The sequence below is a fragment of the Haemaphysalis longicornis genome, unplaced genomic scaffold (assembly GCF_048455015.1).
Source record: "Haemaphysalis longicornis isolate Haplotype H1 unplaced genomic scaffold, Haemaphysalis longicornis Haplotype H1 scaffold_14, whole genome shotgun sequence".
In the NCBI taxonomy this organism is placed as follows: Eukaryota; Metazoa; Arthropoda; class Arachnida; order Ixodida; family Ixodidae; genus Haemaphysalis; species Haemaphysalis longicornis.
This window is the reverse complement of record NW_027526245.1, coordinates 47,173,911-47,296,107: the sequence shown is the minus strand read 5'-3', so window position 1 is coordinate 47,296,107 and position 122,197 is coordinate 47,173,911. Positions and strand designations below refer to the sequence as shown.

Below are 122,197 nucleotides of genomic sequence, written 5' to 3'. Positions count from 1 at the left end.
TGTGTTCCTACTCGAAGAGGCCCCAAAGCCGCATTCATTGTTGTTGTACCCTATCACCGGTGGTTCTCGGTTTAGATGCACAATTGTTTCCTTGTATCTTTTTGGCAACGCCGCCGGACTAAACTCAAGCGTAAACCGTTCCAGTGAAAAAAATAAACTCGAATAAAGAAAACAAGCCACATGCAATTGAAGTTGCGCACCTAAACCAAAATTTGATGGCGTTTGAGCCACACAATGACCCAAAAAAAGCTACTCATTGCGAAAGTAATTGTTTTCCGAAAAACATTCGCGTTAGGAATTACCATGAACGTACTTCCCACACCATCATAACAAGTTTTCAGCCCATTCATGAACAATTATGGGGTTTAATGCTTACTTGTTTTCCAAATGACAGGTTACGGAAACTTATAGTCAAATAAGAGGTTAATGTCAAGTAAATTACGGCAACCAGCCACAAGCTTCGATAGGATAGATCTCTTGAATATTTCCACTAAAACACAGAATACCTGAACAAATTGTTACAAACAAAGAGCAATTATAAAAACTAGTCCTGTGATAACCCGTAGAAAATGAAGGTAGAAAGTATCTCCAGAAGTAAAACTTGAAGCGTGCAGTATAACCAAAATAGTATCTTCATGGCAACGACTTTTTACGAAAGCGAAAAAATTGCACTCGATGGTCTGGCACAGGCGGAGTGGTGTCGCAGCCTTCTGGGGTGCTTTTCGTTTGAGACATCCAGATATGTCCTTACCACAAACATTAGCTCTAATCTAAAGAGCACTTATGAACAGTTGAAAGAATTAATTGAAAATTTACACCATCTTCCCGCGTAAGGTACCATGGGGTAGATGCGACGCATCGGGGGTTTCCGTTGCGTTTCCGTTATGTTAGCTTGTCCATTGTTGTTGTGCGTTCATATTTTACACAGCATGGTCCCCCGATGTGTCGCATGTACCCCATAATTCAACTCGTGGGAAGATGGTGTAAATTTTATCGGGGCGGTCGGTGCTTGTTACGGTTGCGCCGACCACCGCTATTGCAGGCCTTTTAGTCTCCATTTAAATCATCGGTGGTCATCGGAGGTTGTCATCGGTGGAGCGGCGGCGGAACGACTGAGCAGAACGGCGCAGTTACCGCGCTTATATGCAGCGGAATGAGAGAGAGCAGCGCAAAGCAGCGCACGCGCATGTGTTAACTGAGCGCAAGCTGCGCGCTAACCCGCACCCACGCACAGCTGGCCCGGCGATGGAGCGAGCGCCGGCGAGCGCTAACACGCAGATGGCGCTGCGATGACAGCGGCGCTAGCGCGCAGCTGGCGTGGCGAGGAGAAGGGGGGAGGGATGCGGACTACGACGGACGACGCCGGAGGGACAAGGCGACTGAAAGAGATTAGTCGCATCTAATAGACGTCTGGTGGGCGGGAATTGGGGCACGAATAAGGCTGTGCAGTCAGTGCATATTATGGCACCGCACCGCTGCCCAACCGAGAGGGTCGAACGACTAACGCTGACGCTCCTCGGAATCCGGTGCGCGTACAAAGTGGACCTCTCTTGCACGTCTGCTGAGCTCGTCTATGGTACATATCTGCGTACGCCAGTGAACTTGTTCGAAGAGTCTTCTTGGGCTGTCCCTGCGTCAATCATCTACTAGGGGCTTTTTCGGCAGCTTCGATGTCAACCCACACGCCTTGCGAAGCACCCCGCGACTTACACGCACCCTGGACTCAAAACTGCCACGCATGTTTTTGTGCGCTACTGACCCCTCCGAGCACCATTGCAGCCTCTTAAACTTGGTCCCTAATCAGGTCTTTAGTTAACCATCACCCGACTACTTTTGTCGTGGGCATCAATGGAAACCAATACGCCATGGCCATTGAACGACTGAAGCCCGAGCTCCTCGAGCCTCCCACCGAAGGCACTTCGTTCGAGCTTGCTGTGCTTCTACAGCAAGACCACCTCAGCGTTTCCACTGGAAGGTCGCTTGACTTTTTCGATCGCCGCTCCCATTCCTCTCTTTGGGAGGAACACTGCAGCAGCAGCTCAGTCGACATCACTGGGTCGAGCGCCACTCCTCGTGTGGTAACCAAGAGACATGGCGCGCAGGCTGAGCGGCCAGGCGAGGGCACCTGGACACAGGGTCTCGCTGAGTTCTGAAAAAGTGGAATGTATTTTGCCTTGCGACGAGCGGTCACTCTGCTTCAGGCTCCTTTCTCCCGCCCCGACATAGCACCCAACAAATTGATTACAAACATGTCTTGATATCATTCCTCTCCTCGTAAACCCCACCTCGTCCAGACCTCGACTTTGGCATAGCCAAAGGAGTGATGCTTTCACTATCAACAAGGGTTACCCAGGCTAAACCACAGCAATTTTTCTCGCGGCATCACTCAGGCCTGACCACACTCACCGGCCTCCTCTCTCTCACTCACGGTCACACCGGGAGCGTCTTTCTGCAAAAATGAAGTTACTGATTTTGTAGTGCAAGCTACACTACCCTACCTCGGGCTGTCCTCGCGGGATGACCAGGTTTCCCCTTGAGCGCTAATGCTCAAGCCGTACCCCTTTCTGCAAGCGTCCAGCACGGAGCAGCGGCTCGATGACGGGGAGAGATAGGTGGCAGGGGAGGAGATAGGCGGGGTGGGGAATAAGACGTACGTGGTACCCCTGGGTGGGACATGACGGAGGCTAGCGAGCAGGACGCCGCGGTCGCGAGAAGCGCGCGGCACGACTGAAGCCTACGAGGCCATGGGAGGCGCAGAACCGTGTGCAATAGAGGAAGACGAACCTGCAGCTAGTACAGCGGCAAGGCTGAAACAACACCGTGAGGTGAAGAAGAAGAAAACCCTACTGTTGCGTACAGCTTTCCTACCTTCAAGCCTTGCGGAATAGCGTGAGCTTCATTCGTTTTATATGCAGAGCATTTCAGTAACTCACGATGTCACCCGCGTTGGCATCCGTAGTCCGCACCACACCCCTCCCTACTATATATAAAACAAATTACTATCTGGCGCCCGGTTTCGATCCCTCGACACTGCGGGCGGAACGCAATGTACATGGTGCTCTATCCACTGCGCCACAAAGCCGACACAGAATGATACGCTAAGAACGCGCCTTATATCGTTGACTCATTCAAATTCAAATTCATACAAGTGCAACAACATTAACGTAACGCAAACTACTTAACGTCGTGCGCCCCCGGAAATGCTCTGCATTTGGTCGTGCCCCTCGCGAGGGGGATGTTTCACTGCGTCTTCTCTCGGTCGCAGGACCCGTGGTGCCATCTGGCGGAGGCGCGGCACAACTCGTAGCACTTTCTTTAAAAAGCGTCTCGAAAGCGCGGCAAATATGAAATAGGGATGACGCGCTTTCGAGGTAATCCGCCGACGCGGCTGCTTTGTGTACAGACTCGGCGGCGAGGGTCCCGGGATTCTGGTGCCGACCGAACCCAATTTTTTTTTCTCACGCTTTTGACGTTTTTGAGCATTGCGATTGGCAGAGCAAGCAGTGTAGCATTAGTAAACGTATACACAGCCCATTCTTAGGTGCGCAGCGTCCTTTAAATTTCTGTTTTTTTGTCAGGAATATTTCCGCATTGCCTATATGTATTCAGCGCGCGCCCGCATAGGTGTAGCAGGACTCCGGTATCTGTAGAGTGATGCTGGCACAAAAGAGTTTTTAGGTGCGGAGCATCTTTTGCTCGGGGGGATGTCACTGGTCGGTGCCCCGTCCGCAGCGCCTCTGATGATTATTGTGGCAGGATGCCCCTTGGATTGGCCAACCAAAAAATTCATCACGAGATAGCTTTGTATTCAACCACCGTCGTCATCTTCCCGAAGGGGAACCGCTGAAAAAGAAGAAAGAGAAGAAGAAAACACTGCGAAGTGGAGGGCGTGTACAATGCCCTCAGCCGCTGCAGCAACGTCAACAACCTTTACCTCACCAACGCTGACGGAGACTACCGATTCTACCACAGAGACGACAACATCGACAAGAACATGATGGACGCGAGTATAGGAGCATGGAGAACCACCGCCTACTCACCGTCACACAACAGTACTCTCGTGCTTTTGCCACCGGTGTGGACCCGGACGCTGAGTTTCCTCTGGCGGTACTTAACACCAGGTTACTCAACATCACAGCAACACAACGGAACCACACGGAACCCCCATGATGCTTCGCATCCTCATCAGAGTTCTCGACGGAAACATGGTGCAAGTTTTTTGTGGGTTAACGCGGTAAGACCTTGCCTTCCTACGGGCTCTGCGAGAGATGACGATAGGTTGCTGCTTCCCATAGCTTCTTTTTGGTAGCCAGCAGGAAGGTAAGGGCCGTTTTTTCCACGGAACAGCAGATGTCCTTCACAATTTTTTGTGGTCTGGCGGTGTGTTTCCTCTTAGGCGGAATAGTGCTGGTGTTAGTTCCTAAATTGTAAACGGTCGGGATGCCTATTGAGATTCTTTTGAGATTAAGTTTACAGTTGAAAAACCCCAGGTACCTCGAAAGTGCAGAAGTGGTTTTGAAGCTGGCGCGAAACGTTTTTTTAGACTTGCTGTAAGTGATGCGAGTGAATTGTTTAGGTGCAGATGATTTGTGGATCATGTTACTGCAGACCATCTGCGAACGGCTCTAGGCCAGGACAGTACAATGAATATTTGAAGTTGGCTCCGTGCTTATAGCACACCTCATAGGTGGTTGTAACAATATCAGTTTTTTCATTGGGAGGGTGTGCGTCTGGTTGGCTACTTTTTGGCGATTTCAGTAATTCGGTGCCTGAGAGAACAGAACGCCATGGTCTAGGTCTGGTCTACCAACTGACGATCAGGCTGCGTCTAACAAGAGAATGGTCAGATAGATTTAGATTGAATGTCTTGGGTGGTAGGACCGACAAGGGCATTCATTGGGCGGTAACGCCTTTTCGTCCGAATATAGAGTGCTGTGTAGAATATGCCAGTTTCACGCCTGAATATAGTTACCGCGTTTGGGTGTTTACATACTTCACGCGGAAGTCTTTTTAGAGTCTGCATGAGAAATAGTATAATATTACGAATCATCCATGTCATACTGATCGAAAAACTCGGTGTACGCCTCAGCGTTATGAGCCTTTGAAAACTTTTATTAGCCAGCGTTTTAAATGGGACACTTTAAAATGAAGTGGGCTTAAACTTCGCAAAGGGAGAAGAGAAAGAACACGACTGGAAAATTCATTATTCTGTTACTCCCATTGTGCAGCAGCGAACAAAGCAGCAGAGCAAAACATAAGTGAAATATGGAAGCTGTCGAAAGCGCTTTTACGGATACCGACGCCAAACGTATGGCATCGACATGAAGAACTGACATTGCGACGAGGTCGCAATCAGATGCTAATCAATATTGACACATTTACAACATCAAAAAAGTGTTCCTGTCGTTTCAGAGCGTTTTCCTTGATTACTTTTCCTAAAAGATTGTCAAAAAACTTCATCTGTACAAAACCGATGAAACTTTTACCAGTGTACTGCATAGACCACAATTTGCACAAGCATGTTTTTACAGTGCTCTTGACCGCTTTTAGAAACGCGGCCAAAAATGCCGCCAATGTCTGGAAAAAGATATCATGCTCCCAAAATAAAATACAAAGTGGTTCCTCCTTTAAAATTTGCCAGCCGAAATATTTTCGCGGCGACATTCCAGACTAAATATCACGTTCAGTAATTGTGTCTAAGAGATGCTGAACGATGAGGGCTAAGTTGCTGCAGCGGTTTTAGGCGCAGCATTGATCATCTGGGCATGGTCTGCTGATCAACTTGGCTCACAGATGACGAATCTAGGCGGGAATACGTTACAGTCAGTGGTTTGCACAGTTTGAAAGATTTACTTGATGCTGCGGAGCAGATTGACCGTAAAATATGCCTTCCCACCACCTTACAAGCTGTCACGTAATTATGAGAGACCAAATATGTTTTAACATATAGTGATAATATAATGAAAGTTGTGCTACTCAAGAATATTCAAGGAACAAATTCAGGGAAACTTCTTCTCTAGCGCAAGACTTCAATGGCAAAGCTGTTGTTGGGATCATCGACGGACAAAAAGATGAGTTTTAGAATCGTCGTGGTTTGATTGTTGACGCCGATGGAGTGACATTTCAGTGACCTTATGTTGAGCAAGAACGGAGTGAGCTCTTCGTTTTCGTTGAAGCGTTCACCCACCCCTTTTCAGGCGCGACTTTTTGCTCTAGCGGAGCCTCTCGAAGTGATGCCTCGTCCTTGACCATGTCAACTTTTCACCACCGGGCTGGAGCTAAAGATCATCAACAGCAGCTTCGACATTCAAGCCGCCGGTATTCTACGGTACAGGCCGCATCCGCACGAAGACGCGACGACAATCGAACGATGGCGTACGCTATGGCTTGTCTTTCTCTTTTCGAGCAAGTGTTGCCACGTTTCAGCGAACGCTGAAGCGTTTCGTGGCCAATGTTCATGAATATTTTATGCGGGTATGCTTAGATATACAAACGTGCCCTCGATGCACACGTGCACGAGCACTCGATATTTTCTTGGAATTTTTAACTGCGGACACCCTAGACATGCGGTTTGCTGGACAGCTTCGCTGTGGAACATCTACACCAAAGCGGCGATAAAAAGTAACGTGACAGTTAAAAGTCGACATATGGAGTGCTCCCTACGTTCGGCATGTATTTTATTATTGGCGCACATCACTGCTTACAATCTTTGAAACGGTCAGGATAAAACAAAAAGGTGTAGGCCGATAGGTCACACGTGGTTTTGTTAAAGTGAATAATATTATTACTAATAGTCTTTATTTCCATCAATACCAGAAATGAAGAAGGTGAGAGTAAAAGCGAAAATCACCGAATGGAGCTAGAGCTGGCAGCGATAGCTGGCAGCTGCCCTTGCAGCAACCCTTGCAGCTGGCAGAGACAGCAAACCGCTATAGAGGGCATAGTTTGACATTATACTGCGGTGTGCGTAGTGAAAATATAAAAAGGAGAAGAAAAGTGACCTTCTACTACGAAATGCGAATTGAAACAGAAATACAAAACATGACATTCTACGGCACTGGGCGTAGTGAAGAAAAAGAGAAAAAAAGCAGGAATCAAACCAACAAAAAGCATACGCACAAATAATTCGACTACTCAGTAACAAATCGATGAAACAAGTCAAGCTTTTTTATTAAAATGACAATAAAAATTTTATAGCACTGATCTCAACATTAACAAAACACCTTAGATTCTTATATGAAACGTGAGTTTTTGTCAAGATAGCTGCCGAAAAATGACAGTGAAAAATTATGAATATTGATACCATCATCAGTGAGTGTGTTGAATATTGTGGGTAGTTAATATGATAAGACTTGATGACCATAGTTTTTACGGGTGTGGGGCAATGCCCAATTGTTTTACTGGCACTGTGGATACGGATTCTCTTACAATGTAAGGTTGCTTTACTGGAAACCAAATTTAGATTTTTTTCTTTTTTTCGCGTTCGTAGCTCCGCGTAAAGGGTATTTGTATACGTGAATATGTTTACTATGTTGGTTTCGAGACCCTTATATCAAGCAAGTTAGCGTATGACCAGTTTGCTAGATTTCCCATATTGTGTTCGCACGGGGCCATAAATCTGTGGGTTCTCCCGATGGAAAAATACTGCTATCATCCGCGTATATTACGGAACGAGCGTTGGGCTCATGGTTTACTATGTGGATAGTATAAAGGTGCAGTAACAATAATGGGCCTAAAGTATTTCCCTATGGAGCATCGCAAACTGTAGGTCTTTTAGTAGAATTGAAGTTATTCAATTTAACGTAGTGCTTTATGATAAATAGCATTTAATGAAAATAAAGCTGTGCCTCTTTTACAACACTGTCCCAAATTATAAAACAAATTTCACGATTTACACGGTTGAATGGTTTACTTAAATCAATAAACATTCCGGTTCAGATATTTCTCTGGTCGAAATTGTTTAGCACGCCTTCATCTTGGTTCAGGGCGAGCTCCATGCACCTGCCCTCCGTAAATCCGTATTGACACTGAGTAGTCACAATGTGGTAGTACAGAAATGCATCGAATCTCTCAAGTATAAACATTTAAAAACATTCGAAAATACTGGTACAATGCTAATGTGCTCATAATTTCAGAAATTTCGATATTAATTTTTTTTTAAAGAACCATTCCGTTTGCTATCTCATAGAAGGAAGGACTGGTGCCGGTGTCGCTATCTAACTTGAATATATAAGTAAGCAGAATCACCATTGTATCAATAACGTGATTACCAGACCAAAATTGACTGTTGTGGCCAGAACGACCGCAACTAATATTGATATCTGATAGTATTAATTTTATTTCGCTTTCGCAAACAGGGTTTTGAAAAAGAGTGCCAGGGAAACTCTGTAACAAACAATAAAACTGGCTTGGTGGCTTTTCTAAGCGCCGCCGCCTGGTAGCTTCCAGCAGCCTACAGAGCTGTTCGACCGATAAAAATTTGGTATATAAGCGTATGGCTGCGTCCGCTTATCGGCCTAGGGCGTCGGAGCTGTAAGCATCTTTTTTAGTAAGTGGGGTTACATCGTTATTTGCCAAATCAGGGTGTTGACAGCGATGTTTGTTTCTTTGTGGGTGGGGTGTAAGTTTACGAGCGATTGGTGGTGAGGTCTCGCAGCCTATTTTTGATATCGGCTAACGGGCGATATTCTGTGTGGCTCACCACTGGTTTATATATTTGCAAGCACGTAGGCATTTTAGACACCGAGATGTAAAACAAAACTTAGACACATCATTTATTCATTTTGTGCTTGCTCGAATTTTCTTTCGTTTACGCCTGTTTCTCAAAGACGTATCTATTTTCGCTGGTCCAGATAGTAAATTAGCGTCTATGGCTCATCAGCCACTTTTTCTGTCAATTCTTGGGTTTGTATCCTCCTCTGCGTAGCGCTGGTAACCGTTTTAATATGCATCACCAACTAGCCCACCAAGCCATTCTTTTGAACTGAATTTCCACTTCTTTCGCCTCTTAGAACTGTTCAACTGATAAACCACCCTCAGAAATCGGAGCTTTCTCCTGTCGTTTCTCCGTTTGTGTCCTCGTATGTGAATCGGTTTTTTACTTGGGCATATTATGCAGACACCAGGACCAAGTAGACGTTTGTTAACAGTGGTTGCAATGGGTGCTCACTCAACCACTTTGCGCCAATGGTTTACAAGTCTAAATACGCTGCAAACGCTTCTGTTTCACCGGTTGTACGACCAATAATGCTGAGGAAAAACTGTAATTCAGTGCGAAGCCTGCTAGTATATAACCAAGTCGTGTTGCAAAAATTTCTCTCTGCTCCTGTACTGTCGTCAAACACCCTGGCTTCGCATAGCAGCGACTTGAATACTCGTATTTTCTGCAACCAGCTCTATGGCCCGCAATCGTAGGTGTTTCGTGTGGCCATACGTATTACTACAGGTGTGTCGCAGAAAGAATGTTGAGATTTTGTTTTCAAAAGGTTCTTTTGATAGTCGATATGTTTTATGCAAAATTCCCATCGATGTCCGTGTGCAATGCTGAAAATTCACCACATGCTGCCTTCACCTCAACGAATCATGCTTGCGACCACGTGTTAATCGGCTGCCCAGCAAACAGCAAAATTGGTTGAACCAACCGCACCCCAGTGTACAGGTAAGCAAATTGAAGCATGAGAAACCCTGCAGTCCAACATCCCGCTTTCATTCAGCCTCACTGAATCTTGATTCCTATACCGACAGCACGCCCACCAACAGCGACGTACATCCCACCACTAAGGCATTGTAAATACTCCCATTTGTTTGTTAACCACGAACAGTTTTTTACAACACAATGCCGGAATGCCGGAACGTAGTCAACGCGGGCACAAACATGCCAAAGAGTACATTTCCGTACCCCTTTTCGGTCACTGTTAATGCAATCTGTTTGGCAATGCAATCTAATTTTAACACAATTCATGCGTTGGGAGATAGCGAAGCGAACATCAACAACAGAAATGGTGTTGTATCCCACCAAGCTTCCAAGATACCGTCATTTGGGACATTTCAATACATTTGATTTGAGAAATGTAAGCCCATCGCATCACTTATTTTCACAGGTGTGGTTACAAACATGGGCAAAATAAAATAATGTTCAAATGATGTTCGCGAATACATGCGAATAAATGCGAAATGAATGCGAATAAATAAAATAATGTTCAAGAATCGATGAATTTGCTTTACCGCACAAGAAAATTCTCTGCACGTCGGCTACAATTGTCTTAAAATCTATAACAAGGTAGGTCACGGTCCTGATCTGTCTGCAAGCAAAACATACTGAAGTAGTTTCTTGGTGGTACAGGTACGAGTGGTGAAAAATACCTGCACAAGCGAAGCTAATATATAATACCTCCTCTGATATATTATATATCATATTATATATAATATATTATTATATATATATTTATATAATAATATATATAACCTCTATTCAGATAATAATTTTTTTATGAAATTGCTATAAACTCGAAAGGCGTAATCAAGGATTTGACCGTGTTGAAGAGAGGTTTCTTGACAATGACAGTACTTTGACCTTTAAGGTACTTGTACAGTCAATTCAACACCTCGTGCAACTCTCGAGGAATGCGACTAGCCGGTTTGTATCTAAAAAGAGTATAACAAACTATGAAATCTGTTTACTTTGCAGTCGAGTGTCTAAAATATTCCAAATACCTCTGTTGGGCATTTTTCAAGAGAAAAATTACTTATAACAAAAACTGCAATTGGCATGCTGCAGCAATGCAAAAAGCCGAATATCTGAGAAATACAGTCCCGAAAAGGCTTTCCGTGGGATGGGGGAACACTTCTAAGTACTGGCTCGTCCACAATGGGGAAACAAAAAATGTCTCATAGGTTGTGCAATATGAATAAAAAGTGTGTTTTGGTGATACCGCTGCAATAAAAAAATGTATAATGAAATCCTTCACTGGCAAGTTGAGCTCACTTCGTAATTATCAAACACGTGGTTACTACTACAGTTTGTGTTTGTCTTTGTGTATCTTTTGCGAGGTTGCTCCGGCAGGGTACCCGCAAATTAGACGTCCAAATAGGGCAATATTGCTTTGAAGGCATAGCCCCACCGATCATAAAATGCATCTGTACTACTAAAAGGTATATGCCTCTCTATCTTCTCATTTCTGCCGAATTACTCTGGCAGGCAAGCAGGCTGGCAGAAATTGACCAGGCACTTTCTCTAGAACCAGTGAATTGTCCGCATCCAGCTATTCTACTCACGTCACTTCCCATTCACCTCCCATGCTGCATTCGCTAGCTATTTATCGTTCCTGTTGTTGCTGAGGGCCACCCAGGCAGCACAGGACTCTTCGGCCTAAAACAGGCCAGTGTACTTTGGCCGGTGATTTTCTGTGCGGCCGTTTTCCGGCAGCCATGTGCGGCCCATGTCCAAATGTGGGCCTTTTGACCGTATACGGCAGTACTCCCATGGCTGTCCAGCGGCCAGTGTCCGTCGGCCAGTCGACAGGCTTACGGTCATACGGCCAGATTCCAGCCGTAGGGCTCCGGCCATTCCAAAGCCACCCGTGTACGGCCGAAGTACGGCCGCCGGAGGACAGCCGAGATGCGGTCGTCGGACTCCAGCCGGACTAAAGCTGCCGGAAATAAGGCCGAGCTACGGGCATTAGAGTTCAGCCACAGCACGTTCACTGTACTGAGGCCGGTCACTGCATGTCGCGCAAGCAGATGACTCATTCGCGCAGTGCAGAAGCAGCACAAACCCAGCGTTTTGGGTCCAATGCAGCCACATCAAAGTAAGCTCGCGCGCAACCACCAGCCGTCAAGCTTTCATCGCAGCCTTGCTTAATTACCAGCCTCAGTTAACAGCAAAATTAATTTATTAAACAGTGCTCACTAATTGTCGTTCCTTTAATTGCTGTGCCTCTTTTACTGCCGAACAGAGAAAATATTCAGTTCTTTGTAGAGCTTGAATAGATGTATTGTCCAGGTCCTGATATCCTCTGTGGGGCGGCTTACCTGTAATAAACGGGGAAAGACGAGGGGGGGGGGGGGTGGGGGGGGGGGGGCGGCGGAGGGCGCATAGTTTAGTGGGTTGAATTTCAGAGAGATAAATTGCGCCTCTTTTAGCCAATTTCTTGTAGGTCAATATTCCGGAACACTTTCAAGCTATGACTACATAAACTATTTTTATAACAGTTGCTTGACCAATTTTGATGTATATAAAACCGGCGTGAATGCCTTTACAAAGCGTTTTGGTTCTCAGCAATACACTCAGGAGCATTTGATATAACTCCTTTACAAAAAAGTATATCCATTTTTTGCCCATTTTTCTTGCAAAGACATTTTCTACTCGATCAACTTTTCTGATGATCTTGCGCAGGGCTGATCCTAAGAAGGAGGGAACAGGTACTTTCATTTTCAATCTATTTTATTGTTGTTTTTATGAGTTACGTCCAGATCACTTAATTGTACAAAAGAACTTAATTTTCTTTTAATGTCATACTACGTTCCAAAAATTCTAGACGCGTTGCGAATGACGCCCTGCTTCAGGCGGCTGCAGTTGTATCCCTCTGTGTTCACGCAAGGAAAGGCGTAAAATTAGAGTTACCTAATTTGTTTCAAACCAATAACATAGCAATGGTAGCATACACACAGGAAACCTTGCATACTGCAACAAATAGGGCAATAAATATTTTATTGGTCAAGGTTGAATGCGTAGGGTTCTCAACCCGTCGGAGGCAAACCTGCGCCTCTGGAAGTTTATTTATTTATTTATTCGTTTATTTATTTTTATTCATTTATTTGTTCATTGTTTTATTTATTTATTTAATTATTTATTAATTTATTTATTTATTATTTATTTATTTATTTATTTATTTGATGCCTGCTTGCCTTTGCATGCATAACACTAAGCAAATATGAGACAAAATAACAAAATTCTACAAAGCGCGCTGAAAATCGTCAATATGCACAGTTAATGCAATCATACGTGGAAGATAATTACACTGCAGTATTGATGTCAAATAAAATGAATCGCGCAAGGCGTCACCTTTAAAAGATAGTTAATTTGCTTTAAGCTAGCGGTCCCACTTTGCGATATGTAGCATGGTGCTTGGACATACTTCTCCCCTCCTACTCCAGTTTTCGAATGATAGATATTACGAAAAAAAGTTCAACCTGTGGTTTCGTCTGTGATCTTTCAAGTCCTGCCATTTCTGCTTACTTTTACTTTCTCATGCAAAGTTGAGCGTGCCAATTACCCAATACGAATCACACTGACATATTCTGTATGTTTTCAAGCGTATCAACCAGCTCTTTGGTGTAGAAATCCACGAAAACACATGCGTACTCCAAGATTGAGCGCACATGAGTGAAATACGGTTGTTCTATTCAGTTAGATGGAGGTTCACTGAAATTTCGTCTCAGAAAGCCAAAAACATACGCAGCCGTAACTTTCATGGTGTGAACGTGCCTATTTAACTTCTAACCACTCCCTAAATAAACTCCTATGTGTTTATATTCCTCGGCCGTTGTCACAGCAGCATAATTTACGGTATACGTATTCAATTGGAATGAAGGTTTTCTTGTAAAGGTGCCGATAACACACTGTTTAACTTCCAAAAACTTTTCTGAATCAGCACACCAGAATGTTATTAAATTCGAATAAAGCTGCAGGTATACGGAATCACGTTCATTCGCTATAGTACAGTAAACTACACAGTACTTTTGGACAAAGGTATAGGGCCAATAGTAATAACAATGCAAAAACTGATTCATTCAGTTCATAGGATGAAATGTACTTCGCAGAAGGTGATATGGAACACCATCATTTGTTTTTTTGCAGTCCAAGAATGTACAGTCAACCACTTTAAGCTTATCTATTGCAAGAGCCAAATCGTGCGTGAACTCAACAATCTGCGTTGAGCAAGAAAATTCTGACAAAATTCGTATTTGCTAGGATGCTGGCGATTATGTTTAACCAAATAAGTCATACCCCAAGAGTAGCTAAGCTCACCTTCAAACATCGGAACTAAATTAACAGCTATATAGGCTTCGTCAGTGACAAATCCGCCGCGGTGGCTCAGTGGCTAAGCCGTTGCGCTGCTGAGCACAAGGTCGCGGGTTCGATTCCCGGCCGCGGCGGCCGCTTTTCTGATGGAGGTGAAATGCAAAAACGCCCGTGTGTACGAGATTTCGGCGCACGATAAAGATCCCCAGGTGGTGAAAATTATTCCGCAGCCCTCCACTACGGCGCGCTTCATCGCCTGCGTTGCGTCGGCGCGTTAAAACCCCACAATCAATCAATCCGTCAGTGACAAGGCTCTGTTGTTATCGCAAATTTAAATTTTTTTTTCTTAACAGGCAGTCGTAAAATCCCATGAACTAACATAGTGCAGCGCATGAAGTTGATCCTACCAATGTACGAGCGAGTCTCTTCTACATTTATCACAAACAACATAGTGCAACATTACTTGTCGCGGTTTAATTGTAAGCAGAATAACTTGCGCTTTTGCTGGCACTTGCCTTTCTTTGGTGTGGAGTCCTTCACACGGTGGCGGTTTATCTCCTGCGTGGTGGCCGCTTGCTCGACGCCCTTGAAGGCCAGTTATTTTGGTGAACCATCTCCATCTCGGATCGGACATCTCTGCCGGGTCGATATCTCCAATGCTCTTCGTTTCTTGAGGGGGCGAATAGCCTCGAGCTGATGCGTCGACGAAGCCGGCGGCAGAGGCGTGGTATCGGCGATGACTGGCGAGGCTTGGCTCACCCGTCGGTGCGGCACAGTCTTCTTGTGGCAATAAATGAAATTTCGATGGCCTAAAAGGTTCCCTGCTAATGTCCAGTGAGTCCTTGCACCTTGCCCGTTCACAGAGAACACTCATTACTGTTTGACAAACGATGTTCGTTCATTCAAAACGTAGAAACACGCAGCGGATTAAAAACGCGTCGCCGTCGTTCGGCTCCCTAACGAATTTTTCTGCACCCAGTAAAAAACCGGTCGGTCTGCTTCCAAACACGTCTGTGCATGAATTCTCGGCGCCCAGGCGCGTGCCGTTCTTCGGCTGTATGCCGTTTGGCGAAAAAATGACGTATAACCAGATACCTTACGTAGGCCGGTCTTTTCTTGAACACCGGTTGCAAATATTCTGTGGCCATTCGCTTGCCGTAATTCGGCCCAAGACAGCTAACCGAATGAAAAACGTATATTCTGGGGCCGTACGTCGGCCGGTATCCTTCATAACACTGGTTGCCCGAAGAAAACGAATATTCTACCTCCGGACGCGCTGTTCACCGTTGAAACAACGATTGCACGGGAGCCGCGCTCCGGCAGGTCTCCTTTCGAACACCAACTGCCGCAAGAATACGCATATTCTGTGGCCGGTCGCTTGCCGTGCTTCGGCCGATTACCGCTTTCCGAAGAAAAAGCGGATGCCCTAAGGCCGTACTTCGGCCGTTTTCTTCCTCAACATCGGCAGCCGTAAGAGAACTGAATATCTGGCAGCCGGTTAGCTGCCGTTGTGCGTCCGGACACGGGAGGACGGAAAAATACCGAAGCGCTGGTTGCCGAATGTTGGCCGTTCAACCCATGATCAGTGGCTGCCAGAACCTGGATGCTGGCCGGACATGCCAGAAAGCGGCCATAGACGGGCCGGTCTTGGGGCACACTTTCCGTGCCGCCTGGGTATGCGAAACCAGTAGGAGCGCACCTGGCATCTTTTCTAGCAAGCCCAGGTCTTAGCACCCAGGTCTCGCGCTTAGGTATAGCTAGCACCGGTCCTGAAGTGCGCAAGAACCCAAATGTGTGTTCTAATCTATTCTGTGTACACCGTCGCCTGCTTTTCAAATATTATTTTTGATGGCGAAAATGCTACCCCTGCTATGACCCAGTACTGCCCGATAGGGGGAACGAGAGTTACCCATCTGCATGCATCATGAGAGGCCCACGTGGCGGCACGTGAGTAGTACTGGTGCGTGCGTCGGGGAGCTCTTATTGTGCTCAAGCTACTGTTCGAATGGCAGCTAATCTCTTCCCGAGTAATTTCCCCCATAAGACTATCAAAAAAAAGAAAAAAGAGGTAAAGACGTAGTTGCGCGGCAGAGAAGATTTATATTTGCTAGGCTTTCTTCCTCGAGGCACGTAATCAGACAATATAAGCCAAAAAGCTTTTCCTCATAAGCTCTCTTGCCTTTTAGCTATTCCTCTTCGTGGACGACGATGGCGGACACTTTTCGCATTTAATAGGACATTCAAGGTTTTCCTGAATAAAACACTCGTCATATAGATTGGGAAGGAAAAGTAAGAGAAAAATACCAATATTTTGTGCACAAAAGCAGCAATTACGTGAGAACCAATACAATTGTTATTCTTTGTTATATCATAGAAACATTCCTGATAGTGTTAAAAGTGCAGCAGGGTTTGTAGTTGGGCAAGTTGGTACATAACTTTAACAAAACAGCGCGAAGCACTTATGTTGTCTTCATCTTCCCTTTGTCCCGTGCTTCGCGCTGTTTTGTTAGTGTTAAAAGTCATAAGTGTATAATTTCAAAAGCAGTACAATTATGACGGAACATTTAAACATTAAAACAACGCAAAATATTGGCCACGGCAAAAGCGATCCACAGCAAAAAAAGCAGCTCAAACCTCTCTAATTCTCCTCTTAGAAACGCAACGTTTAGATTATACTACACAATGAGAGGGTTTACTGCCTGTCTGGGAAAAAAGGAGAAGCGGCCGTTTTAATTTCTTGGAACATACTGCTTGCGTGTGCTATTAAAAATATCTCTGCTGTCTTATGTGTGAGCATATAACTGTAATGTATACTCAAGGCTTTTATAGGCGTGTATTTAAACTACAAAGACAGTTGACGTCCGCACAGAAAACTCAGATGCACTGTAGGCGACTTGGAACAATGCGATCCAGAATAAAGGCAAAGCTGGTGAAATCCATGCAACAAACAAACCCGCATGTGGTGTTGAGCGATAGCCTCATTGAAACCGAATTTCGATCCGACACATATATCGGTGGTAATCTAAACACGGTCATTTTATAAGAGTCAAGCCTTACCGTCTGGAAACTGACGAGCGAGATAGGGATGCGGTCAGTAGTTAACAAAGTACAACTTTTATGAGCAGTTGGTCTTTGTGCTTCAGATCGAAAGAAGGTTAAATGTCCCAGGCAGCACAGGACTGTTCGGCCTAAAACAGGCCGGTGTACTTTGGCCGGTGATTTTCTGTCCGGCCGTTTTCCGGCAGCCATGTTCGGCCCATGTCTAAATGTGGGCCTTTTGGCCGTATACGGCCGTACTCCCATGGCTGTCCAACGGCCAGTATCCGTCGGCCAGTCGACCGGCTTACGGTCATACGGCCAGATTCCAGCCGTAGGGCTCCGGCCATTCCAAAGATACCCGTGTACGGCCGAAGTACGGCCGCCGGAGGACAGCCGAGATGCGGTCGTCGGACTCCGGCCGGACTAAAGCAACCGAAAATACGGCCGTGCTACGGGCATTGGAGTTCAGCCACAGTACGTTAACTGTACTGAGGCCGGTCACTGCATGTCGCGCAAGCAGATGACTCATTCGCGCAGTGCAGAAGCAGCACAAACCCAGCATTGTGGGTCCAATGCAGCCACATTAAAGTTAGCTCGCGCGCAACCACCAGCCGTCAAGCGTTCAGCGCAGCCTTGCATAATTACCAGCCTCAGTTGACAGGAAAATTCATTTATTAAACAGTGCTCACAAATTGTCGTTCCTTTAATTGCTGTGCCTCTTTTACTGCCGAACACAGAAAATATTCAGTTCTTTGTAGAGTTTGAATAGATGTATTGTCCAGGTCCTGATATCCTCTGTGGGCGGCTTACCTGTAATAAACGGGGAAAGAGGGGGGGGGGGCAGAGGGCGCATATTTTAGTGGGTTGAATTTCAGAGAGATAAATTGCGCCGCTTTTAGACAATTTCTTTTAGGGCAATATTCCGGAACACTTTCATGCTATGACTACGTAAACTATTTTTATAACAGTTGCTTGACCAATTTTGCTGTATATAAAACCGGCGTGAATGCCTTTACGATGCGTTTTGGTTCTCAACTAAACCCTCAGGAGCATTTAATATAACTCCTTCACAAAAAAGTATGTCCAGTTTTTGCCCATTTTTCTTGCAAAGACATTTTCTACTCGATCAACTTTTCTGATGATCTTGCGCAGTGCTGATCCTAAGAAGGGGCGAACAGGTACTTTCATTTTCAATCTATTTTAATGTTGTTTTCATGAGTATACGTCCACACCACTTAATAGTCCAAAAGAACTTAATTTTCTTCTTATGTCATACTACGTTCAAAAAATTCCAGACGCGTTGCGAATGACGCTCTGCTTCAGGTGGCTGCAGTTGTATCCCTCTGTGTTCACGCAAGGAAAGGCGTACAATTAGAGTTACATAATTTGTTTCAAACCAATAACATAGCAATTGTAGCATGCATACAGGAAACCTTGCATACTGCAACGAATAGGGCAATATATATTTTATTCGTCAAGGTTGAATGCGTAGGGTTCTCAACCCGTCGGAGGCAAACTTGCGCCTCTGGAAGTTTATTTATTTATTTATTTATTTATTTATTTATTTATTTATTTTTTTATTTTTTTTATTGTTTTTAAATTAATAATTTATTAATTAATTTATTTATTTATTTATTTTTATTTATTTATTTATTTATTTATTTATTTATTTATTTATTTATTTATTTTTTTATTTATTTATTTATTTGTGTATTTATTTATTTATTATTTTGATGCCTGCTTGCCTTTGCATGCATTACAGAAGGGAGATACATAACACTAAGCAATAAATATGAGACAAAATAACAAAATATTTCTACAAAGCGCGCTGAAAATCGTCAATATAAACACTTAAGGCAATCATACGTGGAAGATACTTACACTGCAGTATTGATGTAAAATAAACTGAATCGCGCAAGGCGTCACCTTTAAAAGAAAGTAATAATTTGCTCTAAGCTAGCGGTCCCACTTTGCGATATGTAGAATGGCGCTTGGACATACTTCTCCCCTTCTACTCCAGTTTTAGAATGATAGAATATTACGAAAAAAGTTCAACCTGTGGTTTCGTCTGTGATCTTTCACATCCTGCCATTTCAGTTTGCTTTTACTTTCTCTCATACTAAGTTGAGCGTGCCAATTACCTAATACGAATCGCACTGACATATTCTGTATGTTTTCGAGCGTATCAACCAGCTCTTTGGTGTAGGGATCCACGAAAACACATGCGTACTCCAAGATTGAGCGCACATGAGTGAAATACGGTTGTTTTTTTAGTTAGATGGCGGTTCACTGAAACTTCGTCTCAGAAAACCAAAAACCAAAAACTCCTAGGTATTTATATTCCTCGGCCGTTGTCACAGCAGCATAATTAACGGTACAAGTATTCAATTGGAATGTAGGTTTTCTTGTAAAGGTGCCGTTAACATACTGTTTAACATCCAAAAACTTTTCTGAATCAGCACACCAGGATGTTATTAAATTCGAATAAAGCTGCAGGTATACGGAATCACTTTCATTCGCTATAGTCCGGTAAACTACACATTACTTTTGAACAAAGCTATAAGGCCAATAGTAATAACAATGCAAAAACCGATTCATTCAGTTCATAGGATGACATGTACTTCGCAGAAAGTGACATGGAACACCATCATTTGCTTTTTTGCAGTCCAAGAATATACAGTCAACCACTTTAAGCTTATATACTGCAAAAGCCAAATCGTGCGTGAACTCAACAATCTGCGTTGAGCAAGGAAATCCTGACAAAATCCGTGTTTGCAAGGATGCTGGCGATTATGTTTAACCAAATGAGTCTTATCCCAAGAGTAGCTAAGCTCACCTTCAAACATAGGAACAAAATTAACAGCTAGGCTTAGTCAGTGTCAAGGCTCTGTTGTTATCGCAAATTTAAAATAATTTTTTTTCTAAATAGGCAGTCGTAAAATCCCATGAAGTAACATAGTGCAGGGCATGAAGTTGATCCTACCAATGCACGAGCGATTCTCTTCTACGTTTATCACCAACAACATAGTGCAACATTGCTTGTCGCAGTTTAATTGTAAGCAGAATAACTTGCGCTTTTGCTCGCACTTGCCTTTCTTTGGTGGGGAGTCCTTGACATGGTGGCGGTTTAGCTCCTGCGTGGCGGCCGCTTGCTCGACGCCCTTGAAGCCAGTTATCCTGGTGAACCATCTCCATCTCGGATCGGACATCTCGGCCGAGTCGATGTCTCCAATGCTCTCCATTTCTTGAGGGGGCGAATAGCCTCGAGCTGATGCGTCGACGAAGCCGGCGGCAGAGGCGTGGTAGCGGCGATGACTGGCGAGGCTTAGCTCACCCGTCGGTGTGTCACAGTCTTCTTGTGGCAATAAATGACATTTCGATGGCCTAAAAGGTTCCCGGCTAATGTCCAGTGAGTCCTTGCACCTTGCCCGTTCACCGAGAACACTCATTACTGTTTGAAAAACGATGTTCGTTCATTTAAAACGTAGAAACACGGAGCGGATGAAAAACGCGTCCCCGTCGTTCGGCTCCCTAACGGCGTTTTCTCCGCCCAGGAAAAAAAACGGTCGGTCTCCTTCCAAACACGTCTGTGCATGGATTCTCGGCGCCCAGGCGCGTGCCGTTGTTCGGCTGTACGCCGTTTGCCGAAAAAATGACGTATAACCAGATACCTTACGTAGGCCGGTCTCCTCTTGAACACCGGTCGCCAAATATTCTGTGGCCATTCGCTTGCCTTAATTCGGCCGAGGACAGCTAACCGAATGAAAAACGTATATTCTGGGGCCGTACGTCGGCCGGTATCCTTCATAACACTGGTTGCCCGAAGAAAACGAATATTCTACCGCCGGACGCGCGGTTCACCGTTGAAACAACGAATGCACGGCAGCCGCGCTCCGGCCGGTCTCCTTTCGAACACCAACTGCCGCAAGAATACGCACATTCTGTGGCCGGTCGCTTGCCGTGCTTCGGCCGATTACCGCTTCCCGAAAACAAAGCGGATGCCCTAAGGCCATACTTCGGCCGTTCTCTTTCTCAACATCGGCAGCCGTAAGAGAACTGAGTATCTGGCAGCCGGTTAGCTGCCGTTCTGCGTCCGTACACGGGCGGACGGAAAAATACCGAAGCGCTGGTTGCCGAATGCTGGCCGTTCAACGCATGATCAGTGGCTGCCAGAACCTGGATGCTGGCCGGACATGCCAGAAAACGGCCATAGACGGGCCGGTCTTGGGGCACACTTTCTGTGCTGCCTGGGGTATTCCTCTTCTGCTAGAGGACCTTTACTGCTGTTCTGAAGAGAGTCAACGGCAAATATAAAACCAGGCTTCTTATATTTGAGGCAATCTCTCTAAATAGCCGGTTCACTGGGAAACCGACTTGCGGATATCGCGCCCTTGACACGGTTCGCTGCTCCTTTCGCTGCAGCGAACCGTGTGTTCGCTAAATGATTCGGTGACAGCCCGTTTGGTTTCGTACGCACAGACGGTTTGCGAGCGCTCGTGGTTTCAGTCAGATTTAGGCAATGCTCCGGCTCGTGCAATCAACTGTCTAACGTTGATGCGTATAACAGTGTCATACCGACGAAATATAAATACCGACATGCACATTGATCTCGATGCACCATCAACATTCAACTGCTAATTTAAAAAAAACATATTACACTTTCGTGTTTTATCCGTTCTTATGGAAGAGGGAAAAACCACATTTTTTAATAATGCTTTGCGCTCTGTGTGTCTCGGTGGCCGGGTTCTCTCGCTTTACCAGCGGCATCGTCTGCCTGTTACTCCTGAACACCCTTTTTTGGTCACTAACCAATTTAATTCCCATATGTCCCCTTAGGTGTATACGCCTGTGGCACACAGTTTTAAACGAACAGAAGTTGTCTGTAGAGGAGTTACGAGGCTGTTTAGGGTTTGGAACTCGGAAACTCCTCTTTCACTTTTGGCTGCTTCATCAGTGCTTCGAAAGCTTTCTACATGTTTCTCCACTTTATCGTTATCCGCTTCTTTATCCCTCCGCCGTTTTACAAGGCGACGCCAAATTTAGCATAGTGCCGCGATAATGTGGCTGAAAGGCCCCATCTAGCTCAATAACAAGATAAAAATACCGAGCACAATAAAATGCCAGTTTACATTTTACCTGTAAACGCTGTGGAGAGTTTTTTTTTATTGCAGGTATTGAACGCTGGCCATCACGTATACCAACAGCGTTTACAACTGTCGTTATTAGTATTTTTGTGGCAACAACTGGCACTGCTGCACGCGATAAGTGTGCTTAAAATCCTAAAAACTGTTAAAAATCACTCGGCTAAACATATTGAATAAAAAAACTAAAACCTAGTTGACGCCCTCGCTATGACTGTATGTGGTTTTGTGACGTAGTCTTAGTTGGAATTACCAGGCGCTCCGCTGTGTCGTTTCTTTGTCAACCATTCCTAGAATTTTAGCTTTACACGTTCCTAAGCTAACTACGAGTTCCTCCAATACTCCGCCTCCATTACCAAACCTTACCTCCTGAAGCTCCTTAATTGCAATGCTGCTGGTCTTAATGATCATTTAGGCGAAAGTGTGGCATCCGGAACAGCGTGGTGTTAGTATAGTCCAAACAAAGAAGAATTGCCCAAAAAATTATTGTAAACAGCGGAGGGTCTCCAATTAGAACTCAGGTACAACCGAATATGGTTCAGGTGTAACACTGACAATCTTTCTTATCCCTAGCGAAACCACAAAATACGCATATCTTCTTTCGTCAACGTTTGCTTTTCATGATATCAATCGAAAGACGTCTATCTCTAATTACTGAACGAATGGACTCAGCATTTAGGCTGGGCTGAAGGGCATGAAAAGGCAGCCTAGTCGCCGGGCCATTTATAGTAAGACTATGGGTGGACTGATGCTCTTCAGCTGATGCATACTCACAGAGGGGCCAGGTGGTGCTGCACGGCTCAACATATGTTTCACCCTTGCTAAGTCAGGTGTTTTTTAGGGGTGAACCTCAGACGAAGCGAAGCTCCAAGTAAAAGGCGGAGCTTCCGCGCCAGCGGCTTAAGTTCACTTGCGTTGCCATGTTTCACCTTCAAATCTTCGGGAAAGCAAAACCTACTGTAGTGAAGGGCATGGTGCAGCGTCTTGTGGCTAAGCCGCTGAAGAGATGGCAGAGTGCTTGCGGAAGAGAAAGCCATTCGGGGAAAGCGGTAGTAAGACGGTGTCCTCGCGGTGTAGCCCCGAAGTCCGGCGCCGGCACTGCCTTTCAAGTCACCATCCCTTGTGGTGTAGACCCAGTGAAGGCCGTGAACGCCGCCGGATTCAGCCGCTATCTGGTCTACAAGGAAATGGTGCACCGGTGTCGCAGCGCGCGGGCAGCGATGCGTCGTTTCGGGCCTAGTAAGCTCTCCCCTCCCGCCGCTTGTCATCGGCACCGCCACGTTCTTCGCCGTGGGACCATTACACCGGTTTGGAGGTTCTCGGCACACACAGCTCATCAGCTCTTCGGACGAACTTCATTTGCCTTCGATTCACCAAACCCACCAGCCCATCTCCGCTTGATCCACCGTGCCAGCCCCAGTGGACTCAAGTGGACCAGTTCCTGGTAACTGATCTACGATTCTTTTAAATATTGATATCTTGCTTTTCGTTCCTGACCGCTGTATGGTTGTTTGAATAGAATGCGTGTGCTTGTTTGAAAACATTAGCGCGGCTCATGGATTTGCAAGCGATCCTGCCCATTCCTTCATAACAAAAAGTGGCGAGCCTCGCAGGATTCATGTGTTTTTACTTGAAGAGAAGAGTCCGGCTGCTTTTAACCTTACAGCCACGCAAATGTTCATAAATGTATCTGGCGGGTCTGGAAAGAATAATGAAAGCTGGTCAAGGCTTGGGACTGATAGGTGCAATTCTTCGCAACTACTTCGATGCGGAGAAGCTGAAGCTGAAAGAGTAACTTTGCTTGAGTAGGGAGACGACGCGACTTGGTGTCGATGCTGTTGTATTGAAACAAGGTGGTTAGCACAAATGAGCGATCCTAAGGCAATATCAGTAAAAGAATAATAAAAAGGAAAGGGAGGTGCTCAGGGAGTATGAGAAGAGGAAGGATGCAGAGGAACGAAGGATAGCCACCTTGAAAATGCAAACGGCCCTTATAGAATCACGCATATGCATCATTCGTCCTGAAGGCGTATCTGTTACAGGCGTACATATTCCTAAATCCAAACATAGCCTCTTAGCTAACGGTTCAGCACCTGCTCAAAGCGAGCTTGATTTACAAGCACATGAGATAAATTTCGAGATCGCATTAGTTCCTGAGGCAGATGAGCCACAGGGTTTGCGTAGTCTTAAAGCGTGTTCAAATTACGGCTCCGGAAATCATTATTCCAAAAGAACTGTCAGCGAGATGTTTTCGCGCTCACTAAAGCGACCAGAGAAACCAACGAGCCACAAAACGATGGCGCTGCGTTCTGCCACGAAAACATCTGTCTCCGCCTGGCATTGTCCCACATTTCAGCATCGACAGTGTTATTTGATTTTTAACCATTTCGATACTCGATGTTCTCGTAAGTTCAGCCGAAAAAACAAATACCACGTAAACGTGAAAATAAAAGTTTGGAAGGGCTCATTACTCTGTAGAAATGTTAGGCTGTGCACTTTTACGCAGGACCTACCAGTGTTTCCCATATTACCCCGCGAAGTGTACGCAGCGTAAAGAACCTCCTTCAAAGCATTCGCGCCAAGCCGTTAAAAGCAGACGCCAACCGAGGCAAAAGTCACAAAGGTGCAAGAACACGACATGGTCACCGCATTTGATACCGCCATTTTCTTGCCGGATTGTATGAACGCACGCACTCTGCTGGAGGCGCAGGAAAGGAAACCATAGCGTCTTCAACCGCAGAGATTCACGCTGCGCGAAGCGGAAGAGGCGGCGAATATTCTAGGCAACCGTAGGCTTTTTCGGAAAATAAGCACGCATGGAAATGCAAATGTAAGTTGTAGTAACAATTTCCCGCTGTATAGAGCTTCAAACGTTTTCTTTTGTTCTTGCTCTGTAATTAGGCAGACTACGTGGTTGACTTTACCGTTTGTTAGTTGCATCATTTTAATGTTATTGCGTTACAGGGATTTCGAAACAGCTTGAGTGAACTCCTTGCACTGTTCTTATGCGTGAGCAGTTTTCGTAGTGGCTTGCATGCATTTGTGATGTGTGAACTTTTATGTTCTACGAATGCGCACATGGGGACTGTGCTCTGTGACTTTGCGAGAATGATTAGTGTTAGGTCCTCTCTTCGGCACTGATTGGCGTGCTCCATCACCAAGCTCTGGAGAATATTTCACCGGAGATCTTTCTGACGAGGGGGTAGGGTAGTGAAGGGCCTGGTGCATTGTCTTGGCCAATCCGCTAAAGAGATGGCAGAGCGCTTGCGGAAGAGAAAGTTCCAGCAAGAAAGACGAAGAGCAGCAAAGAAGCAGTTCGGGGAAAACGGTAGTGAGATGGTGTCCTCGCGGTGTAGCCCCGAAGTCGGCGCCGGCACTGCCTTCCACGTCACCATCCGCTGCGGCGTAGGCCCGACGACAGCCGTGGACGCCGCCGGAAGCAGCCGGTGTCAGGCCCACAACTGAGTGGTGCGCCGGTGACGCAGAGCGCGGGCAGCGAGTCCTCGTTTCTGGACTAAGCTCTCCACTTTTTTGCCGCTAGTCATCGGCGCCGCCACGTTCTTCGCCGTGGGAGCTTTCTCGGCGTATACAGGTCATCAGCTCTTTGGACAGACCATCACTTGCCTTCGCCTCGCCAAATCCACCACCCCGTCTCCGCTCGATCCGCGGTGCCATCCCCAGCGGACTGAAGTAGACCAGTTCCTGGTCAGTCCTCTAGGAGTCTTGTAAATATGGTTTTCTTGCTTTCCGTTGCTGACAGGTGGATTGTTGTGTGAACAGAATGTGTGTACTTTTTTTAGAAACATAAGCCCGGGGCATGGCTCTCCGCGCGATCCTGCCAATTCTTTCATTACACTTACGTTCGATTAGCGGTACAACACAATTACCCTGCAGAAACACCAAGCCTTGGCATTTCATACAAAGGAATACATTTGAACATTGTAAAGACTTGCTAGCCTGAGGCATATGATCTTCTAAAACAAGAACGAGTCCTATAGAAATAGCGTAAAGTGGGCAATTGCAAACGCAAGCACGCTAGATTATACAAATATCAAATATGAAAATAAAATGACTTAATCCCTACCTTTTATGCTCTCAGCGATTTAACGTGGTTTCCTGAGCTACAGATCACTTTCAGTGGAGTTCATAACCTCTTATTAAGCATAGATACAGCGAAGAGTGGCGGGCCTGAGAGAATTCCCAGCCTTTTTTTAAAAGGTACTCTGAATGGTCCTCCCACTGTTTCACCATTATTGTCAGAAGATCGCTTGAGTCTGCATCTGTCCCTGTGGTGTGAAAAACAGCCAACGGGGTACCGGTGTTTAAAGTTGGCAACAAGCAATTTTTTCCAAATTACAGGCCAATTTTATTATTATCTGCATGCTGCAAGCTATTAGAGCATATTATCCACAATCACATTGTCCAGTACCTCAGTGAAAACCGTGTGCTAACACGGCATGAGCACGGGTTCAGCGCAGGACACTCTACCGTCATGCAGCTACTCGAGTTCACACACGGCATTGCTTCAGAACATGAAAACAGGGGTCAACTTGATGCGATATTCATTGACTACTCTAAAGCGTTCGATAAGTTCTGTCACAGAAAACTTCTGCAGAAATTACTAACACTTCATGGAAACAGCCCATTGCTGTCATAGAAGAATATTTGCACTCAAGGTCACAGTTCATTACATTTAACAACAGGCGGTCATCAAGAGTGCAAGTTCCATCAGGGGTGCCACAAGGCTGGTTACTTGGGCCGTTATTACTTATTTTTTACATAATTGACGTCGTTGAAATTACTTGCGGCACGCTTGTTAACTTGAGGTTGTATGGGGATGACTGTGTTTTGTATTGCAATGCCAGAAGCGTTGAAGATCAGCTCTGTCTGAATAATGTTTTTTTCAAGTTTTGCGCAGTGAGCAGGGACTGGGAATTGGAGATTAATTTTAACAAAACAGTGGCGATGGCTTTCACTAAAAAAAACACCCTTGTCGTTTCACTTACCATTACGGAAGACAACAATCAACTAACGTCGATGAGTTTAAATATCTCGGTTTCACTTTCACACCAACCCTACAATGGAGCAAACACATCGATCTTATCTGTGTGAAGGCGATACGGAAGCTTGCCTACATAAAATTCAACCTCAAAATTTCTAGTACACCTTGTAAAATAACTGCTTACCAAGCCATTATCCGTCCAGTACTTGAGTACGCTTCAGTTGCAAGGTCGCCTTACTTAAAATGTGATGTTGCCAAGATTAAATGTGTTCAAAAGAAGGCTTATGTTCCAAAAAGGTTTATATTCCGTCGCTACGATCGCAACTTTTCTCCTACATTTCACGCTGAGCAACTGTCACTTCGGCCCTTATCTCACTGGCGTGAGTGTTACAGGATTGCTTTGATGCACAGGATTGTACATGGTTCCACTTGTTTAGCCACACCAATTTTTTTCGTAGACTGCTCGCGGCGTGCAACAAGACGCACTGTTCCCTTGAATATTGTCCCCTTCAGAGCGCACATGGAATATTTTAGGTATTCTTTTTTTCCGCAAACAATTGAACGATGGACCAATCTAGAGCCAGCCCTCCGATGTTTGCCCACTGAACTCTTTCGGAAAGACTTGCCTGAACATGTTCCATGACACTATAAATTTTAGGTGGTTTTTTATGTGTAGATGTGCGATGCAACATTTATTGTTTGACGTGTACGTTTTAGTATTTATTACTTGTATCTGTCATGTGCATGTATTTCATGTAACTTTACCACTCCTGCTATGTCTCTCGTTAAAACAGCAGTATTTGTAAATAAATAAACAAAAATAAAATATGCAGTGCCCAAAGGACCAATTAGAAAAAATTTTTGAGAACAAAGAAGCAATACTTCTCCGTGGGTACACGCATATGTCGTAAAAGAACAAGAGCGGTTTTTCGCACAATATTGTACGCCCATTAAAGTGATTCCGAATAGTGGGTGAGCAGTAACGCTTATCCCGGTAGAGCTAAAATCAACAAAGAATACTCTCATTGAATTCTAAGAGCAGTTTGTATGGGTCTTTATATGACCGCTCTGGAAGTTATTGCTCACAAACTTACCCTAATCGCTGTAATATGGGTACAATAAAGTGCGAACAACCTCCCCCCAAAGCAAAGGAGAAACAATACCAAAAGACAACGTTAAAGACACAAGAGGAAAGGCTGATTATGGTAGTAAGAAGGGTATGCCATCGCACTACTGCAGACCTATAGCATGGCAATTCTGAAAGATGTAGAGCCTGTTTGCACTAGTAGAGCATCCCTAGGACTTACAAGGACGATGATGATGGTTGGATGTTTATGGCGCAAGGCCAACTGGGGCAAAGAGCGACAAGGACGAATGCTAACCTCTAATTCTGATTACAAGGCATTACGAGAGGAAGAAAAAAAAGGACGTGGAGGCGGCAAAAACTTTTTCGAGCAAAAAAAATACGGTGGGTCTTCTGCTCAGTTCACAAGGCCGCCCGCCACCCTTGGTCGTTTGGCCCGCTTGATCAGGCTTCGCATCTGCTGCAGGTACGAGCTCCTCAACGCGGAATCCTACTGCTCGGAAGTTGGCGTACAGAGAGAAAGGAATAGTTGAGGACCCAGGAAGACGAAGTCGCAAGTGGTGGCACAAACGTTACTTTTTAAACAGTTGTAGACGAAGCGTCATGGGGAGAGTTTGTAGATGGTGGCGCGATATGTGCCTGTTTGTAATCACCGCCATTTTCACGATTCTCCTGTAGAGAAAGTATGGTGGGCGGGATAGACCTCCGGCGAGTGTGACGGTATAGCAAATGAATGTCAGTGATGCAGGGGCGTAGCCACCGGCTTTCTAAGGAACGTGCAGAGATGAAGCTCCCGGGCCGCAGCCAATGCCCCATCAGACCCAGGGAGTGTGGAATGTTCAGGGGTCCATACGATGGTGATTGCAGCAGGTAGGTCGGGAATGGCTTTGAGGATTATGAGAGCCGCTGGGGCTACTCTTTCTAGAAGGTAATATCGGCAGTTTTTTGGGTGTCGGTGATTTCGGCTAAGTGGCTAGGTGGTGTGTGTAAGTGGCCAGCACGGGCGATGGCAGTGGCTTTATCAGCGGCTAAAGAGAGATAAAGAAACATAGCTACGTTAAGGATGGTGCCCTTGTGTCAAAGACGCCTATGGTTGTGATATGTGTTGTTTTGCTGATGTCGGTGAAGTGAGAAACCGGTGCCGAGAAGTACGTTCGTTGAAGGCGCTGCACTCTGGCTTTCAGTCTGCGGGGATTGTGACGAAATGCATGTGATGTGGTGTTGTTGGCACCTTGATATTGGTCCTCAATTGGGAAGTCAGTGGATGAAGCGGGTTATGGAAGTTGCGTGTGGGGTGGCTTACTACCCCGGGTACATCTGGGTGGGTACAGGTGGGAACACTGAAAGAATACTTAGGTGAGTGTACGACGCCGCCAGCTATGCCACAGCAACGCTCCGTTTTCAAAGAGCGCGACACGTGGGGCGCCTTCAATGCTGCGGGTTCTCCGATATCGCGCCTGAGTTTAAACGGCGGGCGAGCGATTTCAAAATACGCTGGCTCTTGTTCTGTCAATTTTCAAAGTCTTTTGTCGGCCATGGTATGCGCGTGTTAGGGGGGTTCGCTAAACGGCTCTTGTAGTTCAACTTTGAAGAACGCGGTGCCAGGAGAAATAATTGCGTGCTTCGTTGTCGGTTGAACCGGCGTCAAAGAACTTAGACGCCACAATAAAAATTTTGAGGGACCCCGTTTTACGAAAGCTGTTTATTGTTGCTTCGCAGTTACACCGCGTCACGTAACGTGGCTGCAGGCAGGTAGAGCATGGGACTCCCATTATACCCTGACACATTTCAGGTGACTGGATTGCTGATCACTTGCAACGTGAAATATTCTGAGCGGAATAGCTCGTAGCTTTATTGGGCTCTTTAGTTTTTTTTACATAGCATGTTATATGCTATCACGTCTAATCACCGAAAAAGCCTGATATTTCCTGTGTCTTTAAAGTGCCAACAAAGCATGCATGGTAATATTGTGATGGCATCGTATTACGGGGCTAAAGCCAATTTAACGAGGCGTATCACCATTTATATCTGCACTATGTCCTCCCTATTGAACCTAATTGCGGGAATAATCTCAAGCAGTGTAGTGGCTACACGTAGAATTATAGAGATAATGATGTCCCAGCTTTCTAAAGCAAAGCTTTCTACCTATATCAGCCAATACCTATATCAGTTTGTTGGCGTCGGGCCGCACAGTAGACTCCAAACGCGGCAGAGGCGTCGGCATTTGGGCTTCGGGTTTCACTCACAGAGCACACGGTAGATGGCGCGGCGAATTTCCCCAGCATTCCAAGCGTGGAACCGTATATTCACCTAGGGGCGCGTCGGCGGTACGGTTTGGTCATCTGCTTTAGTGACAGTTGTTTTGGGCCTGTTTAGGCGCAGCTTCGCGTCCATTTGGCTATTTCTTCGAGAGGCTTGACTCGTTCTTCGACAGCACCTCCTGGTTAACCCAGGCCCGACGGAATTTGGTGGCCGTACGGCAAAGATACATTATGAAAGTGTTTTAAGGGCGGGAAAAGAACATGTAGAGACCCCATACAGGCATCTGGCCACTAGAGAAACGTAACTTTTGCACACTGCTTGCAAGAATGAGACTCCGCTTTCTAAATTGATAAATACCAATTCCGTTGAGGTATGAGAGGAATTACGAACGGCGGAAGGAGCAAATGGTCCTGATAAATGGCGGTTTTAAAAGTTCCCTCAGCTTTCTCCCAATTCTCAAACTTGCTAAACTAACTAGTTTATATCGGTCAAAATGGGAATCACTAAACTCACATGCCGAATAGTTTCGGTGTCTACGCTTGTGTCGCACGGTGATGTAGCCTCGAGCTAGCACATCAGGATTGCTAGGTTCCACTGCCTCACCCTTCGAAAGACACCTTTCTCCGTTTTATCTCTCCCGACTCATTGCCAGTCTACAGCGGCAGCATCCACCGCTCTAGTCCTGCCGTGGCCGACACTGCTGCTGCGTTCGGGACGCCGCTCAAGCGAATTCCACATAACGGCTGGCAGAATTTATGGTTTCACTTTTTGTAGAACCCCGTGTGTGAATTCAAGTGACGTCGAATAAAAAATATTTTGCTTTCCAACCAAAGGTTTGCTTTCCAACCATCTTCACAGCGTGGATTGGAGCTAATTTTTGTGTAACCACCAAAACGTATGTATAACCTCGGGAAAAACAACTTGGTTAGGCCATGTTTTCCATGTCTCCGGTAAGCACAAGGCTGGAAGTCTATATTTGACCCCAGATTACCCACCAATAATATTATAATTATAAGATTCTCTATTTCTTCAATTCAACCGTAGGGGGAGGAGAGAGTAAAGCGAAGTCCCTCGATGGAGCTCCTGCCACCTTTACAGCTGGGGCAACCGCACAACACACTGGAGGGCAGATTTTGAAAGTCTACTGTGCTCGATTTAGTGAAAAACCAAAGCAAGCAAAAAAACACATAGGCACACACAAATCAAGACCACTCATCACAAATTAAACAAAAGAAGTTTTTTTAATAGACAATCACAATCATATCCGGACTCATCCCAATATAATTAACAAATCGAAAATTGTTGGGGAGAAATTATTTGTCAACAAAAAAGCAGCGTAAAAAGAAAACTGACCACTAATCAATATCGCTGCCCTCATGAGTGAGTGTGTCGCAATTTTTTGTAGAGCTGATATGATACAAGGCGATAGCCATAGTTTGTACGAACGGCGGACAATAGCCATTGGGAATTATGGCGCTGTGGATATGACGTCTCGAACAATTGTATGCTTGCAAGAACAGAAATTCGCTTTACGGCACCTATTTTTTGCGCCCGTAGTTCCGGATTAAGGGGTATTTGTGCAGAATAAATATAGTTACTTTGTCAGGTTGCCTAAACAAATGTTGTGTTGTATGCCTCTATGGAAAGTCAAAAACCATTCGAAGTACTCGTTCTTCAAGAATCGAAGTTTTGTCTAGATTTCAGGCTGGTGTTGCACATACAAGTGTGTGATATCATAACAGAGAAACAAGAAACAAGATCTTAAAGAAACAAGACATACGACTGAAAACGAACGGGACGGCCACTACGTCGACTGATTTATTTCCAAGCTACATCTCCGCATATACAGCACAAAAAACTGAGCATGCACAGCGTGAACCATTCAATACACACCTCCCCAACAATCATTGCAACAAATACATAGATAACACCAGCCTGTGCACTAAGTCATACTAGATAAGAAGAGTACCTCACAGGAAAAGAGAGCAACGGAAGTATCACTGACGCAGTCATTGCCACAATTCTTGATATAAAAAGCTTCCAATATTTCACGCGGTTTTGCCTTGTGGCTTGTTCCCCACATCTTGGTTTCACATATCCGTGAAACACAATACTTACAGTTCCCGCAATGTGCAAGCAAGTGCGCAGTCCCCCCATTCCTTGATCCCCATTGATGTTCCTCTCAGCTAGACATTTTATATAGTGTAACTTTATGTACAGGCTGGTGTTATCTATGTATTTGTTCCGATGATTGTTTGGGAGGTATGTATTGGATGGTTCACGCCGTGCATGCTTGGTGTTTTTGTGCTATATACGCAAAGGTGTAGCTTAGAAATAAATCATTGAAGTAGCGCTAATCCCGTTCGTTTTCTGTCGTGTGTCTTTTTAGGTGCGCAGTACCTTAGGGGGGCACAATGTCCGTCCGCGTCTGTGCACATAGCATTTACCACCGCACAAAATCACCCAGGCACTGGCAGGATTCGAGAATGTGCCTGGTAGACCAGACAGAGCTTGTGCCAGTCGTCTTACCCATTCGGCTAATACCGTGAGTTACTATCCGAGAGTCAAACGGCTTACTCCCTCGCCCTAATGGTGCGGTGTACCTTAGGACCTCCCAATGTCCTTCCACGTCTATGCGTGCGCACACCACCATCAAGCAAAAATCAAGCGATATTGGTTTTGAGCCGTGAGTGGCAGTTTCTGTTTTGGAATAATGAAGATTCAACTCACGGTTACAATGGCATGACGGTCGGGACGCAAATCGGATGTCACTTGGGACGCAACTTGGATGTCATATCGAGTCTGCGTACTCGGAACCGTCGCCATAATCCACGGAGTGGAGATGCTGCCATTTTTTTTTGCAGCGCTAACGTCCGCTACGATGACCGTGAGCCAACTAGCCCAGCAGCAGAGCAAGTTTTATTAGGTGTGTAATATTGGAAGTAGGAACATAAAGCAGCTTCACTTTTCACTGCATGGTTGGCTGCATGAAATCCGCAGGTCTACCAGGTGCCACGTACTCAAATGCGACCCAGGTTTCTTCAGGAAACGGTTTTTGAAGTGAACTTGCGCTCTGCTAAGAATTGAAAGAACACACATACGCCGGGGAAGCACTCACCAGACTAAGCGTCGGGAAATTAAGTGCAGCCGTGTTTGCCCTACGCGCCCTTGCATTTCCCTGTAAATATTTCTTGAACAGTGAAATAAAACCCAGGACACTGGTGAACAAAGGACAACACTCTGGTTTAGTAAGAACCACGACAGACACTCTTCTTGTGAAATTAGATAGCCTGTACAGCGTCCAAAAGAAATAAAGAAAAAGAAACACGCGCTTTTGCATTGAAAACAGAGAAGACAGCAAGGCACGACTTGGGGCTGGCAAAACAAAACGAATGTACACAATACAAGAGATGGTTTGCACAATTATCACTGTAGTGTCATTCATTCCACCGCTGGTGGGAATGCAAAAAAATACATACTGCCGGTAGAAAATAAATGTAACGCAGGAACAAGAAAAAAGCATATAAAACACAAGAAACACGTGCACATATAAACCGAAGAGAAATAAAACCCAACGCTTGTAGGGTACACAATACGCACACGCAAAAACAAGAATAGGTAATGACGTCCTCTTCGAGATGAGGGCACCGGTGTCGTCGACTTGCTAGAGCAGCGGAGGAGCAGCGTCGCGGAAGCGGCGCTGTGATGCCGTAGGAGCAGCCATAGCATACATGTAGAAGTTGATGATGATTGTTGGGTTTTATTGGCGCAAGGCCGACTATGGGCAAAGAGCGCCAAAGAAGAAGTTACTGAATTATGATGAGACGTACATACTAAAATATCTGACTAAAAGTAAAGGTGATGCAAAACAAAAGACAATGGAGATGGCTGGTGTATAGGGCCAGGGTGATTACAGATGATATGACAAGAGCTGCAGAAAGTTTACCTCAGCTAAAAACTTAAAAACACGTTGACTAGAAAACATGGGTTCGTCGGCTAAAAAGTATGATGGGTGCAAAGGAATGTGTCGTCTGTATAATTCAGGGAAATGTTTGTGTCGTGTTGTGTCAAGTGCCTTGCATGTGATTAGTATGTGGACTACGGATAGGCCCTTTCCACACCTGCTACACGTGGGTCCCGAAGTTCCAGTGAGCAGGTGGGAGTGCGTCGCATGTGTGTGACCTATCCGCAGCCTAGCCAGGGCAACTTCAGTGTATCTGTTGTGTGAGTCAGTTATGTAGCGTCCCAGTTGCGGTTTTGTTACGTGTAGTTTGTTGTCTGTTTGTTGACTCCAGTGTAGTTGCCATGTGTTACGAAGCTGTCGTCTGATGTGTGTCTTTAGGTCGGTGTAAGGTACTGTTGTTATGTCAACTGTGGTCATGAGAGCAGCAGCACTAGCCATTTGATCAGCGGTCTCATTGCCAGGGATCCCACAGTGACCTGGTACCCAGCATATGGTTATTTCTAAATCTGAAGCATATGCAGTCATTATGACCTTTAAAAGAACATTGATTACATAGTTTTTTGACGACCTTCCTGATGACAATGCCTGCACAACGCTTAGAGAATCTGTGTAGACGATGGACTTTGGAATCTTATGTTCGAGGATGTGGTTTGAAACGAGTAATATGCCATAGGCTTCTGCCGTGAAAATACTGGTATGAAAATTCATTGTCTTAGTTACGGTAAAATTTGGTCCGTGTGCTGCACAAGATACAGTAAAACCAGTTTTTGACGCGTCGCTATAGAATTCTGCGCGCCTGTTCTTGTCCTGCAGGAACAGGAAGTGCTGCAGAATTGCACTTCTTGGTACCCTATTTTTTTCTACTAATGTGAAGGATAGGTCGCATGATATAGGATGTAGATGCCATGGTGGAATTAAATTATGGATGGGTGTCTTGTGCGTATCTGAAAGAGGGACCGTGAGTGCAGAAGCCTCCTCCCTAACTCTGAGAGAGAAAGGTAAGGAAATAGATGGCCTATTTAAAAAGAGTTGCAAGTTTGATGTATTGTTCATGATGGGATTAAAGGATGGTTAGTAAGGGACACCATCTTAGATGCATAAAGCAGGTCAACATACTCCCGCTGATGCCCTAGACACCACTTGTCGCACTCGACATAAAGGCTTTCGACAGGGCTAGTGCGGAAAGCGCCGCATGAGAGGCGAAGGCCAAGATGCAGCACTGGGTCGAGCATTCTTAGTCCGGTCTTTGTCGCCGACCCATACACGACACTGCCGTAGTCGAGCCGGGACCCCACCAACGCTGTGTACAGGCGCAGCAGGAGTTGTTGGTCGGCCCCATAAGATTGATGTGAGAGAACCTTAAGAATATTCATTGCCTTTAGGCATTTACATTTGAGCTGTTTGACATGAGGAATGAATGTAAGTTTTTCATCGAATAAAATGCCTAAAAACTTGTGCTCCTTGTTCACAGGAATTGGCACATTCGCAAGAGTGATGTATGGGTCCGGGTGGACCCCACGCTTCCTGGAGAATACAACACAAGAGCTCTTTCCGGGATTAATTTTAAAACCATTCTTGTCTGCCCAGCCGGCAAGCTTCTTGACGCCGAGCTGGACTTGACGTTCGCAGATGGACATATTACATGATTTAAAAGATATCTGCACGTCATCTACATACATGGAGTAAGAAATTGTAGGCGGCAGCGACTTCCCAAGGGAGTTCATTTTTACTATGAAGAGAGTGCAGCTTAGAACTCCGCCTTGCGGCACGCCATTTTCTTGCACGTGTACCTTTGACAGTGCAGAACCAACTCTGACGCGAAAGGTTCTCTCCGACAAATAGCTAGCAAGGGTGTTAAACATATTACCAGAAACACCGAATGACTTCAGGTCAGTAAGGATCCCATAACGCCAAGCGGTGTCATAGGCCTTTTCAAGGTCGAAAAACACAGTTAAACAGAACTGTTTATGCACGAAGGCATCCTTAATATACGACTCTAGTGCCACAAGTTGATCATTCGTGGATCGCCCCGCCCTGACGCCTGCCTGGCAGCTCTCGAGAAGGCCGTTATACTCCAAAAAGTACACGAGCCTCCGGTTTATGATCTTCTCGAGAAGCTTGCACAGGCAGCTGGTCAGGGCAATGGGTCGATAGCTAGCGGGAGCAGAAGGGTCCTTCCCTTCTTTCAAGAATGCTACAACTATGGCATCCCTTCAAGACTTTGGAATGTGCCCCGAAAGCCATATCTTGTTGAAAAGGTGAAGAAGTGTTACAAGAGTGTCTGTGTGTAAGTTCTGTATCATTGTATATGTAATGTTGTCTGGGCCTGGAGCTGAGGGTTTACACGTGCTCAGAGCAGCCCTCAGCTCATGTAGTGAAAACAGGGAGTTGTACGAAGTCTGTGATTTGTTGTTGTCGTGTAGGGACTTCTTTTCACAAGAGGCTTTATGTTTCAAGAAAGTGTTCGTGTAGTGTGCTGAACTTGACACGTGTTGGAAGTGTTGTGCGAGTGTGTCAGCCTGGTCTTCCAGAGTGTCCCCTGTTGTACTGACCAGGGGCAAGCTGTGTGTCTGTTGTCCTTTGAGTTTGCGTATACGTGTCCATACTTTCCGTGTGTCTGTGTAGGAGTTTATTGATGTTATGAATGTACGCCAACTCTCTCGTTTTGCCTCACGGCGCACACGTTTTCCTAATACCTTGGCCCGTTTGAACAAGAGGAGGTTTCCCGACGTGGGGTACCGACGAAGGATACCCCACGCCTTGTTCTGGGCCTCTCGCGCCCGCCTACAGTCCTCATTCCACCACGGCCTCCGCTGGTTGCGCGGGGCACCAGAGACGTGGGGAATGGACTTTTCGGCGGCGTCGAGGATGTGCGCCGTGAGGAGTTGGGTAGCTTCTTCAACGTGTAGGTGTCCTATGGATGTGTGGTGTAGTTTGGATGTCTTTGTAAATGTATTCCAGTTAGCTCGTGCTTCATTGAACCTTTTATGGGAAGAGGAACTGCTTGGGCCTTTACCTATATATGTAAGTGAGGTGGGGAAGTAAACTGGGTGCAGCATGTAGGTGTGAAAATTGTGGGAGAGCAAGCAAATGTCTGAGGTTTCGTAGGCTTTAATTCGACTGCACGAACGTCAGTTGGGCTGGTGTCGGCTAGAGCAGATGGAGCCGTGAAGATAATTATTGTGTGGTCAGCGCATGTAGCACAGAACACCTCAACAATCATTCAAACATTGAGCTGCCTACGAGACCACACGTTTGTCGTTACCAGTGCGTCGTTGCACAACCCCTATTCGTAGGTGGTGAAAATTATTCTGGAGCCCTGCAATGCAGAGCGCGTCATAGGCCAGGTGTAGCTTCTGCGCGTTTTACGCCGCGACCAATCAACGTCTGCACATCCCTTATTATGATTCACTTTCTAAATTTTTGGTGTTCTGTATGAGCTAGGGTCAGCTGTTTATTACTGCCAAGAACACATTGAAGAGCGCCAGCTTCATTTCGCGCCGGTTTGTTTGCTGCGTATTGTAGAATTCTTTCCGCACTTGTCTGGCGCATTGTCTCAGTATCGCCAAATTTAAGGGTTTATTAAAATAATATAGAAGTGTTTTAAGTACCAGGCATCACGTTTTTTTGTTGCAACCAAGTTACAGTATTATTGTCTTCTTTCACAATGATATTTAAAGCGCCGCCATGAACAGCCTCTCAAAAAGACCATACGGAAAACAAAGAATAATGCTTAAACCGATAACAGAAATTGGAGTCCTTGCTTAATCCCTTTGCCTTCTTTTACAACTCACGAACACCATTCGAACCAACCAATCATCGGTTCTTGCAAAACTCTAAAACCCAATTCTCTCAGGCATAAACAGGTCCCATATTATGCTACAAAAATTCATTATACAATTACAGTGATGTGTACATGACGGAGCCGGAATACTACTAGCAAACAAGTGACCGCTTGTTCAGGTTTTTGCTACATAGCATTTCAAAAATAAAACTCGGGCATTCTAGGTGCTTAGCTCTCGCCCGAGGAGGAAACAGTGTAGCGAATTTCGGGGAAAAAGACGTTCAATAAAATATTGGTCCAATATCTTCGTGTATTGTTTTACAAACTTTCTGACAGGCCTTGGCTTTTCTTCCCGGAATGAGAAACTTTGTGTGTGTTTGGCTGCTTCGGCATTTAACCATAGAAAGCATACAATGTCTTAATACATGAACGACATCGCTTTAGAAAGAAAACTATAGGAAACTCTGGAGTTAAGCGCCGTCATTGCAAAACCTAACCAGGCATCTCTAAAGCTAATCAGTATGGTTAAAGGAAAGAATATGTACATCATGAAAAAATACCTGTGGCTTACATGTTGTTTTTCAAGGATTTAGCTCACTTTTCAGACCTTTTATTCCATTCGGAGACCCTACAAGTATAATGAGTTAACGCAAATCTCTTCTGCTGTTGTAGACTTCAAGGGGAGAACTATGAAAACAGGCCAATTTTTGTTAACTATTTCAATAATGACAGCAGTGTTGTAAGTATTTTTCATGTACCTTAATAGTCACCGTGAGAAATTTGTGGCGCAGAAACCCTTTTTACAGCTATGGATACTGTGTGGATTTGTTCTACCGAACCATTACCCGAATGTTTAATTGATTACCGGTCGGCTACGCAATATTTCTGGACTGAATGCCAGAAAAGAGGCATTTTGCCACTCCATCACAACCCACCTTACCCATACGCTTCTCTTATTAGCTTCGTTGGCGATCTTTATTTTTAAAGAAAGCTTTCTACCGTTACCAGCAAAAGGTTCTTTTGCGGCGTGCGTGGCAACAAACTCTTAACGCGTCGGAGGTGGCGGTGGGTTTCAGGGAGGACGGAGGAAGGTTTCATTCACCCAGCACACTAGAGATGGTGCCGTCAATTTATCCATCATTCCCCGCGCGAGATTGCCTCCTGGCTGGCGGCGGCGTAGGAGGTATGACTTTGTCGTCCGCTTCAGCGGCGATTGTTTTGCTTCTGTTTTGTTGCAGCTTCGCGTCCATTGCGTGGTGCGTTCACACGGTTTAATTAATTTGTTCGACAGCACCTCAAGGGTGAGCCGCACCCGAAGAAATTAAGTGGTCATGCGGCAAACATACTTTAGGATTGGTTTGCAAAGCGGGCAAACAAAATGAACATACCCCATACAGACATCTGGCCGCTAGAGAAACACTATCTTTTGCGCCCTGTTTGCCACGACTGATACTCCGTTTTCTAAATTGGTGATTACCAATTCGGTTGTGTTTTAAGAGGTAATACAAAAAACAAAAGTAGCAACAGGTTCTGATAAATAGGAATTACAAACGTTCCCTCAGCTTTCACGCAATTCTTGAACTTACTAAACAAACTAGTTCAAATCGGTATAAATGGGAATCACAAAGCTCACATGCCGAATTGTTTCGGTGTCTGCGCTTCTGTCTCACGGTGGTGTAGCCCATACGGGAGCGCCCGCCAGATGGCGCCGAGCACGGATGCGTGCTCCCTGTGCTCGAAGAGTTTTTACTGGAAACAAAAGTTCTTTCGATGTGCCGACTGTGAAAGTCGAGTGCAAGTAAAGTGTGTGACCTGGCCAGATGAAGAGCTGGCCATGCTGGAGTCTGGAGAGCGGCGTTTTACCTGCCACAAGTGTGAGTGTGCCGCTGCTTCCCTAAAGCGTACCAACCACATCGGCTCGACCGACGGAGCCGACGGAGCCTCGCCGCATTCCACAACCCCACCGGGCACGGCGACGGCGGTGCCCACTTCATCCCCTCCGTCAGGGTCAGTGACGCAACCGGTCGAGCAGGCTCCCTCGCGCGGCCTTCCAGTCCGCGCGCTCGGGGGAGCTTCCTCCGACGCCCAGCGCCCTGCGGGACATGGAAACTGAGCACGGAAAGTCTGATCCTCAAATTTTATCCGATGACCCCGCTGGTATTGAAGATCGGCCCGCACGTATAGCTCCCACGTGGACCGAAGTCGTCAGCCGTAACAGCCAGAGGCGCCTCCCACAACAGCAGTCCCATCTTGTTGGTCAACCCTCCTACCAGCAATACGGATCCTTACCGAATCGCACCACTCCGCAGCGTCATTCCCAAACGGACAAGCGCCTACCCCACCAACCGCGACTGCCACCGCTCCCGCTTGAGGATTACAAAGTGGTCATTCGGCCCCGTACCGGCCTCATCCTTGCCCAGTGGCTCATTCAGTGTGTCACCAATGCAATAAGTGCCGCAGCGCAGATATCCGACGCAAAACAAGACCGCGCCCTTTTCGCTTTCGAAGGGACCAAAACCTGGTCGTAGTTAGTACCCGAGACCTAGACATCGCTAAGAAAATCTAGCAAATCACTACCCTGGTAGTGATACCATACCAGGGTATAATCACGGGAATTGCAGCCAACACCACTTCCGACGAACTTGTAGTGCATCTGCGGTCACCAAACGCTGAAATAATCCACGCCAGCATGATGGGCAAATCTACCACCGCCCTTCTCACCTTCGCGGGTCTTCGTGTGTCTCATTACGTCAACTATTACGGGGGAGAATACAGTTGCCGCGTATTTTAACCTCACCACCAAGTATGCCGGATATGCCTTAAGCTCGCCCACCGAGCTGACGTCTGCCCGAGTCCGGACACGCATAGGTGCAGCGCTTGTGGACGGTGAACCCAGTGCCAGATCACGTGGGCGTTCCCCGCTGCGCCAAATGCCATGCAGACCATCCGGCCACGGATCCCCGCTGCTCGGTCCGCCAATGACGCCCTTACAAGAAGATGCATGTTCTTCGATCCTTGGCATCGACATAACGCTCGCCACCATTTTTCTCTCCCGCCACTACCCAACAATGTAACACCACCGACTGTACTGGGGAAACTGTTGCCCATCAAACCAAGGGATCCCTGCAGTCTTGTGCAACCACCGAGCGCCCGCTTGCCGATTCGGAGCTACCGTCCACGGAGTCCCGTTCGTGCGGCCGCAGCAACAGCCATGACTGGAGACGCGGGGACCGATGCCGGTCAGCGACCCACGGCCAATCCAGGGCACCAGGGTGCAGCCGGGAGGCCAGCAACAGCCGCGCAAACCAAGCTCCACCTAACTCCCAGGCGCAGAGCACCAACCTAAAGGTGAGCTGGACAGAGAAGTTTTCTCCGCTCCCTTCTAACAACACCTCCTCGTCCCACTCCATCACAACACAGTGCCCCACACCCACACACGCACCCACAACACCCGATGCGGTCCAGGCGATGCGAACCGATCTCCAAGCCCAATTCACGACCACCATACAAAAACTGCAGACAGACGTCGACGAGCTCCATCAACGACGCACATGAACCTTACAGCACTACACCGCCACAATTGATGAAGTCCGGCGACAGATGCGGACACATCACGAGTCCCTTCAGAACAAACTCCGAACCCTCGTAACTGATGCCATCCGCGAGGTGCTCAAAGAAGCTCAACCCCAGCCGATTCTCCCACTTACTCTGCCCGTAGACACGCATGAAGGAGACAGAGATCACCGAGACATACGCCGCGTCCACCCCTACCTCGCACCCACAACGGATCGCCCCGGCCATGCTCTAAACTACGCCCAGCCACTCCCTAAACACGGCTAGCAAGTCGAGACCACCAAAACTACACACACGTCGTACGCCCGAACCCCTGCGCATTTGGCAATGGAATTGTAGAGGCTACGCAAGAAAGGGGCACTGTTGCAATATATAGCCACGCACTCAAATTCGCCGGACGTAATTGCTCTTCAAGAAGTCAGATGCGATCCCACCCTACCAGGCTACTCTCCGTACTCCAACTCCAGAAATGACTGCCAGGCGCCTCAGGTGACGACATTTGTAGACAAGAGGATTGCAGCCATTGATCACTCTCCAAGCAGTCCCCATCCCATCCCGCACGTATTACTAGAAATCATCCCGAATACCTCCAAGCAAACAAGTGTATACGTCCTCAACATATACAGTACGCCCCAGGCCAGAGGAGGCACATTTGACCACCTCTTCGACAGCACCCTCTGCTTAGCAAAACGGACCAACAGCCCCGTACGCATAGTGGGCGACTTCAACGCGGCACACCCTACTTGGGGCTACATGACAGAAACTCCCAAGGAAAGAAAGGTAGCCCTGACAATTGCCAGATGCCATTTTACGGTTATTACAGAACCTGGCCAGCCCACTCGCATGGGTAACAGCGTTACACAGGATACATGTCCGGACCTGACTCTAACCTATGGCCTCAGCAACCACAGGTGGTGAAACCTTGGAGAGACACTCGGCAGTGATCACTGCATCCTCTTCACAGAGATAGCGGACTTCGGCACCAAGGTTTCCAACCGAACGGTCGCAATCACCGACTGGGTCGCCTTCCGCAAGCGTCGTGCTCAACCGAGTGGCGATAGCTCACCCGACACTGACCCTGCGTCCACTGCTGGAGACCCCCAGCAATCGCCTCTTCCGTCCCTCCCAGAGTTGAATAAACAAATTCAAAGCGATCTGGCAGACACTACTAGAACCGTACAAACAACCGCTCACATGCCAGACGTGGACAGCCACCTTCGTCATGTTTTGGATGCCCGCCGTAGCCTCAGCAAACGATGGCGAAAGCAAAGGCACAATCGGAATCTTCTTAAACGGATCGCCTTGCTCACCGCCGAAGCCGAACGCTACACAGCAGAGTTGGCACGGGCCAACTGGCAAAATTTTTGCAACCACCTACAAGGAACACTTGGAACAGCAAAGACATGGTCGCTGCTGCGCAGTCTCCTCTACCCCAAGCAGACCAAAACAGAAACCACGAAAGCCATCCGTCAATTACTCCACACTGAAAACCTTGAGAAAGATACCCTCCGCGCTACACTGAAACAGCGCTATATCAGCGTCGGTCCCCGCCCCCAGTATCGGCCTCACCCAGAGACCTCTGAGACGAATGTCCTGCTCGATGCTGACATCACAGAGCCAGAAGTGAGAGCGGCCCTTCAACACCTCACAAAAATAACTGCACCGGGAGCGGACGGCATCCAATATCAGTTACTTCGCTACCTGGAAGCAGGGCCGGATTAAGGTGGAGGATACGGGCACTGCAGCCACGGGCCCCCAGCTGTGAGGGGGGGGGGGGGCCTGACAGCTCCTTTTCAGCAGCTCAATCATATGAAAAAAAATTATATCTTGAGTGTGCTCGCTGCCCGCATTGAAAGTTGAAGCTAGGAGCTTCAACCTCACCTTCACACCGAAGCTGACTAACTCGGGATAGGTGGGAAGGAGTGGGGGGCCCGTCACGTTATGGTTGACAACCTTCAAGCCCATTTCAATTTAATTTAGTTATTCCTACTCCTCTTTCTTGTTTTACCGGGGTTTATAAGAAAATGTCTTGTACCAAAAGTCGTGGGTACACAGCTTTACCCGGCCTAAGAAGCCACATAAAAAGCCCCTAGCTCGGCTCCGGTCTTTTTCGGCACATGTAGATTCGGTAGTCCTTTCAGTACACGAACACGGAAGTACGTGGACGTTTCGGCGCGCATAAGTTTCGGTATGAGAAAGGGTCACGCATGTGAATAATGAAATATTGTCTGAAGAACATTATTTTAAATTGTTTACATTAAATTGTTTAGGCCTGAGGGAAGTTACATAAATATTGACAACTTAATCACTGCCCTATATATAAGCTCAGGCGCAGTTTATGGCAGATATTTCAATGTATAGCGCTTGACAAGGAAGTTGATGATGATGATGGTCTGAGTTTTTATGGCGCAAGGCCGACTAAGGGCAAAGAGTGCCAGAGAAAAAGTAATTAATTGAAGTAAAGTGGTTACCACAAAAAGGTAGGTAAAGAAACGTGTAAACCGAACATAGTAAAATCAGTTAAAGATAATGGTGATGGATGGTGTATGGGCCAAGTTTTGATTATAGCGATAGGAATTGACGTTTGAAAAGTTAACGTCTGACAAATACTCAAACACACGTTTCACGGAAATTATGGCATCGTCACCCAGAAACAGCGATGGATGTAGGGGATAATGTTGTCTGTAGAGTTTTCTGAAGTGTTTGTGTCGTGTTGTGTGAAGTGCCTTGCATGTGATTAGTATGTGCACTACGGATAGGGCCTCTACGCACCTGCTGCACTGGGGTCTAGAAGATAACGTCAGCAGATACGAGTGCGTTGCATGGGTGTGTCCTATCCGCAGCCTACTCAAGGCGACTTCCGTGTGTCTGTTGTGTGAGTCAGCAGTGTACAGTCCCCAGTGTGGCTTTATTGCATGTAGTTTGTTGTCGGTACGTTCCAGTGTGTTTGCCATGTTTTCCGCAAGTGTTGTCTGATGTGTGGCTTGAGGTCTGTATAAGGTACGGTTGTTATGTTTACAGTGTTCCTGAGTGCAGCAGCAGCGGTCCTCTCGTCTGCCAACTCGTTTCCAGCCATTCCAGCGTGTCCTAGGACCCAGAAGAGGAGTAGCTGATGCTTCTGCGCATACACAGACATGATGGTGTTGAATACAAGATTAACTATGTGGTTTTTGGGGGGCGTATGCGATGATAATGCGCGAACAATACTCAAGGAATCTGTGTAGATGATAGACTGCGGATTTTGATTTTAAAGTATGTGCCGTACAATCAGTAAAATTCCATACGCTTTTGCTGAAACAATTGTTGTGTGCGCGCTCATGGTTCTGGCTGCATTGAAAGTCGGACAATGAGCAGCGCAGAAGACCATAGTGGATGTTTTAGAAGCGTCACTGTAAAATGCTGCAAGTGGGTATTTCAACTACAGAGACAGAACGTGCTGCAGTATTGCAGCTCGCGGTACCAGCTTTTTGTTACGTTTTATAGAAGAAAGGTCACAGGACACAGAGCGAACTTGCCAAGGCGGTAAAATGTTTGAAAAGGGTGACCTCTACACATCTAAAAACGAAGCGCTGAGATCCCAGGCTCACTCTGTCACTCTAAGTTATAATGGCAGAGGAACGGATGGGCGATTTACAAAGAGCACAGACGTGGATGTGTTGTTAAAGACAGGATAAAAAGGATGGTTATTCAGCGATGAAATTTTAAAAGCATAAAGTAAGACCATGTACGTCCGTTGGTTCGCAAGGCTCCACTTATTACACTCGACATACAGTCTCTCGACAGGGCTAGTGCGAAAAGCACCCGAAGCAAGCCGTATCCCCAAGTGCACCACTTGGTCAAGCATTCGCAACGCTGTTTTCGTCGCCAACTTATATACCACACTGCCATAGTCTAAACGAGAACGAACCAAAGCAGTATAGAGCCGTAGTAGTAGTTGTTTGTCAGCCCTATAGGATTGTTCGGAGACAACCTTAAGAATATTCATTATTTTCGGACATTTACGCCTAAGTTTCTTGATTTGGGGGATGTATGTGAGTTTGTGGTTAAACACCGCACCTAAAAACGTGTGCTCCTTGTTCACAAAAAGCGACATGCCATTAATAGTAATCTATGAATCCATATGGACCCCGCGCTTCCTGGAGAACACAACGCAGGAGCTTTTTACAAGATTCAATTTAAAACCATTCTTGTCTGCCCAGCCGGCAAGTTTCTTGACGCCGAGCTGGACTTGAAGTTCGCATACTGACATATTACATGATTTAAAAGATATCTGGACGTCATCTACATATATGGAATAAGAGATTGTTGGTGTCAGTGCTTTTCCAAGAGAGTTTATCTTTACAATGACGAGAGTGCAACTCCACACGCCACCTTGGGGCAAGCCATTTTCTTGGACGTGAACCTTTGAGAGGGCACAGCCAACTCTTACTCGAAACGCTCTCTCTGACAAGTAACTAACAAGGGTGTTCAAAATGTTACCCAAAATATCGAATGACGTGAGGTCACTAAGGATCCCATAATGACAAGCGGTGTCGTAGGCCTTCTCGAGGTCGAAAAAGACAGTTAAACAGTACTGCTTATTCACGAAAGCATCCTTGATGTGAGTCAAATGCTACCAGTTGATCGTTCGTCGATCGCCCCACCAAGAAGCCTACCTGGCAGCTCTCGAGAAGACCGTTGTACTCAAGGAAGTACACGAGCCTGCGATTGATCATCTTCTCAAAGAGCTTGTACAGGCAGCTCGTCAAGGCTATTGGACGGTAGCTTGAGGGGGATGACGGGTCCTTTCCCTCCTTCAAGAAAGCCACTACTATGGCCTCCCTCTAAGAGTGTGGAATGTGCCCCTAAAGCCATATTTTCTTTTATAGATTTAGAAGTGCTTCAGGTGTGTCGGCGTGTAGGTATTGTATCATTGTATATGTGATGTCTGGGCCTGGAGCTGGGGGTTTACACGTGCTCAAAGAAGCCCTCAGCTCATGCAGTGAAAACTCTGAGTTAAAAGATTATGGTCACCTATTGTTATCTAGTATAGCCTTCTTTTCAGCCGTGTGTTTGTGTTTCATGAAAGTTTTTGTGTAGTGTGCTGAACTGGACACGTCTTGGAAGTGTTGTGCGAGTGCGTCAGCCTGTTCTTCGAGTGTGTCCCCTGTTGTGCTGACCAGAGGCAGCCTGTGTGTTTGTTGTCCTTTGAGTTTGCGTATTCTTGTCCATACTTTCCGTGTGTCTGTGTAGGAGTTTTGGATGTTATGAAGGAACGCCAACTCCCTCGTTTTGCCTCACGGCGCACACGTTTTCCTAACGCCTTCGCCCGTTTGAACAAAATGACGTTACCCAACGTGGGGTACCGACGGAGGATACCCCACGCCTTGTTCTGGGCCTCTCGCGCCCGCCTACAGTCCTCATTCCACCACGGCCTCCTCTGGTAGCGCGGGGTACCAGAGGCGTGGGGAATAGACTTTTCGGCGGCGTCGAGGATGTGCGCCGTGAGCAGTTGGGTAGCTTCTTCAACGTGTAGGTGTCCTATGGATGTGTGGTGTAGTTTGGATGTCTCAGTAAATGTGTTCCAGTTAGCTGTTGCTTCGTTGAACCTGTTGTGGGAAGATGGACTGCATGGGCCTTTACCTTTATATGTTAGTGAGGTGGGGAAGTGGTCACTGCCATATGGGTGAGTGCCCACACCCCACTCAAGACACGGAAAGAGAATTGCCGAACCAATAGCCAAGTCAAGATTTGAGTATGTATTGTGTCCTATGTTATGGTATGTAGGCTGTTTCTTGTTGAAAAGGCATGCTCTTGAGGATGTAAAAACGTCTCTATCAGGCGACCTCGGGCATCCGTGCGAGAAGAGCGCCAAAGAGAATTGTGTGCATTGAAGTCGGCTGTTAGGATGTATGGTTCAGGAAGCTGGTCGACGAGCGCCTCAGTCAGAGCTCAGAAGTGCAAGATCAGGAGAGATGTAGATGGAACATACCGTTATCAACCTGTTAAATAGTACTGTGCGGACGGCCACAGCCCCAAGGACGGTGTTCAAGGTGACAGGGTGGCATGCTAAGGATTTGGAGGCAATTATGGCCACACCGCCAGAAGAGTGTGTGCAGCCATCCCTGTCTTTCCTGTATACCAGGTAACTATTCCAGAAATTTGTGTGTTTGGAATTAAGATTTGCTTCCTGGACACACATTAAACTTGGCTGGTTGGAATGGAGAATCTCATGCACGTCGTCAAGTTTATTTCGAAAGCCTCTGCAGTTTCATTGAACTGTGTTTTCTCTTCCCATTATGATGTGTTAGAGCTACTGGAGTGTGATTATTTATGTAGGGTCTTTCGGGGCTTGCACTCTTGGGAGGGGCTTTTAAGCCTTCTCTACTGACCTGGACGTCGCAGCCCGTTCCTTTCGCTGCGATGAAAGCCGCAAGGGCTCGACGTCCATGTCGTCATCTGAAGGCAAGGGGGCTCCCAGCGGACTGGGCCCCCTTGACGTGGTACCCTTTCGGGTGCTCTTTGCCTGCGCTGCCAGTGCCGAAGGCGTGGGGAGCACCACAGGTGGCACAGGCAGTGAGGCGGCGGAGGGGGTCGCTGCGACTGCCTCCGTCTCCATCTCCGTGCCCTTACGTGTGGTTTGGGCCGGTGGAGAGGAAGCAGTGGATGCAGCGGTATCCCTAACAAACGTTGCCGCCACAGCCGCTGCTGGGTGAGCGAGCGGTGCGGAGGCGGGTTTGGCTGCCATAGGCAACCCAGGGGGGGGGGGGCGGTGGCGGGACCAAGTCTGACTCGCGGTACTGGGTCCCCGCCGAAACCAAACGCCGCTCCAGCCCCCGGCGGGCTGCGTCAGCGTACCTGCCCAGAGGGAAGGAGGCGAACCTCCTTCGCGCCTCTGGGAAGGTGATGTTTTTGGTTATCTTAAGGTTAATGATTTTTTTTCAAGATGAAACTTTTTGCAAGCGCGAGAGTATGCTGCGTGTGGACCCTGGCAATTCGGGCAGGTGAAGTTGGTTGCAGTGTAGTTGTCGGAGAGATGATCGTGCTGGGCGCATTTGGCACATGTTGTTCTGCCTCGACAGGAGTTGGTACCATGCCCGAACATCTGGCACTTGAAACAGCGCCGCGGGTTCGGGATGTACGGGCGGACAGAACAATGGATGAAACCTGCGTTGACATGCTCGGGCAGTGTGCAGCGGTCGAGAGTCCGGATCAGATGTTTGGGGGCCATTTTTTTGTTGTCTCTCCTGATGACGATGCGCCTTACTGCTGTCACGCCTTGGTATTTTAGACCTTCGAGCAGATCAGTCTCTGTCTCGGTTAGAAGATCTGCCTCAGAGATCACACCTTGACAACTGTTAAGGTTGCGGTGGGGTGTGACCTTTATCTCCACAGCTGCCATGCGGGTTTGTTTGAGGAGGATTGTGGATTGCTGCTGAATTTTAACTTCAACTAGCACTTCACCAGTTCTGAGCTTTTTGGCGTCATATGTTTTGCCGATGATACCTTCAAGGTATTTGGAAACAAGAAATACAGATTGAGAGTTAACCGGCTTCGATTTGTCCACAGATTAAATGATGGAAAAACGAGGGTAGTTATCTGGCTTTCGGAGCGAGATAGAAGGCAAAGAAGGAAAGATACTTCGGTCCGGCCCCTTTTAGGGGGCCGATCACGGTTGGGGGGGATTTGAAGATACCATATCTCATAGTATAAAAGCATGGAGACGGGGGTACTTTCTCCTTTGACCTTACCCTGGTAGTTAAAGAGGTCCCGGAGATCCCTGCCTGGTAGACAGGCAGGGAGCCCATCGGCCGGAGCTTGGCCAAGGCTTCGACGGCCACCGTTACGGCTTCTAACCCTTCACCTTTCAACTTCTAGCCACGGTATGTGACAGCCTATGTATGGTGGGGCTCGGGGTACGCGGTGGCGCCACTCACCGTCACCAAGATTACTCAAGGTGCCCCGTGCGGGGTGCAGCAGATGTAGCTCTGAACAATGCCTCTCTGGGGGGCCTGTCTTGCGCAGCGGATAAGTTCGGGCTTTTTGTGTTGCCTCCCCGCATGCGACCAGTAACCAAGCCAGAAATATCTGTTTACCTTACCAGTAATTTGATCTCGTGCATCACCCGAGTCCGAGTCCTAGGACTCTATTTACAGTCTAAAGGCCGCGCAACCCACACAGTTCACCTCCTCAAAACCCAAATCACGCAAATCACGCACATGATCCGTGGCATCTCCAACAGACGCACCGGCCCTAGGAAGCAGACAGCTTCCGCATAGTTCATTCCCTATTCCTCAGCCGCCTTGCGTACCACGTCCCCTTCCACAATTTGCTGTGCTGCGAACTCCAGCGCCTCAACACTGCCTTACGGACGGGAATCAAAGTAGCCCTGGGACTTCCCCCCTACACTTCTACACAACGTCTCCTTCAACTGTGTGTCCACAACACGACAAAGGAAATTATTGAGGCACAACCAGCTGGTCAGCTTATCCGCCTTAGCACCACCGGCACCGGTTGTCACATGCTCGCCAACCTTGGACACCCCGAGCCGTCGTTACCTCTCCCACCAAACCCTCTCGCTCTCGACCCTGTCCTTCGAGCACGCTTACAAGTTTCCCCGCTCCCCGAAAAGATGCACGCGGAAACCAACAAGGGCCGACGCCACGCCCGAGCCGAAGCGCTAGCCCACCGGTACGGCCAGGACCCACATGTGATTTACACCGACGCAGCAAGTTATCCAGCCAACGCCATCGCTAAAGTGACAGTGGCATCTGCAGTTGCTGGCAAAGCCCAAACAACTTGATCTGTACGCACCGATTCCATCAGGGTGGCCGAGGAAACAGCCATAGCATTGGCTGTGTCCCACATCATCACCGCCCGACCCGCGGAAGCTGACGACCACGATATATACCTGGGCAAATATAACAGACTCGCAAGCCGCCTGCCGGGCATATTCTTGTGGAATCCTCTCCATCCAAGCAAACAACATTCTTCGATACTCCGATGCATCCAAGCTTCCCTTCATTCGTATCGCCTGGACCCCTGGCCATGCCTCTCTTCCTGGAAATGAGCACGCACACGCGCTGGCCCGAGAAACGACCCACCGGGCGTCAGAGGACGCGGACAGACAAATCCAGGGTGGCTCCAAGATATCAGCTTCCATCATCCCATTACACAAACCTGTCAACTATACACTCACACTCGCCTACTACCGCACACCAAAAAAACACAACCTCCACCCCACCACTCCCTATCCCGTGCCGGCGCCATGTCATGGCGGCAGCTAGAGACACACACTTTCCCAAACGTACACCACAAGCACGTCTGCTACCCCACCCAATACGCTGACGACTGTCCGGCTTGCCAGAGCCCCACTCCCACCCTCTACCACTCTGTAAGGAAGTGTCCGCGTCCACCAGACGGGCTCACTACTACACACATCGGCACCCTCTCCTCTTGGGAGGCTGCTCTGTCCAGCACTGCCCCGAAAGACCAACAACGGCTGATCGAGCAGGCCCGCCGGATAGCGTCCGCCATTGGAGTCCTGAACTGAGGACCCCACTCACAGAGGCTTCTCTTCAGCTAACAAATGTTCAATAAAGGTTTTCACCACCCCCTAGCCCCAACCTAGCACATCAGGATGGCTAAGTTACGCTGTCTCAGCTTTCGAAAGACGCCTCTCTTCGTTTTATCTCTCCCGATTCACGGCCAGGCTACAGCGGCGCATCCACCGCCCTAGTCCTGCCATGGCCGACGCTGTTGCTGCGTTCGGGACGCCTTTCTAGCGAATTCCAGGTAACGGCTGGCCGAAGTTCTGGTTTCACCCGTTATAAAGCCTCGTGTATGAATTCAAGTGACGTCGCATTGGGCATTGTTGTGGGTGCCGTTTATAGCTTTGCTTTCCAACCACCTTCACAGCGTAGATTGGAGCCAATTTGTGCTGACGATTTCTTTTCCTAGAGTTCCAAATTGAGTACGGGGGCATTACTTTTGGGATATTCTGCCCAATTGCGCATAACAATATCGAAACCCCTTTAAAACATTTGCGTAGAATTTGGTCTATACAAAATTCCTGCCGTTTCAGCACAAGTTACAGAGCACTGCTCAACCATCCGTTACCTCGAACTGACGACCTATCCCGGAAACATTACATCTTTGTCCTTCCCCCTAGGTCATTCAAACTGTGCATTCACGCTACAACTTTAATCAAATATATTAAAAAAAAAACATTCCTGTATATTTCTTACACTTCATCTTATCAAACTACGGTGCGATAACGATTGACTGTCGCATTTCTACAATTTCCACCATTTCCGCTCGGCGAAGTGAAGAGGGCGAAAATGGTAGGTTTATAAGTGTGAGGGAAGGGGGCCAGGAGGTGCGGAGGCCACGAGCAGGTGTTGGCATGCGCGCCTAAAAAAAAAACCCTCCCGTGGTAGGAATCAAAACTCGGTTGCTCGAATTTTGAAAAAGGCATCTATTCACTTAAGCTATCATCGCAATCGGGGCGCACAACTTTTAGCGTGTGTTCCGAGCGCGTATGTTCCCTTTGAAATTTGGCTGAATACTAGTGGACTTTGGCTTCAGGTTTTAGAAGTTGGGAATTTGGAGCATAGGAGGCTGAATTGTTGACGTTGACTTAACTTCGTTTGAATAAATAACACTTCGCCTTTTAACTATTTTCTTGTAAGGAAGGAATAGACCTAAGTAAAGCCAAGCTGAAGCTGCCCAAGAGCACCAGCTCTGTTGTTTTCTAAATCATGGCAATCCAATTGTGAAGGTGGCCGAATTGGTTCAACTTTTTCAACAGTAAAATGCCTATATTCATCAACACGTGTACTACTCTTCCCACAACTACTAAACGGCCAACACTACCTTGGTTCGATACACCTACAAAAAGAATGAATAGAGGAAAAGCGTTTCAATTGTACGTCTTAACAGTAAAATATTAGATGGTGCCTTAAGAAACATCGCGATAAGGCAAAATTATTCAATTCATTTAGCAGAACCGCTAAACGTTCTGCTTTCTTACACTATACCCATGATTTACCCGATCATTCGTAACACATTGTGGAAAGCCATTTGTCCTGACCCTCTAACGGCTCCATTGTTGCTTTTTTTAGTATAGTGTTTTTATTCCGAAAGCTTCTGTCCAGCAAGCGATGAATTTTTTTGTGCCGTGTTGCGACTGTACATCCGAATAATGAGCTTTTAAACTGCCTTGTTTTGATTGTTTGTTTTTGCTAGAAATTACTTTCGACTCTTACCATTTTGCAAAACTAATGAATGCTTTTAGGTGAAACTCGTAATCTGGTATGCATGACGTCAATTTGAAAATACTGAAAACTACTAGGGCATTGCGGAACGCTATTTTTTTCACATATTCTATATTCACTTTAATGCAGAGTTGTACCGGAGGACTAGAAGGTCGGCAGGTCTATCCGGGTCTTGAAAGAACGTTTATCGTCTACACTGAAGACATATTTAGCCATTTCCATCACATCTGTATCCGTAAAAAACGCCACAACTGCGTTTTTTATGACAAAAAGGTTTCGATTAGGTTATCTAATCCTATCTTTAGCTTTCTTTCTGTAAACCTAAAACACCGGGGTTGGGAGACTTGTCAGTTTTCACAAACCGCTTAATTGTTTGTTTAGAATAAATGCAGCCTTGTTAGCCCTGCCCCCCCCCCCACGACTCTACCGACTCTTTGGGCACTACTCAGTCACAACGGAGAAGTTATATCTCGAACCATCGCGTTCACGGCACATGACAGTACAGTAGGAGCTCGTTAATTCGAACTCCAAGGGTGCGCCCCCTTGGCTCGGAATGATGAAAGTTCAAGTAACGATCGTACAAGGCGATGGTGGAGAAGTATAAAATGTCAGCAACTGATTGCTTGAACCAGCCTGAGATTGAATCGTGCCAAATATGCTCGAAGGCGACAGCTATTATATTTTTTTTCTACCCAGCGAATGCAGCGAAAGGCCTCCTTTTCGCGATTCCAGATATAAAGAAGCGGCGCGTAGAATTTTATCCGGTCATTCCTCCCAAGCGATTGCTGCACTGGTGCTTCCTGAGTCACACCCTCGTGGTCACTGACAGCGACAGGTTCCTCTCTTCTCAACACAGAAATGATGCCAGCTGTCAGCACGCCCCACACCCCGCACTTGTGTCCCCATCTACGTAGGTCTCAAAGAAACTGCTTCCAAAGTTTCTGCTATATAGATTTAAGAATGATTTTAGCCGAAGCAAGCACTCTCTCTGTTTTTCTGTCCTTTCCGGAGCCTAAGGAGTCTCATGTATAGGGAGCGCAGCCATTTATTTGGCCGTGTGACAGGTCATAAGATTCTGTTGCGGTGGTGCATAGTTCTATCCGTGGCAGAGTCCCCTCACATTTATTTAACGGGCTTTCAAAAACGCAGGCTCCTATAGAGACTTAGAAGTACTAAATCATCAGTTTAAATTACCGAGCTTTCAATATATTACCTTCGGTGGCGTAGACACAGCCTGAATAGTACTTCTTTCTCGGCTCGTTGACGACTGAATGAATAATTGAACCGTATCGTTATCCTTGCCGGGCAGAAATTTTCCAATTTATTAGTGAGTGTGCGCGTTGTACTGTGTCAGAGACTCTATCTGCTTTTGCTGCAAATACCAACTGAGAGCTTTCCCATGTGTCTGGACCTCTCAACATACTGTATTCGAACAGATCGTTTTCTTCGCCCCTTCACTCTGCCCATTATAACTGTCCTGTGCGCCTTCAAACTGGGGATCCTACCCGACATCTTAGTTCTGGGGCAGGGTTGCCTCTGCCGGTGGTTTGTCTTGCTCACTTGCCTTTCCGTACTGGTTGTGTTGAAAAAAACCTGCGCCAGTGAAGTGTTTAGATTAGTTAAGGGACTGGTAGCCTCGAAAAAGTTTCATAAGGACGTATCTAGAAACTGACAGGCCTCAAGCTCAATGTGACAAAAATGTTGAGACGCCTTTCGAACAAGAGAAGCATTATCATGCTTCACAAACTGCCGTAGACATGTTAGCAGCGGCAGCTCCGTGCAAAGATAATCACGCAGTCAGAATAAAAACACTAAATCACAGCCAAATCATCAATGTAGCCTTGCTGCCAAAAGCCTAAACAACCGCATGCGATTCAATATATTTAGTTTTAGGACCGTTTTGTATGGCACACAGAAAAAATAGACACAAAATTCGGACGCACACATTGGAAAGACCGGGCGGGCACACGTAATATGTTAATAAAAGCGATAAGTGTGCGTCCTACCACTCTCACAGTTTTAAATTTCAAAAGACAAACCTGACATGTTAAGGAATGTATGAACGCTGAAATACGTAGAGCCTTGATCGAGGTAGACCTTCTGCCAACAATGCAAATAATCAGAAAAAATCTAAAGGACTGTGCCCGCACAAGGAATCTTCCCGGTAATAAACAAAAGATTCTTTTTGATAACCGTCTCTTGAATGACGAACTTCACATCCTCAACCACGAAAATATTGTTGTTATGTTCTTGCGAAGGCACAGAAGCCCTGGAATAAAATGAAGTGAGCGACTTCTAGAGGAGCCAAGCGCCATGGCTGCTGTAGGCAGTGACTAAAACATCATGCGTCTTCAAACATGCGAAACCTCCTGGCAAATTTTTGCGGCTTCTTTATAAACAGCAACGTCTTTTCTAGTTGACTAAAGCATGTTCGGTGGATTATATGCTTGGAAATAAAACGTGGCTTTCCTCTCAGGTTAGTGACTTAGAGTTATAAATGTGCAACAATCAGGAAAGATAGAACGGTTTCTCCTGCTTTGGGATCATTACAGCGTTAAAAAAAATATGCAAGCCCAATTAATCAACACAATTTTATGTGTAGATATATTGGTGATACAGCACTTATTTTACTCTCTTAGCTGTGATGTCAATGTCTGCTACCGACCGCCAGATTCTTCCTCGGAATTTATTCAGTAATTCAACCAGTATAAAAACAAGTACACAAACTACTCAATAATCCTTGCCGGGTACTTCAATACCCCGGGGACTTACTGGCGCTCAGGCAGAATACATGGAAACACAAAAGGCCACGAACATTAAGAATTTCTTGATGCGTAATCTTCGTTTAGTTTGAGTCAAAAGGTCTGCCTGCCCACACGTGTATACAGAAATTTAGACCATTTGCTCTCTATAGAACAAAGCAATATGTCCTACATATTTTAGATAACATCAGCGACCCCAACAGAGTACACTGTGAAGTAACACCACATAACTAGAAAACAGAACTAAAAGAATTTTTTTGATTGGGCCGCGCAGTGCCCGGTATGATAGAACGAAATTTTTATCATGACCGCTCAGTTATTCACTACCTTTGCGCTTCAACAAGTAAATAAAAACTGGAAAATTGTTCCATCTAACCTTCTACAGCCGAGAGAAAATACATTTAAAGAATCAATATCACAACATCGATGCATACGCGTGGATCACGACCGGCGTTAAACGCTCAAAAACCAGAAAAAGCAAATTTATATAAAAGCCAGACCATCTGATTCAGCCAGTGACTGTGGAAGCTGTACATAATTGTCAACTGTGCAAAGCAGAAATCTAGGGGTACAGGAAACAAGTATTAACAATGATCCATCAAACGTACAGCTACCACCACAATACAATATGGGAAATTAATATGTCAAAACTACGTAGGCTCATTGAAAGTATCATTATCCAAAAATGTGTAAGGCTTTCCTCGTGAGTTCTTTTGATTATAACATTTAACCTGCCGACACTACACAGGCGATAAGGCGAGCCATAGTGAAGGGCTCCGGAATAATTTTGCTAACATGGGGATCTTTAACACGCGCCAAAATCTTGAACACATGGCCCCTCAGGCTTTTCGCCTTCATCAGAGAAGCAGCCGCCGTCGTCCAGAAAGAAACCCGCGTTCTTCTTCTGAGCAGGACAACTCTATTGCCATGCGCCACCGCAGTGGTTGGACAGCAGGGCGGGCCGCAGACGAATTGAATTGTGCTTTTTTCTGCGTTTACAAGTGAAAGGTCCTTACCAACGAATGTTACACCAGTTCAGAAAGTTAGCAATGAATTATCATCTTAGAACTCAGGAGGGCATGCCAGAGCCTTTGATAGATTCCCAGCCAACTCGGCCCCGTGCCCAGACAAATGTGTGAGTGAACTACTCAAAATAACTAAATTACACTGAGGCTCAATGTTCCGGGGAATGGAGAGAAAGCTGCATGGGTTGGGGTGGCGCCATGGGCGGCAGAACCACAGTGTTTCGCTGCGCTGTTGGGAGTAGTTATGCAAAATTCTTTTAGTAAGAACACCCTAAGCATTTCGAAAAAAATATATTTCTTGTTTTTTAGTCACGGATTCACAATATCCCATAAATTTCCAGAATGTGTGACACAGGGTGCTTAATTTTTTTTACTTTCGCTTCTTTTAGGTTGCGAAAATTGCCGTTTGTCTCGCAAATGTGCTCTTCTGGAAAAAAAAACGCGTCTTCGTCAACGGAAGCTTCTTTCTCGTCCGATTGCCCACCACTTCATTTGCCGCGTAGGTCTTAAAAGATGATTCACCACTTAAAGCTGTCAAACAAAACCGAGCAAGGTGTCTGCTACGCGCACGCCCAGGTGAGACTGACGCAACCACGACCCTCCGTTGTTTCCGCATTTCGTTTGGTTAGCCAGCTTACCTCGCAAGCGAGTGTACTCTTGCATGGCTCAAGGCGGAGGTTTTCCTTGGCACCGTCTAGTCTCACCAAAGTGCAAAAGGCTTGGTTTGGCGACTGGAATACCACTTAAGGAAGAGAAGACTTCAGAGGTACGAAACCTTCACCTTCGGAGCTTTCCAATAAAAGTTTATCAGTGGTCCTTCGCAACGAGGTGCAAACTGCGGACAACATATTCATTGATGTAACCGGCAGCCCCAACACAAGGCTGCTGAAGGTGAGCGTCCGAACGAGGTGTAGGTTTCTTAATAACATTAGATTTGCTTTTCGAAAGCAAAAAGGATACTCTGCGCTCCTTGAAAGGGAGGAGATCATCTTGTATGGCGAAAATACCTGTGAAACATTAGACAAATACTGTATCAAAAACGGTGGGGCAATTACGGTTTCGCTTTTGTGGAGCGATAGATGAATGTCAATTGATGTGATTAAAAAACGAAATTTCGTATGTAAGAGTATTTCACAGTTCACATGTAAAAAGAGGAAATAACGATAGAAGTTTCTCGTACGGCCAAATACTTTATTGTTAAGAGTTACTTATAACACCGCCCATCATACATGCTGGCGGTCATTTGAGTTTATTTTTTCCCTGGAATTTATCTCAAACCGTGCCCCTCGTTCGTATTTTGCAAGCTATTCTGGTTCTGAAAGAGAACGGACAAATATGCCTCGACATCGAGCTTCGGGCCACCAAAATTTTTTGGGCCCTGCGTAACTCAACGCCATCTAAAGGTTACAGAACTTCGCGCCGTAGAGTGCTTGTGCTGGCCTAACGCTATAGCGCACCTACACTAATTAGGGATGCTACACATGTCTTTGGTGCCGCCCAATTTTCAGCTCAAGAATGCTTTACATGTCACTGCCTGCCCTCAAAACTGCAACGCTGACAAAATTGATTTCATTTCTGGACGGTTGAGTGTTTACGGAATCGTCCATGGTGTAATGTGTTTGGTCCGTGCGAGTTCTCCAGCGAAAGTGTTGAAAGTTTTGAATGAAACGTAGAGAAGGGTATGCCAGTATGGATGCATGATCGGTGATTCTGGGTCAGCGCACTCAACAACGAAGCTCATTCAAAGAAACGAACTGTGGCAACTGCGTATTCGTCACGCCGAAACCTGAACTAGTTTATTGAGGCACAAACAGCGGAGGAACGAGACGATAGGAAGATCACACAAACACGGCGTGAAGACCCACAAGCCTGAATGCCCATTCAGGGTCATTGTTTCTGAGCGTGGTACCTGGCAGCACTCTGTTGGGCTGTTTTTGCAGCGGTCTTTAGCTATGCTGCCGATTGGTGACCCTTTTCGGGTAATGAAGGCACAGGACGTATCTACCTTCCTAGAACTGGAGCAGACACAAGCGGTGAGCGCATTTTCAATCGATCTGAACGATCTCTGCTACTCGCTGCCGCACACCTCCATTTGCCAAGCAGTTGAGGAGGGCATAGACTGTGTAGGTGCTGTCCGATCCCAGAATGAGTGTGTCATTAGCGTAGGTAGTATTATTAAGCTGCTCTCATTTTATCGGAGCTCCACATTCGTAGTGTTTGATTGTAACCTGTGCACCCAGAAGAAGGGCGTCTGCATCGGATCCGTTATAGCCACAGCACTGAGCGACCTTGTCCTCGCCCGGCATGACAGGACGTTAGATGCCGCCCTAAAGAACAGTGCCGTGGTCAAAGTGTGTCGCTTTGTCGATGACTACCTCCTTATTTTCAAGGTTTCTGAGAAAGGGCAGTCGCAGAAGGTTGATGACTTGGTGATATTGTTTGCACAGAGCCTGGGCGAATTCGTGGTAACGAAGGTGGTGCCCGCAAAAAAACAACTACAGTTCTTGGATCTGAGGCTATATTTGAGTACTGAGCACCTGTGTTGGAGCTATGCCCCGCGATCCTAAAAAGGCTTCATGCTTTTCACCTCTGCGCATTTAAAACTGGTCAAGCGAGGAGTAGCTACCTCTGCCTTGAAGAACTCGCATTCCAGATCCTGCCACCGTCACGTCCAGAGCAGCTTTGAAACGCAAACAAGCCGTTTGCGGAAGGCTGGTTTTCCGAATTCGTTGCTTTGCAGTGTGAGCTACAAACTTTTGAGAGACCTACGGAAACCACAAGAACAGGAGCCTCCACCAAGAGAGAAAAGGAAGGTAGCCGTAATTACCTACATCCATGGTGTGAGGCACAAGCTCAAGAAAATAGTAGGGCGGTCGGGTGTAAACCGTGTTTTCTCTGCTCCTGACAAATTGAGCAGCCTTTGTCGCAAAGTAAACAGCGATTGCCCAGCGGTCAACAGGTTCACGAAGAAACATGCAAAGCCCTTCATTCAGTGCCGGCAAGAAGTTATCTATGAGATACCATCGCCATGTAAAAGGTCGTACGTGGGTCAAACGGGGCGCTGACTAAATGATCGGCTTCGAGAGCACGCGTGCCATGTAAAAAAAGCAAAAAATGCAAAACATGCAGCAGGGAGCACGCTCACTGCACAATGTGAACTGCTCAGATTACTCGCTTTCGTTTGAGCAGTGCCATGTGGTGGCCAGCTATCAGGACAGGCTACGGTGGGAGGTCAGAGAAAAATGGGAAATATACAATCGTAAGCAGGATTGCATCAGCACACCCTCCGTCGCCCATACTGGGAAAGAAATAGAATTTGTTGGTAGCTACGAGAGATTGTGTTGAAGCTGCGATTTAAATTTTGCTGGTTGCTGCAAGTATAGCAGTAGTAAAGATCACTGCACCATAGCAGATATATTTTTTGTATTTTTTGTTTCTTTTTTGTTTTTTGTATTTGTCATTCCTAGATTTGTATATTACGTGTTTTCTCTCTTTTCCTATTTATTTCCCTTACGCGACAATAAACTTCAGTTGTTAGTCAACGCCGTGTTTGTGTGATCTTCCTATCGTCTCGTTCCTGCGCTGTTTGTGGCTCAGTTATTTACCAACTGGCCCGCCTACGATCTGTGTTGTAGTTTATTGAGTACTAATTTGCAGCAGTAACACAAAGCGGTTTGGCCCCCTCTCCCGTAGCTTTTTCTCCGTTGCCACAGAAAGGTCTCCCAAGTATGATCATATCCCAGTCTCTACTATGTTTATTTCAGCAATTCTTAGATACAGGATACGTACTATCTGCCCCAAAAACTGCTCGTGTCATTCTCTAGTCAGGCGACCTATGTGTTCCTCTTTCTCACAAGCGGGTTTTCTTAGCCAACATAGTTTGCAACCTTCTTAAACGGACATTATAATCCTCAAGACTGGGCTACTTAAAAGCAAAGCTAATTTTAATAAACATGGTTTTGTAAAAGTTCAATATAAAAATCTAAATATTCCAATTAACTACTGATCTTTATATGCACTACATACGTTGTCACGAATAGATGTAACAGTCATCGATTACGCTAAGGCTTTCGGCAGGTGCCTCACATCCGTATATAAAAAGCATTACTGCTCCTCACATCACGACTGTTGTGGCGAAGACTACAGGACATTCCCTTACAACGCCATTGCCTTGTACCATAGCGAATCATCATCACTGCCATGCTTTTAGCACCCTTCGTATATGATTATCAGAAGGAGCTTCTGAAGAAGAGATTCCGCTCGCTCGGCATCACCCCTTGGCTTTCTGAGTGCTTTCTCGCTGTTCCTGAGTACCAATATACCCCTTTACAATTTGCTTGAGAGTGTGGAGTCTTTGTACCGACCCTGGAACTTCGCCATCAGACCATCCCTATGACCATGCCTGACCCTCCCGTGGTTCCTCTGGCCCCAACCATCATCTGTTCTGGCGCGACTCAGCAGCGGGATCCTGCCGAGTTCAGCGGAACGGAAGAACAGGATGTCGAGGACTGGTTGTCGTCGTACGAACGCGTGAGCATACACAACAAGTGGGATGATGTGAGTAAATTCACAAACGTGGGCTTTTATTTAACTTTACTCGCCGAGACGTGGTTCAAGAACAATGCCGACGGCATCGACACCGGGTCCGAGTTCAATGCGCGCTTCTTGGGAGGTTGTGGCCGTCCTGCCACGGGCAAACTGCGCGCAGAGCAACGCTTGCGCACATGTGCGCAGAAAACTGGTGAAACTTTTACCAGTTACATTGAGGGCGTTCTGGCCCTATGCAGGTGTGTCGGTCCATCGATGGCCGAAGCTGATAAAATTAAGCACGTCATGAAAGGTATAGACGAGGATGCCTATCAGATGCTCTTGGCGATGAACCCGCGTTCAGGTGCCGACGTAGAAAAGCTCTGCCTGAATTTCGACGAGCCTCGGAGGCAGCGAAGCCTCACGCGGCGGCCTTCAGCTCCTGACGACATTATTGGGGAGTTTGATAGGTGACCCTTAAAGCCCTTCTTGTCGCACATAAAGGAACTTGTCCGTGAGGAAGACTCTCGTCACCTTTCTCTACTGCCTTGCATTGGCGAGACTCCGTCCCCTGTTGTGCGGACACTTTGGACGGGTGATTCAGGAGCAAGTAGCGGAAGCCCTGCCCCGTACTGCCATTGTGGATCCTCGTCACGTGACTGCAATAACCACGCCGATAACGTATGCATAAACTGTCGCCCGGTCGCCCCCGGCGCCGATTGTGACGTGTGCTGACACCTTGGGAGTCTCTCCGTGTTAGGCCGCACCATCTTATCAGCGCCCGGTACCACCGATGACTCCAGTTCCTCCAGTTCGGCCTCCTCCCCAGTTTAACAATGGCTTGCGAACGTGGGAAAACCGTCCAATTTGTTTCTTTTGCCGTTATGCCGGACACGTCATGAAACATTGCCGCCGCCGCACACCGCCAGCTACTGCTGTTCTCCAACCGCCGAGTTATGGTTTGTCCAACCGTCCGCCTGTCCCACACGATGTCTCCGACGGATATCCCTTCAGCCCCTCACCTTCTGACCACGGCATTTCTGGGAATCATCGCTCGTCGTCTCCGCTTCGCCGCTCCATTTCTCCGATGCGTCGACGACAACCCAATTCCGAAGACGAAAACTACCAACCACAGTTTCCGAGCCAAGAACTGCGTTACGATCGAACTGTTGAAGGCCTCGTTTTTCTCTCGTGAATGTTATTGACGTATTAGTCGAAGGCAGACGTACACAGGTGTCAGTGGATACAGGCGCTGCCATGTAAGAGAGTTGGGAAGACTTTTGTCGGATGATCAGAAAAGTGATGACGCCATTGGGTGGCTTCTCGCTGGGTACTGCGAGCGCGCAACACATTCAAGCCTTGGCGGCGTGCAAGGGTCGCGTCACAATCCAAGGCCTCTTGTTAATATTCGAACTTATCGTGCTTCCTTCGTGTCCCCATGACGCTATTCTGGGCTGGGACTTCCTCGCTCACCACAATGCCGTCATTAACTGTGCGCATGCGGAGGCTGAATTGACTTCACCCTATGACGCGGACAGGGACAATGCTACCACCGCTAAATTTGTGATCAGCGAAGACGCTACCAATTCGCCGCAGTGCTCTGTTTCCGTGCTTCTGGGCTTTGCTTCGCATACTGACGCCACTGTGCTCTTTACGGCATCTGTGCTCGTTAGCCGCCGTAGGCGTCTTGTACTGCCGTCCGCTCTCTTATCGACCCACGCTGGTGCTAGCCGCATGCTGGTTACAAAGTTGTACTCACATCTATTATCTTTGCTTCAAGGTGAAACGCTCGGCTGTATTTAATATATTGATCAGGATGCCGCAGTTTATGTGCCCGATGATGCACCTCACATTGATATTCTGCAGTTGAACCCAGTCAGTAGAAGACGTATCCTACTTGGACGTATTTAGTAAAACCATTGACTACGACCTCGCTCCAACCAAACGAGCTAAACCACTGGCACTTTTCAACGATTTTGATAGTCTCTTGACTGCATCATATCTAGCTTTCTCGCTCAAAATACAACCTCTCGGACACCTAGCAAAACCACTGTAGGAAAATGATATTAGACATAAAGCTAGAAGCGAACGTGAAGAATAAAGCGCTAAAAGAAGATTTCAGGTTTCTGACTACTTGTTTGTGTAATTTGCTGTCAAATATAACTCCCCACGCATTTCTATGGGATAGTTTTTATGGCTCAGGAACCCAGTCGTGCAACGTGGGCGACTTGAAACTGCGCACAAAGCAAGTATTCACCCCACATATTAGCTGTGCAAAATAACATTTTATTTCGCAAAAATTGCAGAGTAATCACTGTTGAAAGGACTGCCATGAGCGGGAAAGCTGCACATGTGAAAGCCTCGCTCAGCCGAACAGTAGCAGTGGAACGCCACATAGACACTGGCTCGCACACACCACTACGACAACCACCCTACCGTGTTTCACCGAAAGAACATCGCAATATTGATGTCCATGTGGGTGACATGCTCCAACGTGACGTTACGCGGCCCTCAAGCAGTCCCTGGGCGTCCCCAGCCGTTCTAGTGACGAAACAAGACTGATCTATACGCTTTTCCGTCGACTATCGCCGCCTCAACAAGATCACAAGAAAGGACGTCTACCCTATACCGATTATTGACGACGCACTTTACTGCCTACAGGGAGCTCAGTAGTTCTTGTCGCTCGACTTGCTTTCGGGATACTGGCAGGTGCCTATGGCAGAGGCTGATCGTGCAAACACGGCATTTATAACACCCGACGGACCCTACGAGTCTAACGTCGTTCCGTTCAGCCTTTGAAATGCAACTGCCACTTTTGAGCGCACGATGGACGACATTTTGCGCGGGCTAAAATAGAAGATATGCCTCGGCTATTTGGGTAATGTCGTATTTTTTTCTCCAGATTTCGACACCCATTTACGGCGCCTGGAGCAAGTTCTTAGCTGTCTTGCTGGTGCGAAGCTGCAACTAAACTTCAAGAAATGCCACTTTGCCGCGCGGAAGTTAGCCATACTGGGTCACGTTGTCTCGAAGGATGATGTACTCCCCGACCGGTCTAAGCTCAAAGCTGTTGCTGCGTTCCCCAAGCCGACCTCTGTGAAGGCGCTTCAAAGATTCCTATGCCTTTGCTCCTACTTTCGACGCTTCGTCCGCAACTTTGCCACCGTTCTTGCGCCATGGGCGCAGCTTCTCAGTACTGCTTCCAGAGATCTCTCTGCGTGGATCCCTGAGTGTGAAAATGCATTCTTGACGTTTCAGCGACTTCATACGTCACCTCCTATTCTCCGACATTTGGATCCTGACGCAACTACGGAGGTCCACACTGATGCCATCGGGGTCGCCCTTGGCGCTGTACTGGCCCAGCAAAGAGCAGGTTTTGATGAATACGTCGTTGCCTACGCCAACCGCACCCTTACCCGAGCCGAATCTGACTATTCTGTTAGAGAGAAGGAGTGGTTCGGCATTGTTTGGGCGCTGGACAAGTTCAAGCCCTATTTGTATCATCGTGCATTCGACGTGGAAACAGACCACCACGCAATTTGTTAGCTGTCCACACCTAAAGGTCTGGCAGGGCGGCTCGCCCGGTGGGCTCTTCGGCCCTAGGAGTGCGACATAAGGGTTGTATATCGATCAGGCCGCAAACAATCCGATGCGGATTCCCTCTGCCATTCTCCAATATCAGTGTTCCAGGACTCGGCATGCCTCTGCAGTGATCACGCTGACATGTCACCGCTTTCTTTCTCCGACATGCCAACACAGCAGCGCAAAGATCCGTTGATTGTTTCCTTCACCTCTTTGCTTTCTCGCACTTCAACTCGTCACGAATCTCGGGCTCTGCACAGGCAAGCTTCGAACTTCACGATTCGCGACGAGTTGCTGTATCGCTGAAACTACAACAACGAAGGACAGAAATGGCTGCTTGTCATTCCTCATCATCTGCGTATCCATATTTGTTTTACTCTTTATGCCGATATGACATGTGGTTATGCAGGGTGCTAAAAACATACCAGCGTATCCGCCTATTCTAATATTGGTGAGGCATGTATAACTTTGGGCGAAAGTTCATCCGATCATGTACGACCTGCCAACGCCGTTAGTCACCGCCGTCCCGTTCGATTGGCCCGCTGCAGCCCATTCCTTGCCCAGCGAAACCATTTGACCGTGTGGGCATTGACCTGTATAAAATTTTGCCCTACACAGCCGCCGGGAAACGATGGGTCATGGTTGCGGTAGACCATCTCACGCGCTACGCTGAAACCGCTGTGCTGCCTACCGCCACAGCACGAGACGTCGCCTCCTTTTAATTACGTCGCTTCATATTGCGCCAAGGACCTCCTCGAGAGCTCCTCAGTAACCAAGGCATCATCGTCTTATCCGATGTTGTGGCACAGCTCCTCACTGAGTGCCGTATTATCCACAGCCCAACAACTGCGTACCACCCGCAGGCTAATGACCTCATTGAGCTTTTTAACCGAACTCTTGGAGACATGCTGTCTATATACGTCTCCTCCCACCAGGATGACTGGGACCTTGTACTCCCCTATGTGACTTACGCATATAATACGCCATTCAGGCCACAACGGGCTTCTCTCCCTTCTGCCTACTCTACGGACGAGAACCATCATGCCACTTTCGACACCGTACTTCCTTATCGTCTGGACGTCTCGGAGTGCACCCTATCATCAGATGCCGCCAAACACGCGGAAGAGTGGCGAAAACTCGCGAGAGCCTTCGCAGCTGGAGTCCAGTGGCGTCAAAAATCTCGTCACGACGACACAGCTGTAGCACCGACTTATTCGCCAGAGTCAAAGGTTTGGCATTTCAATCTTTTGACGACCTAAGGATTGTCTACAAAGTTTCTCGCCAAGAATAGCCCCTACCGCGTCTTGGAGCGTACGTCACCGGTCAACTACACCGTTGAACCTATGGCCGTCTACAAAGTTTCTCGCCAAGAATGGCCCCTACCGCGTCTTGGAGCATACGTCACCGGTCAACTACACCGTTGAACCTATGGCCCTCTGTACGGATCTTCGCCGCCGTGGGCGTGAGACTGTTCACGTGCAGCGCTTAAAACCCTATCATGAGCCTCTGGTTTTATCTGCTCCGTAATTCACAAGGATGGCGTCCTCTTCCACGGGGGAAACTGTAGCGAAGACCAAGGGACATTCCCTAACCACGCCATTGCCGTGCCCCATCGCGGATCATCCTCACTGCCATGCTTTTGGCACCCCTCTTTTATTATCTTCAGAAAAAGCTTCTGAAGAAGAGGTTCAGCTGGCTCAGCATCATCCCTTGGCTTTCTGAGTGCTTCCTCGCTGTTCCTGAACACGAATAAGCCCTAATACGCTGTTAATAAATAGATTAGTAACTTCCTAACCAATCTGTGTCATTCAATAAACAGTAACGACCATTACTCTCAGTTTGTCAACTTCCGCAAACCCGCACAGGTCTGTCCTGGATCCTATCTTATAGTGTATATAAATTACTTGAACAGTATTATGTGTTTACTACTCGACTATTTGCGGATGACAGCGTTATTGTGCTGTTATCACCCGCCGGTGTTCGATGTGTTCCGCCACAGCAGATAGCGGGCGCAAGCTGCGTCCGCCAAGCTGTTTGTCGCGTGATGTGTGAGAGTGTATATTATCAGCCATCGGAATAAACGGGGGGGGGGGTCTTTTGTTCGTAACCTTCAGCGCGGCTGTACGATTCCCTTCTGGCTTGCGCCGACGCTTCGCGCATGCGGGCTGTGTCTCGACGTGGTGTCAGAAGTGGGCGGTAGTCAACTATCTCTCGTAGGCCGGATATAGCAGCATTCCCAAGAAATGCAAAACAAGCCTGCGACGGTGATCCCGGCCCTTCAGCAGCCGCCACCGCTGGACTTTGAGAAAACGACAGAGTGGTCGGGGTGGATCGACCGCTTCGATGACTACCGCTTTGCCACAGCCCTCAACAAATGCTCCGGAGAAGCCCAGGTGCGCACCCTACTTTATACAATAGGGCGCCAAGCACGCGAACTCTTCTCTACGTTTGGGCTGACTGAAGAAGAAGCAAGAAGTTACGACGTAGTGAAGCAGAAGTTCGACAGTCACTTCATCAAAGAGCGCAACATTGTTTATGAAAGCGCCTGTTTTCACAGACGTCAGCAACAGCATAATAAATCGGTGGACCAGTTCGCGATGGCACTTCACGTTCTTGCGGACTGTTGCGATTTCGGAGATATGAAGAAAAGGCTCATCCGGGACAAGTTCGTCGTCGGTCTTCATGACGTGCAACTGTCCTAGGCCCTACAGATGGACCCGCAGCTGACATTGGCATCGGCGCTGGCCAAGGCTCGTCTCAAGGAAACCTTGCGACAGCAGCAGCAGTGTCTCCGGCCGGAAGGTGTTCACTCCGGTAGTCCACCGGAACTTCAGGAACAATGCACAAGTGTGGACGCCGTGATGCACCAGAAACGACCGCAACAAAACCAGGGACGGTGCTTCTACTGCGACGGCAACGCCCACCCGAGATCTGCGCGCCCGGCAGACTTTCATTCGGAATAATGTCCGCTCCTGAATATTTTCAGAAAAGAATGTCTGAAATTCTATGTGGCCTGCCAGGCGTTGTCAACGTCATGGATGATGTCTCAGTGTTCGGCGAAACGAAAGCCCAGCATGATGAACGTTTAGCTCAGGTTCTGTCGCGCTTAGCTAGTTCCAACGTGACCCTGAACAAAAAAATGCGTGTTTGGTGTTAATGAAGTGCGATTTCTTAGACATATTTTGAAGGGGAACGGAATGGAGCCTGATCCGGCTAAGGTCAGTGCTATCAAGAATCTCAGCGCACCGAAAAGTGTCCCCGAAGTAAGAAGCTTACTCGGCATGGCCAATCACTTGGGACGCCTTCTTCCTCATTTGGCACACATTACGGCCCCGATGCGTGCTCTTTTACGCAAAGATAGTCAGTGGGTATGGCTGTGCGACCAAGAAAAATCCCTAAATGACCTGAAAGAGCTAATTTGTTCGGCGAAGTGTATGGCCATGTATGCCGCAACGCTTCCAACAGTTCTGTCGGCGGACGCATCCTCTTTCGGATTGGGAGCGGTTCTTTTTCAAACGAAGAAAACGGGTCCCTGTAGGCCAATAGCTTTCGCGTCTCGCTCCCTTACAAACACCGAGCGACGATACTCTCAGATAGAAAAAGAAGCGCTGGCACTGACATGGGCTGCCGAAAAATTTGACGAGTACATACGTGGCCTCAATGTCGTCTTTGAAACGGATCACAAGCCTTTGGTGTCTCTATTGGGCCAGATGGCCATAGACGACATGCCGCCGCGAATTCAACGATTCCGGCTGCGCCTGATGCGATATCTGTTCAGTGTGCAGTACGTGCCGGGTAAATCGCTTATCACAGCCGACACACTATCACGGTCACCGGTGGCACTCGGCGATGGCGAAAAAACGTCGAGTGTATCAGACGTCACGGCGTATTGTAAGGCGTGTTTGCTGGGTTTGGAAACGGGGGACAATTTTTTGGTCAGAGTGAAAGAGTGTCAAATGAAAGACGACATCTGTAAATGGTTGCACAGGCTGTGCCAAACCGGTTGGCCTAGAAAACCCACCGTTCCTTCGTTCCTGATTCCATACTGGCAAGATCGAGCGTGCCTCAACATAATTGATGGTCTCTTGTTGAAAGGAACGAGGCTGGTAATCCCGCAACCTTTAAGGGAAGAAGTGCTGCGCAAACTGCATGATGGGCATCAGGGCATCGGTCGATGTCGCAGCGTAGCTAAAAGTTCAGTTTGGTGGCCTCGATTAAGCACCGAACTGGCCCAGTTCGTGAACCAGAGTGATGTTTGTGCACAACATGCGCCGCAACGAACTGAGCCCATGATAGCGACTGCGACCCCTTCATTCCCTTAGGAGAGGGTTGGGGTGGACTTATGCGTGATCAAAGGTCAGGCCTACCTTGTCGTGGTTGATTACCTTTCGCGCTACCCGGAGGTTGCTATTCTTCCTTCCACACAATCTGGCGTGGTAATTGAAAGACTGAAAAGCATTTTTGCACGGCACAGAATCCCTGAGTGCGTGGTTACCGATAACGGTCCTCAGTTTGTAGCGACTGGCTTTGAACAGTTCGCTAGGGCTTATGGGTTCCGCCATGTCACCGTCAGTCCGAGGCACCCGCAGGGCAACGGGGAAGTTGAACGAATGGTTAAGACGATTAAGCACCTCATTTTAAAGTCCAAGGACCCTTACCTCGCACTTTTGGCTTAGAGGGCAACTCCCGGAGTACTTGGAGTGAGTCCTGCGGAAATACTTATGGGTAGGCGACTCAAGACAAGAGTCCCAATGCTACCCCGCCTCCGAAACCCAGGACAAAGCAGCCCGACAGTAGCAGTGGCCACTGATCCAGAGGTCAGGAGGCGGCAGTGCTGTTATTACAACCAGCGCCACCGCGCCAGGCCACTTCCTAAGTTGGAAGTAGGGGACCGGGTGTGGATGACCGACTTGAAACGCAAGGCCACAGTCCCTGCACCAACGCCGCAACCCCGTTCATACGTGGTGCGGACAGACGACGGGGTTGACCTCCGCAGGAACAGGAGAAGGCTTAACCGCCTACCGAGAGGACGTGCAAGCACAGAAACCTTTGAGTTTCCAGAGAATGAAGAGCAGCCGGGCGTTGCACAGTTGGTCAACGGCACGGATCTTCACAGTAACCGGGGGTCGCTTAACCGTCGTCCAAATGAAAGGGGAAACGCGGACATTTCCGCGCAGGTGAGTACTGCCCAATTGGATGGTAGCACAGGCGACTTAAATGCAACAGACGCGGTGCCTCGAACTGGCGATGTGGCCCATGGTGACTCTGCACGCACAGTAACGAGATACTGTAGAGTGGTGAAGAAGCCCATAAGGCTAGGTATTGATGAGTAGATCTCTGCGGAGTTGTTGTTTTGGTGGAATTGTTTTTGTTTGTATAATGTATATTCTTTACCTCGATGGTGCACGGGGATGTGTAGCTGTTGTCTTTGAAAGGGGGATGTGCTGTTATCACCCGCCGGTGTTCGATGTGTTCCGCCACAACAGATAGCGGGCGCAAGCTGCGTCCGCCAAGCTGTATGTCACGTGATGTGTGACAGTGTATATTATCAGCCATCGGAATAAACGGGGGGGCTATCGTTCGTAACGTTCAGCGCGGGTGTACGATTCCCTTCTGGCTTGCGCCGACGCTTCGCGCATGCGGGCTGTGTCTCGACAGTTATTGCTAGACAAATTACAAACCCCGAATATTCCTTATTTTCTCAAGCACACTCTAATCTACTGAAACAATGGTGTCCAGTAGCGAAATATACCGAATGTGTCCAAAAACTAACACGACAACATTGACTAAAACTTGCTTTTCAGAGCCCCGTCACTGTTTTCGCAAGAGTGTGCGAACGGAAACCGTAACTGTGATGAAATACTTGTGTGCCCGCAAGACCTGTGAGTCTGATCTGACGTGGAATATTCATATCGATAAAATATTCAGCAAAACATTTAGGTCCGTCCGATTCATTTTGCACAACCTGCATTCAGCTAACACGTACACAAAGCTTCTGTACAGCCAACCACGAGTTCCATCAAAGGTAGAACATGCAGCAGTAATCTAGAACCCCCATCACTCGCACCTTGGAAGCACACTCGACCCGACTTCAAAATGTAGCTTCTCGATTCATTCTCAGGGACTCCTCACAAACACCATGAAATAAAGAAATGAAACAAAAGAATGCCAAACGTACCACCTCTACAACAACGCTGGCTTCATAGTCATCAGTTTTTCTTCAGTACGAAAACCATTCGTCTTTCTCTTTATCACGCATAACACCCGCTAATCGCGTTTTTACGTCTACATCAAGCATTGTCTGTAGAGTTACAAATCGCGAGTAGTAAGTTATTGTATTCTAGCCACTCTTGTTATTCGTGAATCGAACCAGTTCCCAGGGGCGTTCGTCACTACCATTCTAGAAGTCATTCCTCAAACCGGTACAATTATTATGCAGTGCGCAAATGGTATAAATCGTTTTTGAATGTTTCCGCCATTTTCTATTTTGTGCATTGGCATGTTGGTGTTGGATAACTAGTCCCCCCTTTGTGTGCACCCGTACTGAGCCGCCATTTATTTTATCATGATTACGTTGGCCTTTGTATTCCCGGTATTGTTTCGGTTTTGTACATTATAATTCCGCCACTTCTACTTAGGGCCCGTAGGTGCCTTTAGAGTAAATGCAATGGAATTTGAACAATCGTTTATTTTTAGTGCGAGAATGTGTCTTTCGTATGAGTTGGTCATACCCCATGTGAATTCATCATTCCTATATTTCCATATACACGCGCATGTGCGGAATGTTTCACTAGGGAAAAAGGTTCGCCCTCAAAAATTAAACACAAGAGAAAGAGTACTAAGGGCACAGCACAAAGTTTAAAATAAATTTAGTGATTGTCGCAGGGTTCCTTTCCTGAACTTGCATCTACACGAAATAACAAAACAAAATAACGGTTACGAATGGTCGAAATGTCCAGTGAAAAACAGCACCCTTATGGTCGCCATTCACGAGTAAAATTATTAGAGGCGCAAAGCTGTCATGTAATGCGTCAAACATAATTAAATATAATATAAATATTATTAGCAGGACGAACTTTCAGCCATTGCTTTTTAGCTCTGACGTGACTATGACAATACACCAAATTTGCAGTATATCTGCAAATGCCGTCAAAAGACGATAGTCTTCTTCCACCTCTGCCCTGCCTTTCTTCTCTGCCCCGCGAACCTATCCCGCTCTTTCTGTGCCATTCCACTTTATCACTATAAAAACAAAGTAAGTTGCGAAAGTTCATTTATTTTTCACCTGATAGTGTGCGAGTGCTTAGATGTGTATCCGGCAAAGAAGTAACTCTGAAAGCCATATAAGCTGAACACAAATTATTGACTCATGTCGACATTGATTGCAGGAAACATGCTCTTTATTTGGGAGGGACTATGAGCCACTCGGCGACGTGGTAATAAAGGCGGCAATAGGGCCGGCCGTACGTTTTGCGGCGGTGGCGTTCCATTGTTTTCTCACCTTCTGGCGCTTGCTTGCACGCCGACAATTCCCGCTCTCCTTCCTTCAAGTAAAAACAGGCGTCGCTCGAAATCTTAGTTGAAAACGCAACTGGTAATACTGGCTTCAGCGTCGTTATCAGCTGATTGCTAAACTACAGAAAGAGGCATTGGCAGTGGTAATAGCTATAAAACTTGTGAAAGAGGCATCGGTGAAGGCAAGGAGGAGTAAGAAGCGGTTCCTTGTAAGGCGGGTTCACCGGAGTAAAAACTCGGAGATAGAATTTGGCCGCTTTTCTTAAAGATATCAAATTGTGGTTTTAAATTGTCTCTCGACCGCCGACCGTAATTACAAGACAGACCCGTACTCACTACCACAGGTCGATCACGGCATCCAGCACCTCTGCCATGCAAAGTATTTCTTTTTATATGGCCTTAGAAAGGGTATATACCTGAAGTGAACAATACAGAACTTTTAAAGATGAAGTTTTCAATGCAAGATGGAGCGTGAGAGTTCAAAGCGACACCGTCTGGTATTGCTGCCGCCCCAGCAGCCTCCATGACACATCTGTTGGGCATAAATTAGCACATCTTGTATGAACACGCAGAGGAAGACAATTATTGTCAAAACAAGCAGGTTCAAACATTTGGACGATGGCTTAAAGGGGCAATCACGCACTAGACTACCATCTTCCGCCTCTGAAAAACGCCTCGCGCTTTTGAGCTTCATGGCGGGGACCGACAAACTGGCGCAACACCATGGTCGGACTGACTAGCATATATAATCTACTGACCACAACACAACAATGTCACACCAAAGTCTTTCAAGCTCAAAGCACATGCCATCTGCTTTAAACATTGCGTCTTTTGCAAGGAAAATTTATTCCACACAAGCCTGCCGACAAACTGAAGGTAACGTGGGACGACGAGTTGTCTTCTGGACACCTAATCACAGCACAAACATTAAAAAAATTAAGGCAATGTGCTACTAGTATCGCCTTAAATTGCTGGTGTGCCAATACATCCGAAGGCCCAATAGTATACGTTAGAGTATATTTTCGTCCATTTTCGAAGCTGATCGCCACATTATCAAAAAATTCTATAGATATCGTGATGTACTCCTGGTACATTTTCCAATGTCACCAAATTAAAATTGATGAACTTCTGTATCTGCAAAATAGATTTTCGGTACCAAAAACTTCCCCAGTAAAAAAAAAACAACTGCACACAAAAAGTTGTCCTGATCATCGTACGTCTAGTTTCACAATGAGATTAGGCGCTAATAAAAAGAAAGGAAAGGCTTTCATTCTAGCACTCATGACATACGCTGGAGCACCACCCATAAACAAACACACAAAACAAACCTTCCGGCAAAACACCTCGCGGATTCTCGGACAATGCTCCGCGAAGTTAATAAGTGGTGCAATTATATTGTTTCTTATGCATAGTAGCGCATCGGGCAACTATCCAGAAAACTGCGCATTCCAGCTATCCTATAGAACACAGCCGCCAATGACCCTTGACAAAGGGTCATGCTACACTTAGCCGTCCATGACGACAACTCTGACGTCAAAAAATACGTTACACTTGTACAGGATGTCGCCGGCTCGCATCCGTACTACCAAACAGCGGCTAGTGGGTGCCACACGCTAAAAACTCAAACGCCTGAACTACGAGTTTGATGTACGATGTCTAGCGGGGATTTGGAATAGAATTCCATTATGCGACCTCTAGAAAATGCTTCTGGTACAACATTTCCGTTCAACGTACTAGGGAACTTCTTTGTGAGCAAATTAATGGCCTGTCGACTTTTTCGCCAGGACTGTGTTAACTCCGATGACTTACAAACACAACCTACGCATCCTTCCTCATGTTATCAGTATGGTTTGGCTGAAATCGCATATGAGCTGAATATGAGATTTTACATTGGATTGAGAACCCCTTTAAAATATAACAACATAGATCACTTTAGTGTGGGTTGTTCCGCAAGAAAGCCTCATATTTATCTTTAAATATTTATAAAAGCCCATAGCCCCACCGCGGTGGCTAGAACTGCCCTTCCACCCATGTTACGGCTCTTGTGTTTGTATTGTGCGGCCTCCCGGCAGCCTTGTTTCATTGGGCAATGGTGCTTTACTTGTGTCTATAGGGCACACTGATGTATAATATTCCACAACGTTCCCTACCTTATCAGTGTCTTCGGAAGGAAAATCCGATCGCGATAAATGGTTGCAAAGCAAATAATGCAGAACTCGACTGGCTGATTATTGAATGTGCATGTCACCTTGCTGAGCGTTTCTTCAAGTTTGCAGTTTTCATACACTGTTTTCAGGGCATACATTTGCTCCCATGAGTATTATCCGTTCAAGAACGGAACCACTTTCCCGAGTACAAAAAGATATTTTAGCAAAACCTTCGTTCACAAAGAAAGCCGCAAAACGTATGCTCGTGTACTTTATGTGAAAACTCCAAAAATGAAGCCTCATCACAGTAACTTTATTCACAACATTTATACACTTGGCGTGTCGGTGCTGCGGTGAAACTATGCTTGTCGAAATGACGTCATGACACATAGGATGGAGCCCCAAGACACCAGAACCTTATCCGTACATTTCGCATTTATACGGTTTTTAGAGTAAAGAAATTCTACGTAAAATTATAATTAGAACACCTTAGAACAAAACACAACTTCTGAAAACCTGTTCCTCCATAGGACTTTCTAAGCTGCTGGGGCTGATCTAAGCTGTTCGGGCGAAAGAGCCGCCTATAGGCAAAGTTTCATCATGCACGCTTCAGCAGCACAGCTAGAGTGCACATATATTGCTCCTAAGAAGCCCTCGAAGTGTCTTTAAACATGCAGTAATGCCGTATAAGTTTGTGATTTTGTTGGGAAATTTATGGAAACCGACTGCGAGTATTTCGCGTTTGCCTTACGACACGGACCCTGTGACACAGATGTATTTATTTGCACAGAATTGCCATCTTGTCGGTTACAAATATGGTATTACGAACTTCGGCGAATCTGGAAAACCTAGAAGGATATCGCTAAAAAATTTCCAAATGTTGGAGCCGTAGGAAGAGCTAATATATATTTCTAACAACATTTTATAATAAATAAAATATTAATTTTATAATAACTATTAGGAAATACTTTCATGAAAGCTCATCTTCAGTTTTCTTTTTTGTTCAACTTGTAGCAAAAGAGAATAGCTCGGCGGCTAAAGATATATTACAAATAAATAAATGCACTCGCGTTTGGCCGTTTTTTCTAATGCACGGATAAGCTTGCTGTAAGACAAACGTAACCTGCTACAGCACCTTAAACAACCTCCTTTCAGTCCTCGTTGATGCATTCGTGTATTTGTGGACTTGACAACACTACTACACTTGTGTGACTGCCGTTAAACCTGCGGGCGTGCATTTTTTCATTTTTACATAATGTATGGTGACGTAACCCAAACTGAAAAGTTTGTTTTGCGTTACGCAATGGTGACCAGACAAGCGGGTTTAGAGCAGTTTACATTGTGGATTGCCGATGATGGCATTTTATCAACGAAGCAATTTTTTTTGCCGCAGTTAAAAATACCAAGAAATTGCCGAGCGCACATTCCCCTGGGCGACCACCCGGCAGTTATAAAAATGAAGAAAATGCTTAGCGCTTGTGTATGCGTGCCTCGTCGCCACCACACCGCAGCCCCGGCGCCCGCTTGTCAATGGAGATTGGCCAAGTTTGGGCAAACAAAAAAGAAAACACCAGCGTTCGTCATATTCGTGCACCACTTCCAAAGTAAATTTATCTGGTAACGAAGCTTCCATAGAAGACCATGCATTCAGAAAATGGCGTCTCTTAAGCTACTCATGGGGCTTAGCGCCATCTGTGTAAGGAGGGGACATTTCCTGTGGAGCAAAAACTAAGCCGGATTAGATGCAAGATTCAGTGAAGACGTGATGTAACTTTGGTGGCACTAGCGCAAAAATGTCACTTCAATATAGCTTTAGCATTCCCCGGATCGCTCGGGGCTGATGTCATTGCCATCTGACGCAAGTTTGCGAGCCTTTAGTGAGTGTGCTTCAAGTGAAGTACAGACTCGTGACTAGAGAAACGTATTTAAGCATACGGTCGTATGATTCGTCTCGGTGTTGTTAAAACATCTTGCATTTTCTCTGAAACTTTCTTCTGTATTCATGTCTTCTACTGCGGCAAAAAAAGAAAGCAATTGTTGACCTTTATTGCATTGGGTGGCAAGCCGGGAACTGGGCACGTACGGTCCCCCGCCACTTCCTTACCCCCTAATTTTTTTTCTGCCATGCAAAAGATCACAAAATGACACTCGACAACACTCTCCTGTTGCCCGGCACCTTCTTCACATCAAGAACATGCCGTGTTCTTAATAAAAATTTCTGCCTACGGCGCTGCTTGGTAGTTTAATTGCGTTGCACAAGCGCAGGTTGCGTGCGTGCCTTAAATTGGCATCACGGTTATATATAGCTTGCGCGGTTTGTGCACTTCAGCACTAAGAGGATAAATAATGCATAGTACTGCCATAACAAAGACATCTCCATTTTACTCCAGGATAAATATAAAACAACTTTACTACACTGTTTTAGATCAGGACGTATAGAAATAGGTAGAAAATGTTCGTGGGCACTACATGCAATATGATTTTGTGTATGCGCAAAAAAAAAACAGATAACAGGAAATATGGTAGCACTGCATCTTCACGCAGAAACCTTGGCCGCAGGAATGCCGATTTATGAAAGTCCGGCAAGCACACGATTCTTCACCGCAGCTGTCCCGGCTTCTTATCAAGTAGAAATGGGTTTCTGCAGAACTTCACCCAGGATTCACGCCTGCAATTTCTTGGCTGCATTGTTTAGGAAAGCGTCGCAACCGATAAGTAAAAAGAGAAAAAAATGGATCAATGCAAACGAAAGCGACGTCAATAAGTAAAAACACATAGCAGGAAGATATGCCAGCAGCGCAGCACAGAGCAGCATGACACAGTACTGCGAAGGAAAGACTGCTAGCGCAGGCAAGCGCGGGAAGCAATTAACGTTCAATAAGAGCGTCAAAATGCAATATAAAATGCACTGACATCGACAATTAAAGCGAATCATTTCACCGAAAGGCGCACCATAATTCTGCTATTGGAATACTCTGAGAACACCTAGAGTATTTCGCACCACCTGCTCCGGCCAAATCTGGGGGGGAAATCAAGAGACAACTGTCCTATACATAAAACTTTACACCTTTTTTTTTTCAGAACACAACGACGTCCCTTTACATAGCCCCCGTGCACGTATTAACAGCGCTATAGGTTTGCCTTACCTTGTGGAAATGAGAAAAATGCGGAGCAGTGAAACGCCAGGCGTATGGGAGTTGCTGTTGCAACCTTGAACAGCACATCGTTTCCGTGGGTTCCGAGGCAAATGCTCTGCGCCAACCGTTGGCAGCATCGCCCAGTAGGACCCTGTTCCCTTCGGGTAGGGTACTAAACATGTTGTCCCGCGATAGAACGCATCTCGCAACTACAGGCAGCGCAAAAATTAAGTTCACATAATATATAAAGGAAACACGAATTAACTGCCCGACACCAAAACAAGTGTGAGGCGTTTCTTCAAATAAGAACTTTAAGCGCGCCTACCCTAACAATACCAGGACTGCATCATAAACATTGCCACAGAGCAATGGCATGTGCCATTCTTCAGAGGGCGCTACAGAAAAGGTTTTTATAAATGAATAACATTTTCATAAATTACTTCCAAACTATGCCTACATAAATGTGGTTCACAATTAAAAGTTGTTCATAAAAATGTATTGTTTTATGTTTAAATAAATTTGTTTTTGTTATTTGTGTTTTTTCCCTCCTCACCTAATCGCGCTTCAATCGCAACTTCTATAACTCCCCATGTAGATGTCGCTAGCAATAGGTTCTGAACTGCTTCTTGCCCGAAGAGTTCCTACCAGTTACATTTACCTTGCCTCTTCTCGGAACGAGAAATATAGCGTACGCCCCTCCAAGGTGATTTCCAATGATTATAACTTCCGAAAAAATGAAATAAGTTACACTTACAGCAACAATTACGCACTAAAAATCGTTGCAACCGCGAAGATGAAGCAAATCGGCTGAAATCATGGGCTTTATTCTTTGTTTCGGTCGTGAATGTTGCGTGCAGCTTCGCTACCTTCAAGTCTTAGCCGTTAGTGTGAGCTTTTTTGTTTTTGCAGCTCTTACTGGGCTCACTCTACACTCCGAGGTGCTGTGGTGCAGGAACAGCTGTGACGTCAGAAGTAGGACTTGTAAATGTACTAGCGAGGAGGAGCTTTTTTTCAAGTGGCCAGTATATTTTGGTTGCTGAATGCACTCGTGTGTTCTCTCTTTTTTGATATTCATAGACGTGCAATATAGCGGTCGACCTAGATTTGAATCAACCTAAAATCTGCTAGAATTCTGGTTGAAATGCTTTGTGATGATCGCGAGGGATGAGTACAGCTTTGCTACATTCAAGTTTTCGTGTCAGCGTGAGATCCCACACCTTTTGTATCAAGGCGCTCTTTAAAGCGACAGTAGGAAACCCTTACATTTCTGTAAGCGAACGGAACGCGGCCATAGTTTTAAAATAGGTTAATTTTAACAACAATAAATTTTGCACCTTTCGTAATTTACACTTGCTTTGTGTTTTACAGGGATATACTTATGGTATCTTCCACTGAGATTAGAATTCCATGTTATGAAGTTGTAAGTACCCTGCTTAGAATGTCTGAAAATACTCACATACCCAATTATTGCCTCAAGCTTCGTGCCATGATATTGGTCTGTACCCCCCAAACCTTTCATGAGTGCCATTAGCGATGTTTTTGCTGCCAAAACTAGTGAACCCTGATAGCTATAGACATAAAAGTTTTTGTACTCATTGAGACCTATTTATACTATAGAGAATAACTTTTTTGATCCGGTTGTGGGCAGCAGATAGCATACATGTCTTGAGGCTGTTCTTGGTGTTATCCCGTAATTCAGTTACTGTGCTTGCCGGTTGCGATGAGTCTTGTTGCTTCGCAGGAAAATGTTGGCGGTAGGCCCTCTATGCCTACGCTGGGTGTAGCTTGCGTTCATTAATGGCAATCACCGTGTAGCTAACGCACTTCACATGCGTTACATCCACGCAATAAACGGGACTACGGTCAAAAAGCAAGGCGAGCGCAGGTACAAGCGTACAGAGAATGGCCGAACTCGCGTGCCGAGCACCTTCTGCCGTACTTTTTCTTCCACTCCTACCAGCGTGCGCGCGTACTATCGCGCATAGATTGGCCACGATGGCATAGCACTCTTTCTTGATGTGGCGCATACCCCGATGAGATGATGGCATTACAAAAGCTGCTCATTAGCCTTGCTACAATTTATTTATTTATTTATTTATTTATTTATTTATTTATTTATTTATTTATTTATTTATTTATTTATTTATTTATATTCTCAGATAAACTCCAGTAGCGACAATTTATTTATTTATTTATTATTTATTAATTTATTTATTTTTTATTTTAGGTACCCTCATGGCTCAGAGGGAGCGTAACATCAGGATGTTCAAACTGCACATACATTGTATAGATATGAAACAATGTACACAAACACTAAACCAATAAGTATGCAGGAGTGACCAGATATTTACAGAGGCTTATCACAAATAAACACAGGTATTACCTCTTGCATACAAAACTAATAGTGATAATTGCATGTCATTGAAAATAACACAGTGGAAGGAAAACAAACATTTTTGTAAAAAAGTTCACAACTAGACTAATGTGAAGTAATCACACACTTTTTTCTTGAACTGGTCAATGATGTTAGTAACCATTAGAGCTGGCGGCAAGCGATTGACTCCGATGTAGTTCTAGAAATAAACGAATTTGAATATGATACACTGCGACCCGCCGCGGTGGCTCAGTGGCTAAGGCGTTGCGCTGCTGAGCACGAGGTCGCGGGTTCGATTCCCGGCCGCGGCGGCCGCTTTTCTGATGGAGGCGAAAAGCAAAAACGCCCGTGTGTACGAGATTTCGGCGCACGGTAAAGATCCCCAGGTGGTCAAAATTAATCCGGAGCCCTCCACTACGGCGCGCCTCATCGCCTGCGTTGCGTCGGCGCGTTAAAGCCTTCATTCAATCAATCAATCAATGATACACTGCGGCATTTAGGAATACCAACTTTGCAAGAATAATATATGAGCAATGAAACACGAGTGGGGTTGAGTTAACAGCATTTTTATGGCTGGCAATAAATTTAGAGATTTCAAAGAAAAGGCACGTGCGCGATATCTTTCTGCGCAATGTGACAGTGGTTCGAGTGGTATAGTCGTTTTTATTCGCGTTACGCTTCATAAATGGCCGTAATCGTGAAGTATAAAACGGGATGCTCGGTTTTGGATTGCTTCTATCGCCTTTACTAGTGATTTATTGCATATATCCCATAGTGGTGACGCGTATTCGCATTTCGAGGGAAAGAGTGACTTATACAATAGCATTTTATCTCAAGCGTGGGCTAAAAACAAATGTCGCCTAATAACAACAAGCATTCGGTTAGCATTCAACATAATAGAAGAGACGTACATTGACGTACAATGGAAGAGACGTGCGAGAGAAGAGACCTCAAGCTAAGGTGCGCTATAAAGCTAACATCGAAGTATTTATAAGACGACACTGGTAGGAATGGGGAGCTGCTTATACTGTAAGAGAAAGGGTGTAAGTTACGTTAACGTGAGAACCGCACTACTTTACATTTAATAATATTAGGTGTGATATGGCAATTCTGGGACTAATTATTGATACCATCACGATCCTGTTGAACGAAAGAAACATCGTTTTTATGCAGAAAACTGAAAAATAATACTCCGCAACGTCGGGGAAGCAAAGCGGTTTGAGATACGCGGTGAGGCAGTGGAAATGGTAAGCGAATGTATCAACTTAAGCCAAGTTCCAACCCCGGATCCCTAGCATGAGACAGAGAAAATTAGCAAGATAAGAATGGGGTGGAGTGCATTCGGCAGGCATTCTCAGATAATGAATAGGAGCCTACCATTGTCCCTGAAGAAGAAAGTGTATGGCAGGTGCATCTTACCGGTATTCGCTTACGGAGCAGAAACTTGGAGACTTACTAAAAGGGTTCAACCAGAATTGAGGACGACTCAGCGAGTAATGGAGAGAGAGAGATAGAACATTTTTATTTAGCCACACAAAATTGCGGCGACTACGTGCCGGATGGGGTGGTTCTCTCTTCAAGGGACCCATGCTTCCGCGGCTGCCTGGCCCCTGGAGATCAGGACGAGCTGGTCTTCCAAGGCGGGGCTGGTTAGCAAGGTCTCCCATCGCTCGTTAAGGGGTATGGGAAGGGTGATGGAGGGTTGGGTAAGGGGTGGGGGATTGCCTCGTTGAAATCGCACTCTCCGATGACGTGCCGGAGCGTGCCCAATTGCCCGCAGAATCTACACTCTTTCTCGTATGTCTCGGAGTACATTCTGCTTTGGAGATAGGGGTGCGGGAAGGATCCTGCTTGTATTTGGCGATAGATCGTTTGCTGTGCTCTGCTGAGTGACTTCTGCGGGTCAGGGTACCGCCGTCTGCCTTCTATGTAGTGGCTGGTGATGTCCTTGTAAGTTGTTATGGCCTGCGGCTCGTGCTCGTCTGCCCGGTGTTCAACTTCTCGGGCAAGGTGGTGGGCGCGTTCTTTGCCCTCCAGCCCTGATGATGGCTGGAGATGATGATGGCTGATGATGATGCTCTTGATGGTGGTGACGAATATATGCTCAAAAACGTCGACACCCGTGCTCTCTACAGAAATTCGCCGATAAGCAGCCGGCAATGATTTATTTGATTTTTTTTTCGTGTCGATCTAATTTTTGGGTATTTCCAGTCACTCAAGAATTCAAGGTGCGAGACTGATTTCTAATTGTGAAAAGGAAATACCTGAAATTCCATTCAGCATACCTTATCAGGAAAGCATTTGGCATCAGTTCAATTCGTGGTGACTTACTTACCTCCTGTATAAGAGGCAGCGAAAATATCTGCTCTTTACTTTTGTACACGTCATCGATAGGCGGGGCATCAACACAACAAACAAAATAAGTCACAATACCGTTACCTCAGGGAAACACTGAGCAGAAGTAACAATTACGAGCATTGGAGATTTCTGCCTTTTTGCTAACAACGTTTTAAACCATATTTCTAGGTACCGAAGCTTTTTAATTGAAAAGTGGCGTCAAACCTTCCCAGGGGAGTAAACTACAATGTGTTTGAGGGTAACCCGCTAATAATATTCTCGTTCTTTCGTTATAGTTCCGTTTAGGACCAAGTGCTGGTGCAAAACGTATCGGCGTTACAGGCAGTAAGGGTTCGCTTGCAGTGCTTTCTCACTTTTTGAAGCTTGTCTGATAAGGTTATTATTGTCGTGCTAACCCATGGATTCGAGTTGCGCACCACCTTCGTTTCAAACGTACCAAAGGAGTTGTTGCATGGAAAAACGATATTTTTGATGTAACACCAGGTATAGTCCCTTGAAGACTGGTTTGATTGGCCTAATGAAGCAAATGATGGAACAGAACTTTCAGAAGCAACTTGTACGTCTAAGACACTAGCGCCTGGAGACACTAGGATTCTACTCCAATTATTTTCTATCACTGGAAAAAAACTTGCGGCGTTAACCATAGACTTTTATGTTCCGAGAGGCTCTCAAAATTATTTTTTCGCTGTTGTAGTCGAAGGACGTGTGTTTGAACAAAGACTAGATCACGAATCGATCCTGGCTAATTTTGAATGCGTGCGGGTTGTTGGACAAGATGTAAAAAATCGTGAAATAGCATGAAATTGGCAAATGACTCGGAGGAAGCTGAAAGCAAAAACGCCCGTGTGTTTGAGATTTTGTCGCATGTTAAAGGTCCCCGAGTGGTCAAAATTAATTCAAAGCCTTCCGTTACGGCGCGCCTCATCGCCTGTGAAGCGTGGGCGCGTTGAACCCCACAACCAATCAATCGTCAATGAAAATCCGCATGTTTGCGGATGACTGCGTAATATATCAAACAGTAACTAACGCTCACGACTAACTGGTCCTCCAGCAACACCTTAACCACATTCAAAAAGGGTGCGATAAATAGCTTCTATCTCTTAACCGGGCGTAATGTAAACTGGTTTCATTTTCCTGCCGTAAAAATCCTTAGTTTTTCAAATTACATCGCGTGCGTCACTGCACAGTCCCAATCATCCTACAAATATCTAGGTGTCGCATTTTTTTGCGACTTTACTTGGAATGCGCATATTACTAAGGTATGCTTGCGCATGGTACATTTCGCTTCCTAAAACATCTCCTGCACCATGCGCCCCCGCATGTAAAGTTGCTTACTTCCCAGGCCTTAATCAGATCAAAACTTGAATATGCTTCCGCCATGTAAAACCCGCCTGAAACATATCTCGTAGTATTCTTGAATTGTTGCAAAATCGCGTCCCGATTTATTCATTCCCTGTACTCGTAGAACGTAAGCGTTTCATCTTGGAAGCAGAATCCGGATTATCACCAGTCTCGGTTCGCCGCCTTATCACCACCCTTTCCCTCTTTCGGAAAATTTTTATTCTTCAATAAACGGTGCCCCTTACATCCTCCCCCCGGCATACATTTTACACCGCAATGGCGATTCACTTCAAGTGCCCCATTATCGTACATGAGTTGTCACCTTTCCACTTATTTTCTTCCCTGTGCAGCCAAAGATGGGAAAAATCTTCCCTGCTCCATTGTTTCAACCACCTGTCAATCAAACTTATAAGCAAATGTCCGTAGTCACCTGTGTTCATAAAACTAATGCCGTCAAGTGTGTGTTTTTTCTGTACATCCATCCTTTATGTAATACCCACTCCCCCATGGGGTCCTTATTAAAATAAAAGTATTATAAAATGAAATAATATCTTACCAACAGAAAGAAAATGACGGTCAGAAAGGCTGAAGCTCTCGTCTCCTCTGCTTCGTTTGACCCCGTATTTATCGCGATGTTTTCAAGATTAATCTATAAAGCTATAGGCTATATAAAGGGTATATACGCACGACAAAATAATGTTTTCATGCATGTCCCTCTTACATTTACTTATTTTAGGAGTTACCTTTGCACCGCTTTTATATAACCACATTTGGCGCTATATGGTTTTGCTGGACTTGCGTTATAAAACCAGGTTTACATTTTTATATATTTTTTTCAAATGCCCCTGGTCATTTCAGCCTTATTTACAGCAGCAGATAAAGAAATTTAATGTGTTCTTCCTAGTGGCAAATCTTAAACGTATGGGTGGCTTAACACTGACGCCGCAAGGAGGCGTCACCCGACACAATGTGCTTGTACGTACTTTTTTACAACCTTTCGCAAGGTATGCAGCCCTTAGCCACAGAAATGTTTTTGCTTGCAGTCTAGAAGCATCAGGCCTGCTCTGAATTCCCCTGATCCGCTTCCGCATTCACTCGACACACTAGTCGTTCAGCCATAACTAAACGCGCTAAAGTGTGATGATTATTCCTGGAAGTCTGCTCTAGCGAAGATCTTTACCGTTCGCTTTCAAAGCAGAAACTTGTGGCACTTCAATATTATCAGCAAGAGATAAGGCGAGAATAAAGTTCTGCAGTTGCCTGTGAGACATTTTATTCGGCGTAACCGGCTCATTTCATGGCTCTATTTCCCTTTATAAGGCTTTTGAACTCACCATGCGCAATTGTTGGATTCCCTGTGTAATTCTTGTGCTGGATGGTTTGAGACGGTTCATGTAGCTGTGGTATATAAATGCTTGTTTGCAGTTCTGAAACTTTTACGTAAACGTGCGTTAGTAATGCTAAGCAGTGTTTGGTGCATTGGAGATCCGAAAAGAGAACTCTATTTTCTTGAAGAAAGTTGCAAACACCAAGGTGTTCTCTTTATTTCTTTTTTTTCAGTGCTCCACCCAGAACCCAAATGGGGACCTTTGTACTCCAAGTTGTGAGTGTGTACGAGTAAGAGCTAGGGCTGGTCCGCTAAACGGCATCTGTAAGCCAAAGAAAACAAGTTCCACAAAAAGACCCACTCCAAAACCCGAAAGCATAGAGCGAAGACCATGCTAGAACCTACGTAACAGAACCTATTTCTGAGATAGCGCCCAGAGAAGAGCATCGCACAACGGCATTTGGCAACGAGGAGGTTACTCCATGACTGCAAACTCTAGGAAAAGAAGGCAACAAAATTTGAATGAGGCAGAGAGTATTTGCCCAACGCGAAACTCCTCTGGCCTATGATTTGAGGGCGCATTAGAGAATTTTTGGACTGAGTTTTTTCCAAACTTGCGAAATAAAAAAAATATCAGACCAATATGCTTGCATTCTGAGTGACCGCTACATGGACACATAACAAAATAAAAATGACTAGCTCTATTACCCGGCGATAACCGCGTGTGCAGTTATATTAATGCTAGAACATATTCTCAGTGACACGTTACTTGTTGAACTGGACGGTGGACTTTTTTTAATTATTTATTTACCCGCCGATGTGGCTCAGTGGCTAAGGCGTTGCGCTGCTGAGCACGAGGTCACACGTTCGATTACCGGCCGTGGCGGCCGCTTTTCTAATGCAGGCGAAAAGCAAAAACGCCCGTGCGTAAGAGATTTGGGCGCACGTTAAAGGTACTCAGGTGGTCAAAATGAATCCGTAGCCCTCCACTACGGCACGCCCCATCGCCTCCGTTGCGTCTGCGCGTTAAACCTACACTCAGTCAAAATCACTTATTTATTTATTTCTTTGTACATATACCGTAAGAGCTTAACGGCATTGCATAGGGAGATTCGTGTAAACACAAGAAAACACGAATCAACAACACTTGTTAACTGTAATGAACCACATGTACACTACACCCTAAAATTGTCCACGCATAGTAAGAGTGAAAAACGCTGCTTGGTGTCGCAAACTTGTTTTTCAGCACCACGTGACTCAAAATATGCTATGTTTTCTGCCTTTTAAGCGTGGCGCGGTTGCTAAAAGCCACATTCGCTTTCTTCTACGCGTGATGCAGGATTGTATCCGTTGGAACCCAAAAAATCACGCTGAAGAAAATCCCTCCCCAGGATCGCGCCTCTCTTCATCACTCATATGCATACCGGGATACATATCCCCAGCGGTGCCGTGCGACGGGTTTCTGCATGTGGGTGTGACTCACCCTTCCTCAGTATCTTTTTATTTAACGCGAAGGCATAGAAGGTTTGCGTTCGCTTCAGCTATTTTGGCGGGAAAACGGAATTAGAGCCGTTGGAGGCATCGACCGAAGCAGGCACTTTGTGCGTCGTGTATGCCTGCCATTCAGGTGTGTGCTGTGCAGAGTTCTCGCTTTCTTGCGGTACAGAGTGGCGAAGAAGGAACAACGTGATGAGTAACTTGACATCGACTGGCCCGAGTGGGGTGCCGCGCGGTTGTTGCGAGGACATCGAGTGTTGACTACCGGGAATTCTCGGGTGACACGGCGAACTCCACTTTTCTTTCCGGGTGGCGTTGTTACAGTGGGCATTCAGCTGTCATTCACGGTCACTTGAAACATCCAGGTAAGCAAATTATTTACGGATATCTTTGCTCATTACGTATTTTAAAACTGTTTCCGGAATAACGGCGTTTTTAGTGTATTGTGTACTTCTTCCTAATGACCTCGGAACGTCGCATTAGTGCCAGGCCTAGTTCTCTTTGAAGATTTTGTTTGGCAGGGGTCATTGGGTCGACCGGGAAATATTACCATAAAGAAGGAAGGCATGCGTTTCTTGTGGTCGTCGCTAAGATTCGTTTCTCTCTTTCGCCATCCGGTTCCGCCAGTCTCTGCGCCTCGCGCTAGGCATCTTTGCCTCACTGGAGGTAAATGTCGCGGCCGCGCTCGCGGTTCTCGTCGGTGGCCGTTCTGGGGCGAGGAGGCGCGACACCTCCGGTGAAAGGGCTGCCTGCTCTCTTCGTCTCCCGCAGAGCACTCAGAAAACGACGAAAAATATTGTATACCACAATTCACACAGTCGACGTGCACAGTACGACGCGTTGAAAAGGTTGTTCATTCTACATAGATGTGCGTATTTATGCTGCACATCGCGAGAGCAGTTTGTGTGTTGATCGAACGCATCAGTCTATAGGGTGTTCCAGCTATCATGCACAAAGATATTTAAAAAGAGCAACGGCATAACGCAAAGAAAACCTAATGCAAAATGTTTTCAGTTCAGGGAAGCAGCCCCCAGTAATTTCTTTGTAATGATATTTAATTAGCTAAGTAATTACTTTTAAAACTTGAGAAGTACTGCCCCATACATTAAAGTGTCAATGAGCCACTTGTAAGCACCCACGAGAGAAATCAGACTGCGGAATTTTAACCGACGTGCTTATTGCGTACTAATTTATTCTGACTGATAAAGAAAGCCCGCGAAATATGAAAAATAACACGTGACTGCGTTTTAGTTCGCATCATAAAGCATTGCCCTCGAACGGTATACCGACAGAACAGCACGCGACGAAAGAGCCCGCGGCGCAAAAGCACCGATATAACAGCAGGGCGTCAAAAGGACACGCGCAAAGCAGCACGCGACAAAAGAGCACAGCGTCAGAAGGACACAGAGTTAAAAGCGCACACGGCAGAAAAGCACAGCGACAGAAGAGCACAACGAGTAAAGCGCACACGACAGAAGAGCAAGGGGATGAAACAGCACACGACAAAACAGCACACCTCTAGAGCAGAGCGCTGAAACAGTTGGGTGCGCTGGCGTTGCTAAATAGTCCGGCGTGGTGCACTCGCGGCCAGGGCTCAGGCCGGGTAGTATGCATTTTCTCGGGCCCGGGCCGGGTTCTGGCTTCAATCAATTTTTTTTCGGGCCATGCCAGCACGAGCCGACCCAGGCAGTTCCTGATTCCCGGCAATCATGTGCCGCGAATTTTATGTTGAAAACAAAATGTTTTCTTGTTGATCTTTTAGTTTAAGCAAAAACAACAAGAGGCGAAGTTCAAATTCACTACGGTGACGTTGAAAGATATTAAAAAAAGCAATGGCGCTTAGAAAGCCTTCACTTCAGTAAAAAAACGTATGGGCCCCATCAGCATAGTGGGAGACAGAGGGCGAGAAAACGAGGACCCTCCAGCGACAGATTAGAAGATGATTGTATTTTCCCTCTGCTTGTCACACTAAAACAAACAGAACAAACGTGGCCTGGTCTTTGCACTGTGCGCAGAGTTTGAAGGACCAATTTTGGAAGCCGAGCTCATGATTTCTTTGTGTAAGACTTCTTTTATTCCATCATTAAAAGCAAGGAAGAACAAAAGCATAGATAAAATAATGCTGCCAGCGTAACGATAGAGGGAAGGACTAAAATGAAGTGGTGAATCCGGACGCATCGTCTGCTCAAATTTCAGCGAGTGAGGGAACAGCGAAAGCTCCAGTTTCTGCTGAAGAATTGCAATATTAAAAAAAATTATCCACTTGCTAGGAATCATTTAACGTATCATCGGTGTGCCTTGATTTTGAAGAGAAGCAAATGAGGTGGTAAGTGAATTTGCGCGACCACCGAAAAAACAGCTTATAAGTGAGGATATTCTGGTTGTACAAAGACGGGTCTAAGTTTAAAGAAAAGTTAAATCCAAATTAGTCGTATTCGTTTGTGCTTACGCTTTTTAGGTTAACAGTAGAATTCTTCGAGTTCATGCTTATAGCCTGTAGGACTGTTTATATCCTGTATAGACTGAATGATATTTAACAACAGTCTGGTGGGCACGGGCTTAATTTAAGGAAATCTGTCATGCCCCTGTTGGGCTCGTGCTCATATATTACAAGTTTGTCGGGATCGGGCCGTGCTTGGGCTCACAATTAAAAAAAATAATTTGTACCGGGTGGGGCCAGGCCTAGACATTGTGGCCCGTGCAGTGTTCTACCACCCAACGATTGCTGCCCTCTCCCACTCGAAGCGCGAAATGTTCGACCGTTTGAGGCCCGCGTTCGCTTAATTTGCTTCCTTTTTTAATCCTTCAATTAACGGATATGACAGCCGCACGCTTGTCGGCTTAAACAGCGGACGTGTTGATTTTCTTGCACCATACTATCACCTGTAATACACCGCAGGCAGGCGTGGTTGGGAAGTGTCCGTGCACCGGAATGTCCGTGCGCCGAAATGTCCACACTGAAACGTCCTGCACCTAAACGTCCTACACCCAAATGTTCGGATCTCGGTCTGGTAAATTTTGGTGTAGGGCTATTCGGTACGAACATTTTGGCGCACAGACATTTCACTGCACGCACATATTGGTGGGAGGACATATCGGTGCACGGACAATTCGGGGCACGACATTTCGATGCGCAAACATTTCGTTGTGCAAGTTTCTCGGCGACCAAATTTTGGGGTGCTTCTTTGTTTAAAACAGCCGTTATATTTTTATTTCCGCGTAACGTGAGTTATGATTAATTACCCACAATCTAGTGAAGTGATTGTATTTTTAGATTGAAGCCATGCGTGATTTCTGGTAGTTATTTTTAGAAATTTACCATTTGTATATTTTTGTTTTGTACTTCGTTGAAAAGAACACCTGTAATGCAGCCGAATGATTGAATTCTTTAACACATGCTTTTTTAATTTATGAGAAGTCGTTAACTTATTTTCGCTTTTTTGTACGGTAAACAAATCAGCTAATACAATTGACGAGTTTTTAATATGGTTGATGCATTCTTAATAAAACTTGCTCAGAAATAAAGGCACTGTCCCTTTACAAAGAAAGCAGCTTTACAAACATTAAGTTGCCCGCAAAATTCAGAAAATCTTATGAAAAGTTTTATGTAGGCTGCATCGCCACAATCAACCGAATTTGCAAACACTGTTTGCGCTACGTTTCTTTTTTGTGAAAGCACGTGCAGCTTCTATACCTCCTCAATGCTGATAAAACGTGTACGGGTAGGGCTAACCAACCCTCGTTTATGTTTACATTCTTACTTTCTTCTCATTTTAATTTATTGTGCTCCACCCCCCTCCTTTCTCAAGTTACAATCTCTCCCGAATTTCTTTTCGAGTCTTATTATTTCCGGTTTTCCCTGAAAATCTTACAGGCCTACCGGAGTGCAGGGCCTCCGAAGCGTCACCTCATTGATGCATGAAATTGATGCATGAGGGACGAGCTTGCATGCTACATCCTTCCGGATGTCGTGGATCTTACCGACGGCACCCCCTCTTCAGGAATCGCTCCTTCTTCGCCCTCGGTCGCCCCATCGGCAATTAACCTTTCAAGTTGCGCATGTCATCGGCACCCCATACATTCTTTGCATTCTTCTACTAAAATAGAAAAAAATGAATAGGCTGGTTTAGCGAGAGCTGGGACAGTCGTCTTGAAGTTTTCTAGGCCCAGTTGAGAGAGAGAGTGAGAAAGTGTTTATTAAACGGGAAATGTATGCAAGGTGAAGGTTTGCGTTTCCACAGAGGGCACAGGTCTTGCCGGCAGAGAAAAAAGCATTAGAAAAAAAACAAAGGGCATTGAAAGGCCGACGGAATATTAGGAATACGATCAGCGGCAATTAAAAGGCGATGTACAGACGGGGTCGGACAGTTTATCGAACGCCGTTTTGTGAAACGCCGTTTTATCGACATACGTTTTATCGAAGCCGTTTTATCGAAAATGTTTTTCTCAGTCTTTTTGCTTGAGAATTCTGCAATATATTTTTTAAGTTTCCTCTATATTACGTAATTGAAAAAGATTGTCTCCACAGCGGCGCCTTATTATTTACCAAAATCTGTAGTATTTGTAGTAGACGCCTTTTAATTCCTGCATGCTTTTAATGTTTTCGGGATGCGAAAGGTTCCTATCCGTCAATTTCTTATTCGGTTCATTGTGCAGGCGGAACTTCTATATCGACTCTCCGTCTCTGCATAGTTCCCCATCTGATCTGCAGTATACACGCCATTGTATTGTAACGTATAGGCTATAATGCCCTGATATCCTTCTCAGTTTTTCAAACTGCGCTTTTGTATTGCCACATAATTATTTTCCCGCATGTGTTTATTTAAGTAACGCACTTTTTGGCGCTTGAGCAACCCCGTCGCAGTGGCTCAAGGGCTAAGGCGGTGTTAATGACTCTACGCTGTGTTGCTGAGCTCAAGGTCGCGGGTTTGATCCCCTCCGAGGGGGGCGCTTTCTGGGTGAAGGGGAAACGCGAAAACTCCCAGAAGTCAAGATTTTGGCGAGCGTCAAAGATTTCTAAGTGGCCGAAACAAATCCGGAGCCTTCAGCTACGGCGCGCCTCGTTGCCCAGGTCTTTCTTGGACGCGTTAAACCCAAAAATTACTCGAATCAGCGCTTGTGCGTCCAGTGTCAAAACGTTAACCTGTACAGCTGGACAACTTGAAACTGGACAGCCTGCTCCGACATATGTATTTCTAGCTCTTTTGATGATTTCACATATGACGAGTTGGCTGTGACGGGCTCGTTTGTGAGTTCTCTAGAATCCACCATTTGTGTTGGGGCCTCACTTTCATTGCCCCCCCCACCCCTGTTCCATTCATACAGCCATAATATTTCAAAAGTTCTTGGCAAGAGATTTCTACAGATGCAAACAATGTGACCACGTGGTCCTTGTAGGAGTTGCGTGCAAACCACATGACCAGAAAAATTGGGGGAGGACAAAAGCTTTTATCACGTAGAGATGAACCATGGCGCAAGGGATACATTTGCAACACCAACATAAATACACATCCAAAGTATATTTCAAATGTGGTTAGGTTTACTAATATAATATACTGTCGAGTCCTGTAATACACACAAGGGGGACATACATGTTTGAGTACAATCAATGAAGATGCACAAAATTGAAAGTATCTAATAAAACAAAGGTTGTCGAAAACACGGGAGGGATTCGTCAACATATATAGGCAGGTTTGTGTATGTAGTGCAAGGCAGAGACAATGTATATTGAAGCTAACTACAGGTTAGGTTATTACGATGGCCAGTTGAACAAAATAATCCCCGAAAATTAAAATGAATGCCGCCAAATCACACTTTCGATAAAACGAATGTAGGTGGTTCAATAAAAGGGCATTCGATAAAACGGATTTCGATAAAACGGTAATATTTTTGATAATGCGGCATTCGATAAAACGGCGTTCGATAAACTGTCGGGAACTGCTCCAAACACCGCCGACCTCTCTGGTCAACATCTTCTTCTCCACTAACATTTCCCCCACGGCATGAAGTTCTTCCCCTCCAAAAAAAAAAAAAAACAATGATGACCAGCGCCAATGCAATGACGACCGTCAGTGGCCGGCGTGGAGCACGGAACTCCCTCCTAAGTATTTGGGTCCCTCGACCGTTCCCCGGCCAGCCGAGGCCAGAATGTGAATTTGTGCCAGTCTAAAGTGTCCTGCACAATTACGTCTCAATTATTTCCCGCACGCTGTCCGGCCGCCACCTACACTCGCCCCCCCCCCCCCCCCCCCCCTTCAACCCCCGCCTTTCATTTGCGACTTTTCTGGCACGAAAAACTTAAGGAGACTTTCGCATGTACTTCGCAAGCATACGCGCAGAATAAGGCAAAACAAATTCATAATAGCCATTTTTGCAGTAGCGATCAGCGCATGCGTGGGCTGCCGGTCTACCATTCTTGGCAGTCGCCTCGGGCGGAACAAACCAAAGGGGCCCCTCTCAGCTTGCTGTTTTGGGAGCGGCTGTGACTCCTAGGGCTGCGCGTTTATATTTTGTTTCTTCGGGCAGTTCGCAGTGCGTTCGTATGTGCACACAAAAAAGGATTTCAAAGGGAAAGGCAAAGATGTTCGACGCTGACCAAGCTGCGAGCACTTGGCTAGCAAAAAGGGCGCAATGAAAATAAAAAAACAGTAGCCTCGTTTACATTGACCCGACGAGGGCGCGTTGAGTTGAAATAAACATGTTTTTTGGACTCCACGCACTCATGTATAAGCGGACGCGTTCAGTCGAAAAGCCTTCGGGGCGAGTCCGGTCGACTCGCAGGCAGGGGGTGGGTTGACGCGCTCGTCGGGCTGAGTCGGCGGGCCGTGGGGCGCTGAATATCGTATTTGCATGATTATAACGCGCCACTGATTGTACCGCGCGGGTAGGTTTGCGCAGGAAAGTCCGAAAACATAATTGGACGTCGGCTTTACCCCGCAGGTGTAAAATACACGAGACTACTTACCGAGAAGAAGGACATTTTATTTTGCGCGTGCAACTGTGGCAGCCAAAAATAAATTGTGCTTCGTAAACTTGCTTATCCAGCTCCTGCAGCGAATAAAACTATAGTGGGAAGCATTGATGCTGTTTGCGATTTCAAGTGTCTTGACCTTCATAAATCTACATGTGACGGGGTAATTGCAATAGTAGAAAAATGTGTAACAGCTGACCAGGGTATGTCATTCAGGAATGAGTGCGCCGAAAGTCACTCACGGGACATGGACGGATGTTTTAATAGAATTGAGTTTGAATTTGCGAGGACCTGGTGCCTATGCCAATGTGCCTGGCCGATTTAAAACCTGTTTCAATTTTGAGCCCGATTGTAACGCGCACACAATTTTTACGGCTAGCTTTTAGCAAAAGATGGTGCGCGCTAGAATCGCAAAAATACGGTAGCTCCTTCTCCGGCAATCCCCCGACCCCCTCTAATCAACTCTACCACTATCATCAACAGAAACCCTGACCAATACCAAAGTTGCTTAGCAGGCTTTAGCAACATCGGTGCATCGGCGGGCGTCTGTAGCAAAGGAAGAGAAATAAGCGAGAACGGCTGTACGGGTTTTCGAGACCTGGTGGTGTTGAAACTTATAACTCAAAAACTCTTGTTAATTCCTCTGTTTTTGCTTGCTCATATAAATATCTACCTTACATTCGCTGGGATTGGTAACCCTGTAATATATCTAATAACTGTTTTATATTATTCCTTCTACAAAACCCTTATTCGGGAAGTTTTATTCACGCGGTAATTGAAGATATTTTGCGTCTTCCTCAGTGCGTTGACAGGCAGCCTATTTTACCAATTTGTTTCTGCTCACTCATGTTTTCCACACTAGTGCCCAAAAAATAATTTCGGAGCTTTGGCCTAACATAATTTAATGTGGTATGCAGGATTTTTTTAATATACCCTTGACCATAAGAACATTGCTACGATATGATACCAACACCCACAAAATACACCCGGTATACAAACATCAACCTTCTGGAGTACGTTTATACCAGGCCGAAAGGGCTGAGGTAAGATTATTTTTTACCGTAGCCTTGCGGATGTAAAATCGCAAGCCAATATATCTGCTTCTCTCTTGCTAAAAATACCGTCTGAAGATAATAATTAGGCCGTATCTCCCCGTAACAATTTAGTATCTCTACCCATCCAACTTCTGATGTTATTTTTCTCCCATCTCCAATCTACCGTACTGAAGATTTGTTCAATGAAATACAATTTTCTGGGGTTCGGAATTATTGTCTGGTATCTTTTGTGACGGCGTGCATCTTTGACAGTTGTTAGGTTTGTACGCTTTGTCTATTCTTGTATTGGTTTAGTCAAGAACAGACCGAAGGTGTTTTTGTAATCCCATTATATTCTTGGAGCTTACCATTTAGGCAGCCCAAAAACTACTGCCTCTAAAAATTGGGCCAAGCAATGGCGTAACTGTTGGTCTGCGACAATACCACTCGCTGCAGGTGATTAAAACGTTTGCCCGGAGTGGGCGAAGCCTCAGCGTGGGCGAAAACCAAAGGACTGTAGTTGTAATCTACTGTTGTGAAATATTTTGAATTAACAACTCCCTCCCTTTTAAATGCGAATGCATTTATTAGTCGGGGGTTGTCTTGCGTCCATCGAGCGGCGTGCGCCTGCATTCCTCCAGCGCGAGCGCAAGTGAGTGCGCGCCTCGTAGTTCTGCCTTCGTCTTCGTCGTCGTCGTAAATGCGAATGCATTTCTTATACCCCTGCTACACTGGGGTCTAAATGTCATTTGAACCAAATGTCATTTGGCTCAAATGCCAAGTTGTGCTGCTACACTAGGTTTTTAAATGCCATTTGGCTGAAATGACATTTGAGCCAAATGAGCACCGAGAGAGACATTTAAGATTTCAAACGCCATTTCCAGCACTCGGACGCAGCGTCTTCGATCGGCAATAAAAAATATAATACTTCCGTACGTAAAACAAACAAAATAGTGTTGTTTGTGAAACTTTGTTCACTGTTTATTAACTTAAAATACGAAATAAACATATTTAATTTTCATACTCTCAAAACCAGTGGGTCAGTTGCAAAAAACACAAACAAAAACAACGCAAGACAGCCATATTTAGAGTCAAAACTGGTCAAAACGGAACGGGGCAACAACTGCGCCACTATAGCACAGCGAACAGTTGTGAAAGCTTTCAAATGCCATCGAAATGGTAGTGTAGCACGGCGGATTCTGAATGGCATTTGAAGCAACCCATTTGAGTCAAATGACATTTGGACCCCAGTGTAGCAGGGGTATTAGTCGGGGGTTGTCGTGCTCCGTCGGCGTGCGCCCGCAGGTGTTATTTCTCCGCGCTCAATGCCGAACGCATGCGCTTGAAGCGAGCTGTACTAGTTGGCTCGAAGCGGCAAGGACGGCGAGTACTGCGGTGTCAGTCTCGTGTCTAACGTGTATGGGAACTTGATATCACACGCCGTTGCCACGTCTCCCGTTCGAGACACGTCTCCGTACAAGGACTTGTACACCCTTGCCTACACCGGAGACGGAGTCTTTGTGGTGACCGTGTACCTCGCGCCCAACCTCGCTCGAGACGCCGTTGCCGCGCAGCTGGACGCGGCTATATAAAGTGTGCGCTTGCGCTCCAAACCCTCTGACCCCATAGTCTTGGTTGGCGACTTCAACGTTGACGTGCGCAAGAAGAGTGGCGAGTGGCTGGTCGAGTACATGCAGACCAGGCACTCTATGCATTGTCTCTCTGCCGGCTTCGACACGTGCCCCACTACCATTCACGGGAGTTGCATTGATCTGGTCTTTACGCGAAACTGTTACGCGCGTATGCCTCTCAAAGACCCTGTGACCGTGCACTTTAGCGGTCACAAGGCAGTGATTGTGGCCGTCAGGTACAACGATAACACAAACAGGTGCTGATGAATAAATGATTACGTTCACACTCTTGTCATTAATTACGCCATTACTCGCAACACACTCATCGGTGCACCCAATGCATTCGCATTTCTGCACGATTCCCTTCGGGGAGGTGCGGGGGAATTTTTTTCTCCCCCTCCCTACCTCAACTCTTCCGCAGGTATCTCAAAATCACATTATGAACAAAGAGGAATTTTCTCCCGTTCAATGCTTTTTCGCCACCTTCTCAGAGCTGGTGCGCCGTCTGTGCGGGCAGCGCATAAATTTGTATAACATACACATTCCGCAGCTGTCCAACTGACATTGTTATACAAGAGTCGTAGTAATTCATTACTGCATTTACAATCGAATTCCGAAATGTATGCTGGTTTTTGAGAGCACCAACTTCAGACAATTTCTGGTGGTATAGTCAAAATACAACCCAATTTTGAGCTGCATTCGTTTACCACACGCTTCTGCGAAGACCGCACGCATTTACATTAGCCGAAACTATTTATTTATGTCCAATTCCACGGGGAAGTAACAGATTACGAGAAATAACGAGGAACGAATCAGGTGTTGTATTACTAGGCATCATAGCCTACCCGGACATCACCAAGTACTAGCTGTACCCTAAAATATATGTCTGCTTATTTCCGCAAGACAGAATGTGCCCCTCAGAAACTTCGCCATTTTATGATGTGTAGTTTTATGCAATGGGTAATTTTGTCAAGTGCCAAATAAGTCATCGAAACCGTACGGTTCAGATGTGAATTGTTCTAGGAGAAGCTGCAATAGCTGAAAAAGCTACACACTTTTACAAATTGGAACGTTTTAAACAACACACGTTTACTTTGGAAATAACTTCCCAGAAGGCTGAAGGAAGGAGATATTTTACGAATATTCAAACCCAAAGTGGAAAACTTACGCAGAACTTCATACCTCAGGAATATTGTATGCAGGTCCCCGCAGAATCAAACGGAGCACCGGAACGGTGGCGTAAATGTGGCGCTTGGGTGAAATCACTTTTTACCACACCGTTCAGTGTTGGGCAATTCTTTGTATGACAGGGTGCCGCTGGGAACTGTTCGTACTGGCCTCCACCACCGCTTTCGTGCACATTGCGCGCTCTGGCCGCTGAAAAGTGGTAGGAAGCAGGTCGCTGTGTAACGTTCGTCTGCGGGGTGTAATCGGAACAAAATGGTAGGCGGCGGAACGTAGTGCACAAAAAATCTAGGAATGGTTGGAAAATGTTTCAGTTACCCACAGATCCAAAAGGAATAATTCAATGGACTACAATAATCAAGCGGTACACATTTCAGCCTCAGATACAAGCAAACGCAGAGCGAGTACTGTTCCACATTTCGGGAATTTTGTTTATCAACGGGAATGTTCTAATCCCGGATTGGTGATAGAAGCAGATTGCGGAGAATGTTTTGTAGTAGGTGCCATTGCCCTGACAAACTATATCGTTTGTTAAGAAAACTTGCACCAGTACCGCCATCGAGTTTACAGAAAAAAACAAGTATAAATCGCCTTTGTAAAGTTCTAAAAAGTACGGATCTGTTTTAATTATGTGTGGTATTTCGGTCATTTTAGAGGTTGTATAGCTTTTCGGTGCTGCAAGCAAATAAATTTAATTCGTTTCTTTCGTACTGTTGAACGGTGATAGGCAAACTCTAAAAGAATGTGTTCAAGACTAAAGAAAATATCCTTGCTTGCGGCCGCCAACTGAAGGGAACTGATTACGCCATCCCAAAAGATTTTGCTCCCGCTACTCGATACGCGCACTCCAAATTATTACAGTTTATACGACCTCAAAAGTGTGCCTTTAAACTCTCAGTTGACAAACTGCACGTAGGAAGTAAATCCTATTTTTATGATTAGCCACCGATGCTGTTTTAGAAGGTGAAAAGTTCCCTGCATTTGCGCCGACCCCCCCCCCCCCCCTCCCTCAGCTGCATTTTAGCGCCGAAGCATGTGCCAACTGACGCAGAGCAAATAACCAAGGTCACTCAAACAACCGTCAGTCCTCTTCTGTAGATATCAACATTGCTTTCACCAACATCAGAAGTGTAGTTCTAAAATGAGATCAGTTACACAGTTTTATAACACACATTGACGCCGACGTAATAGTTCTTACCGAAACATGGCTGAACGACAACATTAAAGATGGTGAAGTTTTGCTTTTGAGCCTAAATTACACACTGTACCGCCATGATAGAAAAGACAAGAGATTAGGTAGCGTTCTCGTAGGAGGTAAAAGTAGCCGGTCATCCTCACTCGTCAGCCACGATGACAACCTTGATCTAATATGTGTGTGTGTACATAATTCCTCGGTTAAATCAATGTTGGGCATTAGTTATCGACCACCAAACAGTAATCCGTTTTTTGTGACCACCTTCGCACTTTCCTCACAAACGTCAAAGATAAATTCCCCGAAGTGCCAATTTTCCTTCTTGGCCATTTTAGCTACCCTCACATCAATTTGTCCCGTCTCACTGTAGCTAATCAGTCGCCCTCGAATGAAGCCAAATAATTTGTAGAGTTATTGCTAGACTTTAACCTTCACCAAACAATAACGACGCCTACTAGAGGTGACAACATACTTGATCTTTTGCTCACCAACTGCCCTGATGATATATCAAGTGTAAAAGTACTGCCCGGACTTAGCAACCACAACCTTCTTCATGTAGCCCTCGCTATGCCACTAAAAAGACCGTCACCTATGAAGATAATAATCACAGACTATAATAGAGGAAACTTTGAAATAATTATTAGAGAACTTACTCACTACTATAAAAAATTTGAAAACTAGTACGGAGATCGTTCCGTGAACACTAACTGGGAACTGTATAAAAACATGTTACTCGGATTAAAAAATAAATACATACCTACAATCACTGTAAAATCCAACTCAAACAACCCATGGTTCAACAAAAGCTTAACATCACTGCTTAACCGGAAAAAAACGCCTGTATAGAACCGCAAAATGCAAAAACAGTCCAGAAGCTTGGGGGCGACACCGTCTCTGTAAGGCTGAATATAACAAAATATTAAACGACGGCAAAGAGAAATATTTCAAAGTTGATTTGACTTCAATACTCTGCACAAACCCAAACAAATTTTGGCGCACCATTTCCACGAAACCACAAACTAACCAGATAAACCTTGCAGACGCAAGTGAGGAACCCATAGGCGTCAATGATTCCGTAGCAGCCCTAAATGAATTCTTTACATGGGTCTTCCATGACTCTAATTCTTGCCTTCAGAACCTTTGCCCAACTTCTCCTCCAAAACAATGCCTGAAATACAAATAACCCTCGATGGCATAACCAACTTAATCCACTCTCTTAAAATATTGTCAATAGCAGGCTGCGACGACATCAATGCAAAATTACCTAAAGGTACTATAAATATCTCTAGTAAATTTCTCTACCCTATATTCAAACAATCCTTAAGCAAAGGAACCTTCCCCAACGATTGGAAAAAAGCGAAAATCGTCCCTGTGTTTAAAGGAAATAGGCGCGATGCACTTCCCAATTACCACCCGATTTCTTTTACCAGTGTCTCATGTAAGCTCATCGAGCACATCATAGCATCTAACCTAATGGATTACTTACAATCAATCAATCTTTTCACCCCTTACAACACGGCTTTCGTAAATCTCGGTTTTGCGAAACTCAATTAGCCGAATTCACACATGACCTAATGCAACACATGGATGACAATCTTTAAGTTGACGCAATATTCTCGGATTTTCCATAGGCCTTTGACCGCGTTTCTGACAAACATCTGCTTGCACAACTATCTTCCCTTGGTATCATTCCAAACATTATAAAATGGCTTGAACATTTCTTAACAGGGAGCGTGCAGTTCACCTGCGCCAACAATTTCCTGTCAGTTCTAACCAATGTAACCTGAAGTGTTCACCAGGGCGGAGGATTATCCTCACTCTTGTTTTTGATACACGTAACGACCTCCCTACCAATATAACATTAAAATGGCGCATTTTTGCGGACGACTGCGTCCTGTATAACACCCTCTTACATCTAACGAGACTATCGCCATACAACAAGATCTAGACACCATTGCAGACTGGTGCGAAAATGGCATATGTCTTTAAACCTCGCAAACTGCAAAGTAATGTCCTTCACGCACAAACGCACCACCATAGATAAGATTTATTGCTATAGCTCCGTTCCTATTGACCACACCAGTGCTTACAAGTATCTAGGACTTCATATGATGGCATCCCTGTCATGGGTGACACATACTCAAACAATCCGATGTGAAGGTTCACGCACACTTGGGTACTTGCGACGCAACTTAAAATCCGCATCTTCCGAAAAAAAAACTTGCATATTTAACTTACGTTGTACCAAACGTGAGTACGCATCATCCATTGGGCACCCATCACAAGCTTCCCCACCGACGAATTAGAAGCCGTGCAAAACCGCGCTGCTTGTTTCATTGCTTCAGAATATTCAACGCGCACTAGCCTAACTGCCTTAAAACAAACTCTGTCTGTTCAATCGCGTGCTTCATGGCGCATAAATTCTCATCTGTGCCTCCTGCACACCTTCTTTTAATCCACCCGGTCAGGACACGCCCTCCTGAAACGCCCGTTTTGTACATCGTCCCGTATATCTCACACTCGCCCCTTGGCGGCGATAAAGCGCCGCACGACGGTGATTAGCAGCTCATTCTTCTCCCACACCATCACGCTTTGGAACGCGGTCCCGTATAACATTGCTTCGTGCAGCGATCGCGCAAAATGTTGTGAGAAACTAACCTATATCACCAAACAAACCGATGTCACCTAAACACCACACTTGCGTCCTTCGTCTCTGTATCTTTTTTTAGTCTTCTTTTTTCGCCTTGTTATTACACTGCTGCAAAACTTATTCTTAGTCTTCCTGTTGTCACTACAGTGTTCATTCCTTCTTTTTTTCCTTTTCGTGTTGCTTCTTTTTAAAATGTGTGGTCATTGTCACTTTTTTAGATTTTACAACCTGGACGTACGCCTTGTCACTTGAGTGTTATTTTCCTTTCTTTTTATTTCCTTTTTTGTTGTCTTTTGTTAAAACCTGTGATTATTGTTACTTTTTATGAAGTTGTTGAAACCCTGATGTACGCCGCCACTTGAGTGTTGATTCCTCTCCTTTAATTTCCTTTTTTGTTATTCTTTGTTACCTTTTTCTGAAGATGTTGCAACCTTGTTGTATGCCCCCCCCCCCCTTATGTAATGCCTCCGGGCTCTTCAGGTTGAATAAATGAAATGAATGAAAGACTGTACAAAAAGTTTATCTGATGGTGTTCTGGAGTCCTGTAATATACCCATTATAATTCACGTTACATGCACGTTAGTGGCATGTGCATAATTGTTTGCGTAATAATAATAGCACGGTTTTCATCTCGCAGTTCAAATATAGTTCCGAAATTTGTTAAAAACGTACGAAGCACATCCAGTGTGGGCGTGCGAAAACAAGTGGTGTCTTGCGAAGGAAACCAGTTTTACAGATTTCATAAATCCTCAGGCTCATCTCAGAGAGGACAGCGCCGAAGAAAACTGGGCAGATGGATGAAAAAGCGTAAACCAAACGCCGTGCTGTCTGCTTTTCATCGGATGTACGTTGTTATTTCTATTTTGCAGCGGTTTGTGCACAGTATTCACAGTTGCCCCGGAATGCACACTTATGACATCAGGGTGTTGATCTTCACACATGGAGCTCATTTTCACTTTATAGCGGCCCCACCTACCCTTCTATTGTTGTTTGAACGTAAGTGCAGCGATGGTTACAAGGAAGTTGACCTTTTGAATAATGTCAGAGTTCGGGTGACTTTCGGCATAATTCTCGTTTTTTATCGCATTTCCTGGTATAAACGGCTAAAACCTTACAAACGTTTCTCTCCCCGTTACGGGGGAAGGATATTATATGAAATTGTGGTCTTTCTAAGCTGTTACTAGGTAGCTTTATAGGGATGAAGGCGCCGGGCAAAAAGAAGTTAGGAACTCTGTCCGAAAATGACATTTTCTGGCTTTTCAGACGACTGCAGGGGCTGTAAATGTGTGACGAATGAAGAAGCCGTGCTTTACAGAAAAGTGCAAAGACATTAAGAAAGCCGCTGGTGTCAAAAACCGGTCTTGGTAAAGACTTTATATGGAATGCATTTTGGTGCTCTTTTTTGTTTTTGTAGGTTTGCTGCGTCAAGGAACGGCACCAGAAAGAAAGATCTGAGCCACATATCTTCGCCGCCTTGCGCTTTATTTTAATGCCTAGCACCAAATTTCAAAAACTTTCATTTTATCGTCGTAACTAATTTCCCATAGAATTCATTCATGTGTTATTTTTACTTTGCACTGTTCGTCGATTTTTTGCCTTGTGTGCATACAAGATTTGAACTTTTTTCAGTTTCTGGAGCGGAGTTCCCATACGGAATTTTCATTTGTTTTGTTGATTATATTGTTACGAGATGGATTTATTTACAGTGAGGTTGGATGGTGTAGGACGAGCGTAGATGGTAGAGCGGTCCGTGAATGATGGGGCCAAGCCGGAGTGCAACCTCGTTCTCTTCTTTCTCCAACTCCGGTGATGAGGCTGGCATGGTTGCAACCCCTCGCGTGTAATATTGGCGTAACATTTCCCCTGTCCCAGACGAAGCCCTCTGGGCAAGTTAACTTACACTGCGTTCTTGGCAACGTTTTAGGCGGGCAACATGCACCACTTGTGTCTTTTTGGATTGTCGCCCACTTGAAGTTAAGCGTGAAATAACATACGCAACATCGCTGAGACGCTCGATCACAACAAACGGGCCGACGTAAAGGGACAGAAGCTTCTCGGATAGCCCACGCTTTCGCAATGGCGTCCATAGCCACACAAAGTCACCCGGCGCGTACGTAACATCACGTCGGCGACAGTCAAATCGCTTCTTGGAGCGGTCTTGGGACGCGAGAGTACGTAGGCGAGCAAGTCGACGGACATCTTCAGCTAGGCAGAGCATCCTCGTCAACGAGGGTTCGTCATGCAGAGAGAAAGGAAGCATGGTGTCCAGGCAGCTGCTAGGTTGACGGGCGTAAAGGATGAAAAACGGGCTGTAACCGGTAGTTTCATGCTTCGCCGTGTTATATGCGTATGTTATAAATGGCAACAGCTCGTCCCAGTTTCTGTGGTCCGAAGCGACGTACATCGCTAGCATGGACGTCAATGTTCGCTTGGTTCGTTCCGTCAGACCGTTAGTCTGAGGATGGTATGGTGAGGAGTGGCGAAATTGTACGGCACAAAGGCGAAGAAGCTCTTCAACCACAGTCGCAGTGAATTGGCGCCCGCGGTCACTGATTATGACTTTTGGGGGTCCATGGCGTAGCAATACGTTCCGGAGCAAGAAGAGCGAGATTTCTGTCGCAGTTGCAGAGGGTAGGGATGCCGTCTCAGCGTAGCGTGATAAGTAATCCACGCATACAATAATCCAGCGGTTTCCCTGTGATGAGCGCGGGAAAGGTCCCAACAAGTCTATGCCAACTTTTTCAAAAGGACGGTATGCCGGGTCCACAGGCTGAAGTCGGCCTGCCGGGACAGTGGTGGGTTGTTTGTAACGTTGGCTTTGGTTGCAAGAAGCCACATAGCGCTCAATAGTTTTGCGCATGCTGGGCCAATAAAAGCGTTGTTGGGTGCGGTGAAGAGTGCGGGCAAGCCCCATGTGGCCGGAAATTACGTCATCGTGCATAATGTTCAGAACAACGTTGCGAAGGCATTGTGGTACCACAAGAAGAATGCGCGAACCGACGGCGGAATAGTTCTTCTTTAAAAGCAAGCCGTTGTGGAGGCAGAAACGGCTAGTAGGGTTCGACTCGGCTGAGGCGAAAAGGTGGTCCAAACTCTTGTCCTTGCGTTGTTCTCGTTTGAACACAGCTATATCGGGAAACGCCGTCGACACCGAGGCGAGGCACTCATCAAGGTTGTCAGCATCTGAGTCCGTTGATTGTAATGGCAGCCGGGAAAGGCAGTCGGCATCGGCATGCTTGCGGCCACTCTTGTACGACACCGTGAAATCATATTCCTGTAGTCGGAGAGCCCAGCGCGCCAGTCGCCCACACGGATCTCGAAGATTGATGAGCCAGGAATGGTGGTCTGTGACGACTGTGAAGGTATGTCCATAGAGGTACGAGCGAAATCGTTGTGTGGCGAAAACGACCGCGAGGCACTCTTGTTCTGTGACTGTGTAGTTCCGCTCTGGCTTACTGAGAGTGCGGCTCGCATAAGCAATAACATGCTCCCCGTCACTGTGTCGTTGAACAAGGACTGCCCCCAGTCCAATACCACTGGCATCGGTGTGCACTTCCGTTGGGGCTGCGGGATCAAAGTGACGAAGCACCGGCTCCGACGTCAAGAGATGCTTCAGGTGACGGAAAGCGATGTCACAGTCAGAGCTCCATTTGAATGGGACGTTCTTCTGGAGAAGGCATGTGAGAGGGTAGGCTATGTCGGCAAATCCGGGAATAAAACGGCGAAAGTAGGAGCATAGTCCTAAAAAGCTACGGAGGTCCTTAACAGAGCACGGTTCTTTAAAGCGGCTGACGGCTAGAATCTTTTGCGGATCTGGTCGGACGCCCTCTTCATCGACAACGAGACCGAGTACAAGTGTGCGCCTTTCGCCGAATCGGCATTTTTTCGAGTTTAGGATGAGACCAGCCTTGTCCAAACATTCCAAAACAGTGGCCAAGCGAGCGTTGTGCTCTTGAAAAGTGTGACCGAAAATCACGATATCATCAAGGTAGCACATGCACACCTCCCACTTAAGTCCACGAAGGACAGTGTCCATAAAGCGCTCAAACGTGGCAGGGGCGTTGCAGAGTCCAAAAGGCATTACATTAAATTCGAAAAGTCCATCGGGCGTGACAAAGGCGGTCTTTTCTTTATCGTCGGGGTGCACAGGAATTTGCCAGTAGCCTGATCGTAAGTAAATTGTGGAGAAGTATGAAGCCGAATGGAGACAGTCTATTGCGTCGTCTATCCGGGGCAGTGGATATACGTCCTTCTTGGTAATTTCGTTAAGGCGCCGGTAGTCGACGCAGAAGCGCCATGATCCATCTTTCTTTTTGACCAAAATCACCGGCGCTGCCCAAGGACTTGAGGATTCCCTAATCACGCCCTTCTGCAACATCTCGTGGACTTGTTCGTTAATGACTCGTCGCTCAGAAGGAGAGACGCGATAAGGCTTTTGCCGTATGGGCCGTGCTCCTCCAGTGTTAATTAAATGGTGGGTCCGTGTGTTCGGTACAGAAGAGCGTTGATGTTGGCGGGCGAAATCAAACACACTTGAGTACCGCGTAAGCACTTGTACCAATGCGCGACGTTTTTCTGGGCCAAGGGATCCATTTACCATGCCCTCCAACTTGGCAGTGTCCACCGGGCAATTGTGAGAAGGGGAATCCAAGGTTTCTGTCAAAACCGCCACTGAAGAACATGCAAATTCGGAGAATTTGGCAAGCTTCAGGCCACGGGAAAGCACGGCGGGCTCAGAAGAGTAGTTAACAGTCCACAATGCGGTGTATCCTTGGACAACTGAAACAACTGACCGTGGCAACAGAATGTCTTTTTTGGCACAATTCAGAGGAACTGGTTCGACCAATGCTTCAAAGCCGTCTACGTCAACTCCGGGGCAAAGAACAGAAACAAATGCCGCTGACCTCGCTGGTATGATTGTGTCAGCCAATACGCAGAAGGCACGGTTATCGGAAAAAGAGCCTTCCACAAGAGCAGGTAGCACGGTCCCATCCACGTAAATTTCTCCATTGCGACAGTCAACGGTGGCACCGCACTGCTTTAAGAAATCCAGACCCAAAATAACATCGTGCGTAGATCGCGGAAGCACCGCAAATTCCGCTCTGAACGTGTGGCCACCAAACGAAGCATTCACTGAGCAAACCCCAAGAGGGCACAGGCACTCACCACCAACACCCCGAAAAGTCACCATTCGGTCCCATGTAAACATAACTTTACGGCCAAGGCGGGATTTGAAAGCTAAACTCATGACAGAAACTGTTGCTCCGGTATCAATCAGAGCCATTGTTCTGGTGTCATCTACCAATACTTCAACTGTGTTCTTTAGTATAGATACAGGCGAAGGTAGTTTCAATTGAGACTGTCCGGTAAGAGGCATACTACGGGATGATTGTGCTGCGGCCTCACCTCCATTGGCCGCGCCGGCTAGTTTTCCGGCGGTGGCCACCGACGCCGGAAAGGTGAGGGTGAACGCCGCTGTCGTGTGCTGGGAGGTGTTATACTCCGGTCAGATGCAGGGGAATCACGACGAGGCGGTGGCTGTTCCATAGGGCGCAGATATTGTGGCAGGGAGGTGTCGTAGCGGCCATTCCGAGTGTTGGGGCGGTTCCACATGGGCGGTTGCTCGTACCGTGGTGCTCGACGGCGACGGCGGCAGAAGCGGGAAATGTGTCCCTCCATACCACAATTGTAGCAGGTAGGGCCACGCTCACGGCGGTCAGGGAAGTATTCCTCGTACACGTCGTCAGAACGAGGTTCAAACGTTGGACGCCGAGGACGCTGGTCATACGTTGTACGTTGGGAACGCTGAGACAACCATTTAACGTCGCGACTGTTGCGTGCTGACTGGTGGACATCAGAGCGCTGCGGACTGTGAGTGCGAGTCATAAAGCTCGCATCGCGGAATGGAACACTCGACGGAGAAAGTGTGTTGGCCTGGACGTCCTGTAGCACGTACCTATCCCGGATGCGTACGCTGTCGGTATAGTGCCGGGACTCTTCTTGTCGTAGCAGTTCCTCGCGGACAATGCGTCGTATCATTTCAGCAAAGTCGGCAGGCGGTTGCAGGTCAACGCTTGCCACAGTCGTAACATTAGCCAAACGGCCGAACTTAGGTGTAATGCGACGCTTCTTCAACGCCTCGAAGGTGCGAATATGCTGGACAACGTCTGACACCGATTCCAACTTTTCACGTCCTATTAAAAAGTTGTAGACGTCTTCAGCGATCCCTTTTAATAGGTGACCCACTTTATCATCTTCAGACATTTGCGGGTCGACGAGTCTGCAGAGCTTCAAGACCTCTTCGATGTAGGTGGTGCACGTCTCGCCTGGGACTTGGGCGCGATGGAGCAACGTCTGTTCAGCCAGCTTCTTCTTTGCGACGGAGTCGCCAAAGCGGGATGAAATTTCTTCGACGAAACGGTCCCAGGTTGTGAACTTTCTTTCATTGTTATCAAACCAGGTCAGGGCAGTCTCATCTAGCGAGAACACGACATTCGCGAGTTGTGCAGCGGCATCCCAGCGGTTGTATCGGCTCACCCGTCGATAATGCCTCAGCCATTCCTCAACGTCTTCATCGGCGTTCCCAGTGAACATTCGGGGCTCTCGCGGGGGATGCCAGCCAGGCGTGGGGGCCGGCACTGTGTTCCCACCTTGAGGCATCGTAGGAGACAGTGGTGGCAGACCCGCGACACGTCGGCTACGGCGGAAATCCTGGAGGTCCGGCGTGGCGTACCCCGCACCTCCACCAAACTGTTACGAGATGGATTTATTTACAGTGAGGTTGGATGGTGTAGGACGAGCGTAGATGGTAGAGCGGTCCGTGAATGATGGGGCCAAGCCGGAGTGCAACCTCGTTCTCTTCTTTCTCCAACTCCGGTGATGAGGCTGGCATGGTTGCAACCCCTCGCGTGTAATATTGGCGTAACAATATTTCAAAACGTCTTTCTTTCACTTGTGGCAGTTGGTCTGACGTTTCCAGAAGACCTGTGGCCATTGAATTCTCCTCAGAGAATAAATAGTGCAGAGTGACGAAAACATCCTCACCATGATCACGGGATCAGCACCTAACATCAATATGCTGACAAGCAGCAACAATATGCTGACAAGCAGCACCCATTCACAAGGCAACTCTGCCCGTAAAACACCAAGGCTAGCAGCTTAGCCATTTTTTCCTTTGCTGTAAGAACGGTTTTGTTAAACGCGTTCTTTCCTACTGTCAAACAAAGCCAGTGAGTACCGTACAACATAATTTACGTATATACAGTTCGTACACAAAACACGCCACGTGGCAGCGGTTGCATAGTAGTTTACTAGGGCACCTATAGATGGCATAATTGTATAATTTGAGGCAGACAATTTCGCAGTTTCGTTAAAATACATGCCACCGAGAAAGTTGCCTACTTAGATGCCATGGCGGGTTAGTGCTTAATTAGAGTTTTGTCGCCGGCAAAACAAATTAATTGGTGCATAATATACTACTGGTGCAATGCTGGCGAAACAACAGAGCTGTCGAACCCTCGCCTTTGTGAGACACCCGGCTATTGCGCCTAACACGGATTTCCAATATTGCCGCTGAAAATTTTACATGACTGGCAGGATCGGATCGCCTTGTCCGCACGCTTTCGTATCTCTCACCCGAGATAGCACGCACGGAAAATTTTCGATCACTGGGAGGCCCGGAACGTTTAGACAGCCGGGTTTTACATCTCTGACAAAGTGGAACACATAAGCACATGAAAGAACCGGTGGCAAGCGGCTTCGCGAACTCATCGTCTGTAGCGCGAGCTGGTTTCTGCTGCCCAACTCAGGTGCAAGCGCAGATGAGACCTCGAAGGAAGAGCACGCGAAAGGTCACAAGCACAAATGCTGGTTGTTCGTATTTTTGGCGGGCTCCTCACTTTGCGAAAGCCCAAGCGAAAGGCTAGAAGACGCCGAGATCTCCTCATGAGAGCACGCTCACCTGGGTTCGGAAATTTCTTGCGAACACAGACGGACCAAGCTCAAGCTTAAACAGCTATGCTTTAATTAGTCGCTTTGTGTTCATCTAACCACTCATACACACGCGCGCCTGCATCGCTGCCGCTCGGAGAGGGCATGAACCAGGATGGAGGGCGAAAGAGGTGATGCACTTCTATCCACCATGAATTAGGTACGAAAGTGCGTTTATCCAGCTGCCATAGGCCATCAAGAAGGCAATGCTCATGCCTAATTAGAGTTCCTGTTTTCCGCTCCGTAGGAGAGCAAAGTTGTGCGTCCTGCTCCACTTGGAGTTCCAAATTCATGCGGAAAAGCCACCCATCGCGCAAGTCTGAGCCGCCGCACTGGCTGCAGCATTGAAAGCTTGTTTTCCACTCATGGTGGATCTTCCAGCTGGGAGGCTCATAACAATAGGATCCGCGACTCTTTCGAAGCTGATACATGAACCCACAATAAAAATTGAGGGTTCCTAGGAAGACCGAAGTGAAGAAAGAAGCAGCGAGGCGTTCATACTGCTTCTCCGCACAATATGATGTGCTTAATTGTCGCAGAGCTGGTGTGCCTCTCTGGGGCGTGACAGTTTGCAAAGGACTGCGCATATCTTTAAAAGGGCGCTGTTTACTTTGCCTCTCACAGTCATTACCGGTGACCTACTGCACTGCACTTAGGTTCGCGGGGCTAAGCATTTGAAAGTGTGTTTCCCTTTGCTCTGTAATGCGCAACCATCGATGTTCTTCTCTCGTGCGGCAGTTTTGCCTGCCTATCATGCAAACATTTTTTGGTCACACGCATTTTATATATACTTTAGAACACTCTTAAAATAAGCGACAGCTGTTACTTCAGAATAAACACTGCAATGGCAAATATTATAGGAACCTCAAAAGTGAGATCTTTTTTGAAGTATTTATCACTGTGTCAGAGATTTATTCTCCGAATTGGCAGAGTGAAATGTTTTAGAGCATTCTGTTCATTTATTTATTGATTGATTTATGGATTCTTTATTTTTATTTAATAATTCATTATATTTAAAATATCTCAAGGGCCTCAGTCCAGGAGTGTTGAATAAGGGGGTAGACAGCTTGGTAATAAATTATTCGTCCAATGGCTTCTATTAAATGGGAGATGCAAAAGTGGTGCATGGTGCAATAGGGGACATCTTTCCATATGCGTTGATGTTTGTGGAAAAAATGGAAAGTGAGACGCAGTATATGCGCACGTGGTGGATAATCAGCTTTCGAGTGGCTGATACGGCGTGAAATACGATGATCTGGCACAATAACAAGGTTTACGTCTAATGTGTGTTAAAATTTGTGAACCAAACATAGTCTTCACATTTTTCGTTGCAACGCTAAGCTAACAGTGCTAACGTGAGAGGTAATTGACGCTGGTACACTAGGATCAGTCTGAACAAATTAATCTGGTTGCACGATTTTGGATGAATTCCATTGTTTTAATTATTAGTTTTAAGGGGATGGGAGATGGCACGTTTACATTTTAGCTTCCGGCGGACTAGTGTCAGATAAGTAAAAGTTTAACAAAAGGCAGTGCTAGACCTAATTTTCTCGCATATAGCGAAGAACGCGGTTGGTGTCATAAGTGATGTTCATTATGTTTGGATGACCAGCTCACATGCGAAGTTAAAGTAATGCCCAGGTATTTAGATGAATTACTGCTCTACTTTCAAAATCAAACATGTCATTTCAAATTCAAAATCAGCGAAGAATAACGAAATGAAATTAAAAGATACAAGTTTTCTTTATGTTGAGGGACATCAGCCATTTCTCGCACCATGTTTTAATCAACGAAAGATCAGACTCTAGGGTGACAGTGTCATTTGCATTGTGAACAGGACGATAAATGACACAATAGTCTCCGAATAGACGAATGTAAGAAAATATGTTATAGGGTAGGTCCTTATTTAGATTAAGAAAAGTAGAGGGCCACGAACAGCGCCTTGAGGTACACCGGAGGTTACAGCGTATAGGGAGGAGTGATGATTATTAGCACACACGAACTGCTCACGGTTAGTTAAGAAGTCGAATATCCAAAAAATAAAAACAAGGTGATTAGGTTTAAGACGTGAAAGCTTCAGAAATAATCTGAATGAGGAACTTTGTGTCAGGATTTTTCGAAATGAATTACAATTGCGTCTACGGGTGAGTTAATATCTAGGTTAGAACTCAGGTCGGTAATGCACAAGGCGAGTTTGGTGTCATATGTAATTCCTTTTTTATAGCGGTGTTGGTTAAGGTTAAATGATTGCGCTGAACGTAAATAATTTACGATGGGGGAATAAATTATGTTTCACTATTAGGAGCATGCACTTGTTATAGAAATGAGTAATAACTACTCGAAGAACGTGAAATACATTTTTTCGGGACGAGAGCGATCTTACCAAGTTTTCAGCCCTCTGGCTCCGCTTCTCCGACTAAAATAGACTGCTGCAATATGCAAGAAAGTGTAATGATTGTTATATATTTAGTGTTTTTTAGTTTCTTAAAATTAATACTGTTCATTCCCACGTATGATGTTAGTTTCAATTCCTCGACAGGTTTTTCATGCTGTTTGGATCGAATGTAATGTCCGGCATAACTAGATAATCGAGGAATGGGGCCTGTGGGAGTGTGCCGTAAGGTTCAGGGGTAAATAAATAAAAGAAGGTATTTAGCACTTGAGATGTAATTTGCTCCGGAATAGGATCCCTGTGTTCATCAAGGGATGGTAATCTTGCTGGTTTATTTGCATTCTAAAGCAAAGGTAGGCTCTGAGAAAAAGAATATTAAGTGAATATTATGCGGCCAATGAGTAGGACATCGATTGTGACGCTTTTTAGCGCGATACAAGGCACGCTTTCGGAAGCGAAAATTCGTCGAAACTAACAAAGGCGGATTTGGGCTGCTTTGTACTAGCGGCTACTCAAGCTTCGCCAATGATAGCCTAGTTCGCTCTTGAAAATGGTCACTCTCATTCAGACACGTCAGCAGAGCGGGGAGTAAACATGAAGATCTTTTAAAATTGTTCAACTTTGGCGTCTCTTTTATTGTATATGCATGTAAATACTTTACTCCGAAACTGTCATTGTGCACACGCTTTTTTTTTTCAGAATATGACACGTGACCATATGGTCACGCTGGGCTCTTAGGATACAGCAAAAATCACAAAAACTACAAATTCTATTTCAGGCCAAGGCATATCACGAAAATCATAATTACGAATTGGTCGAGGAACTATTTGAGGGATAGAGTGTAAAGACTGAATGCGCATGCCGACGTCACACTTAGTGCATTGTGCGCGCCGCGAACTGATACGGTTGTCTCCAAGTCACCTGGGCCTTTTGCCCTTATGCACAGTTCCAATAAAGTGGGCTGTTTTGTCATACCGTGGACCAAAAATCACACTGTCAAGAAGCGTCGACGTTCGTCGACGACCTCGTCCTTTTGGCTTGTTATCCCATCTTGCGAGGTAGCTTTGAGCGATTTGCCTCCGGAATGAGTGATCTTGGATCCGGAGCTATGAATAAGCGCCCAACTGATGCTCATAGCTACGTCGCAAAGACAAGTGAATATCGGCCACCACTATTCCTCGCCACGAATTGCAGTTCGGTAAGAGCCTTCATTTGCATTTATCTGGTTAGTGTCTACCATAGAGCAGTATTGGGTAACGGCAGTAGGGCGAGATATTGTAATCCTCCTTTTCTGTGCGCGCGAATAACTGTATGGAGATGACATGGGCTCTACGGCATGATGGTGCTTGCCATTGCTATAGCAGCGTTGTCCATCCAGTGCACAGTGATTACCCGTCGTTACAAAGCGCGTGCTGTTCGTACCGACGGTTTTTGCGCTTGATGATATAAGTCCGAGCCATAGGGCCTTCCTGTGGCGCATGCGCTACCTCACTATTCCCATGGGTCCAGAGTTCTTTTCTTACAGGTGCCTCAGTTGGTGCCGACTGGCGAAGAGACTGTTGAAACAAAAATGATATGGTTGCAGATGATGTTTGATTGGAAATTCATCCACTGTTTCAAGGAGTGGTGATGGTGCTTTCCCGAAGTCCTTTTTAAACTGCGTGCTTGTTCTAGTGTTTTTCTGCTTTCCTTGGTAGATTTGAAAGTTTGTGCAAGGTAGCCATTTGTCGTCTTCAAGCCCCACACCTTGTACCCGAAGTGCATTGGTGTGAATAAATTCCTTGAATTGCTCATTCAATTGCCGAGTATGAATTGCTTGCAGCCGTGAGGACCATAATATTTTGTCATGCTTTCGTTATAACTCATTTGACGCACAGGCTGAAAGTGCTGCAGTAATATTGCCTTCAGTAGTTTCATCACGGGGTGCAACTATGCCAATTTCTTGTTTAGAAAACGGCTCGTATTGCCGACGCAATGAAGAAACGTCATAATTTGTACGAAACTGTTTCTCGCATTGCATTGTATACAATTTCGTTCCACATTTCTGATTTACTGTCCCAGTAGCACTTCTTTCCTGGCAAGCTCTCGTAACTGGAGAGAACCAGGACACCAAGAAAACACTTCATCGCTTTCTTTGTGGCATCGGGGTTAGGCAAATCCAAAATAAAGCAGGGATTTTCTTTGTGCTACGAAGAGATCTGTGAGTCTTTTGTCAAAAAAGAGCTCAAAAATTGTGCCAACGAAAGCTTCCTACAAGATGTGAATTTTGCGTCTGGAAATACTGCGGAACGTTTCACAAAGTCGCTATTCTTAAACTTAGCGCTTTTTTCTCTACAGATGACCATCTATTTGGTGATTTCTCACTTTGTTCTTCAGACGCTGCTTTATCTTCGTCAAAATAACACCTAGCAATACGATGGCTGTCGGTAAAAACCGTTTTAACACCTGCTCTAAGCTTTCTACTACGGAGATTGTCTATAACACAACCAGAGTCCTCCTCGGCGGAATATCCGTCCGTGTAGAAGGTAGCCTACGGTGGCTGAATGTATATAGCCGATCGTCATCCTCTTGGAGTACTGTGGCTATTTTTTCTAAGGTTAACCTAGGTACACAAGCGATTGAAGCATGAATGCCGTGGAATTACACTACAAGGACCGGAAACTGAAGTAACGAAAACAGCAAACTACGGAGTTTAAAGGTGCAGTGTGACGATATGGCAACACGTAGAGTAACACGCTTTTAACAAGCAACACAAAGATGCATCTTTATAAGCTTGTCACCGGATATTGCATACTACAAGTGCTCATATAGACAGCTATTTCACGCTGTTGCTGTATTTCCGCTTACGCGCGGGAGCTTTGCATGCCAAAGCATTTAAATGCAGACAACCGTTTTGCGAATCTTTAGCAGCTCCCAAATAAACATAGACAACGTCTGCAACGTGGTGTCTTTAAGGGATACCCTAACCTATGAAAAAGCGCCATACCGTAATTTTGGTGCTGTTTTTGAAACCTGCCTAAAGTGAAAGGAGTCGCTCAGTTATGCGTGACCATATGGTCACTCTGGTACCTAAGGGGTCAAATAATTTTCTGCGTATTTGCACGTAGCAAATTAGGCTACAAAATCAGCAGCGAAAATCAGGCTGCAAGATAACTCACTCAATAAGGATTGGCCATAATGACTGGACAGAAAACCAAAAATTATGCAAGAAAATAGCACGGCATCCAGGTATAGGCATTATTAAAGCAACTTGTCTTGCCAAAAGGTGTCTACTATTGGCCTTCCAGAGCTTGGGCAATTGTTGGCTTGTCACCTTTCCTGAACACCAGCAAACGAGGGCGGACGAGGTATTCCCAAGCGCAGACATATTGGCCAGTGATGATTTGTCCTGTTAGGGCTTGGCGATTTCTGCTCCGTGGGAATAGCTCTTTTACCATGCAGAGAGTGCGTCAAACTGAAAGGCAAACATGTTTTGTTGTCTCGTACATCATAGCTCCAACAGTTAACCAAATGTCCAAAAATGTAACTTGCGAGTGACTCGGAGTTGAGGCGTTGGACACGGGGCACACTGCGCGACGAAAATACCCAGCATCTTCTTGTTTTAACAATTATTCAGGTGGCGGAGACCAACACCGAGATGATGGCATATGGCACTTGTGCAAATTTGGCGGTTTACCACACGCATTCAAAAATTGTGAACCATGGTGGACTAGCATTTTTCTCTTTGGGAATGACACTGACCACTTGATGAAGTTGCAGCTATCAGCAGCTTGCGATACGTTTTTAGTTGTCTGAAGCGAAATCTTTGTTTCAATATATATGTAAAAAACGCGCCCGCGAAAGTGTTCTTGCAGATAAACGCGTAATGTTTGTAGTCCCTAAATACGTATAAATGGGCTTGAATAAATTTATCAACATATTAATTGGAAAAAACCAGGGCATATTGAACTTCCCTGTTGTGGGTATTTCAGTGGCATAATTTTGTTCTTTTTTTCATAATAGTTTTTCGCGTAGCCTATTTAAACTATATTGAACGCTCCGTCAAAACAAAAACATAAAGAAGGAGTTTTGAGGACCTCAAAGCACTTTTTATGATGAAGTGGCTGATAAAACACGTGTGCCCGATAGCGCAATGCGCGCATGTTCTTACAATATTACCCTCCTTCAGCATTTGGTTCTTTTTGTATGGGTTACAATGAGTGACCACACAGTGCCATTCTGATCACCAAAGATTACAGCTAGGCAGGTGTATTTTCCTACATTCAATTCGCCTATTGTACTTTTGTAGTTAGCATGGTTTTTTCACGTTGCACCCCGTGGTAGCCTGTACCCTCTGCGTTTTACCTCCTTCTTGGCAGATGCCATTGTTTGTCGAGGTGTTCGCGCAATCTGATCGCCCATGAACGCTCTCCCTCTACCCTCCAAGTGTGTATGCGTAGAGGAGCGACTGCAGGGATGTGGGCATGCCTGGACACAAATACCTCCATCAACAGCGTCGTTCCCAGAGAGTTCAAGTGAAAGCTAGTCACAGCTTTCGAGCAGTCAATGATATTTTGTGTGCCACCGATGCTGAATTTTACTCAGCGTAGTTCCTTGAGTTTTTTCATAAAAAATTAAACTGGTGAAACATTTCCAGCGACACAAAGGGATTCACCTTGTTGGCCACATCAACAGAGTGTGCATCAGGGCAACGTAATGTACTGAATTGCAATGGGAACAGAGGTAACTGGCAATTCATCTGAAATACGGGTCAAAGGAAGACACTTTTATATATAATATTCTCTATTTGGCAACCTAAATTGAATAATCTGGGTCTCTCTGCCAGTGTCTTGATTCAGCCACATTAAAAATGCAGCAGTGACCGATATCAACGAGAATGGTATAACAACAAAACCTTTCCCCTCGCAAATCTGTAGCACTGATGATCTAAAAGAAAACAGCAATACCTGGTAGAAAGCATCCGTGAAACGTGGTTCTAGCAGTGTTTTTTCGGATTGGAAAAGACTGTATTGTTGGGTTAGAAAAGACTTTATTGGTTCTAGCAGTGTTATTTTTATTGAAAATATGCGCACATTCGATTTTTGAGATATCAACTCAACTGCGCATTGCCACAAATTTATTAACCTTAAACTACGAAAAGAGCTTCGCCTTTGTCAAGACAGCAAGGCATCAATTCCAGTTACTGTAATGAAATATTTCAGGAGAGGGCGCGCCAGCAGGAGAGTATGTGAACATTGGATTGACTAGTGAAATCCTTTTCCACGTTTATCCTGGAAGGATCTGGACGGGAGGGAAAGTACAAGTGACTTGGGCACTATATAGAAAAGTGTCATTTACATGGTAGGAACAGATGAGCCCTTGGAAGACTTTTGCAGCGAGGGGAATAGATACGCAACCATTTTTCTAACCTTGAAAGAGACGAAGTGTACACGTTTTTTAGTTAAAAGGCAAAATTCTTGGTGAATGTTTGCGGTAGCGGTAAGAACATTTCTATAGATGGACGCAACATCCCTGCAAGGGAATTTACTTTGATCGTAAACGTTTAGTAGATGGAAATAAAATGTGGATGATTGATTGATTGTAGAGTATAACGCAACGACGCAATGTAGGTGACGCGGCGCGCCGTAGTGGAGGGCTCCTGATTAATTTAAAATGTGTATAAAATGGGAAATAAAATTCGCAATCACAAAGCAGAAACCACCACGACGGTCCTATGAGAGAAAGATTGTTTTAGAGATAGTTGGTACACCCCTGCGTCTCAAAAACAAGGTTCCCTTGGCGTCGTTACGGGCTTCTATTCAGACCCGCAGTGACATTTTACAGCACATTTTATGACTAAATGCCTTTTTCAAAAGTGGGCATCTCGCTCCCCAAATGCAAAACTGTCTTTGCACCCTCCCTCAATAACACTGCCCCATAATGCAGCAGAATTAGCACTTCATTCAGTTTTATAGGCAAAACAATATACATCTCCAATACTCTGTTCAAAATCCCTTTTTTATTTTAGGAGTTTCAAAAAATGTACACTTCGTAAATAATGAAGAATATAGGTAACATTGAAAGTAAGAGGAAGGTTTTTGAGGGAGGCATTTCGTATATTTTTGATGCGCTTACATGTACTGTGATGAACTTTGTGCCCTATATAAGTACCCAGTGGGTGCTTACTTCGGCATACATTCACACTGTTCCTCATAAAGAAAGAATGGGGGTTAGGAGGGTTCCAAACGCAAAAAAACGCTTTTCAATATTGTGTACGAAACTGCTGATAGAATAAATAGCAGCTTTATGGCATGCATCGAACACAAAATTAAAAGCTGCCTGGACGCGCTGTGAAGACTTCCAGATATTCCCAGCATGGCCACTGTAAATTCGTTTCATATGTGTTCAACGGTGCAGGGTGTACTAAATAATAGGCACAAACGTAGACAAAACAGCTATTATATATTAGATTTTGTAACACATGTGACATCGTCAGAGTGAACACTTTCTCGTCCAAAAAAACAACACGGTTTTGTGGGCAGAGCTTAGGTTGAGGCTCAGATGAATAGTTAAAAAGTAATAGGATCAACATTTCCGTAAGCAGGTTCTAAGACAACTACTTCTGGCATGGTAGTTTATTAATTTGAAAATGTTACGCGAGTGCTCCTAAGCAACAAAAGCAACTTCTGGGAAAGCAATTCTTCATTAGTAAAATACCGCTTGATTTCTGTGGTACTAAATGAGCAGCGCCTTCTCAGGATGGGCTTGCACGATGCCAACTCTGATGCGCTCTTTTTCGGGGAATTACTTGTGCGCAAAGACATAATTTGCTTTTACAAAGTTTGAACAAAATGTAAAAGGAAAACCTCATAAATGAAAACAGCAAGCGCCAGTCCTGTCCGTTTTTTCTTACGCGTGTCCTGTAATTTAAAGCGCTAATCCCTGTGGTTATGATCATAAAACCTGCCTCTGTAATGGAACATTCTGTTCATGCTGTTTTGTCGGGTAGTTTCTGATCGCGTTAGTTTTATACACAATCAGATGGCAGTGTCTACAGCCTGTGTTCTAGACCTTCCGACGCCCGAAAACCGCTATTTAAAGCAAAGCTGTATACCTCTACCCCCATAGGGTTTATTTCCGTAGACAATAAGGCCAAGGCCCCTCGGCCTAAGACGCTCAGCTCATGTGTAATGCTAGTCAGGCATACATCATAAAGCTGAGAATTTGCTTAGGAAAACTGTAAAAAAAGCATTGAAATCGCATTATCGACGATAAGGCGTTGGTTACCAAGAGGACCTTCAACCGTGTGTTCCTGGTTAAGAATATGTTTAGAGATTATCTTAGAAGGCCAGCTGTAGGACTATTATCATGAAATAGAGCAGTTCTTGAGGTCACCGAGCGCATTCGTCAGGATAGGCAGGGCCTAACATTTCCCGGCAGAGAAGCCGAGAGTAGTAACAATAGATAACATATTAGAGTAGTGGCATTTGTGCACGCAAGTGAACAACAGTGAGTATTTTGGCGTTTCTCAGAGTTACGACATTGCCGAATCTATGGTCTCGGTCTTAACGTCGGCCGAACTCGGTCTTAACGCCGGCCGAAACTAGCCATCTGTGATTCACATTCGGAATGACGTTAGTCGTGCAGCCGCAGAGACGCAAGGACAAGCTAAGCCTATGGAGTGAGCCGATAAATGGCACAAAGAACAATATGGCAGCACCCATTAAAGGTCACAGTGCAAGCAAATGTCCCGCAATGTAAACTGACCGATGATCAGAAGGCGGCACAGACGCGAAAAGAGTGGCGATACTTAGTAGCCTTCTCCAGTGACACTAGCCGAGCGCAAGCGAGAGAACCACCGACACGACAAGAATTACTTCATACCCCCCTCCATCACCGTTTGTAGTGGGTTTCATCAGCCTTGCTGAATATCAGCATTCACATGGCGGGATGGCGACATTTTTTTTTGTTTTTCATACTGGCGCCTTTGCTGGTTACGCATATGACCATTGTGATGTCTGCGTGTGTAACAAACTTGTTGACTCTTTTCAATGTGCCGAACTCCAGAAATTATGCTGGCGTTAGTCGTATTACACATTGATTCGCACATATAATTCCAACCCTACCTGATTCAGGTTATATCGTGGACCTGCTTCAGTACTATACTGCATTGTTTCCTTAAACTGCTATTTAAATACTAGCATATTTCGCTACCCCCAATTTCTGCTCCTGATAATATTGGGTTGTGACGTGTATCGTAACAGCTGCTTCGAACTGGATTGGCGCTTCCTGAGGACATTTGCACAGCCACACATTTCGCAATTTATTCTTCTGACTGCCGGATGTTTAAACTACTTCCGACATATATCTTTAAACCTACGGAATCTGCCGCATGCGACCTTTGGAGGAGAAAACTGTGTTTTTAAAGGTTGATCAAAGCGCAACTGTTATTTGGCCGCCTGTGTTTCGTAAGCCTGCCCAGAAAACAATGCAAGTTCTCTAATACTACTACAAAGCTGCAAAGATGTGATGCGGCTGTGATTGGGGCAATGGTAAATTTTAACACATTGTTAAACCATTAGACGTGCAATTCTTTAGCACGACGTAGACAACAACGTCGACAATACAACAGCTATCGTAAAATTCTGCATACTTGAGAACCTAGAAACGTTGTAGAAAAATTATCTGCTCATAATTTCTGAACTGGTTTATTACTTCAGGGAATTGGATATTGTTTTCGAGGTTGTAGGCATATTACATTTTTAGCTAACCTATATTTTGGGACAAAGCTTTCTGGTGCATTGAACATCTTTATTTATGTACAAAAGCGTCTTTTTCCGGCCGTGTATTCTTTGTGCTATAATAATTTGTAATATTTCAAGAAGGTCAGAATATCTCATGATGTTCTCAGCGCTTTTTCTGCAACCTCCTCACAGTGTCCCGGAGGAAATAAAAACAACCTTCACTGCAAGTAGAATATAATAAATTATCGCAAGGAGCAACATCGTAGCAGACAAAAGTTATCCCTGATTTTGGCCTCGTCCTCGAAGTTGTAGTCCTGAAATTGGACTACAACCAAAATATTTGGAGGGAAAGCTGAGCAAGGGTGGACGTAACATTTAGAGTGGGCCCGTGCAGCACCCTAACGATGGAGGCCTATTGGAGAGACTGAGGTTTTTCGTTTAACGCTGCATAAAACGATTGTAATGAAAATGTTTCGGGGGTTGTTTCAAGTGTATGACAATATACAGACAAAAGTGCGCTAGCGCAGACAACTATCCGACCGTGCTTATTGTACAAAATTTAACAGTTCAATGAGGTGTTTTTAAAAGAGACAAGTCCAGAAACCGGATCAAAATCATATAAAACTGCACTAACAAGAAAAACTCTGCAGATGTAGCGTAGAAAAAATATAACAAGAAAATAGGTATTATGACGCCCTGCAAACATCTACGCAGATCGTAGTTCGTATCAAAACGAGCCAGTTCCTGGTGTGGCACGAATCAAGATGAACCAAATCCATTTGTTCACGGGACTTCGCTTTTAGCGTGGCTGCTCAGATTGTTTCGCGGGTGTTTTCAGAAGTTTTTTTTTGTTTGCGCCACTGGCTTATCATGAAATGAGACAGCAGTTAAGCGATCAGCAAAACATCTGTCCCCAGAGGTCGAGGATGAAGTGAACAGAACAAGCCAACGAAATGAAACAGAGATCTGAACCATCATATCATTTCGTCTCTCATGTTCTTATATAGAAAATGTGGTTATTATATTATTGTTCCCCTAATGTACCATTTAGGTACCTAAATATTTGCAAGGCATGGTAAAGTTTTCTTTTTCAGGGGTACGAGGGTCTTTATAAAGGTGAAGAAGATATAAGCAGTGTCCCAATAAAGCGTTTTGTAAATTCACGACAACGCGATGAAGATCTTGCTCACTTCGCGGGTGTCTTCAGGCGTGCCCAAGAACATTACACTACGAGAGAATTATAAAATGACTGCTAAAGCTGCCAATTGGACTCACCGGCTCCTCATGCATAGTTAAATTGTTCTTGAAGCCCTGGTTCCTGTTTGATGCGTTCTTCGCAAAAAAAAACTTTATTGTACCATTCCTAAAAGTCAATTGCATACTTTTTTCATAATTATGTCGCTTTAACCTAGGTGTTTCAATTCAGAACCAGCCAAATACAAACTTATAATGTTGCTCAAATTTATCGAATTTATTTTATTTATTGTGGCCACAAAATTGCCCCAGCTGACATGTAAAACGTTGTTTTTTAGCTTTGACAGCATTGCATTTAGGTTCTTATAAAAAACATTCGCATTTTCTCGATATTGCTTTGGGTAGACTGAGCTCATTTAAAAAAAAACGCCTCAGATATTCCCTGTGAGCGACGGCATCTATAGAGAATTACGGCCAGATGAGTGCTTGCCTGTGCATGTACAGCACGATACGCGTGC

General features: G+C 45.9%; 1 long non-coding RNA gene across 1 annotated transcript; it reads left to right on the top strand.

The window, feature by feature from the left end:
- Positions 1-38,891: 38,891 nt before the first annotated feature.
- On the top strand, positions 38,892-85,857 carry LOC144165077 (uncharacterized). The gene is made up of 3 exons (XR_013321338.1): positions 38,892-39,038; positions 79,191-79,242; positions 85,456-85,857. It is a non-coding gene; the product is annotated as an uncharacterized LOC144165077 (long non-coding RNA).
- The last annotated feature ends 36,340 nt before the right edge of the window (positions 85,858-122,197 follow it).